The sequence below is a fragment of the Pantherophis guttatus genome, chromosome 1 (assembly GCF_059756535.1).
Source record: "Pantherophis guttatus breed Tessera chromosome 1, ASM5975653v1, whole genome shotgun sequence".
Classification (NCBI taxonomy): Eukaryota; Metazoa; Chordata; class Lepidosauria; order Squamata; family Colubridae; genus Pantherophis; species Pantherophis guttatus.
Genome location: NC_142063.1, coordinates 152972406 through 153116584, shown reverse-complemented (window position 1 = coordinate 153116584; position 144179 = coordinate 152972406). Strand labels below are relative to the sequence as shown.

General features: G+C 38.3%; 1 protein-coding gene across 3 annotated transcripts; it reads left to right on the top strand.

Annotated features, from left to right (window-relative positions):
* Positions 1-57849: 57849 nt before the first annotated feature.
* Positions 57850-140294, top strand: TLK1 (tousled like kinase 1). Of its 3 annotated transcripts, XM_034427262.3 has the most exons (22): positions 70883-71016; positions 72824-72907; positions 89072-89190; positions 94338-94409; positions 101735-101810; positions 102650-102696; positions 106856-106942; positions 108609-108698; positions 115569-115661; positions 116031-116141; positions 116835-116971; positions 117438-117626; positions 119038-119104; positions 122990-123087; positions 124818-124899; positions 125667-125758; positions 125847-125936; positions 126085-126254; positions 127692-127827; positions 130877-130988; positions 131452-131559; positions 138468-140294. In XM_034427262.3, exons 3-22 carry the CDS (start codon positions 89077-89079, stop codon positions 138642-138644), a joined length of 2148 nt encoding a protein of 715 aa, XP_034283153.1. In that variant the 5' UTR covers positions 70883-71016; positions 72824-72907; positions 89072-89076; the 3' UTR covers positions 138645-140294. The 3 variants fall into 3 exon arrangements, with proteins under 3 accessions (XP_034283147.1, XP_087740854.1, XP_034283153.1); XM_034427256.3 differs by lacking the exons at positions 70883-71016; positions 72824-72907 and adding an exon at positions 57850-58913; XM_087884728.1 differs by lacking the exons at positions 70883-71016; positions 72824-72907 and adding an exon at positions 58175-58977.
* Positions 140295-144179: the final 3885 nt, after the last annotated feature.

Sequence of the window (144179 nt, the reverse complement as noted above, 5' to 3'; positions counted from 1 at the left end):
GCAGTGAGGACTTGGAGACATTTTTTTTCCTTCAAAATACAATAAGTTTTTTTAAAAAATAATCATCATGGCATATCCTCCTCCTCCTATCCCCAGAGGTGAAGTTGGCACTCACTACACTCTTGCTCATAAAAGCTGTCAAAGTTCTTATGTTGGAAAAAAACTGAAGAACAATCATGGTTCAAGATATTTACAAAGTCATGACTGACTACTTAGAAACCCTTTCATGTACCTGGAAATTCTGTGTAGGAATTTATACAGATATTTATTGAGTCAATAAATGTCTTTGTGTCTTTAGTGGAAAAAACAGTCATACTATCACAGGATTACTTTCTGAGTCATGAAATATTCATAGCAATTGGCTATAAATAGCAAATTCCACAAGACAAATTTGTGAAAATGTTGGACTATGTTCAATCTATGTCAATTAAGCCCCATTTATTTACCCAACCTAATTTATTTTATTTAGCGTATGACAAATACATGGACTTATAGTAGTCCAAATGTTAATGTCCAGTCCACCCAGCCATTCAAGGACAGGGTGGTCTATGTTAAAAAAAATCAGACATTGGGCTGATGTAATCTCTTGATGGACATTGGGACACAATGTGATGGATATTTTGTCGAGGAGCACCAAAGTCACACTGAGGGGTAGAGACAAGATGCCACTTAAACAATGAGTCCTGGCAGACACCATGTTGGGTACGGATCCTGTTCAGAGTTGATCAATGCTGGTGAGGAAGGTCAAAACCTGGCACCTTTTGTGAAGGGTCATCTATGTAACTGCCTGTACCTGGGCGTTCAGCAGCCCATTTGGCTTTCCACTGTGTTTTGATGTCAAAGTTGTTAGACAGCTGTTGAGCGAGTGCCAGAGAGGACTTCCTGGATTTAAGCCTGCCAATTGATAGATGAGGAAGATCAGCATGCACAAGAAGAAGTGGGTTTCTCATAATTTTGTTGTACTCCTTCACTAAGGCTTCCTGCCTTCGTAGAGCTGGTGGTGCAATGTGGCTCAAGATGGGGAGCCAGCGAGTAGGAGCAGATTTTATGCAACCGCTTATGATCCTTATTGTATCATTTAGTCTAGTATCGATCTTGCTAGTGTGGCAGCTATTAAGCCAAACAGAGGTGCAGTATTCAGCTGTGGAGTAGACCAACCCTAGTGCTGATATTCTGAGAGTAGAGGCTGAGGCTCCCCATCTTGATCCTCTTAGTTTCTGGAGTAAGTTGTTCTTGATATTGATTTTAGTGGACATGTTCTCAAGGTGTTTCTTATAGGAGAGAGTCCGATCCAAAGTTGTTCTGAGGTATTTGGGGTGAGGATCATAAGGAAGTAGGTTGTTATTCAAGTAGGCCTTTGGGAGTGGCATTGGCGAGTTTGTTGTTGAGATGGAAACAGGTAGTCACTGTTTTGCTGATACTGGGTATGAGTCTCCAGTCAGCAAAGAATTTTCCCAGGGACGTCAGAAAGGAGGCAGTCCAATACTTCCAAGTTTTTATCTTGAGCTGCTAGGGCTGTGTCATCTGCATATCCAAATTTACATCCCCTTGTAGCTGGAATATCTGAGATATAAAGATTGAACAGTGCAGGTGCCAGTATAGAACAGGGGTGAAATCTAAAATTTTTCTCTACCGGTTCTGTGGGCATGGCTGGGTGGAGGGGTAACACCCGAAAGTTATCAGAGTCGCTCACTCTCCTTCTTGAATGAGCCGCTCTGGTCCACGCGCCGGCTGCACAAGCGCACACCCAACTTGCCGCTGATGAGTGAATTAAATAAACGGTGTGCGCTTGCGCAGCCAGCACATGGACCAGAGTGGCGGTGGTGGCGGCTCATTCAAGAAGGAGAGTGAGTGACTCCAGTAACTTTCGGGCACTTGCCTTCCCTGACAGCCAGCCGCAGGAGAAAGGTGAGCAGTAGGATACACTGCGTGGTGAAGGGCGAGCAGGCAGCAGCTCCATGGCAAGGCCGGAGTTGGGGAATGGTGTATTCCCCGACTCCGGGGAATGGGGCGGGTGGGCGGATGGGCGGAGCCTCCAGCTGCCGTTGCTACAGGTTCTCTGAACTACCAGCCGTCATCACTACCAGATCGGCTGATCGGGTCCGATCCGGTAGCATTTCACCCCTGGTATAGAACCTTGTGGAAGGCGGTTGTTGAGTCTTCTTAACTTGCTAACATTGTTCCCCATAATGATCTGAAGGGATCTATAGCTGAGCATGTTGTTTATTAGATGATAGAGGATTTTACAGGGGATGATGTGACTCAGTTTGTAAAGCAGACCCTTTATGCTGCAGTAAGGTTGATGAACACAGCTGTGGTTTTTAAGCCTCGCTGAAAACCAGCTTCGATATGTCCAGTTAGGCTCAGCACCTGATCAACACAACTGCGATTATGACAAAAGCCGGCTTGTTCCACGGGCAGAAATGTATCTATTGTGGGTCCAATTCTGTTTATGATAAGTTTCTCCAGAAATTTGTAACAAGAATTCAGAAGGGCAATGGGGCAGTAGCTTTCTACTCTGTTTTGTGGTTCTAATGAATTAGGTTCCAAACTAACGAAGAAATTGGAACAAATCCACCAAACCTCCTTTTCCAAACAGAGGCCAAAGGGCTTTTGAGAAGAAAAATGTTGTCACATGTCTATGAACTGAAAAAATGCTGATTTTTTTTTAAACTTTTGAGCAAAAAGAAGAATTTTAAGGTGCATGGCAAACGATACTTGGTCCACAAAGTTATCTTACTTTAGAGCGGGTATCAGCAACTTGCGGCTCCGGAACCGCATGTGGCTCTTTCGTCCCCCTGCTGTGGCTCCCTGACGGCTGGCTGGCCCTGCCCCTCGCTTTCCCCTCCCAGTCATTCCTCACGTGGCCTGAGAAGGTAAGGGCGAGGTCGGGGATGGAGACTCACTCCATATTCCAGAGCGGGAAGGGAAGAGCCCTTGTATTTGCCTCTCATCTCGCGGGACCTTCTTTTGGCTCTTATTGGTGCTGCGTGCACCTCGGTCACTCGGGGAGACGCACAACTAGATCTCTGCCCCGAGACACTGGCCTGGCCCGGCTGCGGCCAATGCTCCACGTCATAATGGGCTCCAGGAGGAGGAGGGGATGCCATCTCCCCCATTGTGAAGCGCACTAAATTTAAGTGTGCTGCGCAAGGTGTTGCAAAAGCAGCGAGCAGGCCACGGAGGCAACGAGAGCATGAGAGAGGCAAAAGAGGGAAACAAATGAGAGAGAGAAGGGGAGAGAAAGAAAAAAAGAAAGGCAGGAAGGAAGGAAGGAAGGAGGGAGAGGGAGAGGAAAAAGAGAAAAACAAGAGAGAAAGAGAGAGAGGGAGGGAGAGAGGGAGAGAGAGACCCATTTCCCACAGAAAACACAGGGAGCCACAAAACCCATGTAACTGGGTGGGAATGACATTGAATTGGCCACGCCCACCCAGGTTTTGTGGCTCCCAGTGTTTTCTGTGGGAAATGAGTCCAAATGGCTCTTTGAGTGTTTAAGGTTGCAGACCCCTGCTTTAGAGGATGATTGTGACAATTTAAAAAGGGTAAACTCTGGCATGTAACGCAAAGCTCAAAATGTCTTTGTCTTCTTCAGCCAAAATTAATGCTGTGAGAGAAAAGTTAAGATTTCGACTGGAAAATGACAGAGGACAATATGGACATGTTCCCAAATATTGTTGCAATAAACAACAGTGAGGTCATGCCACAAACTGCTGAGCATCTTGAAGAATTGGAAAAGAAAATTCAACTCTGTTTTCTAAATATATCTGCTGAAAAGTGGTTGAAAAATCCCTTTATGAAGCAAAATCAAACCAATTCCATCTTAGTCTCACACAATTGAAGGAATGAGTGGATATACCCTTACCCAACAACCTCAGCTTGAAATTTAATTGGAATTTATGGGAAAAGTTCTTGATAATTTTTGGATAAAGGTGAAGATTGAATACTCTCAAATATCAAAAAAGGCACCAGTAATTCTCATGCAATTTTCAACAGATTATCTGTGCAATTTACGCAGATAATATGTTATGACACATATGCATAAAAACTGAGAAAAGCGATAGATTGCAGATGGTTGAGGAACAAAATGCCAGTGTGTATCTACAATATTCCTCCTAATATCAAAAGGCCTTATAAATCAAATTAAGCCCTAGTATCCCTCAATCTAATTTTTAAAAAAAAACAACAATCATGATAAATGTCTCTGTGTTTAGTTGTTTCACATTATTTAAAATTAGAAGTACACTGGTAATGTGGTAAATATAGTAATTAAAACAATTTGAAAGCTGCCAATTTTTCCTCTCATTTTTTTTACTGAAGTTATACTGCCACAAAGATTTTCCAAAAATAAATATTTTCTGTACTCTTAAGAGTGTCATGGATTTCATTTCATCCAGCAATTCAATTTATAGCTCCAGTATGCATTCTTGCTGCAACCATATTTGTAAAAAATGGGAAAGAGTATTATAGGGAATCGTCAGAAAAGGTGGAGGACTACTGGCCTAGAATTTCACTCACGATGAAGGCAAATATACCTGTGCCAGGATAATGTTGCAGAATTCAATCTGGGTCAGTCACCAGGAACAAAGGTTTAGTCTTCCGAGCTTTTGGACTCATGCTGGAGCCCATCCTGGAAAACTCAGATGACTAAACCTCTGGTGACTAACCCAGATTGGATGGCAGACTTCCACTATTTTTGGAAGGTCTCTGGATTTTGTCTCAGTTTTGGGAGAGATAAGGATTGCTTAATATCCCAGTTGATTAGGTGGAGTTAGTTAAACTGTGCAAGATTTGGTCTATTGAGAGATAAATTTAAACCTCTGGAGTTAATTGATTAGGTTAGTTGATTTACTTTTTTTTTTTTTTTGTCCCATGAGAAATAAACTCTTCATTGTTATGGAAACAGAGCCATACTGTGAAGCAATCTTGGGTTATTACAGAACTGAAAAATTGGTAAAATTTACATTTCTATCAAATTAAACCTAAACTGGCATACTGTTTCAATTAATTTTGATTAAAGGTAAAAGGCAACAGAACGGACGGAAGAGAATAACATTTAGCGAACAAGAAGAAGGTGGTGTTTTTGAAATGACAAGTTTTGATTGTTACATAGAACAAAAAGACTTGAGGATGCATCTGAAATGATGAACTCAAGGTGAGAAAGATAGAGAGGGGAAAAAACAAACAAACTGAAAGCAGACAGAAAGTTGTTATAGTTACCTGGCAATCATGAAGGCTTAAAGAGACACAGTGAAAAATTATCCAAAGTTTCGGTTTTTAGATCTACACTGAAAATAAGAAACAAACCTTTACGCCTGTATTGGGCACAATTTAGAACACTTCTCCAGACAGTCAGTTCTGGCAAGAAAAATAAAAGTACAAAACTGAGGCTGTTATTTGTGGCATTTGAGCACCAAGAATCTAGTCTTAGAAGTAAAAAAAGTAAATGGCATAATGGTTACAATTGCTCAAGCTTTAAAATAACAATTTTTCATGCACTCATGACCATGACCATTGTTCTCAAGGCTAGTAATTCGCAAAATGAGCTTTTAGTCATGCCATCTAGGGAATTAGGCTTAGGCCTTGGTGTTTTATCAGGGGATAAAATGTTCCTTTAGGGAAGTGAAGGCAAACTAATCCACCCAGATGTGAGAAAACAAGGTCGGTCAACGAAAGAAGCACAAGATACTGGTCTAGATAACAGTAGCTGGATCAAGCCCAGCAACAGCAAATGGTAAGGTTCCTATGAAATAATCTCAGGAGATAAATGAATCAATTCTTGTTCCAAATCAAGTAAAGAAGACTTTCGTTGTTTGGCTTTGCTACCCAAAGTCTGCAGTGTATAAAGGTATGTATCTTAGGTAAAAATGGATTATAATTAAATATTTCTGATAATAGGGTTAAAACATTGTCTATTTATCTGATAAAATTGCTTGTCAAATCACATAACAGTTATATGAATAACTGTTTACAAAAATATGGACGCATTTTTATGTAGGTCAAAATGCATATGCATCTATTTGTAGAGCAGAAACCTGCACTTTTCAGAGGGAAAGATCAACAACCCAGGTCCATTGGATTTAATTTAGTGTCCATCTCAGTTTAGCAAATTAGATATAATTTCCCCTTTATTTCATATATTGAAATGCATTTATTTATTTTCTTGTTCTGCCACTAGAAACTGGTGACAACTTTTAGAGAATCTTAAAAGTTTTCAAGGCTGTGAATGTGGCTGTACTACAGAAAAAGAAGAGTTCAAATTATTGTGCCTATCATGGAAAGTAAAATCCAGATGGATTCTTTGGTCCTTAGATCAATGTTTCTCATCAACTTCAGCATGTGTGAATTCCAATTCCCCATGCTGGCGGGGTAAATTCTGGGAGTTGAAGTCCCTCATCTTAAAATTGCTGTCAGGGTTCCAAGTAACACCCCCAACGTAAGAAAACTCCGAGGCTTGGATTTCCTCAAAGTTCCATTTTATTAGAGATGTCATATTGGCACATCTGGGAAAACCTGAGTCTGAAAGTTTCCAGGTTTTCCCCACCCAAGTGAAAGTTCAAATACCTACCCAGCACCCTCATGTCCATCTCATGGTCCAATCATCCACCATCCAAACTGGAGACACCTCCCAGTCATCCGACTCCAGGTGCCAGGGCAAGGCGTCCTTGACTCTGAGAAAGGAATGTTATTTTGACTACATATCATCCATACTCTATGCAATTCCCTCCTCCCATTTTCCCACAGAAAAATATATGGCAGGCCTGAAGGCCCAAAGGTAAAAGATGGCTTCCAGGTCTGACAATTGCTGAGGTTGAGAAACACTGCTCTAGACAGAGCATTTCCTCTGCAAGTAAAAGAATCTAAGTTCAGTTCTGATCAACTCCAGATCAACTGAATGGAAAGATTCTGCCTATTAGTAAAATCTGTGAGTTAGATGGTCAACATCACATTGTAAGCAAAAGTTATCTTTGTAGATATAACGTTCACATAACCTTTCTTTACCCTATAATTGTCCACTCTGCCTTGTATTGTAATGTATAATGTGAAATGGCAATTCAAAAGAATCTTGGACACCACATGCTATTTATTACTGTAAGATTACAGAGTAATAATGACACTTAAACCATCTCAGAAACCAAAAAGGATCCATCAATCTATCTGCCATAGTAAAAAAAGAAGACAGTTTCTTATATTCATTCAGAAGACATTCATCATGGGTACCTGCAATATGTTGATCAAGGCCTAAGGAACTATCCAAGGATACTTCCAATTGAACTCTCTTCCATGGGGAACTGGGCAGGGGTGAAATGCTCCCGGTTTGGACCGGATCGCCCGATCCAGTAGCGATGGAGGCGGGTGGTTTTGAGAATCGGTAGCAAAAATCTCTGAGCGCCCCCCCATTGCCCAGCTGAGCCGCGCAATCATCAGAGGCTTTTTAAAAAAAAATTAAAAGCATTTTCTACAACCTCTTTGGCTGAAAAAATGCTTTTAAAAGTAAAAAAAAAGCGTCTGATAATTGTGCGGCTCAGCTGGGATCATCAGAGGCTTTTAAAAGTATTTTTTCTACAACCTCTTCAGTTGAAGAGGTTATAGAAAAAATGTTTTTAAAAGGAAAAAAAGCCTCTGCCGATCAGGCAACTCAGCTGGGATCGTCAGAGGCTTTTAAAAGCATTTTTTTTACAACTTCTTCAGCTGAAGAGGTTGTAGAAAAAATGGTTTTAAAAGTAAAAAAAAAAAGTTGGCAACCCCCACTCAGTCATATTACCCCACCACCACCAAGCCACGCCCACAGAACTGGTAGTAACAAATTTTACATTTCACCACTGGAACTGGGGTTGTTAATATGTTAATACTGTAGAGCATGGGTATCAAACTTGTGGCGTCACGTTGCCATCATGTGACATTTCACAATGTTTTTTCCCTTTGCGAAGCTGGGGTAGGCATGGCCTGGGCATGACGCATCCGGCCCATGGGCTGCCAGTTTGACACCTCTGCCATAGACCCTTTCATTTTAAAAAGTTTACAAGGTAATGCAAAACAAATCTAAAAATAGAATAAGGAAGAGGCAAACATCATCAGTAAAGTGAGTATAACAAACACAAATCTTTCCGTACAAATATGAAAACAATGTTCAAGCTTAAGTTAGAGATATAAGACAACACTTCATGATGCCAATATACCTGCAAATATCTCACTTGCTCACCAGACCTTTAGTGCCATCAGACTTTATCTCTGTCTCCAGATATAAAGTTAGTTAGTTGGCTGTTTGCTTGTTTGAACTTGAGTGTGTAGTAGAGTTACAGTTATGTGTCTAACCTTTTTATGAGCAGAATTATTACTCGAGATCAAAAAGCTAGCAAATTTACTCAAATACAGACTCATTCCATAACTCAATTGTTCTCTAAAAACAAGTTTGAATAATTGATGTATCCTAAACCAACCAGAACAACTTGGTTGATAGTGTATTTATTTCCAATAGAAGGGGTGTGGTTTTTTTTTTTCTGGGGGTACCCTTGAGGGACTTTTGATTTTTGGTGAGTGCCTGGACAAATCTCTACAGTTTTCTTGGCAAGATTTCAGAAGCTGCTTGTCATTACCTTCTTCTCTAGACTGACAGAGAGAGTGATTAGTCCAAGATCCCTTGGCTGGCTTCATGTCTAAGGTGGAACTAGAACTCATGGTCTCCTCCTGGTATGTAGCCAGATACCTTAACCACTACACAAGTTGACTCTCAATAAGAGATTAGTATTCAGAAAATAACAACAGTTTAATAATAAAATAAAGATATATTTTTCTTTTAAATCTAGTAGTTGGTTATATTGTGTGTGTAAAAAGACATATAGTTTTTTTACTAAAATTTACATCTTTTACGAAAACAGAGAAAACCGGTTCAGCGGCTCAGCTGGATCGTCAAAGGCATTTAAAGGAAAAAAAGCCTCTGACGATCCCAGCTGAGTTGCCTGATCGGCAGAAGCTTTTTTAAAAACTCAGCTGGGATTGTCAGAGCCTTTTGAGAGCATTTTTTTACAACCTCTTCACCGAAGAGGTTGTAGAAAAAATGGTTTTAAAAGTAAAAAAAAAAAAATTGGCCATGCCCACCCAGTCACATTACCACCACCCCCACCAAGCCACGCCCACAGAACCGGTAGTAACAAATTTTAGATTTCACCACTGGTCTAGTGGTTAAGGTATCAGGCTAGAAACCAAGAGACCAGGAGTTCGAATCCCACCTTAGCCATGAAAGCCAGTTGGGTGAGGTTGAGCTGGTCACTCTTTCTCAGCCCAACTCATCTTGCAGGGTTATTATTGTGGGGAAAATAGAAGGAAAGAGTATTAGATATATTCACCACTTTGAGTTTATAATAAATAATAAAGGCAGTATATAAATGAATAATAAAACTACTCCGTGTTGTGTGCTTAAAAAACATCACTCCAGATATATCAGTGCCAAAACATCTTCTGACCTTAGTAATACATATTCATCGTGTTATGACTCTTCATTTGCTAACATTTGAATATGTGGAGCAATCCCATTAAAAGTAATATATTTTTAATGATGAGTTAATATGAAAAACTTAGATCATTTGAGTAAATATAGAAAACAGAGTATGGTGTTTGATATGTAATGTATGGATAATCGAAATAATCACTTCATGTTTCAGTCCCCAAGTAATAAATATGCCACTGTCAATTTTCTGACAGAATAAAAATAGTGAGTACTTGTCATTTGTGACTTGTCTTTCAAATCAGACCTTCTCACATCCTGGGCTAAGCACATTGGGCTACAAGCATACTCCACAGTTCTCGATCCGTAGCTACAGTCTCCGCATCCTTCCGTTTAAGATTGATGTTTTTCAGGTCTTCCTGAAATGTTTGGTGCCAGGTTTTCTTGGGCCTTCTTCTTTTTCTCTGACCATCTGGTGATATCCAATTGATTGCGGTCTTTGCTGGGCGTTGCTCACTCATGTGGAGCACAGGTCTAGCAAAGCGCATTCTTCATTCTGTCACTATCTCAGGGAGTCTTCGGGAATTGCTCCTCGGTAGAATTTCCTCATTTGTGACATGGTTCCAATATGAGATACAAAGAATCCTTCTGAGCAGTGGTGGGTTGCTCCCGGTTCACACCGGTTCACAAGAACTGGTAGTAAAAATTAGTAGTAGTTCGGAGAACCGGTAATAACATTGGCTGGCCACGCCCCGAACCAGTCCCTGATCTGGTCGCCGCTCGCTTACCCTGCCCACCTCATCGGAGGCTTTTTAAAAAACTTTTAAAAGCATTTTTTTCTGCAATCTCTTAAGGTTGTAGAAAAAATGCTTTTAAAAGTTAAAAAAAAAAGTTGGCCACGCCCACCCAGTCACATTATTCCCCACCAAGCCACACCCACAAAATAAGCCATGCCCAGAGAACCAGTAGTAAAAAATTTTAGAACCCACCCCTGCTTCTGAGGCAATGTTGTTGGAAGACATTGATCTTAGAATAATTCTTGTAGATTTCCAGGTCTCACTGGCAGAGATGGCAGTCGGTATAACAATGGCATTAAGTAATCTGATCTTGATTGCTGTGTTTATGGAAGATTGGGCATTGGAAGACAACAGTTCTTTGCCTATTCAGCATTTCACATCTGCTTCCCTTCCCCATCTGTAATCATGATGCTACCAAGATAGTTGAATTGTACCAAAATTTTTAACTATCCTCCTAATCTTATCAAGGGGGGTTGCCTTGAATATTACTGACTTGAATCAGATCTTAGTCCTTGAGAAAAACTGTCAGAGCTTTGAATAAATTCAGAAAAATCAAAATGTGTATTCTTTGAATGGTCTTGTCTGCCTTTCCAGTTTAAGATATCTGACTTTTAATGCAAATGTGTGTGTATGTGTTTGTGTGCGTGTATGCACATTATTGTGTGTATGTTTAGAGAAAGAAAATTTGATACCTAGTGACTGTTTGGACCAGTGGTGAAATGTAAAATTTGTTACTACCGGTTCTGTGGGCGTGGCTTGGTGGTGGTGGTGTTAATATGACTGAGTGGGCGTGGCCAACTTTTTTTTTTTAAACTTTTAAAACCATTTTTCTACAACCTCTTCAGCTGAAGAGGTTGTTAAAAAAATGCTTTTAAAGCCTCTGACGATCGCAGCTGACTTGCCTGATCGGCAGAGCTTTTTCTTTTTTTTTAAGCCTCTGACAATCGCAGCTGACTTGCCTGATCGGCAGAGGCTTTTTTTTAATTTTTAAAAGCATTTTTTCTATAACCTCTTCGAGAGGTTGTAGAAAAAATGCTTTTAAAAATAATAAAAAAAAGCCTCTGATGATTGTGCAGCTCAGCTGGGCAATGTGGGGGGGGGGCAGGGATTTTTGCTACCGGTTCTCCGAACCACCCGCCTCCATTGCTACCAGATCGGGCAATCCGGTCCAAACCAGGAGCATTTCACCCCTGGTTTGGACTAATCCTTATGTTTTTCTTGGCAAGGTTTTTCAGAAGTGGTTTCCCATTACTTTCTTTCCTAGGGCTGAGACAGAGTGATTGGCTCAAGGTCACCCAACTATTTTTTGTTTTTTGTTTGCCTAAGACAGGATTAGAACTCAAGGTCTTCTGGTTTCTAGCCTGGTGCCTTAACCACTACATCACATTATCTTTTGTACATTCTACAGTCCAATGTCATACAGTGTGCTGACAAATGACACACATACATGTAGTTTTCCCGCTCTTATATGTTCCCAGTTATTCAAATGAATATGACAGCTGATAACAAATGTTGATCCTTATTTGAAAGTGGTATGTAGGGGAGTTTGTGTGCATGTTGCAAGCTTCCATACCTCTTGAGAAATTGGGAGCCAGAAACAAATTTAAATTGAACTCTTGAGGTAAAACTATTGAAATATTTCCTTTATTTTTGCATAATTTAACTCATAGCCTCCCCTGGTTTATTTGCTTTTCATCTGCTAAGCCACATGGTGATTTAGAGCTCTTGTCCTCCAATTACTAAGATCCACTTCCATGCAGATGCTTAGCACTTATGGAGCATTACTTCCTGGCTTCTGATTGCAGGTTCCGTCTGAAGAGCTTTGACTTGCCGATCAAAGCTACATTGGCACCAGTGGTGTGGTTCATACAACCACTTCATATGTTCAAAGAAGAAACTTGCTTTCTTTCACTTTTAGACACATTGTTTCTCTCTGGAGTTCTTCCCAATATTAGCAACACACAATCAAGCAGTGAGGAAAGAAACACTTGGATGCCTTTATGACTCAGCTCATTGTAGTTACATTTATTTCCAAATATAATCACTCTTTGGGTCAAAAGTTGACATTGATATCACTAATAATTCTTAGGAATGGCAAACTAGGTCAAGCTATCTTTATTTCTATGTTGCTAAATAGGACTGCTTATTCTGGAATTATTCCCCTCCTCACACACAGAGTAGTGTTAATTGTAAGAGGTTCTTGGAGCCGAGAGCCCTGCCTTGTTTCCTCATATTGATGATTAATGTTGAGGCAGAATGTGGAACTGCTTCAGTATCAGATGTGGGATGATAAAGAAGAGAAAGTTACCACCATGGCCAAGGCAGGCTGGACACACCCAGGATAGCCTCAAAGCTCTCTCTTACACTAGTTTCTATTCTCCATGCTGCTTTTTTCACTTTTAGTTTGCCTCTTTTCCACTTGTCCCAAGAACTGATCTACATAATGCCCTTTAAGCAATGGTGGGTTGTCCCCAGTTCAGACCAATTCTATAGAACCAGTAGTAAAACCGACGGGAGGCTCCGCCCACTGACCCCGACGTCATCAGGAAGCTTCTGCGCATGCACAGAAGCGCGCACGGCCCTGTTGTGAACCGGTAGTAAAGGTAAGTAGAAGCCACCCCTGCCTTTAAGTACGCATTTATCGTCCCTGAGAATTTGCTTCCCGAGACTACTTTATGCGCAAAAATGAGACACTTCAATTCCCACAGTGGACGAATGGCTGCAGAAGTTGATGGAGTTAGCAGAGATGGCTAAATCAATTGCTTTGATTAAAGGGGAAAAAAACCCAGAATTACTTTTGTTTCTACTTGGAAACCACTTCTGGACTTTGTGCTTGAGGTGGAAAAACAATGAAACTTTGATTTTGGGTTGTACTGATTAGATTAGTTGTTACAGAAATGGCTAGTTTATACTGCCATATAAAAGTAAAAAGTTGATGTTTGATGTTTCTGTCTTATTCTACTGTACCAAAGGGAGTCGAAAGTCAATGCCTTCTCTTTCTTTTCTCTTTCTTTTCTACACTTTTTCCTTCCCTTTTCTTCCTATTATTTGCTTTTGTACGTTTGTATTTTATATTATAAACTAATAAAAAGGATAATATATTAAAAAAGAGAATTGGCTTTCCAAAAGCAATTAGGGAACTGCTGTTATTTGGGGAATTTTCTTGCCCTATCCAGCTACAATCCTAAACACCTCATTGGATTTTAATATTGTTTTTAAATTTTGTATTTCTTGTGTTTTATCTGTTGGCTGTTCACCGCCCCGAGTCCTTCGGGAGAAGGGCGGTATATAAATATAAACAATAAATAAATAAATAAATAAATAAATAATTGCTGTGATTTTGCTTCAGGAGCAGTGGGGCTGATATGTATAGTATTTTATGAACAGAAGTTCCTGAGAGAAAATATGGCATTTCCTCACTTGGGTAAGTGGGTACATTCCAAAGACAATGTCTTCATGGAATGGGTTTCTTGATCTTGAAATATAATTGCTTTCAAAAAAATAAGGAAAGGGTTATAGAGTTATGTCATTGAGACTGGTGCATACAACCTCTCTGAGATTATAATGGCTTTCGATATGTAGTACTAACCTATGAAGCTCAGTTGGCCTCATTGTGGCACATCTTCTGAGGTATGAGCAAAAGTTTACCCTCATCTTGTCTTTAAAAACATAAAACCAGAGGTCGGAAAAGGAGCTAGTATCGCTATTGCTATGTCCTTTAGCTGGTGATGATGGTCCTCAGCAAAAAAGATGCAACATGAACTTCCTTTGATGTATGGTGAAATATTATTAGCAATACGGGGAGTTCCTGAAGGCTAGTTGGAAAAAATAGCTGTTATTGTCGTAATTCTTTGTTTTTGAAGAAAAATAATAATAACCTGGTCCACAGAAATATAATATTTATTTAATTTTTTAAATCTTCTACCTCAGATATGTCTATATCTCAAAAGACATTCTCAAGCTAAGCCACTGGAGGGAGGCAGCTTAATCATTTCTGTCTGATTGAAACCTTCCAATCAGTTCAGATCTCTGTCTTTTTTTTCCTTGTTTTTTTAATGGGTGGTTCTGTAATAGACGTGCTCATTCTTCAATTCTGCATGGTGCTTTGTTTTTACACATGATGACGTGTTGCTTTATCCTTTCTAAAATGGGAGCCTGGAAATTCTCCTGGCCTTTGTTTTCTTTGTTCTATACATTTTAGGAGATAAAGGATGACTGAAATGTTGGGAGATTGAGTAGATGAGTAGATGCACTCATGGATATCTATGGTGTTCCAAGTTTTTCTAAAGAGAGAGATTGTACTGTTAAACAAACGTTAAGCTCTCTTGTATTACCATTCATATCTCCTTCTCCTAATGTGAACTGATCAAAATAGTGCTTTGTTAGTCACTTTGTGGTAAGATGAGTTTATTAAAAGTGGTTGGTCTTTTTCAAACCAGCAACAGCCAGAATTTGCAATCAGAAGCCCAGTTGTTTTTACCATCATGCTCTGAGGAAATTGCCTACTTTGTTTTCCAAACAGCTGGGGTAAATTCTGATTTTCTTGTCCAAAAAGAATGCATTCTCCATTTAGGTTACATCTCCTTCCTGTTTGCATAGGGCCAAGCTTGTGAGTCATGTGCAAAAGAATTCTGTGCCAAACCCGAATTTTGCAGGTGGGCAAAATAAATACCTAAATCATCTGGCACACAATGACTATTCAAAGTTTTCATCATTATAATTTCAGAAAAGAATGAGAGCCTGATGCCTTTGTGTTATTGCTGACTCTCTGTTCCCTTCAGCCTCAATTCAGACCACTGGAACAAATAATTTGAGGCTAATGGGAGTTGGGAGTAATGGCAATTTGAAGACCAAAGAATAACAACTTTCTCCTTTTTGAGTTTGTCCCTTTTCTTCATCCTACTACCTATGAGCTAATTAAACCATGGGTGGCCATTAGGCTTAGCACATCTTACCTCCATCCCCTTTTAACAGCTTCTTGGCCACTCTTAGGTCATGTTCTGAAACTGATTGCAAAACACCAAAGTTCAGTAGCAGTGCATGTAATGTCAGGATTATTTAACAAAGCAATATGCAATATGTATACTGGGCCCTTCCCCACAAATGAAAAATCAGGCTTACTTTCTACTGTTGTAGCACAGTATAATTTCCATACCCCCTCCTCCTCTGGAAGCCAATTAAAATATATAATTATCATTATTATTACAATTAAAATTATTATAAACTTGCAATTATTAGCTGTGATAATTGGAACAGAGTCTGAGAACTCCTAGAGAATTATAGTTCTCCTACTTTAGGTGTACATTATTTTTGTACTTTGTTCCTCTGCATTCTACAGACTACAGTAATTAATTTTTAAAAAATCTATTTAGCCATAATGATTTTGGGGAAATTGTATGTCTAAAATAAAACTTCCTGAATCAGCCTTGTTTATTGCTAAACTGTGTTTTCAGTTTTGAAAATATTTATTTTTCTATACAAGCCAGTAATTGATGGCTACCAAAATATCGAGTTATTTATGTGTTAGATCTATATTCTGCCTCTCCTCCCACAAGCTCCAGGCAAGATATATTTTTGCCCACAACAATAACCCCATGAATAGGTTAAGCTGAGAGAAAAGACTGGGCCAAAATTTCCTAGTAAACTTGAATTCCTTTGGGCAAACCTGAACCGTAATAACTATATCAAACAACTGTATATATTTAGAGGCAATATTTTTGCAAGTTGTACACTATGATTGATCTTATAGATTTGTGACTTTATTCTACCGTATCTAATAATTGGCATTTCTATAATTAAAGAATATATTCTGTGGTGGAAAATAAATAACCTTCCCATCTGGATGAATCATTTATGTGGATTTGAGGGCTGTCCAGTAATGCAACACTTTTAGATAATGATTTGAAATCTAATTAATAAGTGAGTACTGTATTTAGCACAGCAAGACATTAAAAGTGGATTGTTATACTATTTCAGAATCAATAATGCTGCCATTAAAATCACTACACATATACTGGTGGTTTCTAAAATGTGTATTGCAGCTAATTAGTAGACATCTGCTCAAGTTTTTGTTTCAGAATGACTTGCTATCATCTGGAACATTAAAACGGAGAGAAAACCACTGGCAGGTTTGTTAATTTTATTTGCAGTCTTTGGAATAATAATTTTGGGATGATATTAAAAATACATTATGGATCTGTTGGAAAGTTATTGCTTTGCTCCGTGCATCTGTATACAAACATGAATTTCAAGTATATGTAGAGTAGACTCGATTTGATGCCCTCTCGCCTCCCCTGCCCGCATTTATTTTTCGATAGTTTTATTTTTAAGTCACAGTGTACTAATAGCCCAGCTATTACAGACACAGCAATTCTACCAAGAAAGCTTGTGAGTGGAAAGCATTTTCCTTACCAGGAGGGTTAATAAACAGAAATCCATCTTTTTTTAAAAAAACAACCACTATGAATTGCTAATATGTTCTTTCCTATAAATTTCGGATGAGTAGAAATATTTGTTTACACAAGTAATGAATAGAAAAATAAATATAATTAATTTTACAGTTCGATATTACTCTCTGCTTTTTTCTTGTGGTTTTTCCTGTAGCATATAGTGGTTTGGGCACTCGGTTCATATGGACTAATTGTACATTTTTAAAGAAATGTCCTTTTACCTCAAAATAGCCAAACACAATTTGATGAAACATTGCAGCTGGATTGACCAGTTTGGGGACAAATATCAAGGTTGGATTGGAATGTACCCAGTCTCTCTCATTCATTCATTCATTCATTCATTCACTCATTCATTCAATTTTTATAGCTGCCTAACTCAAATCAAGTGTCTCTGGGTAGTTTACAATTCTAAAATTAGAAAACAATTAAAGAACATTAAAAGAAAGATCAAATAAATAAATAAATAAATAAATAAATAAATGCAGCCATGATGATTAATCATTCACATTTTCTTCTAAAGATGGTTAAGACTTTCACATTAGCAACTTATAACATCTTTCGGCTGCTGTAATGATATAAAGCTTATCTGCATTAGTGCAATGTATCATCACAGTGATAGGTTGGTAGTGTTATAAATTGCCAAGAGTAATATTCTCCAAGAGTTGTTTTCCATGTTTCTTTAGGATATACTGAATGTTCTTGCTTTTTTCAGGCTGCCGTGGCTCTCAGTTCTTGAGGGTGATGCATTAGCATCAACTTTACCATGAGAGGCTGCCGACTTGCATGAGACTCCTGTTTTTAAGCAGACTTGTTATAAATCCTTCTTCTCATGCTATAGTTTGTTGGGGATTCTGAATTAGCAAGGGTTTTCTTTTATTATTTTATTATCTATAAAGAACTATTCTTTGAGATTTTGAAGTGGCACCAAATTCATATGTGCTTCCATAATATCTAATGTTATTGGTAATATGTGTTATAACCTGTACATTGATATGGCCTATAGGCTAATCAATCAATCAATATATATATACATAATATGTAATGTTAGCTATAAAACCTTGTGAGAAAAGGGAGAAAGAAAAGTATCTGCAATCAAGGTTTTTGACTCCAATATGACTTGAGTTTTGAATTTTATGCATTCGTTGACATGGGTTTCTAAAAAGAAATTCAGATAGTGCATAAAGAACCTTTTCTAGGAATTATTTCCTCAGTTGTAGGGTCAGTGAGTGAAAGAATTGTGACATTCTAGAGAAGATGCATGACTCTTACATAAATGATTATTAAACAGTTACTATATGAGTTAAAGGGTAGCAATGGCTACTTAAAGCCAGACCTTTTGAATGCTGAATTTCTAAAACCCTAAACAGCCTTGGGCATTAATGCTTCATTTGCTGCATTGTGGGTAAAAGACTAATACTAGTTAAAGCCTGTTCCTGCCTTCTGGGCTGCAGATAAGGATGAGAACACTATAGCTTTGATCTGATTGTCACATGGATTCCTGGAAAAGTATGTTTTATTGAGACATTTTACTAGCTCCTTTTTGCACTCAAGTCAGGGCAATAGACAGTCCAGAAGGGGACGTAAGACTTGCTCCTACTCTCCATGTCAAAGAGGAAAAAGAACTTACATTGAGTTGAGGTTCATTTTCTGGAATGGCTACAGCAGCATTAGTAGCTGTTACTCTCCTGCTGTAGATACCACAACACCTTTGAAATAGCACATGAGAATAACTTTAGGATATGTTAGTAACCCCAGTCCAAAGATCAGCAACTTTTTGTGATCATCATGTGAATTCTTCTATGGTCCCAAGTACCGACTTCAACCCCAACTCTGAAATTCTATGAACTTTTCAAAGGTTGCAAGTTTTCCAACATTAACAAATATTTACTGGGTGCTAGGAGTCCTGCTTGTGGAACTGTTTGACATTTTGCTGTCTCATGTCTGCTGAGTATTATAGAGTGCATCATTTTGGAATATGTTAATATGCTCCTTGTGGCCAAAGTAGCTCCATCATCATCTTCTTATATTATACTTATATTATTACATTTCTAGTGACTGAGGTGGCAAAGAAGTTTCTGCTACAGAACTTGATGGCATAGCCTCTTCTGTTCTGATCTGATCCTTTGGTTTCAGGTCACAGGTATTTCAGAAGAACAGTGAATTGGAGGACTGTGAATCACACTTTTCAAATGTCAGAAGGTTTCTGGTAGCACCTTCTTGGACTAACACATTTTATTAAAAGACACAAACTTTCATGAGAAAGTGTATGCCTTTTAATAAAAGGTGTGAGTTTGGAAAAAAAAAAGGGGGGCCGTGTACTACTTTTGATTTTTGACTAAGAGAGCTCTCCTACAATATTTTTAAGTGTGTTAATTATAATGAAGACTCCAGAAAAAAACCCTAAAGTTTGAGAGAGTGAAAATATGGCAGGATCTCTCATTTGGGGAAGACGGGATTAATTCATCTTTAAATGCTACAATCTGAAACTTAGAGGTGTGAATGGACTTTGTGGGAGAGAGACTGCCCTTGTCACTGTTTTTGTTGAAGGAGAATGTCATTTCAGTTGCTTCATTACACTGACTTCTTTAGTGAAGGGACCTAGTAAGAGGGGGAGGAAAAGTGAAATGTGTATGCAGAGCCGCGTGTTTTTTATAGGGGCATTTCAAGATTCCTTGTTTAGTTAAAATAGTGGGGTAGTGGAGCTGGGAGGGCTACCATATACAGTAGAGGCCCAGAGCTGCTGCCAGGTGAAACAGACATTAATGAATCATAAAAGATTTAATATGAGTACAGATTTACAATCCCATAAACTGGCATTTTACAATAATTTGGACCACTTCTCATTTATGTGATTTAAATCCTGTGTTCTGGTGACCTTGATGAAGCTCTACACATTTCCATCTATTCCCAGGACGACAGAAAGAGTCAATCTCTTTTCAACTCATTGGTGTGGCATTTTGCTTTTGTTGTTTTTTGAGGAAGAAGATTGGGAAAAGGGAACATGCCGGGACCCAAACTCCATTAAAAGGGTGAAATTCTGCACAGAAATTCAGTACTGATCTCTTATGATTTTCACCCATCCATATAGCAGCATCCACAAGTAGCTTCCAAAGTAGATTTGTATTTTTATATTAACTCATATGTGTAATTTTGGGTTTGTTTTTTTAAAAAAAATCTTATGTACAGGTAAAATACACAGTGTATTCTTTTTGGCTGGCTTAACTGAACTGCCAGACTTGCTTGCTTGATGTCTGCAAGTAAACAGGAAGAAAAAAATTGATGATAAATCAGATTTGGATATAAAGGAAGTTTGAAAGATGTATCAGCTGACAACTGGGAGCACATAGATACTCCTTGTAAACACCATGTTTAGCGTTTTCCTCTTCAGATGCCCTGTGTCAATGACTAAAAAGCCTGAAAGACTTTTCAATAAAAATCTTTTTTTTATATAATTTTATCAGATAAAATTATAAAAATTTGGTAAAATCTGGTAAAATCTGACCACAATCTTATCATCTGCATCATCATCAGTGCCTGCCAATTTAAACCCCTCAATAGCTTTAGTTCCTTTATAAATACCTAATAAAAACAGTTCTAATGTCACGCATGACATTCTGGGCAACAGTACTTTCAAAATAAATCTGATGTAGCTAATAAGGAGGCCCCAGTCTTTTGTCAGAAGTTCTTGGCAATACGTGGGAGGACATTCAAAGCACTGCTGTTCTGATCAGTAAATTAACCCTCTCCTTTTCCCAGGCTCACATGACTTCTTTGGAAGCTCTGTCATCTATTTCCCCTGTACATCTTCACGAATGTATTTAGTTTTGCTGGGAAAAATACAAAGTGAACTGGAATTTGTGTATACACTTAAGAAATACCAGGGCTGACTATTAATGTTATTGTGAGGCTGTCCCTGTCCTACAAATCACACAGCCCTATCAATACCCAAGCATTTTAATTTGTTGTAAATCAATTTTTAATTAGTTTTATTTATTTAGGGTATTGGTTTCTGCTTTGCCCTGAAACCTAAAAAAAAAAAAAGACGAAGGGCAAAATAAATTGAAACAAATAAAACTCGAAGTGGGCACACTGGGTAAAATATCCTGAAAGTAATGTTTAGTTTTTTGCCTTTGCAAATATATTTTAAACCAAAAATTTGGACTTCTGATATTTCTAGATTATAAAACATATGGACATCTACTGTATTGATAGATATTGTACATTAATAAGGAATAATATATTAAGTAATAACATTGTCTTCATTTTCCTGTAGACTGGATAGCAATAAAAATAATTTTCCATCCTAAAAAATGTATTAATTTAATTTCAGTGGAGAATAGTATAAGCTTTTAAGCATACTTTAAGTATAAATATAATTGTTCATCTGAGTAGCTGCAGTAGTATGTGGTACTGCAATCTTATAACAATCACGCAAACTCACATGCTAAAAGTTAACCTGAGGATAGCAAGTCGGATTTCCTCAGGTATATAGGATTAATCTTCAATCATTTCAGAGGGTGGGGGGTAGGAGACCACAAAAATCGTAATATAAAACTTGCTTCTGAATCAACCAGTGAGTTTTGAATTTTAATTAAATTCCCCTGGCCTATTGATTGTTGTCCTTTAATTATGTGACTCAGTGGTGGGTTTCAAATTTTTTTACTACCGGTTCTGTGGGTGTGGCTTGGTGGGTGTGGCATGGCTGGGTGGGTGTGGCTTGATGGGCATGGGAGGGGAAGGATACTGTAAAATCTCCATTCCCTCCCCAATCCAGGGGAAAGTTATTGCAAAATCCCCATTTCCTCCCGATCAGCTGGGACTTGGGAGGCAGAGAATAGATTTGGGCGGGACCAGTTAGAATTTTTACTACCAGTTCTCTAAACTACTCAAAATTTCCACTACTTGTTCTCTAGAACTGGTCAGAACCTGCTGAAACCCACCTCTGATGTGACTGATGTATACTTAAGAGGAACGACATACTAGTCATAGCCATCCTTTTGCACTTGGTGTGTCAGAAATTTTAAAAAATGACTAACTTGACTTTGCTGGTGTGTCACCCACCTCCATCCCTTCCCCAGGACAAAAGGGAAACAAATCATAACAAAGAGTCACTTTGGATAGTGAAATGGATGGCATGTAAATGTAAGAAATAACGAAATTATAAATTGTAAGTATTTTTCAATTTTTTTTTCTCTCTCAGAAAAAAAATGTGCTCTAGGTCGCATGAGGCCTGGAATCTTCAGAGAATGCTCTTGTTTGGCCTTGGAGCCTCCAAAAAGAGCGGGAAAGTATGTCCCCTTCTGACAGACTCCAGAGGCTGTGCTTGCAGTCTCTAAGCGTGTCATCAAAATGACACGTTGTGCCCTGACTCCAATGGAGGGAACAAATACCATGCAGCAGGCATGCAAGATTCAAGCAACTGCAGGCAAGGCTAACAAAGGTGCTAGAGATGAAGCACCCCCTGGGGGAGGGCTTGGAAAGATGCAGCAGCAGGGAAACCTGGGAGAGTTGCAAGGAGAGTGTTGGTGCCAGTGGTGTACACAGCTGGTTGTTGTGTACCTAACTCCTGCCAGGTTTACAGATGTGGCAGGAGCTGGGTTAATAGTGGGAGAATTCTTGGCTGGAGCAGGAGGTGAGGGAGAGAAAGCAGAAAAATAGGATGTAGATAGGCAGGAGCAGACAAAAACAGGAGCAGAGTCAGGAAAGGAGGAGGACCATGTCCATGCATCACAGATTATTGGTGGCTGAAGAGGAGAAGTAAAGCCACGCCGGATATTCCATCATCCCAAATCCCCCAAAACCTTGAAAGTGCTGAAGGAAGAGCCAGAGACTTGATCAATAACATGCTGAGGTCAAGTAAGTAGCAGAAGTCAGGATCCTGGATCCTGGTTGCTTTCAGCAATGGAAGGCAGTCCCTGAATGATTTAAATCCTCAGCCGCTGAGTGAGCACAGCTGAAGCTTTCCTTGATCAATGGTGATCAATGATGAGGTTTGCTTGAAACATCAGTGGTTTGCCACATTCAAGGTGCTAACTCTGATGAGGCACAGGAGACCCCAGTTCCTGCCGGTCTTTTCCTGGCACCCATATGTGCCAAAAGTGCATTGGTTCTGGCCCAAAAAGGACCTGTCAGGCATCAGTGGTGGCAAAGAAAGGGCTGCAATTGCTGAATCTGTGGACACAACACCTGATCCACCCATGACTTGGAGCTTTGCCCTGGGGCTGTGACAGAAACACTGAACATTATTAAATCAATCTCATTCAAGTTTGCTATCATTTAACTTGGAAGATATACAGTACTAGTTGTGAATTATAAATATTCCCGGTATGAGTTCTTGTTGGCATCTGGGAAAATGAAAAGGAAGGTTGCTGGGTTAGGAATGATGTTGTTTATGCAGCAACAAATGTTTTCCTTGAGGGTAAATTTATACCCTGCATTTTTAGTGTGCACTTCCTAAAAATGTAAAGCCTTATGGCTGGCAGTGATATAATAAATCCCAACCAGCAGCTGTCAATAACCTTTATATTAATAAAAAGTGATTAAAGCATACAAAAAAAAATCCTTTTTTTAAAAAAAAAATAACATTAACACTTAAACTACCAGATAGAAATAGCACTTGGCAAACCTTGCAGTCAAACGGGAGAAATGATTTTGACTTCTGGTAACAAACATTGTCCTGTCTTAGCAGCTGCATTGGCTGGACCTGAACACTAACTAGATCAGCGCTTGTGGGGCCAATAACAGCAGCCCTTCTCAGCCTAGTCCCTGTAACATGTTTCAATAATTTTTAAAATTATTCAGCCAGGATAGTTGGCGTAAGTGAAGTTGCTGTTTCAACATATCTCAAGGATCAAAGATTGGGAAAACGCTCAGTAAAAATTATGTCTTGTTTAGTAATTTAAAGAATGATGAATGTCTTCATCAGATGTGAGTCAATATGATCTACTTAATCTGCAAAACATAAGCAGCCACTAGCCAGCTAGAAAGTGTTCTGGATCTCATCACTGTAATGATGTAATGGTTGCTCAGATTTTTGTAGTCCAGGTTTGGTAGCTCCCACTAAGTCTGATCTTGCACTCTTTCAACTCTCTGAAATGGGATGCTGTGTTTCTTTTGAGATGGCTCCTGATGTACACATTTTTCTGATCAGTTCTCACTGTTGGCAGGAATGATATCATCATAGGGTTGGCTGGCCAGAATATCACTGCTGTTCCTTAGGCTGACAAGGATGTCATGGTCCTGTTCCATTATGTCCTTTACAGTACAAATTACACTACATTGAGGCCAATGTAGAAGGACTTCCAAAATTTTGGCTTTGTGTTCTCAGAAACAAAACAATGATTTACAATAGGTTGGAACCAGAGTGGCATTTAGAGGAATTCTTCTCATATTGAAAGAACAGGATGGGAAACAATCTTTAAGCTCTTCAACCTCTGATAAAGCTGAGAAAACTTACCACTGTAATGGAGCCTTCCCAGCCTGGTTGTAAGTCATGATGTCTGTAAAGCAAGTCACCCACGTGATGGACACAATTTTACGAGCTTTTTTGCAGCAGTTGTTAAGTGAATGCCGTGTTTAAGTGAGCCAATGGTTTGCTATGGGCCAGTCTTGACAAAAAATGAAGTAAATGCAGGTTTTTGACAAAACCATTGTGAAATGCAGTCATGTGACTATGGGTTCCTGCAGATGGTAATAAATTTGGGCTGGTTGCCAAGTACCCAACATTTCAGATGGTTGCTAAGCAACCAGTTGTAAATTGAGGACTACCTGTATGTAATAAGCATTTAATCATGTCAGAAAACAAAATACCTTTATCTGATGCTGGATTAGGATTATGATGTGTCTTCACAGACAAAGGTGCATTGGGAGGAATAATTCGAAGGAGATCAGGAATAGTATTAAATTATAAACATGCATTTATCCCATATATATAATCTCTATAGAATCCAATGGGAATCCAATGGGATTCCAGTAAGCCCATCTCTCCACTCTTGTTAAGAATAGTAAAATCAAGATTCTATACAATGCATCTGACATTCTTAAACATTAATGCAGTTTCAGAAAAATCAATCTGAATTTAAGGGCTTGTAATGTTATAACAAGATATCCATGCAACTATGCCTGAGTCATATCTTTTGTAGTTGTCTACATACTGCAGCCTTGTAAATCTTGCCTTCAGTTTGCCAAGATCTTGAAGAAATGACAGTTGATATATTAATAGAAAATCTTAGTTGGATAACCCCAATTACATAATGGTTTTTAAAGTTTTAAAAGTTTCCCTGTCCAATCTTGGCCAATTGAAGCTCATCTCTAATTCTTAGCCGAGGGAGCCTGCGTTGTCTGAGAGATGTTTCTGTCATCATGTGGCCAGCAGGAAAATATGGAATTTAGTAACCTTCCCATCGAAGTGGTACCTATTTAACTACTTGCATTTGCATCCTTTCGAACTGCTAGGTTGGCAGGAGCTGGGGTAGGTAATGGGAGCTCACTCCGTTGCTTGGCACTCGGCTCTCGAACCCAGGCGGTCAACTTTCTAGATAATGGGTTAGTGTTCTAAAATTTAGATCACTAAATAAACTGTACATACTACTACATGATAGAAAACAAGATGATCATATGTTTACTTGCCTTTGATATTTTTGGTATTAGAAAGTTCACAATCTATGCATTTACAATTGATTGATTGATACAATTAAAAGCCTCTCTTCCTTCCCGCTTCACAAGGGCAGAAGCCTAGTCTTCTGGATTTATAAAATGCTATGCTCACCAAGGATGGAACTAAATATATACTTTCTTCTCTACAGTGAAATTAAAAATGAGTGCATGCCACTAAAATGGAACATTATATTACATAACTGTACTTGTCATCCGACAGATCAATAATGACAGTTCATGATGAGTCGTAGGCTAAACCTTCAAAACCCAAACAACAAATTCTGACAGCATTGTATATATAAGTGTAGAAAGCAGCTATAAGAGGGAAGAGTTTACCCCACCAATCAGTGAATTAGCCCAGCTTAATGGAATGTAACTAGCGTAACAAGCGTACTGTATGCCAGGGTTTAAATAAATAAAAGACTCTTAAAAGAACCGACTCATTATTACATGATCACCATTCATGATTGCACCAATGAAGAAGAATCATCTGTCCTTATGGTTTCATTAAAGGCTCAGAATAAGAAGAAAGCCATTTCTAATCATCCTTTGCCAAAATCCTTAAGGAATTTCACTGGATTTACATATACTTCATAATGTATACAGGATCTCAAGGACAGACATTGTAAGTATGGAAGAAGTCTTTTTGCAGACTGCCTTGAGCTGAAATGTGAGCCAATTTCTCCATGCTGAATTCCAATCTCTTTACTGCTGAACTATGCAACTTAGTGGAGATATTAATGCCTTGGTTAATGAAGTTCTGTATATGGCATATTTTACCCAGTGAGCTGTCTTGAAATATCTCTGTGCCAAAAGAGTATGAAGCAATGCCATTGAACAAAGAAAAGCAAAAACCAACGTGGCTGTTGCTTTCTACTTCTAGAAACAGAGTGCCTTCTGTTGCCTGCGTGGGATGACTGGTATTGCTAAATCTGAGATGTACAAGCACAGAAAAGAAAGAATGGAGAAATCCTGGCAAATGGAAAGCCCTTCTAGCTAAGCCATCAACGATATTGATTTTCAACCTTTCTATCCTGTTTTTTTTAAACCACAAGACTTTCCAAGTTTACAAAATTAAAAGCCAAATCAGAAACTTCAGTTAAACCGGAACAGCATAAGCATCAGAGAAAAGCCACAATATGGAATGAAAACTGTTATTATTGAAGTTCCACTTCCAGGAAGTGGGATATAGAAGCTTGTGCAATCTATCTGCAAGCAATTTTTTTTTTTTTGGCCAGCCTAGGGTGCTATGAATTTTGATGGGCAATTTTGATGAATTTTGATGAGAAGGAGGATCTTCTGATAGTCCCTCTGTAGCAGCAAGCTTCTTAAGGATTCCTTCCCAGCATTTCATTCTATTCATTTCATCAATTGATATGCTGCTTGCTTTATCAAAAACTTCTGACAAAGTGTGGTTTGACAACTATAGGGCTTAATGAAAAGGAACCACTGGGTTGATCAAGCTACCTTTCCAACCATTAAAAATACAAAGCATCGGTACAGGATCCGACCTGGAAGAAAGAGTGAGGTGGGTCATCCTAGCTGATTCTTCACTGTAGACTTCAGGAGTGCCTCTCCTATAGCTCCAGAGCAGTTTTTCCTAAACTGCCACCTTCCATATGCTTTAGATCAGGGCTGTCAAACTCCCAGCCCACGGGCTAGATGCGTACGCCCACGCCCGGTTTAGCGAAGGGGGAAAAAGTCCTGATACGTCACGTGACACCATGAGTTTGACAGTCCTGCTTTAGATGATAACTCTGGGGTTCCTTGGCTATGACAACTATAATTAATTTTAACATCAGATAACATATTTTTCAAAGCATCCAATTCATTAATTATCGTCATCTAGACTTCAGTAATAAAATAACGAAAGAGAATGATCTCATCCTGATATATTCCAATTATGAGGATTATCAGACAGGTCCAGATCCTAACGGATTGAGAGATTGAAGCCTTCTAACTGTAAAGTCATAAGATGGCTTGTTTGACTTGTCTTAGTATGTTGTGTTGTCCCAGTCATTACAGTTTATAATTAATGCTCTATATCTTCCACATGTATCAGATTATTATTATGCTTTAGACAGCGAAATATGGTATAATTTCAACATGTGGTTTAGGATGATGTACAAATCCAACTACTGTATACAAGGTAAAATTACTGTTGGATTCATATATCACAATAATCAGTGGTTAAATCCAATTTTTTTTACTACTAGTTTTGTGGGTGTGGCTTGGTGGGCATGGTGTGGCTTGGTGGGCGTGGCAGGAGAAGGATACTGCAAAATCTCCATTCCCACCCCACTCCAGGGGAAGGATACTGCAAAATCCCCATTCCCTCTCCACTCCTGGGGGAAGGATATTGCAAAATCTCAATTCCCACCCCACTCTGGGGCCAGCCAGAGATGGTATTTGCCAGTTCTCCGAACTACTCAAAATTTCTGCTACCGGTTCTCCGAACTGCTCAAAATTTCCACTACCGGTTCTCCAGAAGCTGCTGGATTTCACCCCTGATACTAATCTATAGTTTGGGTAATCAATTTGCTTAACACACAGCTGGCTGGAATATTACACTGTGGTAAGCCTTAAACCAAAAGTTATAAGCCACAAAAAGGCTGGGACAATACAATATGCTAATCTAAAACCAAAGAAAACTTATTACGGTTTAATGTGATGTGTGAAAGAGATCCCTGTGGGCATGAGCATCCACTGAAAAGCCAGTTTGGGCTAGTGGTTAAGACACCAGGCTAGAAACCAGGCGATGTGAATTCTAGTCCTACTTTAGGCTGAGTTACTTTGGGCTAGTCCGCCTCTCTCAACCCAACCTACTTCACAGATTGCTGTTGTTGGGAAAAGAAGAAATACTAGATATGTTTGCAGCCTTGAGTTATTTATAAAAAATAATGAAGGCAGGATATATAAATAAATAAACAAACATAATCTGGTAATGCAGTAGTATTTTAAGATGTCCTTCCTTTCCTTTCCTTTCTCTTGCTTTGCTGAGGAATGATCTTGCAAAAAAGGCCCATCACAGCTTATTAAACTGCAGCTGATAAAAGTCTGGTATAATGTAGCAACAGCAGGATGATCTAACACCCTCCTCCCCCTCCCATCCCTAGAAACACAAATTCTGCACTTTTTCTTATATTCCCATTAATCAGTGAGAAAAGGGATTCTAGAACTAATTTTAAAAGAGCTCAAATAAAGCCTGAATAATTTGCATTTAGAGAGAGTGGTCCTTTTGGTTTAATTGGGTTTACTGAATCCATTTTAGATGTTGGCGATTGCTGTACGGATTGAACCTCTGCAGTCCTTTCCCCAAATGAAAGAGTAACCCTTGGAAACTAGTTGGCATGTAATACATTTCAATGCAGCATAATAGGGCAGTCGTGCAGGACTCTGAACTGAATGCGACACATTTCCTTAGTCATTCGCTTGTAGCTGTAATGACCATCTTACCTTAGCTGGGATTCCAGGCAGATTCAACATTTGATACAACATGTATTAATAGATTTCTTCTCTACCTAAGAAGTGGTCTGGATATGGTGCTTAAGAATATAGTTAACCTTTACATTCTGCAGCTAAAGGAAATTGAATATGTAGAGAGATCTTGTTTAATTAGGACCTCTGACAGCAACTGTCACAAAAGACTTGAAGGACAAATCAGCCAGGAGCTTTATTCTTCTTCAACGACAACAAAGCAGACACAGAGAATATTTGACACTAGATTCTCCTGCAATTCTGCAACAGCCGAGTTCAATGCCACCTAGTAGTGACTAAACTATGCGATGCTGGGTGCTTTCAAGGGGGCAACTCCTCATATTGTGCAGTTGTTCTTTCAGACTTTCCAGGGATTCTTTGACAAAGGTTGAGCCGGTGCCCTGCTCCCTTCCACTTCTAGAAGCAGACTGGAGTCAGATCTTGTTCTAACTCTGGCATAAATTAGGACATCCCATCCCAACTTTTAGGGCACCTTAAGAAAAGCAAGACAGGATAGCTGTTCAGTCATGTGAGGCTGCACCTTCTGTGTTTTCCCGCCAAATGGATTTCTTAGGGATAAGAAAAGAAAAAGAGAAAAGAGGGAAGATCTAGGAAAATATCAGAGGTTAGAAACCTATTATCCCACCTCTTTAAATTAGTGTCTGAGGCAATATTCGTGAAACAGTTTTACTTTTACAGTGTTTCTAAAATCTGTTATTTTGATTTTACATTCTATTGAAAACCTTTGAGAGACCTCATTAATTGGCGATGTAATAAATTAGATTTAATGAGAAAGGAAGGAATTATTGGTTATATAATAAGTCAACTCTCAATGACTCCGAATGTTTACATCACAAAAGTAGGGAGCAAAAGAATGAGAGGAAAAAGATAAATATGTCTGGAACAGGCAATCTAACACATCAAAAGAAAACTAACGGAGGCTCAACAATCATTCCTGGGACCAAAACCAGGTTTTCAAAGATTTGTAAAACAGCTGCAGGGTGAAAATTGCATGGCTCTCTGGGGAATGATGTTCCACAAGGCAGGCACAGTAACAGAGAAGATGTACTTCTTAGGTCGCTACAGATTATACAGTTTAATTGAAGGGTCCTACAGCACAATTTGTGGAGGGAGGGCAGAGAAAAATGGTCTTTCGTACCTAACCCCTATGCCATGAAGGATTTATAGGTGATAAACAACTCCTTAAATTGCATCTAAAACAGTGGAGGGTTTCAAAATGTTTTTACTACCAGTTCTGTGGGTGTGGCTTGGTGGGATGGCATGGCTTAGTGGGCGTGGCAGGGGAAGGATACTGTAAAATGTCCATTCCCACCCCAATCCAGGGGAAGGTAACAAATCCTTTTAAATGATTTTAAATGATTTTAAATTCGTTTGTCTTTTTAAATTTTGGGCCAAATTGAGATATTTCCTTTCAATCTGTTCTTAATCTATGTATTATGTATTATGTATTTATGTGTTTTTACTTGGCTGTACACCGCCCTGAGTCCCTAGGGAGAAGAGCGGTATATAAATCTAAAGTAAAATAAAATAAAAATTAAAAAAAGGTTACTGCAAAATCCCCATTTCCTCCCGATCAGCTGGGACTTGGGAGGCAGAGAACAGATGGGGGCAGGGCCAGTCAAAATTTTTACTATCGGTTCTCTGAATTACTCAAAATTTCCGCTACTGGTTCTCCAGAACTGGTCAGAACCTGCTGAAATCCCACCTCTGATCTAGAAGCTTAGAAAGGAATAATGCCAGACAGTATGTCTATCACTGCTTGCTGTAGTTTCTGAGTGGTATCCAAGGTAGCCCCCATGTAGAGTGCAATGTAGCAATCCATCCGTGAGATCCATTTGTGAGGTCACTAAAACATGAATGACTGCCTGAAGGACCTCTTATTCTAGGAATAGTACACCAGATGGACCTGAGCAAAGACCCTCCTGGTTACAAGTGTTATCTGCTCACTAAAAAGATCTAGGTCCATTACTTTCTTTCCTTCTGTGAATACAGAACTGTATACAATCACTTTCTACCCCGTCCACCCTACAATTAACAAGGATCAAAGGCCAGGATTTTTCAAGACCTCTGATTTATTTTATGTAACAAAAGCTGCATACAAGTCCACAATAACTTAATCACCTTCAACTACAGATGGGGAACGACTGCCCCACAGGACATCAAGTGAGGCCTTGAAAGCCTCAAATGGACCTACATTTGGCTTTTTTCTCTTCTGGCGGGAGAAAGCGGGGGCTTATTTTTCTACATGCAAAGGAGCAATAGATCATTGTTTTCTCCAGCAAGATAATAGGAGGAGTAGTAGAGTTGGGGTTTAATAAATATCACATGACACTGTCCAATTTACTGGAGTTGCATTTATATCCTTAAGCCATTTAAAATCACCTTTCCAGGTATATAAATACTTCACATTACAAGTCAAAGATAATTTCCTTTAATCCAGTTTCTTCTTGTTGCTTCTCTATTCCTCCACAGGAATAGAATCTGCATGTTATTTTAAGGGATTCAGAAAATCTCAAATTCAAATAAATTATCCATCAATGAGATAATCAGAATGAATTCATCCAAATTTATAAAATACAGTGTTGCATTTACCACTCATTCAGAAAGGAAATCATGCATGTACTTGTATTACAGAGACAGCGAACAGATTTTGCTCTTTTACTGATCAGTATGTCCCAGCTTATGCTCTCATGACAGCTACTGCAAGTAATTGTTGGTACAAGTGAGAATTTGAAAAAAAAAAAAAAAGAACTAGCTTTTGATGAGCACTGATGATATTACCTAGTTTGGGAAATGAAAGGTCTGCAAGAAAACAACCAAGCTGAAAGAGAACCAAGGACCCCTCATTTCAACCCTGAGCTATAAATATTATTTTTTAAATTGCAACTAGCTAGTGTCTGAAGTAGCAAAATCTCATGATATTGTCAAATCTTGAGAAATATTTTTGGTGGTGTGGCTCAAGATCCTGCAAGGTTTTATAAAGGAATTCCAACTGTTGGTGAGTTACTAGTGCCATGGTTCCCACAAGAACTACTATACTACCAACTCCTACTTATTCACTTGTTCTCAGATGTTTTTGATGACTATGTACTGGTCAGTGGTGGGTTCCTCCCAGTTCCGCCGAGCCGGTAGCGGTGACAATATGAAGTCACCAAACCGGTTCTGCCCCCCCACTCCCCCCGCATTATTCTTACCTTTTATTTGGCCCCACCCCCAATCTATTGCTGCCTCCTGAGTCACAGCTAATCGGCTAGAAGGAAAAAAACTGTTTAAACTCTTACCACAGGGCTTCAAAGGGCTGCCCTACAGCTGATCAGTGGTAAAAGGCAGTTTGGTGGTAGAAGGATGCCTCCAAAAACAAATGAGTAGACTAGTGCCTGCAAAAATAAATGGGTAGACCAGTGCCTCCAAAAACAAATGAGTAGACCGGTGCCTGCAAAAATAAATGAGAAGACCGGTACAGTTCTGCAAGCAGTTAAAAGCCTGGTAGACCAGTACCTCTACTAAATCCTAAAGAATTGTCACATGACCATCAAGCCACGCCCACAAAATAAGCCACTCCCACAGAACCGGTAGTAAAAAAATTTAGAACCCACCCCTGGTACTGGTCCACACAGAAAAATAAACGCTAAAAGTGTTTTTATAAATACGTCTCAAATTACAGGTTGTTCTTTTAGCTTTTAAAATGGAAACCTAGAATTGTGATAAATGTGCAGGTCTCTTTATTTTTTTATTTGCTTCATCCTTATTTCTATTACTATTTCCTTTCCTTCCAGCAGTTTCCTTCACAGCAAAAAGAGGAAAATAATATCTATATCATGTGACTGGTATAATACACGCTAAGGATAAATTTTCCAAGGAGCTTTTTGACACAATGCACACACACAGAGAAAGAGAGACAGGGAGGCAGTGAGAAAGAAACAGAGAGACCAAGAAACAGAAACAGAAACAAGAAACACACACACACACACACAGAGAGAGAGAGAGAGAGAGAGAGAGAGAGAGACTTTTAACTATACTGAGATTGTGTAAATGATTTAAGTAGGTAACTTTGGCAAGTAGATAACATTCAGGTATAAGGCTAAGAAATCAAGTTATGGTTGACTGATCTTTCATTAAGTTTAGTGTTTTATGCAAGAATATGTAATTTGATTATTTAACTTGTCACTGGTATGATTTGTGAAAACAGCCAGAATGATTCTCAATTTTTACTTTATTTCTGAATTTTTTTACAACCTTTTATATACAAGTTTTCTCTTTCTTGGGCTTTTTTTTTATATTATAAAACTGTTATTATATGTCGGGTGTTATTAACTCCTGACAAGGGTGTTTATGCGAACAAGGAGTGCTTATTATCAATCCTCTTATTATTATTCCCTTAAGACAGCATATTTGCTTCCTCATGTACACAACAATAACTGGAGATTTAATTGCCACTCTGGGATGCAAAAAATAACTGGAAGCACCTACACCATCAACAAGAAATAACAGCAAATGCCATCGATATTTCTTTATCTACAGATTTTTGCACTCAGTCGAGGGCAGGCATCGTATGGAATATCTATGTTTTAACAGAGCCTCGATTCTGTAAATGCTAATAGAAATCCTCCCTTTAAATTATGCTGCTCAACCTGACAATGATAAAGGCTGGTGCTTACATACTGTCTTTGGAGTTAACAACCAAAGTTCAATATATCACTAAAGAATTCTAGATAGGAAGGTGATTAATAGCACCCATCTGGAAAAAAGTCTGGAGGAAAAGTTTTTAATTCAAAATAGGAGTAAAGAAGCTGGAATGAGTAGCAATATTAGATTTTGAAGATGCAAAATAACCCCGCTTTTCTTGCTGGCAGTATTGGTGGTAAATACTGGATCCAGGTTTTACACAAGAAAAATGGCTTGGTAGGAGAAACAGGCTGAGAGCCAACAGATCTCAGGTTAGAATTAGCAGTTATGTAAACACAGGACAACTGCTCAGCTTCAAAGCCAGTAAGCACCATGCAATGCATAAGTCCATTAATTCAGGGGGAGCACAGGAATAAAAAAAAGGCAGAGTGGTGATGGCAGCATTGTGATAGAAGCCCCGCCCCTTTTTTTACAAGCATGCAGTGCCATATACAGAAAGGGCAGGTCTTCCATCACAATGCCACAAATGCCAACTTTTTTTTTTATACACACCCCTGCAGACACAACCAGTGTATGTGTAGAAGAGGTAAGAATCAGTTTACATAGGCTGTGGTCAATTAACTGTTTTGTTTGCTTCATTTTTATTGCCTTTGGCTCCTATCTAGAATCTTATTACAGGTAGTCCTTGACTTACGACTACAATTGAGTTCAAAATTTGCTAAGCAAGACAGTTGCTGAGTTGTGCCCCATTTTACTACCACTTTTTGCAAGGGTGGGTTCTACTTACCTTTACTACTGGTTCACAACGGGGCCGTGCGCGTGAGCCAAGCGAGTGCACATGCACTCTTCTGTGCATGTGCAGAAGCATTCTGATGACGTTGGGGTCGGTGGGCGGAGCCTTCCGCTGGTTTTACTACCAGTTCTATAGAACCAGTGCGAACCGGGGGCAACCCACCACTGACTTTTTGCCACAGTTGTTAAGTAACCCCCGTCAGTTATTAGGTGAATCATGCGGTTCTTAAAACAAATCTGACTTCCCCTAATGACTTTGCTTGTCAGAAGGTTACAAATGGTAATCACATGACCCTAGGACACTGCAACTGTCATAAATACATGCCAGTTGCCAAGCGCCCCAATTTTGATCACATGACCATGGGGAAGCTGCAATGGTCCTGTAGAAAGTTAGCACCCACCCCTCTCCTTGAAGAATGAAATAATTTAAGAAATATTAAAAAGGCAGAATATTATATTTCTCTGAATGAGAAATGGAGAAACATGTTTTTTTTAGAGGCAGGAAGCAGACTCTCTCTTAATAGCTCCCATCTTTCTTAATAGCCCACATCAGATGTCAGCACTTAAGAGATAAAGAGCTTATTGAGATCTAGGTAGCTCTATTCATAGGCAAAATACTGCAGGCAAATCCATTCAAGGCAGGATATTTTGAAATTCCCTGCAGCAAGGTCTGAACAAAGGTAGGATTAGCCCTCAGCCACAATAGGAATTGCCCAACAAGCTTCTTCATTGCATCAGCCCAAACTTCAACCAAACTTAGTTCAGACAAACTCCTAGGATTTGTACATGGCCACATGGGAGTCTGACAACAGTCAATAGAATACATGTTCTTGCACAGGAACAGGAAGTTCAAATGCCAAGCCCAGAGAAGGTATAAATACCCCCCCACTCTCAACTCCATGTGGTCAGCTGCCCAGGACCATCCATGTGGTTCTGCTTCATCATTAGACCATCTTTCCAATCAGCCTCCAGCCTCCATTTTGTCTCCAGTGCCTATCTCCCAGCTTTGAACTGGACCTGGATATTTCTTCCAACAGTCCTAAGTGTAAAAATCGATCATAAGTCATTTTTTTCACTGCCATTGTAACTTGGAATGATCACTAAACAAAAGATTTTAAGTCAAGGACTACCAATATAGAAGTATGTCTTTGGTATTTCTTCTGAATCCTAATCAAGTGCGGTCAAGTCAGAGCCATCAATTGTTTCTATTTCCTTTTTTTTCAGTCTCCCCAGAATGTCTAACCACATGACTGTATAACACCTTAACAGGCCAAAACCTAGTATGAATGTTATACAATACTAGGAACACCGCATAGAATTGTGGAAGGCTATTCAAATCTCTAACTAAGTTTTCAAACCATAATTAAACCGACAATCCCATTATACACTATCAATTGTTAACAATCGTTTACATGTTGGCAGTCCAGTATCTTACTAAATAAGTAATAATTAACATCAAAGTCAAATCTTTCAAACAAGCTCGACTCTTGGTGACTGAATGGGCACATCATTGTTAGATGTTTTGGCATCAATACGAAAATCTCCAGCTTTGGGCTACAAACATTTGAAGACCCAATCAATAGTAGTAAAGAGAGTTTTATACCTCTTTGCTTCAGTCTAATGTTTTTTTCTGGTTTTGGGAGCCTTGTTTTGGTAGCTTAACTACCTATGGAAATGGATTGCCATTGCTTTTTTTGCAGGATATTTTTTGGAGAGAGAGACAGAGAGAGAGAGAGAGAGAGAGAGAGAGAGAGAGAGAGAGAGAGAGAGAGAGATTTTATTTTATAAGTCTCTTGTTTTTAGAAATGACTTCTCTAAGTAAATTTGAATATGAGTTTTTCACAGTGCAATTCTTTATATGCTTGCTAAGAGAAAGCTATCCAAATGACTCTAATTAAGCTTTTTCCTAGGTAAACAGAATCTCAGCGACATTTTTTTTTCCTTCCAACACTGAAACATTATCTCAGGATCCAAATTTTAAATCTATTCATCTTAAAATTAAAGGGGAAAAAGAATTCTCCCAATGTATTTCTTTTTTTCTAAGTCAAAGAATTATAGAAAATGAAAGCCAGCCTATTTTTCTCCAAAGATGTTGAAAAAAAACAAAACAATGGTCACAGCTTACTATATTTCAAATATTCTCTTACCTGGATCTAATTATGATCCCATTTAATATTTTGCATTGTCTGCCTATAATTCTAAAATAATTTGGTTATGAAGATTCTTTTAATGTATTATTCTACCTTTTAAATATGATTTTAATTTTTGTTTTCCTACAGAACAATTTTAAAAAGGAAAAAAGGTCACAAAGGGGAAAAAAAGAAAACAAATGCGCATTGTAACAGATATCGAAAACTGTTCAGTTATGAAATATATATCCTTGCCTACTGTGCACTGCTCTGACTGTGATGGCAATATGTCCCATTGTACTGGAAATGGTCTTTTATTTGAATGTCTATCAGAAAATAGTCTTGTACTTATATTGGAAGAACTATCTGGGATAAATGGGATTTTACAATAATGTATTATTAGGAAGGAAATCTACCTTCTTGAAATTTCTATCAAACAATATAACCTAAGTAGCCAATTAACCAAGCATACAGGTCATCCTCTTACCCAACTTAGATGATTATTTTATATTTGTTTTTTTAACTCTGCTAATTATTGTTATATGTTTTATCTAGATGTGTCCATATAAATGAATATACACAAACACATCTAAGCAAGTCTACTCCCCATTCTTTTTTTTTTATCAATGCATTTCCTTTTTTTGGCAATGTATAAGTTGTTGTGGGAGGAATCCTGTGTTAGTCTATGATGGCAAGACATCAGGAGTGTGGTAGCCCTTTTTTTTGGATTATCAAATTGTATTAAAAGACATTGATAAAGCACATGTAATCTGTCTCGCACGTCCCTTGCATCTGTAATAAAGAACCAAGCTGCAACTCCCAAAAGCTTATGCCTTTTAATCAAATTAGACAACTTATGACCTGTTCAGTAATTCTTTCAGAGATATTTCTTTACCAGGTTCCTCAATGTTCCTGTCCAGTGACAGGACTTCTGATGTGCTGCCTTCCCTGGAAAAGTTGGGATACATTCAGAAATGCATCTACCTTGAAAATAGTCCGTGTTGAACTGTATATAGATCATACACAGTGTAGGAAATTATGACATTTTGTATTAGGTCATAATCTGTCTAATAATAATTGTAGGTCATAAAGTGTTTGCCAATTTTCAATTCCACAGGCATCATGGATCCCGGATTTTGGACACATTCTGTAAGCTAGCTTATTTGAGGTACTTTGGTTCAAAAATTGTTGCCCTATGATATCAGATATATATTGATGATCGTGCTCATTCGGTTCTATGAGGAAGTTATTTGGTCAATACAGCTTCAGGTTCAAAAGGTTGTTTTTATTATTTACAAATATATATATGCATACAATAATGAACAGGGTATCCTGTTGTATTTTTACCCTAACTGTATGACTCAGATGTTGAGAGGAGAGAGAAGTTCACGTGTTGTCTCGCTGAGAGATAAATGAGAGAGAGGGAAAAAGGGGAAGATATCCAAGTGGTTTCTAGGTAAGAGTCCAATAAGAGAGTTCATTGGCTGATATAGTCACATGTGATGTCTGTAAAGACTTAACCCCTTCTAGTCTCTGGTGCATCATATGCAGGCAATATCTGACAGACCCCTTCTATTGCCAAGTGTGATGGAACAGTGTTCAAAAATAATAATAAACACAAGTATAAGAAAAAATAAATTATAAGTACAGTCCAACTGATTTGCAGTGGTTCCAATGTATTTCACAAGGTACAGGTTTAGTTAAGAAATCGGCAATTTGATCCTTGGTATTGCAATGAACAAATTCAACAAAATCCTTTTTAACTAGGTCTCTCACATTTTTATAACGTATATCAATATGGCGAGATCTGAAGCTGACATCATCCCTGACCGAAGAGGCTATGACGGACTCATTGTCCTCGTGGAGAGTGATAGGTAGTGAAGGTTGTATCCAAATATCTGAAACTAATTCGTATATCCATGTGATAAGTGTGCAAGCGTCAGAAGCACTGGCATATTCAGCTTCGGCCGTGGAATTAGCAATGAAGTTTTGGTGACAAACGCACCAGTCTATGGGACAACCATTTAGGAAGTATATAAAGCCTGATGTGCTTTTTCTTGATTTTTCATCCCCTGCCCAATAGGCATTGAATAACAGATAAGTTCTGGGGTGACCCCTTCATCAGGTTCTAATAATAAGATCATATCTTTTGTATTATGCAAATATCTGAGTAACCTTTTCATAGCAACCCAATGTTGTTCTTTAGGCTCATCTACTTGTCTAGATAAGAGATTTGTACTTAATGATATATCGGGTCTACTCCATCTGCTGATATAAAGGAGTGATCCTATGATGGATTGATATTGAGTTTTATTGTGATGCTTGTTACTGTCTAGATAAGCAATTTTATTATAGTCAGTATGCATGGGTGTATCTGTGGGGTTGCAGTCTTCCATGCCACATCTTTGTAACAGGTCTTCAATCTTATCCTTTTGTGAGAAGCAAAAACCTCTATCAGTTTGTATGCCCAGATATTGGTCTATATGACCTAAGGTCTTTAAATTAACATGTTTTCTTAATTTGTTTGCAAATTGTTCGCTGGATTGTATGTTGGGCCCGATATAAATCAAATCATCAACATAGATTAAAATAATTTCTTTTCCCCCTTCTTAAGGTTTTGTCATTATGCACTGGTCAGATCGAATTTGAGTATACCCCATTGATTTTAAAGTTTCGGTAAGACAGTCAAACCAGAGTTTGCCTGATTGTTTTAAGCTGTATAACCCTTTGTGTAACCTCCATGTTCTGCTGAATTCAACTTGGAATCCTGGTGCCCCATTGACATAAATTTCCTCCTCTAATGGTGCATGGAGGTATGCGGTTTGGACATCAAATTGGTAGACTTCTTGATTTGAAACAATGGCTGAAGTCTGTGCCGTTTTTACGCTTTCTGGTTTTACTGTGGGGGAGTAAGTTTCATTGTAATCTTCGGGAAAGCGTTGGGCAAAACCTTGGGCTACGAGGTATGCTTTGTATAGATATGTGTTGTCAGGGAGTGTTTTAATTTTGTAAACCCATCGAGTGCCAATCGGATGTTTGTGTTGTGGAGGTGTTGTTTTTGTGAATACTTTTAAATTTATTAAACAGTCAATTTCTTTGGACATAGCATCCCACCATTTTAATTGTTCTGATTCCGGTAATTGGAGCATGTGTTTAAAATTTTTTGGAGTGATGGGTATTTGGTTTGTCTGTGTCACATTGTTCATGTCAAACCTTTTAGGTGGGATGCCTTCTGTAATTTGTTTGGATTTTCTGATTGGTAGTTGTGTATCTGTGTTGTTTGTTCGTGGTGTAACTTTTGGTGTTGTTGTTTGTACATGTTGAAATCTCTGTGGTGTATCTGATGTATTTGTTTCTTGGGTTAATACGTATGAGTCATTTGAGTGTATTTTGGTCCAGTTGTGGTTTTCTATGAATGTGGCTGAACGGGAAATAATTACTGTGTTGTTGTTTTTTATGAATTGATATGCTTTCGAACCTGGTGCATATCCTACGAAACGTAATTTTTTGGACACTTCATTCCCCTTCCGTCTGAGTGGTTTGGGGATATTGACGTATGCATAGCAATCAAAAATGCGAAGATGTGTGAGGTGTGGTTGAGTGCCATATACAAGAAAATAGGGCGTTTGGTTAATAACCTTATTCCATGTGCGGTTAAAAGTATAGTTGACATATGCAAGGGCTTCTGCCCAATAGCTAGGGGGTACATCAGCATCTAACATGATCTGTAATATTCCATTTTTTCTTTCACAAAACCCATTCTGCTGGGGGGTAAAAGGAGATGTTTTGTAGTGTATAATGCCTTTGGAGTCAATCCAGTTTTGAAATTGTACAGATGTGAATTCGGCTCCATAATCTGTTTGAATTTTCTTTAATTTGATGTTGTGTTGGTTTTGTATGAGAGTGTAAATTTTTTTTATTTTTTGAAAGGCTTGAGATTTTTCAGTAAGGGTATAGATATGTCCGAAACGACTGAAGTCATCGACTAAGTTCAAAAACTATTTGCGTTTGCCCAAAGAAAGTGGAAAAGGGCCTACAATGTCAACATGTACCAATTCGTATATGTGTTTTGATCGTCTGGTGCTGGTGTGGGGAATTGGGGCTGCCTTTGATTTTGCAGCTTTACAAATCTCACAGTCAAGTTGGATAGGGCAATCCTTAGTGCATATGCCTTGGGAGAAATTTTGAATATTGTTTACAACAACAGTATTGGCATGTGCTAAACGTCTGTGTAATAAATGGGCACAATTATCATGTAAAGGTTCACCTATATGAGTTTGAATTTTTGTTTTGTGATGTGGGTGAAGTTGGAGAGAGGTGTGGTGTGGTGTGTTGGTCGTTATGTGAGTGTGAAGTGTCATGTGTATTGGTATGGTGAGGTGTGTTACCTTCATGGTGGGTGTCGGGTACGGTAGGGATGATTGTCAGGGTCAGGTCTCGATGAGGATTGAGGTAGTTGAGTCATGGATGAGGATGATGTAAAGGAATCTGGAATAAGAAAAGGTAAATCATTAATGACAGAAATATTAGCAACAATAGTGTTATCATGTTTGGATTTTATAAAACCGTGTTGATCATCAAGAGATACTTTAAAACCGATTTTACCTAATTTTGAAATACTCAAAATATTGTAGCCAAAGGTAGGTGTATAGAGTATTTGATTAATGTCCCCTATACCGGGTATAAAGATAGATCCTTCATATTCAACTGTATTGGAAGTACCATTTGCTGCTGTAATAGAAATATTGGTTGGGTGAATATCATATAATATGGATTTGTTATTGGTGGTATGGTGTATGCTTCCAGAATCGATGACCCATAGGTGCGTGGTGTCAGGCAGGTATTGTTGGGTGTTGGGAAAGATGCCAAAAGTTTGGGATTCGGAGTTAGAATATATAGATTGTTCAGTATGTTGTCCCCTTCTGTCTTTATGATCTTTGTGTGTGGGACCCTTTCTAATGTAAAATTCAGTGGGCATGGATCTTTTAGGTTCAGTATGTTCTTTGATAGTGTGATTTCTTTTGTTAGTCTTGTCTGTAGGGGTGTATCCCCTTGTATCATGAGTGTGGGTGGTATTGTCACCGTGTGGAGGATGGGAGTTGTAGGTATGATAATGTTCTCTATAGTTACAATAATTAAAATTATTTTGATATTGAGAGGGGTGTTTCTGCCAGTTTTGATAGAAGGGTTTGTGTGAAGAATGTGAAGAATGGGAATCATGTTTAGGGTAAAAAGGTGGTCAAAAGAAGTAGGGTATCTATCAGTATGATAGAGTCTTCTTTCTTCATCTATTCATCTAAGACTGCCTGCTGCTACCGACGACCTCCCATCGACCCGTGCGCTCCCACAGAGAGGGCCTCCTCAGGGTGCCATCAGCCAAACAATGTAGGCTGGTGACCCCCAGGGGGAGGGCCTTCTCTGTGGGGGCACCTACCCTCTGGAATCAGTTGCCCCCAGAGATAAGGAGAATCCAAGACCTCAGTGCCTTCCGCCGTGACCTTAAAACCCACTTTTTCCAGCAAGCCGGGCTGGCTTAAGAAGAAATTTTTAAATGTTTTAATTGGTTTGTGATTTTTAATTTTTGGGCCAAATTTATATATATTTTAACTGTTTTTTATTATTTGTATTTCATGTTCTTAATTCTGGCTGTACACCGCCCTGAATCCTCAGGGAGAAGGGTGGTATATAAATTGGAAATAAAATAAAATAAAAAAATAAATTTGGATTTGATTTCAGCGACGGTGTACATGTGGGGGGGGGGGGTAAGGAGTGGAGACTATTAATGAATCCTGACCAACCAGGGATGTGTTTAATAGAATTGAAAATATACCAATCATGGCAATTTCAGGTACAGGATGATTACGTTGAATCAGTTGTTTTCGCATGGATTCGAGGTGGAAAAGATGTTTGGCCATAGATGTGCCAGGTTTATATATGGTGCTATAAAAGTTACCGGCAAGTGTAGCAATAGTTGCAGGCGAGGGTTTGTTGTAATGTTTTTGTAAGTATTGCCATACTTCTTGTGCAGTAAAACCTGTAGGTATAGAATGGACAATATCACTTTCTAAAGTTGACATAAGAGTGGCATAAACACTATTGTGAAGAAAAGTTAAGTCAGATGACCAAGGTTTATTAGGGGGACATTCAATTATAAGAAATGTGCCTTCTCTTAAAAGATGTAAATGAGTTTCTTGTTCCCAAGTAGGGAAATTATTACCTGAGGTTTGTAATTTTTTGAAGTTTGGTGATAAAGGTAATGGGCCATGTTGTTTAAAATGTTGCAAAACAGTTTCAATTTCTAAAGATAAATTTACATTAGTAGATAAAGACAAAGAATTATTAGTTTCAATATTTAAATCATTACATTTTACAGTAATAGAAGGCTGAAATGAATTACTGTCAGCAGAGATAGGTAATTGAACGTCGGATTGTTGATTGGAGTTGTTTGGTGTGAGAGAAAATGTTGTAGGTGATTCAATGATAGGAGGAATAATGGAGGTGGTGGTTGTAGTTTGATTCGGAAGAGCTGCTGTGACGGCGTCGGCTGCTGTAGAAGATAGGTTGGCTTTTGATGCAAAGGCTGCAAAAATTGTGTGAATTTGTTGTTTGGACAGGGCATCTGTAGTGTTGGAGGCGGCAGCGGCAGTGGCGATAATGGGGGGAGCAAGGCGGCGGCTGCAAAGACTGAAAAGGATCTTTTTACATTGGAGACAATATTGGTATCAGTAGAAATATTTGCAGCTGCTGCAGCTGCAGCGGTATAGATGGGGAGGTCTGCAGCGGTGGCAAAAATAGAAAAATTCTGAAAATTGAAAAAAAAATTGGGAGGATTTGAACTCGGTGCTCTGGATGAAGAAGGTGGGGAATTAGTCTGAATATCTCCAGTTGTGGGGTGGGTAGTAGGATGTATGGGGGTAAGGGGGTTGGTTGAGACCTTGTGGTCTGAAGTGGTAGATGTCATTTTGTTTAAAGTGTGGTCATATAAATTGTCGGCCATTTTGTGGACCGCATGGTGGAGTGTGGGGGTGGTCATTTTGTCAGCCATTTTTGAAGCCATGCTTTCGGGGAAGGTGGAAGCCATATTGGAAGCAATAAAGTCAATAGGTGGGGAGGGAGGATTTTTAATATAATGGGTGTTTAAAAAGTCAGTCTGGGAATCTATGGGTTGAAGCAAAAAATTGTCGCTTACCAGGTCTGGTGAGGTTGAAAGGGTGTTTAACAGTTCAAGAGTCCTTTGAGGAGTCCAGCCTGCATTTAGTAGGCCTGTTGCATATAAAGCTTGATATAAATGCTGTTTTGGAGAAGCTTGAGAAAATAAAAGTTGGTCTGAAGTTATAGGGTTGGAACATACAAGGGATTCAGAAGGCTGAAGTCCTTCATGACAGTCATGAGGTGGAGTAGAATTGAGATCGAAGCAAGGTTGTTGTAAGCGTGGGTCTGTTCTTTTGGTGTTTGGGTGAAGAGGAGAAAAAAAAATTGGGTCCTTTCGTGAAGAGGTTTGTACTTGCTGCGTAGCTTCAATAGAAAGTTTTTTTAGTCTTTTGGATAATGATTGGTGCTGTTTTGTTAAGGATACAGTTAATGCATCAATCTCTTGTAAAGATAATTCGTTCAGGTTCAAGGATTCCATGTTAGGAAAAATCGTTCTATGATTTTAAAATTTACAAAAAAAAAATTCATAGACCTGAGCAATAATTTTTCATCGTCTGCTACCATTTATCAGATATATATTGATGGTCGTGCTCATTCGGTTCTATGAGGAAGTTATTTGGTCAATACAGCTTCAGGTTCAAAAGGTTGTTTTTATTATTTACAAATATATATATGCATACAATAATGAACAGGGTGTCCTGTTGTATTTTTACCCTAACTGTATGACTCAGATGCTGAGAGGAGAGAGAAGTTCACGTGTTGTCTCGCTGAGAGATAAATGAGAGAGAGGGAAAAAGGGGAAGATATCCAAGTGGTTTCTAGGTAAGAGTCCAATAAGAGAGTTCATTGGCTGATATAGTCATATGTGATGTCTGTAAAGACTTAACCCCTTCTAGTCTCTGGTGCATCATATGCAGGCAATATCTGATATATGATGTACTTCTATACCCAATTAAATGTTATGGGAATGAGACTTCCAGTAGAATATGAATATTAGTTGAAAAAGCTGCTACCAGATGTCTTCTGAAGTCTTGGAATGCTCAGTGGCTCACCCTGTACATTTCCTTGTTTTTTTTTCAAATATATCTTTCAATTTATATAATATGTGGTAATATATTTTCCCCTTTAGATATAATTTTTTTCCTTCTATCATATTTTGGCACTTCAGGAAGGTTTTGCTATTTATCACACAAGCTTCCCTGAATCTACTATAAGATGATTCTAACAGGTATTTACTGACAGACTATCTTCTTGCCCGTCCATAATGCATTCACAAAATTGATACTGGGGCAGTCTCCAGGGTCTGGTTGACCCTTTTAAAAAATTTTTGTATATTATTCCAGGAAAGTACCTCAAATAATATATTGAATCAGGTGATTTCCAGTCTCTACATAAACAATTCCTCAATTTAATTATAATGAAAAGAACCCTAGAACTGATTTCTGGAAGGGAAATAAGAGTGAAATCACAAAATGAACCAAATTTAGTTCAAAGCTAGCATGAAGAAGCAAGAGGCAAATCAATCCAAAAATAGATACTTCTTGCTTGAATTTGAGGATGTTTTTAGATTATTCCTGCTGGCAGAGAGAAATCAGGTTGGGCTGAAGCCATTTGTAGAATTTCAGTGTGTCAATTTCCCAAGCTAACCAGAATTCTTATTCATATAAAGTTTCTATTACACAAATAATTAAAAGCAGATATTTATTGTCCCTCTGGAAAAACCTAGTTTTATGGACACAGATCTTTTCTTTTGAGTTAGGTATCTCTCTTTTACTATCATTTGGACTATGAATTCAGTTAAGTAGAAAAACATGACAAATGCCTATTTTGCATATACATACATGTATATAAAATATATATGTATGTCCTTCTAAGCATGCATGCAAAATTGCTCCCTTTTGTAGGCTTCCCAATTTCAGCAGGAAGCTGAATTAGAATTTAATTGTTAGTTGGAATACTTGGAAAGCATTTAGCAATATTTTACAGACAATAAAACACTCGACATTCCAAAGCACAGCTATTTGGGAGTTATAAGAACAAATGTTATGAAATATTCATGGAATGGATTGCCTAGACAAAAAAAAATGGTGCCAAATTAAGTTGATGAATTCATTCAACATTTGATATCTGGGGAAAAAGGAACATGATTGGGACCTAGACTGAACATTAAACCATCTCTCTGTTGTTTTTTATATAGAAGAGTGAACTTCAGACCACATTCTAAATCAAGAGAACACAACACTTAAAGAAGGTGTGTTTAGGAATCAAATTATCCTAATTCACCTTGAACAAATCTCTCCTGGTTCCCTTTCTGCGGATTCATTTCTAAACTTAGATAAGGCCTAGCTCCATCTGTTTTATTTTATAGAATTCTATTATCCATCTTTTTATAATTGTTATATATTATCCTCCAGCTAGAATTATTCTCCCAAAATAAAAGGTCTTGAAATTTAGATGGGAGAAGGGGCTAAAACACATACACACATACAAATATGTTTTTGATTCTAGGTTAAAAGGTCTTCAGGTAAGAACATAAACTCACAATTTCTGTGTACAACAAAACAATTTATGTGTGCCAGAGCAGCAAAAAGCTTTTCTTTTTAGCAATTAACTTGTGTTTAAAGTCTATTTAGGAATTAGATTAAAGAGTTTTTATAACATCAATTGTGAAGGTTTTTATTTCCTGGAAGGGAGGGAAGGTAAGTGAATGTATCCTTTAAAAAAAAATTCACCTTGTTCACTCACAAATTGGCCTAAAAGTGGCTTTGCATATATTATGAAATATGCCCCACAGCCCAGTTAACAAACACATGCACACCACCATTTTAACTATTTGTAATTCAGAGTTTTAGGGCTATTACTTCAGTAAAATGAAAAGCAACCATTCTGGTTTTTCAGAATTTAAATGTTCCATAAATTTTGATTCCAAATTCTAGTTCCCATAAAGCAAAAACTGTATTTTTTTGCTCCATATTTAGATAATATGGTAAGTTTAGCTTTACTACTTTATCAAATCTGAACCAATGGCCATTTATGATGAGATGGTAGTAAAATAACAGTATACATACTTTAACTGAGCTTTTTGGCTTAGTGTGTGATGAAAACACAGCTAGTGTGAATCTATTAGATCTAATTCCAACTCAGATTACAAACTCTGGAGAATTCAAGACATTATCTACCTTTAAGGCTTGCAATTTAGGACTAATGGCTGCAGCAGTTAAAATGCAACCAGTATCTCTAAAGTAACTGTTTCTCCTTTCATATTAAGAATAATCTGTTGTTTTACCATAAGTTTACTAATGATGTAAGATATAATTTTGCAGATATGTTATTTCATAAAGCTTTCCATACATCTTGGTAACAATGCTTATGATGATAAGCTTTTGTTTGTTCCTGAAAACCTTTTCACTTGTAACAATTTTGAACAATTTTGGAAGACAGTGATTAATCTGGTATGAGGAAATTGCTCAACATTAGAATGACAAATAACAGCAACAACTCAATATTCAAATAAGGCATGAATGCCTACAGAAGATCCATTAATAGGATTTGGATTTACAAATAAATCATAACGCCACCAAAGAGCATAAAAGATGGAGCGATGGTGGGTTTTTGGATGCCTTCAAGTCAGCCTTGACTCCTCTGGCAATTGTTTGGACAAGTCCCTGCAGTATTTTTGGGAAGATTTTTGGAAGTGGTTTGCTACTCCTTAGGGCTGAGAGAGAGGAACTGACTCAGAGTCACCCAACTGGCTTCGTGCCTAAAATGGGAGTAGAACTCATCTCCTAAATTGTAATCTGATGTTTTAACCACTACACCAAACTGGATCTCATAATGGTAGTTACCTATACCAAGATGGAGGTTTTTTTAAATTACCCATGAATTGGGGAAGGCCCTCTTATACTTTTTTGATAATACAATCATTGATTGAAACAAAAAATGGGAAGATATAATTGCTGAAAAACTTGGATGCCTTTGAAAAAATCCTAATTTGTTTTTTTTGTGTCTATGTTTTTGTTTGTAAAATTAGTTTGTGTAGAAAATATAGTGGTCCAAAACTGCATTATTAACAATTCAAATAGATCCTCAGCATGTTAAATGGTTGGTACGCTATGATAACATAGTATATATGGTACCTACATTAAGGCGCATGACAAGATACTTCCAAGATAAGCTAAAAATCTATCTTACAGGCTTGAGGAGGTAACTAATTGCTTAAGACTGATATCAGTTTATTAACACATGCTGAAGAAAATCAAATGCTGAAAAATACATCTTGCTTGCTTCCAATTTGCTATAACATGTATCTCAATCTTCTTGGGCATCCATACAAATTAAACACCAGATCAATAATCTATAAGGGCTGAATGAAAAGCAATTCCTTTGATGTTATACATTGCCAACTGATGCACTAGATGGAACCTTTCATGAGTCTTTTACATCTGTTTTTATTTCAGTTGGCAAAAAACCGCTATGAGAAAATATTGTGTTGCTATTGTTTGTGACATGGAAACTTGCAGTGAGTGCTTGTCAGTGTACCTTAAGCGACACACTGCAATTGAATTGATAACCAAAGCGGTTCCTTGAATTGAAATTCACCCATGAATGCAAATTGTTTATGGGGATGAGTATGATGACATGAATACTATGTTTTCCTGAGCCCAAAAATATAAAGATGGTGAACCAGGAAGACCTGATTACACGATCAAGAATGAAGTAAATAATTAGTGACAAGCCAATGAGTTTGACATGAAAAAGTTGGTAAACTGATTAAGAATTGGTGGCTCACTCAAAAGGAAAGTGTTATGAAGCTTGGTTTTTCACAGAAAAGTGTGGCTTACAGATAGTCCTCAATTTAGGACGATAATAAACCCTGCCATTATGATCATTAAGTCATGATGATTGCAAAGTCATCATGCAACCAATCTGTCTTTACAACCATTTTTTGTGGCAGTCATTAAGCAAACCCATTGTTTGTTGGGGCATTTTTGCTGAAAATTGGAAGTATACTCGTTTGTGCAAAAATGTTGTAAATTGCAGTCATGGGGCCATAGGATACTGCAAACAGCTATAAATGCAGATTGCCATATGTCCAAAATGTGGTCATGTGATTGCATGGAGTGGCAACGGCCATTGGAACCAGGTCATAAGTAGCTTTTGGAGGTCTGTTGTAACTTCAGTTGCTAAGTGACTGGTCGTAAGTCAAGAACTGCCTATACATCATTGATGTTGTTCAATATTGGAAGAGTTTGATAAGATATGTTCCTTGAATGCTGATAGCAGAAGTGAAACCTTCAAGATCTGAAATTTGTCAGTAATTGTTATGCTATAAAGTTGAGGAATTTCTTTACTGCATTTTGACAGCTCACAAAACAGCCTTCAATATTCTTTTATTATAGCTTGTATCATTAAAGTAGAGTTCTCGTATTTGTTATGATATCAGTTTCCTGGCCAAGTTTATCCTGAAAGGTTGACATATGATGGAGTAGATACAAGTAACAAAAATTTCATTTCAAGGACAGTCTTCTGGCTTCATTTATTACAATCTCTATATTTAAACAAATTATGAATGTGGAGGCATTACTTTCCATTCAACCCACATATAAAATAGCACTTCCTACCAAGTTTTAGGTTTTGTGTGGCAAAGTGGGGCATCTTTTGATTCAGTTATAGGTGGGGCTACATTTCCGGGTGGGTTTCCTATTTATTCCAATAGTAGGGAGGTTTCTATAACTTCTGTTGAACAATTACATAAAAATTTTGGAGGTTTTTTTTTTTAAATCACCTCAAGTGAAGAAAGATATAAACACAAACAAAATGCTCAGTTTCTCCACCTTGTCAACCTAAAATTGCCAAATCCAGCCAACCCAAATAATCCTAGGGTATGTTTCCCTCTCCCCATAACCCTATGGTTGAATAAGTGTGTGTAAATAGTGACTACAAACTGGTTTTAAAAGGGGGAGAATCAGAAAAAGAAACTATTTATTAAAATGGCCTGCCTATAAAATATCTACATATATGAAATTGATCTCCCCTCTGAATATACCAGTCACACAAACTATTATCCCACACATAATCACACAAATGTATATGTACATTTTCCTTTCCCTTCTATCAATCTATTAATTTATAATATATCTTATATAGGTAAACAAGAGCTCTTTCCAGCTCTTGATGATAGCAGTCCAGAACCAATCTTGTATCCCAACATCTTACCATGTCTGGAGTCAGAAGCCAAATAAGTTCATGTTTGGTTAAACACTTGAAAGGGACACTGTCAGGAAATGCCACACCCTGAACAAGAACAGAAACTTAGATATCCTGGATGAAGGCAATGGCCAATTACTTCTCTACTGTTTTCAAGGAAACTGGCTAGATAAGCCTATGAAGTCATCAGGAGTTGAGTCCAACAATTAGGAGACTTCTACTTTTGCATTTTTCTACTATCCAGGCCAGGGGTGGGTTCTACTTACCTTTACCACTGGTTCGCAACGGGATCACTCGTGGGCGCGTGCTTCGCTTGCGCACACGCCTTGCTTCAGCGCGTGCGCAGATCACTGATGATGACATCCAGGGTGGTGGGCGGGGCCTCCCACCGGTTTTACTGCTGGTTTTACTACCGGTTCTTGCGAACCGGTCCGAACCAGGGGCAACCCACCACTGATCCAGGCTCTCCTCCATGCAAGCTGGGATGGGTTTCCTCTGCTCTCAGCTAGCCAAGTTGCAGCCCTTCTAGTTTACTCCCTTCACTTCCTTTCTTTCTGCATTTAAACCCTGAACGTGCATCTTTAGCAGATGAAACAACATTGTGAAGGCTTAAGTTGACAAGGCTGGAATGAAGAGCCTAAGACCAGATAGGTTCATTTCAAAACACAATACAGGTGCCTTCCATGTCAAGAAAGAAGGAAATGCATTACCACACAAGAGCAGGAAAAAAAGTCTGAGATTTAAACCCTGAGCTGGATTTGGCAGTAGCTGAATTGCTTTATTATTGGGACTTCTTGTTACTGCAATAAAAACAGTTAAGCCATTTGAGGCTTGTCCTTGATGTTCCTGCCGCAAGCTCAGGAAAAGCTCTTTGTTGTAAAAGACCTTAATTTCTGAGAATAAGTGCAAAATGTTATAGTTGTTTGGAAGACTGATTGTTAATAGCTAGTTGATATTTTCTCACAAGGAGTTAATCATTGGCAGATATTAGCAGATTCTCTTGAGGGTTAATCATCAGAAATATATAGAGGTAATTCCCCTGCTAAGGGGGTGTCTTAATGTGAAGGCTTTTGTAAAATTAAAAAAAAAACACGATAGGGAAAAAGAGAAAGAAACCGAATTCATGTGAAAGCCATAATGTGGTTTATGTGGTATAAGCTTAGCAAAATGTATGAACCCAGTCGGAGAAAGTGATCCCTGGCAGCTGGGTAATTAATACTTTTAGATACTGCTTAAGTATCTAAAAAGTAAAAGAAAATTTTTCCCTTTCTAGACTGTCAAACACTGCTCAATATTAATACATTTTCCCTAATGCTTAGTTAAAATGTGCTTCCTTTCCATCTTTAATTTGTTTTTTGTATGATGTACTGTTTTCCTAAGAAGCAACAGCACTATGAGTTCTGAAAAGAAATGACTTTATTTATTATTTTACATGTAAGTTTACATTGCATATAGTATATATGTTGATTTCGCTCTCCAACAGTCTCTCAAGAATCAGCTAGATTCTGATTCCCATTAATACATATATTAACGTATATTAAGTTTAAAAGGGATAGGTAACGGTACTATTTTTATATCTTTTCTAAAAAAAAAAAAGTAAACCTGACATTAGTAGTACTCAGTAATTAGTATTCTACTCTACATATTGAGCTTGATCTCTGTGGAACCAATCAAGACTGGTTTCTAACAATAGTTTCACCCTTTTTTAGGCCTCTCATCCAGTTTGTTGTTGCTTCTTCAGGTCTCACATTCCTCAGGAATAAGTTACAAATACCTTTGTTATATCAACAGAAGCGCCATTCTGAATTAGTACTTCATAGAATAGAATTCTTTATTGGCCAAGAGTGATTGGACATACAAGGAATTTGTCTTGGTGCATACACTCTCAGTGTACATAAAAGAAAAGATACATTCATAAGTTTAAGGAATGATCTTAACAAAACACACCTGCTTTTTGAATCCAGGAATTGCCTCTGAAAATACAAATGTAGTAGATGAGTTTTTAATGCATGAAAATACTTCAGAACAATTATCAAAGGATTATTTTTGTTTCACCTGATTTATTATCCTATATCCATAAATCATTTTATCTGTCTCTGCCTGATTTTTTGTTCAACATTTCAAAAAGGTTTTGAGCTATATATCATGGCAACTGAGCTCTCTCCCTCCCCCGCCCTCTTTATATGAATATATATTAAAGCTAATGTTATTCCTTCAAAGCAGTAACTTTTTGCAATATTATTAAAAAGATTTTTGACTCTGTTTTCGATAAGCATATTAGGCTAGATATCTTGCACTCAGTGGTTTTTCCCCCATGGCACAATGATCCAGCTACTCCTCACCCAATTAACTCACTCATCTTTGTAAACAGGCTGAGTGCAAGATATCATAAGTCCATATACCTGCATTCTGAATGCTGGCCAGTTTTATAGTGCTCCTAGCTATCCTAAGGAATCCTAGGAAACCACTGCTTTCTGGTTCATTTGCCTTTGATCTGATCTGACCTGACCTGACCTGATTGTATTTTCTTTTTCTGGAATATAAAAACACTGTCACAATTGTGGATCCTTTCTATTTCCATCCATTGCTGTCCATTTTCCACCCTCCCCACTAGGGAGGTTACAGGGAGGCAAAAATCACAATGGCAGTAGAGATTATGCTCTTATTGCCCATTGTTATGGGGCCTCTCTAGGACACTGTCTTGATTTCCGAAGCAGGAAGAACTAGTTAATTCCTTAAACACATGTCTGTATGATAGATATTCAGTGGGGTGGGGAACTACTTTAACCTCTAAGAAACTGTGTCTATTTGAAGGAAAATCTAACTTCTGTGGGGATAGTGGATACATCAATCAACCCTTTCTTTTTTGTACAACATGTTAACCTCCCAATCAAATGGGTCAGGTGAAGAGGAACACTTAATTTATAGTTTCTCTAAAGCAATTTTGTAAGGTATCCCAGGTTTAAGGAAAAATATGCCTGAATGTCTTATTCTAACCTGTAATTAGAATCTCACTGTCCTATCTTAATATAGTAAGAAAAATAAACTAGAACACTGTTTTCTGCTAGAGTAAATATAATCAATCATTTTATATAATGGTTATTATATTGCATCACCTACTAACAGTTCTTTTTTTTTTTTGTTCTAGGGTTGATTTATTCAGTATATTTTACATTAATGAACATGTTCAAATTCATGTTTGGCCAGTATTAGACTTTCCGAGTCTCCCTTTTGTATTTTTTTAAGTCCTGATGACCCTCCTGAATCTCATAATCCAGTTTCTATTAGCAATTTGGGATGTAACGTATTGAAACTTAAGTCACCCTTCCTACCGTCTGTTAACTAAAAATTTTACCAATCTTTATAATGCATAATAAAACAGAACATAGAGACAATACACTGGCTAGCCATAGTGGTGACTCTAAACAAATTTAAACCTACTTCAAATATGACTGAGTAGTTTAGTCATGGATATTATATGTAAGAATCAATTAATTTGATCAACTGCACTGGGCAAAGTTCCACATTCATCAAACTTTACCAGGATTAAAACTGAGCAACTGCAACTGAAAAGAACATTATGTGAAATCTGAGACATATGCTAGCTAGGCATTTTCTAACCATAGTTACCAAAGGTTTGCTGTGGCCATTTTCAAACTTTGAATATATAAAAACTTGACTACACAAACATAATACTTTTCCCATCCATAAGCTGAGCGTGAACTCAGTTGTCCATGTTTCCATCTTTGTGACACTTCTATGCATGTTACAAACTTCCAATAATCATTTATACATGAATATATTATTCAAAAACTATTTTTTAAAGGACAAAGGACAATTTGATCTATCTGCTATTGCTATCAAAATGCCTAAGAGTGGCAGTTGTTTCGAACAACTTTTTTAGCTTTGCAAAAGCCTTACATCCATCCCCTTATTATTATTTTTTTTGTTCCTTTCTTTCTTTAAATGAGAATTCTAAGGTTATTATGTGCTTTGGCAGGATTTCAATATATCCACTTGCTGGGGGTGATGTGTTCCAGATTACTCTTATTCTCACTAGATCAATTTGCATCCCATTTTCCAGGTATTATTTCCCCCAAGTAGGTGAGTCTTTTTCATTCTGAATGTACATTACTGCTTTTTAAATTTCAGTGTCTGCTCAGGCCCTCTCTAGAGTTTGTCATAACATTTGATCATATTCTTCTTTACTTTAGCTTCTACCAGAATATATTTATTCTCACAGCTGGAACCTCATCCTATATTGTACTTTTGTATAAAATACTTCTGGAGCAAATTTTAAAGCAAACAACATCACGAGAAAATAGTGTCCTACAAATGATGTATTAAAGATCATGGCTTTGTCCCATTTTAATATTCAGGAATATATCCAAATCCTATAGTTGCATCCAGAACTAAATAAAATATTTCCATGAATATTTCCATGAAAATATCTTGTGGGCAGTGAGAAATGCTAGTTTTCTGCATATTTAATTTATTTATTCCTAGACATAGCATAGCAGGGTTTTTTAACCTGTTATGACAAATGAATGTATTCTATTAGTGAATTCTTCACCTTGTCAATTGTTTTCCAAGTAACTATTTCCTTCCAGCTTTGCTTAATCTGCACATTTAATAAACATCACCTCTATACCCACACCTGTCATTTATGAAAAGGACAGAATCTATTTGAACTGAGAACTTTTGGCAGGTTGATCCAAAGCCACCTAAAACTAATTTTGTTTTGCCCACATTTTACCATGTTGTCAATAAGGATTTAATGGAAGACCTTGTTATAGGCCTTATAGAAGGCTCTGAATGTAGCAGACAGGATGGTATTGGAAATCAATAGGAGTTAGCAGTTTAGCAAGATGTGGAAGTCCTTAGAATGGATTCATTTAGTAGGTCATCCAAATATCTGGAAAAGTGTTATTTCTACCCCAACATGGGAGACTGGGCTACTTGTATGGGAGCATGGGCTGGTTCATGCTGGTTGTACAAAAAGAAGGCAAATCTAACTGAAAATGAATATATGCAACAGGATCAAAAAGCAAATTGTGGACAACAAATCACAAACATGTTGTAGAATCTACAGGTTTACAATCAAGATAATTTTACAGACTGTGTGCCCTATAATTTGTTTTAACAGCTGTTATTATCAAGGTGATAAGTGGCAAAGCTTTGCTTTGGATATTCAAAAAACATCAGTAGCCTATAAAGTTTGTTTCCTGAGCTTGTACATCAGTTGAGACTTCTCTTACTTTACTCATCTCTACACTAGTAGTATCTAGACTAGATTATAGAATAGAATAGAATAGAATAGAATAGAATAGAATTCTTTATTGTGTGAATTCTCCAAGTGTGATTGGACACCCAATCACATATGCATATACTCTCAGTGTACATAAAAGGAAAAAAAAACACATTCATCGAGAATCATAAGATACAACACTTAGTGATAGTCATAGGTTACTAATAAGCTATCAAATCATACCAGGAAACAAACAGAACAAGATAAATTGTAAAAATACAAGCATCATGGTTATAGTCATAAGTGGGAGGAGATAGGTAATAGGAAGGATGAGAAGAATAATAGTAATAGTCTTAGTAAATAGTTTGACAGTGTTGTGGGAATTAGTTGTTTAGCAGAGTGATGGCATTCGGGAAAAAACTGTCCTTGTGTCTTGTCGTTTCTGGTGTGCAGTGCCCTATAGCGTCATTTTTGAGGGTAGAAGCTGAAACAATATATGTCCAGGATGTGAGGGGTCTGTAGATATTTTCTCAGCTCTCTTTTTGACTTGTGCAGTATACAGGTCCTCAATGGAAGGCAGAGTGGTAGCAATTGTTTTTTCTGCAGTTCTAATTATCCGTTGAAGTCTGTGTCTGTCTTGTTTGGTTGCAGAGCCAAACCAGACAGTTATAGAGGTGCAGATGACAGACTAAATAATTCCTCTGTAGAACTGAATCAGCAGCTCTTTTATTGCTATATATTATCATATTAAGATTGTCCAAAAACTGCAGTTGATCTAAAATGTGTCAGCAATATTAATGTGATTGGTTTGCTACTAATCCGGGCTACAAAAACCCGGATTATGGTTAGATCGTAGCAAAGAAAATAGCCATCCAGATTTTTGTATCCCAAATCAGGTAGCCCTAGTTTCATGGCTCATAAATAAACCAACTATCTTTGTGACCTAGTGGTCTGGTTTTAAATCCAATTTAACTCTCTTTCTAACAGTATAATGGATTTCATTGGTAGAGCAATTATTTTTTCTTCTTCTCTTCCCTGAAGACACACATATCGTTCAGGGGACTCTCGGGAGCTTATTTGGAGTGCACATCGAGATTGCACAGGGAATGAGAGGAACTATATTTCGAAGATTTGTGAACATAAGTCCACCATGTAACATTGGATGGAATCTAATCTCATATTTAAACATCCAAATGAGGTATGATAATTGAACTTGCCCTAGCCAGCAGACCCTGTGAAAAATATGTTGGGGAATACAGTTCAAACATCTTTGCACTAAGGGTAGTCCTCGACTTAAAACAGTTCATTTAGTGACTGTTCAAAGTTACAATGGCACTGAAAAAAGTGACTTATGACCATTTTTTACACTCATGACCTTTGCAGTATTCCCATGGTCATGCGATTTACATTCAGATGCTTGACAACTGCTTCACATTTATGACCATTGCTGTATCCCAAGGTCATTTGATCACTTTTTGTGACCTTCTAACAAGCAAAAACAATGGGAAACCCCTGGTTCAATTAACAAAAGTGTTATAATTTAACAACTGCAGTGATTCACTTAACAAAATGTGGCAAGAAGAGTCATAAAATGGTGCAAAACTCATTTAACAAATTTCTCAGCAACATCAATTTTGGACTCAAATGTGGTTGTAAGTCAAGGACTACCTGTATATGGTTTGTGCAGGGGCAGATTTCAAAACCCATTGCTACTGGTTCACTTGTGGGCATGTGCGCGCCGCTTCTGTCCGGGTGGGTGGGCGGAGCCTCCCACCGCCACCGGTTTGCCGGATACGGGGCGAACCGGTAGCAACCCACCACTGGGTTTGGGACCCGAAGGCACCCATGTTACATTACTTATCCTTCTTTGGATAGATCTGTCATTTGAGGCTTGGCAGAGCAAGAGAGCTTTAGAGAAAGAATATTTTGCATAGTGGTCCCTAATATTTCCTACATATGTAATGCAATGCAATGTTTACCAGGGATATTAATTACTATTTTTAAGTCACTCAGCAAAATCTTTCCTGTTATTATGAGCATTTAATGATTTTTTATGATTCTATCAAAATAATCCCCCTGAAATATTCAGCTCCTTTTGTTCCATTTTCTATTGTATTCAGTGATTTTAATAGGTACAGGAAAAATGTCATCAGTTTTTGCACATAAATAAATCTTCCCATTTCAACATAGGCACAGAAATAAGTAAAAATCTGAATCATGAAAATGCAAAAGTGGCTGTTATTCCAAGTTAATTATTGCAGAACAATGTGATTGAGAATCATATCTTCCCTATCAAAATCAGCCAGATTATTCAGTCATCCGGCAGTGATTTCTAAATTATCAGGCGAAAGTTTGGCTGAGTAATATCCATACTTCTAAATAACTATTGAGATCAATAGTTGGTGGTGGTGGTGATTTTTTAAAAAAAGTGTGCCATCAAGTTGATTCTAATTGTCGTCCTACATACTAGGCAAGACCCAAAGTCTAATTTAGCATGCTGTTCCTAGCAGTTGTCACAGATTTTTACAGGTCGTCAGAAAGCAGAGAAAATGGCAACCTGCTTTTATTGATCACAGCATTTGGCATTCAAAGGTATATTGCTCCTGACCCATTCATGGGTCGATCTTGTATTAATTCGTACTACAATCCCATTTTTTAATCTGGGTCCTCCAGAAATTGCTGGACATCAAGTCCCATCCAACAGCCAGGCAATTCAATCTTTGGAAAAGCAAGATTCCCCATCGCTGCTTTTTGTGTTTATTTTTTAAAAAAAATTAAAAAAAATGATTTGTTTTTTCCTCCCCTTGGAACGTACTTTCTCCTCCATGCGGACAGCAACTTTGAACACCCTGGTGGGGGTGAGGGTGGGGCGGCCACATTTTATGGAAAACGAGTTGCCAAAGTTGCCCGCAGGGAGAGCCGCGCGGGCAACCCGGCGGCCGACTGATTCCCCCGGTGGGTCCAAAGCAAGCAAGGAGGCGGCTTCGGCTGCGGCCGCTGAACGGAGGGCGTGCGAGGCGCGCCGGGTGGGAGGCAAGCCAGGCCAGGCACTGCGGGACCGTCTCAGCCGCCGAGCCGCTCTCCACCAGGCCAAAGAGGGCGCGTCGCAGGGCGGCGCGACGGCCTGCTGTATGGAGGAGCAGGGGGAGGAGCAGGTGCCCCAGCCGACTGCGTGCGCCGTCCTTCTCCCAGGCGAGCTGGAGGGGCCGCCAGCGCTACCGCCGAGATGCACAGCAGCAGCAGCAGCAGCAGCATCGAGAGCGGCACGCCGGCGTCGCCGTTCCCTCACCATTTGCCAGCCCGCGATCGTCTCTGCGCATGACCCCTCCCTGCCGCCCGCACCCTAGCAGGGGAGAAGGTTAGGCGGAGAGAGGATTTCCTCCGTCTTCCACATTGGAGGCTGCTCCGAGGCGACGCAGTGCAGAGGTGTGGGCAGGTTGCTCCGGCCTGAGACGCCGACGCCGCGTTTGCTCGGCCGCCTGTCGGACGACACGGGAGCTCCTGCCCGGACGCGCGGCGGCCTCCCCCGCAGCCCCGCCGCCGTGTTCCCGCGTCCGGGGATCCCCGCTCCCCGCTTCCTCCGTCCCACTCCCGGCCATGACCGCGGCGGCGGCGGTGGCAGTGGCGGCCGGGTTGCTGGTCGCGTCTCCGCCGCCGCGCCGCCTCTTCCCCAAGTGCTGCTGCCCCCGGCGGCTGCCGCCGGGCTCCAAGAAAGTAGCTTGATGAGTGTCCAAAGTAGCAGTGGAAGTTTGGAGGGGCCGCCATCTTGGTCCCGGCTCTCCACGTCCCCACCGAGCCTGCAGGGCTGCTCCGCGGCGGCGGCGGCGGCAGCGGCGACAGCAGCAGCGGCGGCGGCGGCGGCCGTGGCGGCCTCAGCGGCGGCCTCCCTGCTCCATAACAACACGCCGCTCAAGGAAGGTAAATAGGCGAAGAAGGGAAAGCGCTCAAAAAGGCTCAGCTTTTCCGCGGCGGGGAAGGGGAGGTGAGGAGGAGGAAGATGACTGGCTGGCTGGCTGGCTGATGTGGGGAATGGGCCCTTAGGGAGGGAGGGGCACGGCGGTGTCAATAGCATCAGCAACCTCGGCAGGCTCCGCCGCCGCCTGAGGCCAGTGCCTGGCTTGCCGGGGCCGAGTGCGCGACGAGGGCAGCGAGAAGAGGCGAGAAATGTCTTCCTTCTGCATCCGAGGGTGGAAGGTCTAGACTCTGCCCCCCCCCTTCCTTCCTCCCTCCAAGGCAGGAAAACTCCAGCCCTAATGTAGCCATTTATTCCAGACTCCCCCCCCCACCCCACCCCTCGGGGTCGACTTAATTCCTTCCACCCGCTCACTTTTCGGTGCTTGTTAGGAAGAGGGTAGATTTTAATGCCTCCAACAGTTCCTTGACAAATAAGGGGTCTTCCGTGGATAACCTTCCTCCTCTTTGTTTTTAAACTGATTTTTTTTTCTGGGTTTTTTTTTTTTAACAAAAGGGAAATAATTTTGCAAATTTCTCTCCCCCCCTCCCCCGTAGTTGATTATTTCTTGTTGCAAATTAAAAAAAAAAAAGGCGGCTCTTCCCCCCCCCCTCCTCCTCTGATGGTGATAATGGTGATGAACGTGGCTGTTGCTTAAATGAAAAAAAAGGGTCGAATCGTTCTGGCATCATGGAGGTGCAGGATGGTGGAAAAGAGACAAAGATCGACGCACTTATTGATACAGGGAAGAGACTTTCTTCAGCCGTAGGTTTCTCGCAGAAGTGAAGGGAGATGTGTTAAAATCCGGGGCGCAGAATAACTGCAACTTTCCCCCTTTTCTCCATTGCATCTTAGACGATTTTTCCCCTTTTCTTCCCTCCCTCTTTTCCTTCCCCCACCCTCTCCTAGCAGAACGACAGTGAGAGAGCAGGGTGTTGTGGGTGTTTGCAGGGAATATCTGTATGAAGGTTATGTGCAAACAAGTCTTTTTTATTGTTTGTCCATTCCCCCCCTTCTTTCTTGCATTAAACTGTGTTGCCACAAGATGTAGCAATTATACTGCTTTATGAAATGATTAATTTTACTTAAAATGTTGGTGAGCAGGGGATATAAAGGAACTTTGATTCAACAACATATGGTATATTGGAAGAATGAATATTGCATATTCATGATTTTTGGGTTTTGATAGCTCTCTGACCACAGTGCTTACTCCAGTGAATTCAGTGCCTTTTGCCTTTTGTTTGTGTGTTGTATAAGTGTGTTTCTAAAATAAGCAGTTCCTGAGAAGTACATAAACTTTAAATATGAGAAATATTACATTGTTTTTGAGGAACTAGATATTTCCAGTTCAAAATACATTTACATGATAAAGAAAATTGTTGGTATTTTTGTCAGTAGCATCTTAAAAGGTCTGATCTGAAAATAATTCGAATCTGGCCATACATGGTGGAAGTATCTATCTTGTTTCCCCCATTTGGACGTGTATGAATTATGTCATTTTTGCACACGTTCCTAGATAGGAAGCTGAAAATGCTAAGCTCTGTTTGAAATGAAGGTAGTATAGAAAATACCTGAAATTGTTTGATTTATATCATGTATTAATACATTGAATGATATGACATTTGGTTCTTTCTGGTTTCTTTAGGGAAATTAAACTTTGAAAAGCTAAAGTTGTATATATTAGTTTGAACCAGGTTTATTAAGCTGCTGCAAACGCACAGTTGGCTAACTGGTTAACTCCATTAATATGTATAGTAATCTTTAATATTGGGTCAGTCTTTATTTTTAGATCAATAAACCTGTCTAACTACTTATTTATATTGTTTGAAATACATAAATAGACCTTAGCCATTTTCTGGCTGCATTTCCTATTTGCAGTACTTGCTGTACCTAATATTTATCTACTGTGCTGAGATGTTGGTTTTCTCATTTTGTTAATTCAACTTGCAAGGCCATCATGGATAGTAATTGCTTCAGTAACTCTTTCAAAAGACAATTTACTGGCATTAAAGTTTATCTCTGGCATTGGGAGCTAGAAATATTACTTCAGAGATACAAAGATAATTTCCATGTCACATGAGAACTTTAATCCACCCTCATCTGACCTTTAGTACTTGTTATAAACCTATGAGTTCCCCTTGCATCTTTCATTATAATAATAAAGCTTATGAAAAAAATGTGACACTGCAGAACAGGGTGAACAATCAACAGAACTAAAACCATATGGAGGTCTCAGATTAATTTAACAAAGGCCTTGTCCTAGAAGAAGAAATATTTTTTTTTCCTGTGGTCAATAACCAATGTATAATGAAACTCATTAACATAAAACAGGCAGCATGGATAGGTGTAAGTATATGGTAATAATGTTGGCCTAAATTCAAAAGTTCTCTAAAATTCAAAAGTTCTCTACAAACAGCCATTTCATGATGTGGCAATAAAAAGAGCATCTTGTCCTAACTTGCAGATTGGTGGGGTGGGGGATACAGAGAAAATCAGAATAAAATATTAAAAAGAAACAAATGGACATGAGAAACAGAAAGGAGGTTTAGAAATAGATAACCCCAACTTTTATCTTAGGCCCTGCCCACTGCTTGCTTAGGCCTCACCCACTGTTGACATGCTGTCCTCAATAGATCACTTCCAGAGGAAGTGGCCATTGAACAAAAATAATTGCCTGCCTTTACTGTGTCATTTTTAAAATTGGGCAGCATACTTGTAATTCTTTCTAGTTGCTCGCTGATCACAGACAATAACCCTCTAAACTCTCTACATTCACTTTTCAAGTTGTATAAAACAAACATACAGATAGTCCTAAATTTACAACCATTCATTTAGTGACCATTTGAGATTACAACAGCACTGAAAACTGACATGACCATTTTTCACACAACCATTGCAGCATCCCCATGGTTGTGTGATCAAAATTCAGATGCTTGGCAACTGACTCATACTTATGATGGTTGGAGTGTCACGGATCATGTGGTCACCTTTTGCAACATTTTGACAAGCAAAGTCAATGGGGAAGCCAGATTCACGTAACAACTTTGTTACTAATTTAATTGCAGTGATTCACTTAACAACTGTGGCAAGAAATGTCGCAAAATGGGGCAAAACTCACTTAACTGTCTTGCTCAGCAACAGAAATTTTTATTGTCATAATTCAAGTATTATATGCAACAAAAATGAACATACATATAAAGCATAGCTTTCATTTAAGGATTTCTAAAAATCATTAAGTATTTGTAATTTTTGAAGAGCAGATGAGGTGGCTAGATTGGAAGATGCCATTCCCTAAAATCACTGGGATACTTAACAAATATGAAATATTTCACTAATTGCAGAAGTAAAGATTTAGAGTATCATAAAATGTCAGACTTTGACAAAGAGGTAATATTTTAAACATTTTTTGAAAATATCAAGCATACAATTTTATGAATGCAGTACATTTTTAACTAGGGCCTGCAACTCTATTTGTTGGCATGTCACGGGATGTCTTCCAGTGATAATGTTTTTTAATCCTGGTATTTTTTATCTGATTTTTGAAGGAAGGTTTCTTGTGGGTAGCATTTAGAGGTATAAAGGGAAGTGAGTGGTAAACTGCTTCTTGTTCCTCACCTTTAAAGTACCTCAGAATGATGCCTTTTTGTATGATTTAGATATGCTTTGTGAGGGCAAGTTAGTGGAAGGTATGAGTGGTTTGCCTTTCAGAGAGCTTTATTTCCACATTAATTTCTTGATTTGTGAAGAAAATGAAATCATGCTGTCCAAAATGGGCCACTTTCTCACTGAATGTCAGAATTGGGATTCTGAGGGGTGATCCCTTAATATATATTAATCCCATGCATGATTACTCAAAAAGTTAGTGCCACTGTTTTTAAAGGAATGTGGTCTCCATCAATTAAGGCTATGTACTATGCATGGCCAACAGTATCAGCAGGTATTTATAACCTGTAAGTTGTAGTAAGAACTGCTGCATCTTATATTACAAAATTATAGAACGCATCCATTTAAATTGTCTTTTTGGCTCACCTAGTCCAGGGCAGGAATCAATTGAACCCTCTCTATTGGTTTGTCCATCCCCTTTTTGAAAGTCTTATACAGGGTGGAATTATTTCCTATGGGCATTTGTATGGAGGTGGACAAATGGCAAAAATGTAAGTGACAATTCAGACATCAGGATATAAATACATGGGTTGCTTTTACATGATGACATCCTCACATGTATGTCATTTTGGCATAATTGCTGTGTACATGCTATTGTTCATTGTTTTAGGTAGAGTGTACCAGTATTTATTATCTCTTACCACTAGAACATTTCTCTTAATGCTCATTAGTAAGGGACAGTATTTCTTTTATCATATATCTGTATTTATCTAAGATTAGACAGCCATATTGTTTCTATTGTTGTGAATCTTCTGGTTCAGTGATACCCATAGTACCATGGAAGGCTATCAATGAATGTTATTTATTGATTTTTGGTGAAAACGGGTTGCAATTTTATTTGGTATTATTTTATGTTATGGATTGTGATTTTAAATTTTATTTATTAAAATTTATATAACCCTGCTGTTATGCAGCATAATCTTGGGCAATTTACAAACAATAATAAAAGCATAGAACTAGCCTAAAACTCCTAATGCCCTCAGAACAACACAACCTTCATATCTATAAATGATTTTTCTGGACTTCAGCCATATAGTACCCTACTATATGGCTGAATATACCTGTATACCTTTACTTGTAAGAAAAAATAGGACTTGAGAGTTTATCAGAAGCCCAGATCTCAAGGGAAATGATGTTCCAAAGCGCAGGGAAGATTACCAAGCAGGCACATTGTCTAGTTGGTAATATTTATTATTATTTATTAAATTTATATGCTGTCCATTTCACTGTCAAGAGACTCTGAATGGCTTACAATGTTATAAAACAACAATATAAGAGAAAGGACCAGGGATGGGACCATATTACCTGATCTGGTAGAATGGCAGGTAACCTCAGGGAAGAGATGATCCCACAAATTTTAAAAGTGATAATTTGTACCGTACCTTGAATTGCACCCAGAAAGAAATTGAAAACCAGTGCAGCTTGCACAGCAACAGTGTAACATGGGCAGACTTGGGGTACCCAAAATTATTTGCACTGCTTTATACTGGACCAGTTGTTATTATTTTCAAGGACATTCCCGTATAGAGCATGTTGCACTTGTTCTGTTTGTACCTGCCACTCAAGAGTACTCATTTCTATAACTAATACAATTCAAAATTATTGTGATAGCTTATAGAAAAAGCTGAAAGTAACATAATGAAATTAAAAAGAGACACATGCATAATTCTTCACTTAAGAAACAAAGCAAATGTGCAAGTACAAAAGAGAAAGTAACCTGTTTTAGTAATGATATGAGAGAATATGAGAGAAACTACTATTGAAATAATAATTGATTGCAAAGTAAATATAAGCCAGCAGTGTGAGGTGACTGCAAAAATGATCAAAACAATTTCACTTTGCATCAAAAAAGAACTTCTAAATTAGAAGAAGTAATTGTTCCTCTGTATTGTATTACAGTTAGATTTGCATGTTACATATTAAATCATTTCTGTTTTGGTCATATTTTAATGACTCAGGCTGGAATAGATGCAGAAGAAGGGCAGCAAGGATAATTACAAGGCTACATGATAAGTCTTATGAAGAGAGATTGGAGCTGAGCATGTTTAAATTTGAGAAATAATGACCGAGCAGAATGTGATAGCGCTCCTAAATTTTTGAAAGAATGTTATATAAAAGAAAGGCAAGACTGGGTTTCTCTTGTCCCGGAGTCCAGAATATGAAATAATTGATTTAAGTTGCAGGAAGACAGATAATTTCTTAACAGGAAGACCAGTTCAGTAGCAGGACCAGTTATCCAAAAGGTTAGTAGATACATCTTCATTGGATGCATTCAGGTTGATACTAGACAGCATCTGTCTGGGATGCTTTATTTGAGGCCCAGCACTGAGCAGGAGTTAGGGTTAGATGTCCTAGTGGTCTGTCTCAACATTTCAAAATGTTAATATTTTCAGGATATTTTTATAAAATGAAAATTGAAACTAGTTATGATTGGGATTAAGAACTAGTGTCTGTTTTTAAATGTCTGCAAACAAAATGTTGGATTTGCATAAGATTAGTTATGATGCTAAGAGGGATGCTATTACCTGAAAGTGATTACAGGTAGTTCTGATTTATGAACTCAGTTGAGCCCAAAATTTCTGTTGCTAAGCGAGATATTTTTTCAGTGAATTTTGCTCCATTTTACGATCTTTCTTGCCATGGCTGGTAAGTGAATCACTGCAGTTGTTAAATTAGTAAGAGGGTTGTTAAGTGAATCTGGCTTCCCCATTGTCTTTGCTTGTCAGAAGTTCACAAAAGTTGATCACATGACCCTGGAATACTGCAACTGTCATAAATATGAGTCAGTTACCAAGTATCTGAATTTTGATCATATGACCTTGGGGATGCTGCAGTGGTCGTAAGTGTGAAAAACAGTCATGTCACTTTTTTCAGTGCTGTTGTAATTTCAGATGGTCACTAAATGAACTATTGTAAGTCAAGGACTACCTGTATTTCTGTATGTATATTTATTGTCTTTGATCTGCCAATCACAAGTTGCTGAGAGAGCTGAGAGATAAAAACATGCCCCCTCTTCAGTTATTGGCATTTTGAGATGATGATAATAGTAAAGGTTTTTACAATTAGATACTGCCTAGCAAAGAGAATCAACTTTTTATTATTAAGTTGATTTTCATTGCTAGGCAGTATCTAATTGTAAAAACTTTAAAAAATATTGTTTGGCAGCTTGTGATAATGAATATTTCTTTAAATAAAAGAGTAAACTTACAAAATTTACAAAATAAAATTTCAGAAAGAATGAAATTTAAATATGTGAAGGAACTTTCACTATTTCAAAATTAGTAAATTTGTAATTAATAATTAAAAAGTTTCCTGAATTTGGGCATCTTTGAATGGATAAACGTGCTGCTCTAAACCTATATGAATCAAATTTCATGACTTACACATATTTTAACACATCAAATTATTGAAAATAATTTATATGACTAATTCATGATGTGACTTATTTTTTACTTAGTAGGCTGTACGTACCCAGTCATTAGGTAGTTCTCTAGATCGAAAATGTAACCATATTAATGCTTTGAGAAAATACAAAATATGTATTTAATACAAATTTACATACATAATACATATAATACAAAATATGTATGCAAGCAAAAAGCCAAGTTAATAATTATGCACCATCATCTTATATACTCCATTGTATCCACAACACCATTTTAAGTTTACTTTAATGAGAATCTGAAAACAAGATTATTAATGGTAACAAATTTTGTTGTTTTTGTTAACTATTAATAGCAGGTTAAAAGCTGGAATTTTTGACTTTACATTTCTCAAAGGCTACTACTTGCCCTGTATTTCCAGTCTGGTTTGGAGGTTAGAAGCTGGCCACATGTTGTAATACTAGAACCACAGATTGTGTTCACAGATACATGGCAAAATGGTATAACTGCAGGGTCCTTTTGAATGACTAGGATGTGTATCCGGTAAGCAAAGGTCACACGATAACCTTTAGTAGGCTATGCTTTAGTTAGCCTTAACATGGTATATGAACCTCAAGCACAGATTAGATTGTGATTTACTTACTTTTTCTTAACTATAACGCAGGGTTGGTGAACCTTTTTGGCATTGAGTGCCATCTCACAGAGCCATTTCTCCAGGCACGCAGCCATTACCCGTTGCTCTTCCAGCTGGTGTTTGCACATGTGGGAGCACCGGAAACCTGAAAAGCAGTTCCCCGGCACGCATGTGTGCGCTGTGAAACTGAGCTTCCAGTTTCTGACATGCGCATATGCACTGGCCACCTGGTCTTGCAGTTTCTGGCAGGCATGTGCGCGTGAAGACCAGCTGGTTGGCGCACACCGGAAACCGGAAGCTCAACTTACCAGTGCATGCATGCGTGCCAGGAAGCTGCTCTTCCAGTTTCTGGTGCTCCCACGCACGCAAAGACCAGCTGGCTAGCGCGCATATGTGTGCCGGAACTTGAAAGAACAATGGGCTATGGCTGGCGTGCCCAGAGAGATGGCTCTGTGTGCCATCACGGCCATAGTGTATAACATTATATGTTATTTTGGTGTGTCAACTAAATCAGGAGTAATAGTAATTTGTGGTTAAGCAATCACTAGTCCACTGGGAAATCCACATAAATTGCATGAGTATCTGAAGACTTTGCTGCTCCCACTTTATTTTCATTCCCCATGGACTTGCAATGGTTTTGTTTTGCAAACATAGGGGATGGAGGGAAGAACAAGTCTGTCCTTATCCAAATTGTCATGGAGGTGGCTTCAGCCAACCAGGCCATCACAGGCTACATTAGTTGATGCTGGCAAAAGAAAGACATTTTCAAAAAAAGAGTGCAGGCAAAGTAAAGTTTTTTAGAGTACTGATCAGAAAAAAGGGGGGATTAATGAACCATGGTAAGCTGTGGTTTGCTTTGGGATCTGATATATATTTATTGGTTGAAAGGTTTAACTACTGTTAAACTTTATTTATTTATTTATTTATTTATTTATTTATTTATTTATTTATTTATTTATTTATTTATTTATTTAACTATTGTTATAACTGACATTCAAAAATATGTAACACTAAAATGATCAGTGCATCTTAGAATGTTTTAAAAATCTTTTTATCTTGAATTTAAACTTTGACATTTTTATTGTGTTGTGATTACTAGATAAATTTCTTTATTAAACTTTATATTGCAGTAGTCACCTCATAATCCATGTATGGAGTCACAGGAATCCCTTTAATTTGTTTTCAGGAATTGGCAAAATCTATTTAAGCAAGAAGTTGGTTGAATCATACAGTGCACTAAGCTGATATATAACTTGGTTAGTTTTGACTTAGAGTCTTGTGAACCCAACCATTGTGATTTGTAAATGATACTTAATGGTTTAGTATATTGTGTGTTGTGTGTTAGTCTATTGTTATTTAGCTTGAAAACAGGGTGGATAAAAATCAATGATTTTTTTAAAAAAATCAAAAAAATCAGATTTTTTTTGATTTAAATCGGATTTTTTTGATTTAAATCGGATTTTTTTTTATTTTTATCAAATTTATTTTAATAAAATGCTTTGGGAGTAAAAATCTATCTAAAGATAGTTTTCTATTTAAGATACATTAATAATTTAGTTTAATCAGCATGAAATGGACCTTAGTTATGTAGCATGAGGCTGTATATTCTGCAATATTGGGACTGTTGGTGAATCAACAGCGGGTCAGAGGAGGAGCTGCTGCCAGAAAAGAGATGTCAGCTGCTCTTTAAAAATTATGACTTAAATCGAGTTGATTTAAATCAAGCCTTTTTACTAGTGATTTAAATCATGATTTAAATTGTGATTTAAATCAACTTGATTTAAATCAAATCCACCCTGCTTGAAAACCCAAGTTATACAGCACATGAATCTACTTGCATGATCCCTTTTATGGAAAAATCTTTCTATATCTTGGGCATATGGTTTTCTCTTTAAAATATTAAAACCTATCTCACTAAATTTTATAAATTGTTTTTCAGGTTGCTTTTTTGTAAACAAGCACCTAATTGCCTGTCAAATAAAGGTTATAGAATATAGAATGGTTAGTGTCTTCGCTTATACTTAAATCTGAATCAAATTCACTGATGTGATGCTGCATAATTTGAATTATGAACAATTATAATGACATTGGAACTCAGAATGGGCTCTCAAAACAATTTTGGCTAATTGTGGTATACAGAGTTTGAATCTACAGAATAGCATATTTTCATATATTTTTCTTAATGAAAAACAAGGGTATAGTCATTTACATTTAAAATATATCCTGTGATTATTTCTTTTCACAGAAATATGCATTTTATTTTACTCAATGTACTTTCCATTGCTACAATTCTTACACTTGATAGATGCAGCTTCTAGTACTATGGCAGCCTCCCCAGACAAGGGAGTTGGCAATAATTTATAGACCTCCTGATTTTACTTGCCTGAATTAGGCTCCTGTTTGGGACTCATTTGAAGTCTTTCAGACATAGCTTGGTTTGATAATTAGCTTTGTTGCAAACAAGCATAAAGCCAAACTAAACAATTGATTGCCCATTTCCTGTATGGATGATAAGTGTCTTATGCTTCCATATTCTTATACACAAAGAAGGTCAAACTGTAGCTTTTTCTTCCCATTCTTATTATAATTTAATAGATTTTTATTATGTGCTTGAAGCTCATGAAGCTGAGCAGCTGGTGTTAGAATGATGCCAGTCTTGACCTGAGGACCACTAACTCTCTGCTTATTTCTCACAACATTGGTAGATATGAAGAAATCATAGGTTATTTAAATTCTTGATTATCACCCTCTTAAACTTTGTTCCAAGTGAAGAAAGCTTGCTAGGTTGGTTGATGATCTTTGCTTAGTTAAAAGAACACAAATTGGGACTATTATATTTTTAGTTTCAGTGGTTGCCATGCATGGAGGGAAAGTATGCAGATATTTTCATTCTTGTTCATTTTTAACAATGGAAAGACCATTGCTGCTGCTGCTTATAATAGACTTATCAAAGCTTCATGACAGATATGAACTTGTAAGTATGTTTCTGTTAGATTATAACTTTCAGCATCATTTGGGGAGCTGTGACCAGGGTTGAAATGCTCCAAGTTCAGTCCGGATTGGCCGATCCGGTAGCGATGGAGGCGGGTGGTTCGGAGAGCCAGTAGCAAAAATCCCTGCCCCCCCCAGCTGAGCCACGCAATCATCGGAGGCTCTTTTTTAAAAAAAAAATTTAAAAAATTTTCTACAACCTCTTCGGCTGAAAAAATGCTTTTAAAAGTAAAAAAAAAAAAAAGCCTCTGATGATCCCAGCTGAGTTGCCTGATCGGCAGAGGCTTTTAAAAGAAAAAAAGCTTCTGCTGATCAGGCAACTCAGCTGGGATCATCAGAGCCTTTTGAAAGCATTTTTTAACAACCTCTTCGCTGAAGAGGTTGTAGAAAAAATGGTTTTAAAAGTTAAAAAAAAAAAGGCCACGCCCAACGTCACATCCCCCCCCCCCCCCAGCCATGCCCACAGAACTGGTAGTAACAAGTTTTAGATTTCACCACTGGCTGTGACCCAAAACTTTTATAAGGTCCCAGATACTCATGTAGAATAAAAGAGAACTCATGGACAGGAAAAGAAAGAAAAAAAGAAAAAGTATGTCAGATAAAGGGAACAATTGAGGACAAATAGTTAGAATGATTAGGAAAAATTATAATCTGAAATATTTAATCTTGATTCATATAATACTGTAAGCCAAACAAGGTATAATATGTAATAAACTCAACTAATTATGGATTATACAGTTAATCAGGATTAAATATCTAATGATTTAATATACCTAGGTCTATGACTTATGTAGATTTGATAATAATGTCTTCTATTTTAACATATATATGTGAAAAGTATTGAATTGGAATTAATCCTTATGTCTGATTTTGTGGAGTTTAGTCTTAAATTCTGAGTAAGACCAGCAACCTGACCCAACAGAAAGTTACTATCCTCCTCTAAAGTTGCAGTTATATTGCTGATCCTGCTCTGCCTGTCGCCCTGTGGCTCCTAATCAAAGAAAAATTATACTCTAAGATAGACAATTCACTCATCTAATGCAACTGTGCTATAGTCTGAAAATGTATGCCATAATAAGAATTTTATGACAATTAACTTTTTAGTTAGTGGTACGGTTTGTATTACCGTATCTTGAATTGTTTAATAGACCTAGTTCTGACTACTGAATATTTGGTGAATCCTGAAAGAGCAAAAAGGTATGAATGTCATAAAAGAACATTGTGATGTCAGCACATTAAACTCTTATTACCCAATGCAAATTTCAGTGAAGGGAATTTATCTTTGTGATAGTTGACTATATGTGTGCTATTTTAATACACAATGTTAAATTTATCCTGGTTTGCATGATTTTCAGAATAATAGAGCAAGGTGCATGGTGAATGCCATCAGACACTGAGGTTAGTGTACAGCATTTTTGAAGTTTTTCATGTTGCTTACTTAAATTCTTAAAGTCAACATTTTATTGTGTACCCTTAGATCTTTTGAAGTTATATTTAACAATCTGATGGCTTTAAATGCTGCTGTACTATAGAATATGTTTACAGAATCAGTAAAAATACAGGCTTGATTGAGGAACTTATAATTTAAAATTCAACATTAGAAAGCAACAGCAAGAAATAAAGAACGTGGGAATCAATGTAGTAAGATAAAGCTATACATCAGAATTGTGTATATGCAAAATGTTTAAGTTGAATTCTGCCTATAGGAATAGAAATGTTTTGATATCAGATTATAGTTTCTTCAGGAAGCTTCCCTTTCTTCTTTTTTTAGATGAAGGTTAAGTGTAGCTTTTGCTATCCATATTTAAAATGGCTCTATGAAGTGTCATTTGAAAACATGAGAAGTTGTAGCTAGTGCTAAACTTAATATTTCAGTAAATCATGATTGAGTGAAAAGCAAAAGTTAAGGAAGGATTGAATAAATCCACTAGGACATTTTAGAGCACCATATCATGGATCAAAGTTAGGTCTCAGTTGAATCATATTAAGGTGCCAGAATTTGCTTTTTCTTGATGGTTTGCATAAATTTTATAATGCTGTTCTAGAGATTTGAAATCCTAGTGCTCTTTTTTATTCTATACATTATGTTAGAAACTTTACTTCTTGATAAGCAGTTGAAACATTCAAAAAGAATACTATTAGTGTAATTTTCACTTTTGTTTATTTAACAATAAATTAAATTGTTATTGTAGGGGTGGGGGTGATTTTATGTATTATATTAATTTATTTGATTCTTTTTTTTAGTTTTATTGTTTTAAATGAGGTTTTATATTCTGTAAGCCTCCTTGAGTCGCCATGGGTGAATAGGCGGCAATATAAATTAAACAAATAAACAAACAAACAAAGAGACAAATAAATTTTGGAAATGGATGAGGAAGTCACTAGAGCAAGAAGAAAATTGTAGTTGGGCATCCAAAATGTATGTAACACACACGATTTATCTTCTAAAAACAACACTGGGTGTTGTGCCTTGTGATTCTTGACAAATGAGTCTTGTCTTTTTATGTACACTGAGAGCATATGCACCAAAGACAAATTCCTTGAGTGTCCAATCACACTTGTCCAATAAAGAATTCTATTCTATTTTGTTTCTTTTCATTTGATCCTACTCAGAATGATAATTGTGTTTCATCTTTGTATAAAATATGGTCAAATTTTATATACATATACATATGAACATATTATACATACATTATACATGTACATATATACACATATAGTATACATATATATCCTGATTTTATTATTTTTACATTATTTTGCTTTCTAGCATGGTACCTTAACCACTAGACTAAACTGGCTCTCCAAATAATAACCAAAATAATAAAATTCCTGCTTAAAAAAAACAAAAATGCCCCAGCCTCTAAGGAAACTAATTGCTGAGTCTTTTGCATCAGTTATTGCCATGGATTGCTTTGCCTAACAAGAACGTAAAAATAATTTTCTTAAATGTTAAATATGCTTCCAATTTTAGTTTAAAGCCCTATCCATTAAGAAAACATTGGGAAACTGGGTAGTATGACTTTGAAGGAGTCATAGTATCTACTTTGAAGTGAACAAAATAATTCACTATATAGCAGTTACGGTAACTTGGATCTAATTATCATGAATTGACCACTACTTAAATATAATTGGCTCTTAAAATTGTTTTTACATTCAATAGGTTTTGATCTCTAAATCTATATTTTACAAATTTGCCCAACAGCTGAAATGGCCATTGGATGATTTTCTTAGGATACTCGAATTCTTGGAATAAGTACATTTTTCATTGGATAATAGGACCTTTTCAGTGAGTATGCCCACATACATAATTTTATGTTCATTAATGCAATTCAACTATATAGTTACGCAATTTTGTTCTGTTACAATCAGTAAATAAAATTTACCTGTAATCATGAGCCCAGATGAAAATTAGATGTTTGATATTAGCTGCATTAAGAAATTAAAAGCATTTATCAATTACTTACTGATCATAATAGAATTATTAACCCTAATTATTACAATTCATTTAAAATTTGGTTTAATACATAAACGGATAATTCTCAAAAATTGTCATATTTTATGAATTAAAATTTAGGAGTGAAATTTACAAATCTTTATTTTATACTTTATACTTTGAATACTTTAATATACTTTAATATTTAATATACACCTTCATTTGCAAGTTCTCACAATAGTCATTATGAACATTTTCTGACAATTTTTAAAATTAAAACAGTCTTCCGCTTCAAGGACAAAATCATTTTTGTCTTTATCAGTATGAAATATTTGATATATTTTATGCACGTTAAACAGAAAAAAGTAAAACTCATTCAATGTCAAGTAAAAAATGAAGTATTTTTTTTCCTACTGATCAATTTGGCTTATTCGATAGTAGTCATGTTTAAAATGCAAAGAAATCGGGAATAAAAGTTCATTGTAACTTTCAGATTGAAAGATTGTCAAGGAAACACAAACATAAATGGAAGGACAGAATTCTTCGCCAAAATCACGGTCAGCTCTCAACACTAGGAATTCTAATTGAGAGAAAGGAAATTACATTAATAGGCAGTAGATCTGTATTTGAACAGGTCTTTTATTTGAGGTGTCATCACCATATCAAAACTTACCGTCATATTTTGTGATAGACCAGAAGTGTTTGGTAGTCTTTGGTTATAAAATAGCCAAAGCAAGATAATTGCTTTTCAGTATAGAATTTAGAACATACAGGTAGTATGTAATGACCGCAATTGAGCCCAAAATTTCTGTTGCCAAGTGAGACAGTTATTAAGTGAATCTGGCTAGCCCATTGGTTTTACTTGTCGGAAGGTTGCAAAAGGTCATGTGACCCTGAGACACTGCAACTGTCACAGATATTAGTCAGTTGCCAGGTGTTTGATCACCTGACCATGGGGATGTTGCAACAGTTTAAGTGTGAAAAACGGTCGCAAGTCCCTTTTTTCAGTGTCATAGTAACTTCGAACGGTAACTAAATGAACTGCTGTAAGTCGAGGAATACCTGTATAGTAGCTGCATTGATGTTCTACAATACAAGAATATGTAAGAGCTCATAAGGTATTCGCTGATAATTTTTTAAAATGTGGGATATGCTAATCAAATTGTTTGGAAAAGAAAAAAAAATACAGAGAAACTGTAGAGAGAAATCTCATTAGTTATCTATGATAATTACTGCAGTATCGAAGGGTTAAATCGGGAAGAAGCCAATAGTAGATTGCTGCTCTTTGCCTGACACACAGCCAAGAAAAGTTATAACACAATTAGCCGTTATCTTTGAGATACGTAACATTCCTAACCATTGCTACCCTGTTTTACAATTATTTCCAAAGATCAAAGAACATAAATATTAATCAGCGGCTTCTCCTATGAGACATAGTATGTGAAATATATCACTCCAGCTCCATGCTTTCCAAAGCTGGGAAGTAATAAGTGTTTTTGCAGGTTAGTGTAAACCTACAGTCAAGCTTGTACTGGCTTGCCCAGAATTCCAGATAAAATTTTTACAACTTGGGAGAAACATGTAGTGATTTGGTTTCACCAAGTTATCTGTGTAGCTCTAAGAAAACAGCAAATCCAAATTAGTTATTTTCTTTGTCACAAAAGATGTAATAGAATCACAGGCCTCTTGTTATGGTTATAGACAACAGTATATTCATCATGCAAATGTTTGCTTGGTAAAATTATCTGTCCCAGTAGAGATGTCTGTGGGTGAAAGAGGTACTTATCATAGAATGGATAACTGGAAGCAACAGCATCTCAGTGCCTTCTGGAATTGTTGTCCAGTCAGTGTAAACAGTCTTTGGCATACTAAAGAAATTGCAATTACTCCATAATTAATCTGTTGTGTGTTCTATCTAGGATACCTTTCCATTGTAGAATAAATTTGGGAGTTAAGTGAAGAGAACCTGGAGTCAGAACTAAATAAATTTTTAACCTTGAATACTTCTTGTATATGAGAGAATGTGTTCTATTTTGGGGACAATTGGTCTTATGATCTGGTATTTGGTATTTGATCTGAATGGCATGCAATTACATTGCTATCGAAGTATTTAAATCATTTTTTTGTTTTGTTTTAGAAACTAGATAATAAAACACAGGCCAAGATTTTGAAGAATCAATTTTTGCTTGATTTTTAGGAAGAACAGTGTTTATAGTTAATGTTCCATTGAAGTAATTAAACTTGGTAGATAATTTTCTGATTTAGATAATATTTATTAAAACTAAATTACACTATAATTAAGTTTTCATATGATGAATACTTTGAAGCTTGCTTTGACCTGAATCTTTGAAAAACATTTTTGAGATTTGGGTAGATGAACAATAATAACAATACATGGACATTACTGTATGTAGTACTACCTAAAACTATCAGGTCCATAATCTTAAACTGGGAGAAGCAGTGCATCATAAGGCAAAACTTTGTCAGCAAACATACCTCAAATAGGCTGACTTATAGAATGTTGGGATTCAGGAAATTAAATTTGGGAAAGTTGTTGGCTTCAATGCTCTTTGCCTGCTGCAATACATGGTCAATTTTAATTTTCTGTGATGTTTCCCAACAACTCACAAAATTCCTTTTTTCCTCCCCTGCTCAACTCCAGTTGCTTACCTATCTTCTGGGAAGGGAAAGAGGAAGAGGGAGGGAGGTAACATTGTTTATCTTCCTAGCCCATGCTACCTCTCAATCCCTTCCTTGATTGTATGATACCTCTTGAACACTCACATGCACCTTTCCTGACCTGCATTACCCCTGTGTATTCTCCCTGACCTGCATGGCATCTCTAGTGCACCCCTGCACACATACCCTTTCTGATCTGCATGTCACCTCTCACACACCCTTGTATGCTCTTTCTGATCCATGCTGCCTGCCCCGCTGTGTCTCCTCTCTGATGCAAATTGCTCTCCTGTGCACTATCCTTGACTCTTACAAAACCTCTTACACACTCTCAGGTATCCCTAGGCAACCTTCCTGACATTTGTGGCCCATCTGTCCCCAACCTGCAAGGCACCTTTCATGAACCCCCATACATCCTACCTGACCTGTGTGACATCTCTCACAGAGCCATATGTATCCTTCCTTATGTATACCATCTCGCTGCTCCCCCACTCAGTAGTAGTCATTTACCTGCCTGCTAGCTTTGAACTTGCTCTTCCTGCTGGCTTCCCCACTGATTTTTTTTCCTTGCAAGCTTTTCACGAGGGAGGGAAGGAAGGAAGGAAGAATGAAGGAAGGAAGGAAGATTTCTGATGCTCCATGCAAATGAAATTCAATGGGGAAGCTGGCAGGAAGTTGGAAGTTACTCCCACTGCTTTTTTTGCCTTTCTTTGGTCATTTAGGTAAGGAAATATCTCTGAAATGATTCAGTGGGGCATGGGTTGTCTAGTATGTTTTAATGTAAATTTTACATTACTGGTCATGCAATATTGAGAGGAATATTGAATTAGAATTACACATGAATATAAATAAAATAATATGAAAACATTAAAAAGCAGACACAACAATAGTGATAATTAGTTCAATTGCATCATGCAAGGATTTCAGGTAGATGCCAAGGTAAATAAAATTATTTTGGCATATTTTTAGATTGTAGAACAGTCAACGTATAGTTTATTTTTAAGGAGGTGGTATTCCAGATTTATATGGGGAAAGGTTTTTTTCAGGTATCCTGACCTCAAGCTGTTTAGGACTTTTTATAACTATTTTGGTTTCTAAGGTTTGTACCAGTTTCTTCACGTGCAGTAAACTACAACCCTGTCCAGGAAAGCTATTTATTTAGCCATTTTTCCCTTTAACTATCAGCTGATTCCCTTTGATTTCCTTCACAGCTGTTCATGAATATTAATAATCCCGTAACAAACTAAAATATAGTAGTTTGTACAAAGTGAGAAAACATTGTTCAAGAAAAAAAAAACACCCAGTAATAATATGAACGAAAATCTACATGTGAGAACTTCTGGATCTTCATCTAAATCAAGGGTAATTCTTACTGCAAGCTAATTGAACAAAGACCAATTTTCAATAAGGAAAATATTTGTAATTTTCAGAAAGAGATGCATTCTATGCTCTGGATGGAATCCTAGTTGGATATCAGTAAATTGTTTAGTCTGTGCCCTGGTACTGATTTAGATTTCAAAGGCTCCCTGCCCCCATTTAGGAGAGCTTAGTTTTAAAGATGTACATCAGAGATAAACTTTTTTGAATGGAATACCTGTAGAGATGATGGTACAATTTCAAAGTTTTCATCTTGATACCATTATAAGAAAAATAGAAGCCCCTCCTAGTATTGGGTCACCATATCCAGCATTTCTTTGAAGGAGGATTTTACCTTTGTTTACTGTCCGACCATCTGCCACCACATACTTTGAAGGGAGATTTTGTAAACATTCACTGGAATTGCCTCTGCCTGGTGGTATCTCTATGTGGAAGACATTATCCTATTGCCCTATCTATGATGAAAAGGGATATATTAATGATAAACAAGGCTCAATGTTAGATGACTGACTATCTCTTACAAATGCTACTCTAGCTGTTAGGAGTCAGGATGTAACCTTTGCCATGCTTTCTTTTATACTTGGAAAGAAATTGAAAAGCTCACAATGTTACTATTTATTCTATCTTAATTTTCTTACATGCTTTTTTCTTGGTTTCCTCCTTATCTTTTATTACTACTAATTTCTTTACGAATATGGTTTTTATCATGGTTAAAATACTATAACTCAGTCTGTAAAAGAGTCTCCTTAAAACATTATCTAGAAGCTTTTCTTGGTTCAGAATATGAGGTAAGTTGTTAATTGTGCCTAGTAATGTGACTATACATGTCATCATGAAATACTGATATTGGTTACTATTTGTGGTTTGCTCAGGCTCCAAAAAACAAGAAAGACATGCAGAGTTATTTCTAAGGAGCTTCCTTTATTATTCCTCACCTATAGACAGAAACTTTGTGAAATAAACGCAACTACTACATCATTAAAGATACACTCTGAGATTTCTAGAGAAGAACTATCTTAACTCTCTTTCTCCCAACCAGACTATCTAAGATTTGCTCTCCCTTGGCCCTCTGGAATGCAGCCCCTCCCTCCTGGGAATCCAGACTACATTCCACCGCAGTTTCTATTTTTTTATTTTTGCTTGTCCCAAGGGAAAGGGATATAAACAATAAATTTCTACTCAAAATCATGAAAACAATAGGAAGGCTGTTAAAACACGGTATTATATATAAAAATAGGAAAAATGGATATTTGAAAACTGGATGCCAGTATAGTACATAACATTTTAAATATGTATCATGTTTGGAGGGAGGACAAATATAAATTTGCTTCTACAACTCAAAATTTAAAATGTCTACACTGATTCTTTTTAATATTCAATCCTTCCTTAACTTGGAATACCCTGTTGAGCACAAGAGAACTCACTTTTAAATAGTGTTTGGCATTTGAAGCACTAAACTTTGTTTCAGCAAAGAATACAATATACTGTTTGGTATTCCAAGAATGGAATTACATTTCTTTTCTTGTAAATTAATGTAGCAGTAATTATTTACAGTCTGTACGATAATTGTTTCACTTCTCTCATTCCTGACATAACCAGCTGTGAAGAGAGTGCAAGGAACCAAATCTTACATACAAAAATAATGGCAAAGGTCATGGATTGAACCTAGGTCAATGTTTAGCTTTGTGGGACATGGAAAATATGTTCTTCCTTAGTGAAAATAGTAGCTTTCTTTTCTTCAGTCCCAGCAGCAATAGCTTTACGACATTATCTTCTCAGCTGTACTTTGAGATGGAGCACCTTAGGGCTTATTTAGCTGTTCTTATGAAAAAAATATTTTTCTGAATAATGAACATTGGAATATTTCATATTGCAAATGATATGAAAGCAGAAACCAAGGATTTATGCTCAAGCTGTTCTGGGACAATATTCTACAACTGCACAAACATATGATTCAGTCTCTATGGCTAGGAAATGTTCCAAAATAATACAGTAAGCTTTCAAATTCCATTTCTATCTACATTATCTGGTTATGAATCAGATTTTAGAAAATGTTAATATGTATATATCAATAACATGCATTTAGAATATGTTACAATGAAAATAGGCTGAAGCTTGGACATACGTAATTTAATATAATTCTTGTTTTGAATCAGCTAGTTGCAAAGAAACTTTCTAAGATTTTCTGAGTTCTTAGAATGTAAGAGCAGAAATTGTCACAGCTTTGAAAAAGTTGCAGTGATAATCCTTGGTGAATGAGAACACAATTTTTTTCAGAACAGTTGCTACTAAGAAAACTATACCAATTATTTGTATAGTTAAAACAAAAATTACTGCCATCTTTAAATCTTGTTCTCTTATGTGAGATTAAATGCTCACTATACTTGAAAATCATGTATGAAAGCTGGCAAAAGCTTTAGGCATCATTTTATTCATGTCTAGAAAATATACATGTTCTATTGTTTTCTTTGTATCTAGTTGTGTTTTTGTATCAGTTTTGAATCAGTTTTATATATTTGATATGGTCAAAAATTTAAAATCTAGAAAATATAGTGACATCAGAATTCGATAATCTTTAGCTCAGAATAGGAATAAACCTGTGAATGAATTATTTATTAAATTTGTATGCTGTCCAGCAACTCTTAAGGCCCCAAGTAAAATTAAATCAGATTACAACATGAAGTTTGTTATCTGTATAAAAAATAAATAGGTTTATATGTGTACATTGCCATTGAGAATGTTAGAAATCTTCATATCTCTTCATTTTTGTGGAGAAAGCATCTGTGGAATTTCTCATGTAAACAATGATAATTTCAACAAATCTACATGCTGATAAACCTATCTCAAGATCACACTATTGAAGAGAAGGGACCTGGTGGGTATCTTCTCTGTTAGATTTGAAGGAATGTGCAGACACATCCAGAGAAACAGACTTGAAAATAGCCAGGTTCATACCATGTAGGCCTTTCAGAATAATAACCAGAATCTGGAACTCTACCGAGAAGCATGCTCTGAGCTACTGTATCTCACACAGCGTTAGTGTTATATGGGGAAACGTCAGAGCCTCCAAGGTTGTGCAAGACCACCTTCTACACCAGTTGAAGCTTCTGAGTATTCTTCAAAAGCAGCTCCCAGGGTTAAATACCAGGTCATCAAATAGGTATCCGAGAGATTTAGAAGGGCAAGGATGGATGCACCATATCTATCTAGAGGTCATCCATAAACATAACCAATGTTGGGTATTATAAACCTGTCTGAATCTTGACTGGAAAAGCTCCAGATCTGTTTCCTCCATACATTTTTATATACATTTAAAAGTTTTAATACTCTTTCTATCCTGCTACATCAGGGTCCATCTTTTGCTTTCATAGAATGTCATAGGGAAAACCATTCCCTGCATGATTCTGGTTTTTGTAGGTATGGTATCTGAATATATTATTTGTGGTATCTGAATATATTTTTCAAGACCAACTTTGCTGCTCTACCAAGTGCTAATTTGTGGCTTGTTTCTTGACTGCTGATTCTTTTATTGTTGATAGTTTATTGTAAAAGGCAGAAACTATCTCCCACTTCAGTATCTTCCTTCTCAATTCTAAAGCTAATTGGCGTATTTGTTGTCATGAGTTCCATCTTTTTAAATATTTAATCTTAGTCCCATTTCGCTGTACTCCTTCACTTTTGTTCCTAGAGTTTACAGATTTGTATTTTCAGCTAAGTAAAACAAACTATCAGGAGGATTAATCCAAGGAAGAGTGTTGTACTCGTAAGCTACATTACGAGTAATGTTAAACTGTTAATGTTGCAAATCCTGACAGGAAAGCCACCATGCGTTGTGAATATTAGTGGTTTATTGTCAAAATCGAAGCAACATCCACTTGCTACAGTACATAGCAGCTGTAACAGCTTTAGTTTCAGAGGGAGAGAAATCACTTGGGAAGGGAAAGATTTCTTCAGTCTTGCAGATATAGCACCTCCCTCAGGCTTGGCCTCTCCCTGAACTATAAGCAGCTGGTATTATTTAAGAACTAACATTTCCCTTTGTAACCTGGATTTGTTATTTTTCTCCTTCTCCCTCATCTCTCTTCTTTTTTGTGTCATGTTTCTTAAAATAATATCCCCGTTGGTAGGAATTAGTTTTTTTCATTGATTTTTATATAAGCTTCTCTGAGAGTACTTCTGCCTGAAGAACAGGATAAAAAAATATGCTATAAATAAGTTGCTTTTTCAGAGAGACAGTTTCCTCTTTAAGGTCCTGTGGATATAAAGCATAATGATAAAATACCTTGTCACCTTTTGATTTGGATATAGCTGATCTGGCAGGCAGTTCTGATGGATCATTACACTACTCCATAGGTTTTGGAGACCGTTTATCCATAAGGATGAGAGATTGTTGCGGATATAGGTAAGCAGTAACTACTAGAACGTTTTTTTGTAATTGCACAAAAGTGCTGCAGAATGAACTTTTGCTAAATAAAGAATTATTGTATTGAAGTTCAGTAAAATAATTTTGTCCATGAAAAATATGTGTATTTGTGTACAGAACAAACACTGTGAAGGCAGCTATTCCAACTGGGTCACAATTCAGGAAACTGAAAACCAAGGCATTTGGTGGTTCCAGATTTCAGCTGAGTCAAAATTCAGAGGAGTCTTAACAGGGCATTTAGCACAAGACTGATGCACATCACCCCTTTCTCCTTGCTGTGTTTATATGGCCTTTGTATCTTTTGCATGACCTTTGCTTAGGGTCCATGTTTGAATTCCACTACAGCATAATTGATTGTCCCACCTGTTCTTCAACCCAGCCTTGACAATATCTTCTACTGGGATGGCACACCTTATGGTATAAGACGACTAAAATTCACAGATACTTTCAAAATCACTACATAAGAAACTCACTATTCTCCTGATTGGAGGGAAACGGCAGTCAGGCTGGGGAGACGCTCCGTCTATGCGTATGACCGAGTCTGTCCATCAAATAAGCTCCGCCCTCCTGGGCCTCTCTAGTTATTCGACTCAGTCTACACTGACAAGACGTGTCTTCCAGCCTCCGAGTTTCCCTCTGTGACTACACTGTTCTCCTTCATCAAAACCAGCCAGGATCGGCTCGTATCTACCGGCTGGTAGTTAATTATCCCAGGCTCGTCATTGCCTGTTGGTTTGGAGCTCCCTGAACGTTTGGGTGAGCCTCGGCTGCGTTTCTAAGGCCTTTGCTCAGCAGCCTGCCTCGGCTTGAGCGGCCGCTCGCCGAGAGCCATCTGTCGCGCTAATAGCTGGAAGGCTAGCGACTTCCTGTATCCACGCCTTTCTCCATCGGCGATTTCAACTTTGGCGCGGCTTCGGGAGGCTCCTGTGAGTTAAATTCTCCATTTTTCTCTGCCGCGATCGACTGTCGGAACTGTTCCAAAATGGTGACCGCCATGCGGTCAGATGCGGGGGCGCACAATGGCTCCTCAGGGAGATGCCGGCACCATAGCGACCCCTTAGAGGGATCCTCTACCTTACTGCCTCCTCCCAAGAGAACCAGGGGCAAGAAGACCATCGCTCCTTCCTCCATCTCCGTTTCAGAGGAGGCATAAGGCCATTGAAAAGGCCTCCCTCAGGGTGCATGCCCAAGCGGCTCCGCAGGATATCGACTGGCCTGCTACTTCCTCTTTCACGGCTGCTAGGTCTCCTAGGTCGGTGAAGGAACTGTCTCCTGACATTCCCACTGTTTCTCCTGGCACTCCAGCCTCGGACAGCCAGCTGCTGTTCTAAACGCTTCCGGACCCTGCCTTATCATTGCAGGGCCACGATACGGCGCCACATCAAGCTAACCCACCACCGGCTCAGGCCCCAACTCTGGCCGCCATGGCTGATTCTTTAGAGGCCATTATGTCCAGGGCAATAAGACAAAGCCTGGCTAAGTGCCTTCATCAGAGCCCAGTATCGGCAGCCCCATGTGCCCTTCAACAGACCCAGTCCCGGGATCTGGAGGACTCTCTTTCCGAACATGACCGCATCGAATCTCAGTCCTCAGCGGACCAGGCTTCAGTCTCTGAGGCGGATGACTTCCAGGAGCAGGCCTGGTCGGATGATGAGGGATTAAGTTCAGATCAACCCTCGTTCATTGGCCTGTTAAGACCTCAGGTCTTCCGTTCCCTCCTGTTTAAAGTGATTGCCACTACTCGCTTGGGAGACCCACCTTCTGCAGCTGGGACTTCCTCTCTTAGCGACCCTGCAACGGCCATGTTTGTGGAACCCATCATTGATCCAGAGACCATCCCGGCTCCGAAGCTGTTTACAGATGTTCTCCAATGACAATGGGCTCTTCCTGGAGCTGCTCCTAGTCCCAACGGATTAGACAAGCGGCTCTACAACTTGGCGGCTCCTCTAGCGGACCTTCTCCAACCGCCCGCAGTGGATCCTCCCATTGTAGCCCTCACCAATACTTCACATCCCACCGGTCCAGCCGAAGACTCTCTCCGGCCAGAAGACAAGCGAGCTGAGAAGACACTTCTCAAGGGTCACCTTGCTACCCCCTGGTCCATACGGGTGTCGACTTCGGCTTCCTTTTTCAACAGGGCGGCCTTGCTCTGGCTTAAACAGCTCCAGGCCTGTCTTCCTCTCTCTGATTCCAGGTCTCATCAAGACATGAATAAGATTTCGACGGCTCTCGAATACTCAGCCGATGCAACACTCAACGCCACCAGATTTTCTGCTAGAGCTCTACGTTCTACCGTGACCTCTCGCCGCCTCTTGTGGCTCCGCAATTGGCAGGCGGACATGCCCAGTAAATGGCAACTTGCTTCTGCTCCTTACTTAGCCGGCAATCTTTTCGGTTCCTCTTTGGATCCACTCCTCATTGAAACAAGGGACAGATGTAAGATCCTTCCTGCTTCCTGACGAGGGGAATCTCATTATTCTACTCCCTCTAGGTACCAGTCCTTTCGGGCCCCCGAGTCTTCATCATTCCAACCTCGATTTCAACGGTCCTTTGCTTCCAGATCTCAGCAGGACTTTCAGGTCAGACAGGGGTCTAAGCTCCCACCTCGACGTTCATCTCGCGGGGGGGTGGGGGCACTTCTCTAGGAGATCCAGATAATCACTCCTCCTCCCCTCCCATTGGTGGACGTCTGTCTCTTTTTTCTACTCAATGGGAAACTTCCACTAATGACTCCTGGGTGCTTAGCACCATTTCCTCTGGGCTATCCTTAGAGTTTCATTCCCTACCTCCTTCACGGTTTCTTGCCTGTCCTGTTTCCCAGGACAGATCCAAACATGACCTCGTTTCAGCCGCCATAGACCACCTACTCCAAATTGAAGCTATTCAGCAGATCCCCCTTCACCAGCAGGGTCAGGGGTTTTACTCCCGTCTATTCATTGTCAAGAAGTCTTCAGGCGGTTGGAGGGCCATTTTAGATCTTAAATCATTGAATCAGCACATAATATATCGCCAGTTCAAGATGCAATCCCTTTCCTCTATTCTTGAATCCGTACAACCTGGGGATTTTCTTTCATCTGTTGATTTAATGGAGGCTTACCTCCATGTGCCCATATTACCCGCCCACCGCCAATTCCTGCATTTTTGTTTTATGGGTAAACACTACCAATATAAGGCCCTTCCCTTTGGGCTTTCCTCGGCACCTAGGGTATTTACGAAAATTATGGCCGTCCTTATTGGCCACATTTGTTCTCAACCCGTGTGACTCCAGTTTTATTTAGATTACATTTTAGTTCTTTCTTCCTCCCTCCTAGAGGCCCATAGGGACCTCTCTACTGTCCTGGCCTCTCTGCAGGCCCACGGCTTTTCTATTAATTGGCCTAAGAGTCACCTCTCACCATCCACCCGCATTCTTCACTTGGGGGCTCTCATTGACACTGAATTGTCCATGGTTTTCCTGTGTCCCGACCGTCAAGACAGCCTTCGTTCCTTAGTTCTCAAGTGCCTTACCACTGGTTCAGCTACTGTTTTAATTCTTTCCCGTCTCTTAGGCAAAATGGTGTCTACTTTTGGCATCACACCGTGGTCTCGCTTACATAGCAGGAAACTTCAGTGGCTCCTACTGCCATTCCAAAAGGCCCAACGGGACACTTCTCTCATCCATCTGCAACTCCCAGACCCAGTTCTGAGTTCATTACACTGCTGGATTTTGAGCGCCATTTCTTGAAGCACCTGTTACAGGGAACCTGTGCGGATCCAGCTCACCACAGATGCCAGTTGTACGGGGTGGGGCGCCCATCTCCTCCATCACATGGCCCAAGATCAGTGGTCAGCCCAGGAGTCTCTCCTCAACATCAACTTGTTGGAATTGTGGGCATTCAACTTGCACTCATTCACTTCCAGGACCTAGTGGAGGGGAAGGACGTCCTGGTCCTCACGGACAACACCACCACCAAGGCCCACATCAACAAGTTGGGGGGCACCCGCTCTAGGTCCCTGATAGACAAGGCCCGCCTACTGGGTCTCTGGGCCGAAATACACCTAACCTCCATCAAGGCGGACTACATTTCAGGTTCTGTGAATGTCCAGGCGGATGCCCTCAGCCGGAACCTTGTGGACCAAGGGGAGTGGAGCATCCCCCCATCCCTTTTTCGGGACATAGTGGCCAGATTTGGGACTCCCTTACTGGACCTTTTCGCGTCCCGGACAAACCATCAGGTTCCATGTTATTTCACCAGGTACCCGGAACCCGGGGCTGAGGCTACGAACACCTTCCGCAGCTGGTGGCCGCCCGGTCTTCTGTACGCATTCCTTCCCATTAGGTTTAGTCATATTATCTCTTGAAAAAAGCCATACTGTTTGGAAAATACTGAGAGATAGAATAATTTTTGTACATGGAACGCTGAAATTTAGCTGAAAATTAACACAAAAACAGTCATTAAAAATAGGATTCTGGAATATGTAGGATGCATTCTGCACAATATTACTTCTTTTTGACATTCAAAGGTTAGAGGGCTTCAGAAGAGGAAATGATACATATGAAGTTTTATGAAGATACATAAAAATAAAGCAGTATTGATTCATTTATTAGAGCCTTGCATTTCAGTGATCGTGGGTGTTTGAAATGAGAAGAAATCATGATTGGAAGAAAATTTATTGAGGGAAGATACTTCTCATTTGAACCATAGCATTCAAGAATTTTCTTCTAGGCCTGTAAAAATGATATAGAATGTAGTGCTGTCTTTCAGATAGATCTTGGTAACATTTAAACATTATTTAAATAACATTTAAATATGTTTAACCACTGGTAGCATAGTACCATATTTTTCAGAGTATAAGATGCACCCTTTTCCCCCAAAAAAGAGGGTGAAAATCTGGGTGTGTTTTATACTCCGAATGTAGCCCCACCCAGCCTCAAACGGAGGTTTCAGAGGTTGAAAAAAGCCTCTGAAAGAAGCTTCAGAAAAAAAAGCCTCCAAACAGAGCTTCAGAAAAAAAGCCTCTGAAAGAAGCTTCAAAAAAACCTCTGTTTTGGAGGCTTTCAGAGGCAGAAAAAAAGCAAGGCACAGAGGTCACAACAAACGAACCTGTTGCTAAAAGTCACCTCTGGGAACAGTTGATTGGGGGTATTCCAGGAGGCTGATCCACCCGCCAATCAGCTTTTTTCTTATTTTCCTCCCCAAAAACTAAGGTGCATCTTATACTCCAGTGTGTCTTATACTCTGAAAAAATACGGTAGTTAAAGTGCAGTATTTCAGGCAAACACTGCTCACAGTCTGGAATTTGATCCTGATGGGGCTCAAGGTTGACTTAGCTCCTAAGGTAGGTAAAATTAGGACCCAGATTTTTGGAGGCAGTATACAAATAATGCTTACATAGTAAACCACCCAGAGAGTGTTATAAAGTGCTATGTGGCAGTATATAAATCTAAATGCTATTGCTATTGGTAAATAAAGCTAATGTAATATAATTGTGGAGTCCTTGATGCTCTTGATGCTCTCTGAATGTGGTTGTTTTCTTGTAGATATTTCATTACCACCAGTAACATCAATGCTAGAAGGGAGTGGGTTTTGCTTTCATTTTATATACTAGTAACTTGCTCTTTCAGCATTGGTGGGAGTGGTTTCAGTGGTTCTTTGATTAGGCTGTTGTTTACTGTTAGCTTGTTTGTCTGAGTTGGTAGTTCCTTGATGGGGGTATTGTTTAGGTCTTGATTGTTGGTCTAGTGTTACTTTTATTGTCAATCTCTGCTCATCTGGGTGTTGATTGCTGTTGAGGGGATGTTTAGGTCTTTTTGTTTCCTTTTTGGCTTTGATTGCTTCTTTTGAATGATATGTAGATTTCTTTATCTCTCTATGCCTGTTGATGACTGATTTGTCTGAATGCCAGGCTTCTAGGAATTTTCTAATGTTTTTGCACTTGACTTGGTCTAGAGCAGGGATGGGCAATTGTGGCTCTTTTACAACCTGTGGACTTCAACTCCCAGAATTCCTGAGACAGCTTGGCTGTCTCAGGAATTCTGGAAGTTGAAGTCCACAGGTTGTAAAAGAGCCACAATTGCTCACCCCTGGTCTAGGGCAATAATGGTGAACCTTTTAGAGATAATTGCCCAAACTGCAAGCCAAAACCCACTTATTTATCGCAAAGTGCCAACATGGCAATTTAACCCGAATACTGAGGTTTTACTACCTAAAATAATGATAAACAAGGCAGCGTTCAGCTAATTGTTCTAAGAAAAATATGATAAATGCATTTTTATGCCCTTTCATTTTTTCTGCTTTTGAAATATTACACTTAGCAACAGTAAAAAAGAAAAACTTTTGTAATATAATTTCTCTTTCCCACTCTCTCTCTCCTCTCTCTTTCCTTCTCTCTCTTCCCCCTCTCTCTTTCTCTCCCTCCTTCTCCCTCCCTCTCTTTCTCTTTCTCTTTCTCTCTCTCTTTCCCTCCCTCCCTCCCTCCCTCTCCCTCCTGCCCTCTCTCTCTCTCTCTCTCTCTCTCTCTCTCTCTCTGCCTCTCTTTTTCCCTCCCTCCCTCTTTCTCTCTCTATTCCTCCCTCTCTATCTTTCTCTCTGCCTCCCTTTCCCCTGGGGGGGGGAGGAACCCCTGAACTGGTGCTGGGTGGTGGTAATCTATTATTGAAGTTGTAAGTTTTTGAAACTAGAGGTAAGACTGCTGTATTGAGTTATAGATCTAAGTTGGAAGTACGGGAGATATATGACATTGCATTATTTAAATTTAGCTAATGTTGAATTGTTTCTTGTGCTTTATTAATTTTTCTTTTTCTTAACATTAAAAATTACACTTGGAATTTAGGGATGTGTTCCACAATTTTTGGGAGGGTCATTAATTTGTGGTGCCTCAAATTGTAGACTTGTGCATAGTGCACAGTGCATAGTGGGCCACTAAGTGAATCACAATGAAAAAGCTATTTTTAAGCTAAACAGCCTGTAATTTCTTGGATTCTTTTTTAAAATTTGACATATTAATCACTTTCTAGTTCTCAAAAACATATTTTGAACAAATTGTTAGATCAGCAATTTTGTGTTTGAATGCTTTTAGAACTATGAATAGATTCCATCTGGACCCACTTTGTTTTCAATTTGTCAGTAAATTCTAGAATTTATAAACATTATTTATCTCAAGCCCTTGAGTTCTTTGATGAAAAAAACTATTATTTGTGTGACTAGAGATCTCTACTACATCTTCTACAAATGGAGGAAAATGCAGATAATGTACTTAATATTTCTATAGTCTTGCTTTTTTTTTGGTTCAATTGCCTATTTCCCACTGTTGATATATTTGAAGATTTATAAATTACTGAATTTCATATTATGAATTTCATATGAATTTCTTTCTTTCTAATTTGCATCTTTTTTTTTCTTTTCTGAAACTTTGTGTTCTGCATTTAACACATGCATTTCTCCTGGAAAAAGATATTCCATAATGCAAAATTTCATTTAAATTTGGGGGGAAATAGTAGGATTGTTCATGGTTACATAAAATCATTTGCAGTTGTGTAATGAAGTAAACATGTTTTATAGGTGCAATGGATGAGCTTCATAGCCTGGATCCAAGAAGGCAAGAACTGTTAGAGGCTAGATTTACTGGAGTTGTGAGTGGCAGTACTGGAAGTACGGGAAGCTGTAGCGTTGGAGCAAAGGTAAAAAGGAATGTGGACTACTGTATTCAAAATAAATTCAGAGGGTTGATACTTCGTTATACAATTAATATGGATTGTGTGCAGTTGTGCGTGTGATTGCAACGAACCCTGAACCATGGTGGCACAGTGGTTAGAATGCAGTATTGTAAACTAATTCTGCCCACAGCCAGGAGTTCGATCCTGATGGGGCTCAAGGTTGACTCAGCCTTCCATCCTTCCAAAGTCGGTAAAATGAGGACTCAGATTGTTGGGGGCAATATGCTGACACTTTAAATCACTTAGAGAATCTGTAAAGCACTATGTAGCGGTATATAAATCTAAGTACTATTGCTATTTTCAGGTCTTATCATATAGGTGGACTTAGAAGTACTTTTGGTATGTATCAATCAAAAAGTTGCAATGAACAAGAACCCCTCACTTTAGTGGAGGAGGGTAAGAAGATTGTGATCTTAGTATTTCTTTTAATTTTTCAGCAGCTTTTAATACTGCATTTCCCTTATAATTGGTTAGATGTTGCAACCCCTACCACACCTGTCTTGGGGTGATAATAACCCAAGACAAGTGTGGTAGGGGTTGTAACATCTAACCAATTATAAGGGAAATACGATGAAAACAGCCAACACTGATACCCTGCTGGTGGAGGAGCTGAATAGCTTCTTCACCCGCTTTGAGGTTAAAAGACCTGTCTCTGTGGCTCCAGCTCGAAGGCCCTCTAATCTCCAGCCACTCAACCTGCATGAACATCAAGTGAGAGCTGTGCTGAAGGTCGTAAATCCCAACAAAGATGCAGGTCCAGACAGAGTGCTGGAGAAAGTGGTAAAAATCTGCGCTGACCAGTTAACAGGGGTCCTGACAAGGATTTTTAACATCTCCCTGCAATTGGCTAGAGTTCCATTTTGCTTGAAAGCAGCCACAATCATTCCAGTTCCGAAGAAAGCAGCCAAAAATAGCCTGAATGACTATAAACCCAATCCACTGATGTCTATAGTGATGAAGTGCTTTGAGAGATTGGTTCTACAACACCTCAGGTCCTGTCTTCCACTAAATTTTGATCAACACCAGTTTGCTTATAGAAGCAACAGGTCTACAGAAGATACCATCGCCACTGCTCTAGATACTGCATTGAGGCACCTCGAGAAATCTGGGAACTATATGAGAATGCTTTTTATAGACTATAGCTCGGCCTTTAATACCATCTTACCAGGCATTCTCATTGAAAAGCTGACTGACCTGAATTTCCCTCCCTTCATTTGTGACTGGGCAGAGACTTCCTGACGGACCGTCGACAAACAGTAAGGGTTGGGTCTCTGACATCTTCCACCCTGAAACTCAGCACAGGCTCCCCTCAGGGCTGCGTGCTCAGCCCCTTCCTGTACTCGCTGTATACATATGACTGCATATCCTCGAATCCATCTAACACTATACTAAAGTTTTCAGACAACACAACAGTGTTGAAGCTTATAACTGGAGGGGACAAATCAGCATACAGGGAAGAAGTCCAGAAGATATCCACATCAAAAAACAACTTACATCTAAATACTAGCAAGACAAAGGAGATGGTGCTAGAAGCACAGAGAAGAATCTGCCCCACTGTACATCGAGGGGGGCTGTATGGAGGGGGTTTCCTCTTTTAAATTCTTGGGAGTGCTCATTAGTCAAGATCTCACCTGGAAAAGCAACACGTCCCTGGTGTTTAGTAAGGCTCAACAGAGACTTCATTTCCTTAGAGTCCTGTGGAAAAATCAGGTGGAACAATGGCTGATGACTTCTTTCTATCGGTCTACAATGGTATGGTATGCTGGTCTAACAGCTGCGGACAGGAAAGCACTATAGAGAGTGATCAATTCAGCACAAGAAACCATTGGTTGCCCTCTAACACCACTAGATGACATCGCCAGGTCTCACTGTTTCAGCAGAGTAAGGAAGATATTTAGGGATGATTCACGTCCTGGCCAGTGTCTCTTTTCGCTTCTACCATCGAGCAGAAGACATCGAAGCGTAGCCAGCCGGACAAACAGGTTTAAAAGTAGCTTCTATCCATGGGCTGTCAGACTCTTAAACACAATCACAATCACTCCACGCACATATGGAAACGTATGACTAGTCTTTTTTTCCCAATTACTTGTATAGGGATTATTCTCTATACTATTTATGTTGTTTTGTATTTTCTGTTATGGATTGCACCAGAGAGACTAAACCAATTTCATTGTATATATGATGTACTATGACAAAAAAAGGCTATACTATACTATACTATACTATGATGTTGATACAGGAAGCACATTCAGACATTCATTTTCTCTACAGGAGCAAGTGTGTTATCCGATGATCTCCATTGGTTTCTGTAGGACAGTAGTAAAGTGAGCAGATAATGAAATAATTTGATCATCATAATACAAATACCACACTTTCATACTTGTGTCAGATAATGGGATATTGTACAAATATGTAAGAGTGGGATTTTCTATCAAGACATTATTGGGTGTGTCCTCATTTTTGCACTATTTTGGTATGTTGCAGACCAGTGGTGAAATCTAAAATTTGTTACTTCCGGTTCTGTGGGCGTGGGTTGATGGGGGGGGGGGTAATGTGTGCGACCACTTGCATACTGGACCCGTGTCCCTCCTGGCTGGTTTATGCAGCTGGGGAGGTGACACACAGTTGGATCCAGGCAGTGATAACGGCATCCTTGGATGGAGGGAGTTTTCCCGCCGCCTTGAAGGAGGCAGTGGTTAGGCCCTTCCTTAAGAAACCTGCCTTGGATCCAACCATTTTGGGCAACTTTAGTCTGGTCTCCAACCTTCGCTTTTTGGCGAAGGTTGTTGAGAGCGTGGTGGCACGTCAGTTTCCGGTGGCCCTGGATGAAGCAGATTACCTCGATCTGTGCCAATCGGGTTACAGGCCCGGTTACAGCACAGAGACGGCATTGGTCGCACTGGTAGATGCTCTCTGGAGGGCTCGGGACAGAGGTCATTCCTTGATCCTGGTCCTATTAGATCTTTCAGCGGCTTTTGATACCATCGACCATGGTATCATGCTGCGACGCCTCGAGGGGTTGGGAGTGGGCGGCACCGTTTTACGGTGGTTCGCTTCCTACTTCTCGGGTCGTACGCAAGTGATATTGGCAGGGGGGCAGAGGTCGGCCATGAGGCCCCTCACTTGTGGGGTGCCCCAGGGGTCGGTCCTCTCGCCCCTTCTGTTCAACATTTACATGAAGCCGCTGGGAGAGATCATCCGTGGTTTTGGGGTGGGGTATCATCAGTATGCTGATGATACACAGCTTTTTATATCCACCTCGAACCAGCCCAGTGATGCCCTCGACGTGATGTCCCGGTGCCTGAAAGCGGTATGGATCTGGATGGGGAGTAACAGGATTCGACTTAACTTGGCCAAGACCGAGTGGCTGTGGATACCGGCATCTCGGGCCGAGCAAGAGGTTCCAACGCTGTCTTTTGGGGGTGAGGTGTTGCCCCCCCCCGTAGACAAGGCGCACAACTTGGGCGTCCTCTTGGACTCATGGCTGAGTCTGGAGGATCATATCACAGCCATGACCATGGGGGCGTTTGCCTGGTGCGCCAGTTGCGCCCATACTTGGACCGAGATGCCCTACACACAGTCACTCATGCGCTAGTCACCTCCTGGATCGACTACTGCAATGCTCTCTACCTGGGGCTGCCCATGAAGACCACCCGGAGGCTTCAGCTGGTGCAGAATGCGGCTGCGCGGGTTGTTGCGGGAGGGACCCGATACTCCCATATTACACCACTCCTGCACGGCTTGCATTGGTTGCCGGTTGCCCTCCGGGTGAGATTCAAGGTACTGGTGTTAACCTGTAAAGCCCTTCATGGCTTAGGTCCAGGCTATTTGTTGGACCACCTGCAACCAGCGTCAACTTCCCATCGCCCGGTATGCTCTCACAGAGAAGGCCTACTCTGTGCCGTCAGCTAGACAATGTTGGCTGGCGACATCCAGGGGCAGAGCCTTCTCTGTGAGTGCCCCCACCCTTTGGAATCAACTTCCCTTGGAACTCCGGTTGGCCCCTGACCTTCGTACCTTCTGCCGTGAATTAAAAACCTGGCTATTTATATCCCCCGGCTTGGACTGATGGGGTAGTATTTTTTAATTTTTAAAATACTTTTTTGATTTTTTTATGTATATTTGTTGGTTTTAACAGTCTCTTGGTCGATTGTCGTTGTGAGCTGCCTTGAGTGCTCGGATATAGGGCGTCATACAAATTTTATAAAATAAAAAAAATAAATAAATGTGACTGGGTTGGCGTGGCCAAATTTTTTTTACTTTTAAAACCATTTTTTTACATGTAAAACCATGTAAAAAAATGCTTTCAAAAAGCTCCGACGATCCCAGCTGAGTTGCTTGATCATCAGAGGGTTTTTAAAAAACCCGTTGCCAATCAGGCAACTCAGCTGGGATCGTCAGAGCTTGGATCGTCAGAGCCATTTAAAAGAAAAAAAGCCTCTGATGATCTCGTGGCTCAGATGGGCATGGGGGGCGGGGGCAGGGATTTTTGCTACCGGTTCTCTGAACTACCCGCCGCCATCACTACCTACTCGCCCGAGCCGGTCCGAACCGGGAGCATTTCACCCCTGTTGCAGACTTCACTGCTGACCAAACCATGGGTAGTGGTTGAGAGGGCATTCTCTTTCCTGTTGCCCAATTTATTGGATAAAATTCCAGTGAGACTAAGCTTGCTTTTATTATGGAGTGTTTTTCACAAGAAACTTAAAATGTTTTTATTTACTTAGCTCTTAAATGATTGTATTCATTGACATAATTGTTTGCTTATTTTTAATTGTTGGTTTTAAACTCTTTAGTTTTTTATTGTTAGTAAATGATATTTCATTAGACCTATTATCATTATTGTACACAATTTTCCTTCTATAATGAAAAATAGTGTAAAATATAATTGTAACTACATTTGACATATAGAATCTTATTTCTCACATAGACCTCTGTAAACAGTTGCAGTTGTTACTGCTTGTTCCACAGCTCTACACATGTGATAACCAGAGTATGTGTGTATAATCATTCATTTTTCAAACCATGAAATCTATTAGTGATGCATTATTTGATTTACAATTAGCAATTTTACACATTTGATGCTTTTCTTTCTTTTATTTATTCTTTAGGCTTCAACTAATAATGAGAGTTCCAACCACAGTTTTGGCAGCTTGGGATCTCTAAGTGACAAAGAATCTGAGGTATGAAGTAGTTAAAAATATTTAAGTGAGAATTTCTAACCTGTCATTTATATTACCAAGTTCAGTAAAAGATAGACACATTTAAGAGGGTTTCCTAGCTAATTATAATTAGAATATTTGCATTAAAGATACGGAAAAAACTGATGCACATCCTGTCAGAATTGATGCACAGGAAGATTATTTCAAAATGATGTATTGTTTAATTGTGAATTAACTGATTTTTTTTAAAGCAAATGAAGTTTTTGGATAAAATTATGAGCCATTCAAATTTTCTTAATAGTTATGTAAAAAAAGAATATACACACACAGCATGTGGGAGAGAATAAGGTGAATAAGCCATGTATTTTAAACTTGTTTTAACAAGCTTATTTATTTATTAGGTGAATAAAAGGATATGTTGCTTACAAGATTGTTGATTTATTCAGGGTACTATTATGAATACAATCCAATCTGATCAAATATCTGAAAATTTTATTTTAAATTGATAACATTTTTAACCTTAAGAATTGTAAATAAGAGAGGTCTGTCTTTTTGTATATCTGCATTTCTGTTGTTGTGATAATTTGACATTTTTTTTCAACCTAATAACTATAGGGAACTTTATTTTCACATTTCTAAAACTGAAAACAAGATATTCAATCCTGTATCTTCATGATTTAGAAATTACTGAAAATGCTCTAATTAAGCAGTCCATTTAATAAATGGTTTCAACTTATTTAGGTATTGACCATGTAGGTTAAGGTTGTATGTTAAAATCAGGCTGATTTCTTCCTTTTTCTTTACTCCAGATTTGTTCTGAAAGATTCCCAAATTCTGTAGGAATAGATGTTGATGATGTTTGTGAGGTTGTAGGAAAAAGAGACAACCACCCTCTCTCCTCTATCCCAGTTCAGCTGATAGAAAATGTCCTATAAGTTGAAGCATTGAGATTCAAACCATAGTAATAATTTGAAAATGCAAGAATATTAATTTTCTGATGACTTATGATTATGCTCAAACTGTCTGAAAATTAAATGTAGATAAGGACTGCATTTGAAGAATGAAACCAGTTCTATTTGCCTTGGGAGGGCTTTGATTTATTTTAAACAACTCCTATGTTCCAGTCAGCGCTTGGGGATTTTTTAAAGATTATTTTTATCCTGCCTTTTAGACCTGTCCCAGCTTGGGGATTTAGGAAAGAAAGTCCCTCGACACTATTCGTAGCAAACTCTATACTTTTACTAAAACCAAGTGGTTACAGTGTATGTAAAGCCAGATCTGAGAATTCCTTCATAAAGCTGATAGTTTTCCCCTTCTCTCAGCCCCCCAATGTCCAATGATGTTCAAACTGGTGGTTTTGGATAGCGGTTTAAAAGTTTGGTGCCTCTTTGGTTCGCATTCCGATCACATTCCGTTCCCATGCCTATGTCTTTGGATCGTTCAACCGTTGTCTTTGGTTGGCACTTCTGGTTCCTATCATTCCCCTTCCCTATTTCCCCCCTCCCATACTTTATGGCAGGCTGCCATCAAAGTGAAGCTGGCTGAAGTGGTGTGATAATAGATCTAACACTGCCTTTAATACTTTTATAAGTAATTCAAGGAGGCAAACATACCTACAAAACGTTCTTCTATTTTCACCCTGTAAGATGAGTTGGGCTGAGAGAGAGTGACTCAACGAAAGTCTCCCAGCAGGCTTTCATGCCTAAAGTGGGACTATAACTCAGTGTTTTCTGGCAGTTCTGTCATGAATAATGGTTGACCTCTGAAATGTGGAGGCAATCCCACCCCCCACCTGTCCAGGATAGGAGTTGAGCCCAGGTCAGATAAACCAGACCAGGAAAACTGTACTAGAAGACCAGAACTACTTCTATTGTATTTGGCTGTTATAATAGAATCGTGCAAGTCTGATTATGGTATACATATCACCTTTCTTCTACTCCGGTGAATTATGGAGGTGCCTGCCTTAATTGCTTCTGAATGTTATTTCTTTACTCTGGACTTAAAAAACAGTTTAATCATTTTGCCTCTGTAATTGTTTTTGTTTAGGGTTCTTGTTCTTGTTTAGCCAAGATGATATGTCAAGATCATCTTACTTCATTCTCTACAATTGTCTACCAGCATGAGAGTGCTGTGTTGCCTTGATGGTCTTAATTGTGTGGGATTCTTGCCTTATAATTTCTGTGTTGCTGTTAGCCACTATATTGAATAAAATGGGCAGCCATATAAACCTTTTAAATAAATAAAATCTGACACAGCTTCACATACCACCTCCAGTTGTGCCCTCTCCTTGACTGCCGATCCGGGTGATTCCATGATGAACTATGAATTTAGTGAACGGTGGGCTGGAAACCTGCCACCTGGTTTTGTCAAGCAATGAAAGTTGAGGGAATGATTGGATTTGGGACATGATTAATGACTCCTTAAGAGAGGAATATTATAGCCTTGAAAAATGCGGTGGTGTATTCCTTCAGGAAGAGACCATCTAAATATCTGACTGGTCTGGACAATATATGCAATATTTTGAATGCCTTTTTAGGGAAGATTTTGCAAAAGGTGGTTGGAACGCAGATACAGGAATGCTAGATGAGAAGGATTACCCTGATCTGCTGCTTTCGGGTATCAGACCTGAATGTGGGATGGAAGGCACATTGCTCCCTTTTGTTGATGTTCTCTGTCAAGATCTAAATAAAGGAAGTACAGCTTTTTTGGTATTAGATTTCTCATTGGCATTCAGTACCATCAATCATAGTATTCTTCTGGATCAGCTGCAAGGGCTGAGATTGGCATAATTTTATAGTGATTACACTCTTACCTGAGTGGACAGTTCAGACCATGGTAATGATGGATGAATGAATAAGACCTTGGCTGCTCCTATATGAGCTGCTATAGTTTCATTTTTTTGTTCTCTGTGTTTTTTAAAAGCTATGTTGAAATGCTGAGATAGCTCGTCCATCTGTTTAGGGTGAGATATTATTAGTTTGCTGATGGTACCCTGTATTATATATCTATCTTAGGCCAAGCAGAAGATACAGTAGATCTCTTGATTTATTATCTAGAACAGGGGTGTCAAACACAAGGCCTGCGAGTTGGATCAGATCCGGCCCATAGGGCTACCCTGGAAAATATAAGGGGCCAGCCCATGTCGCTTTGGCCAGGTCTACCCAATGCAAAGAGGAAATATTGGGCCAGCATGGCTTTGGCCTGGTCTACTCAATGGGAAGAAGAAATATCAGGCCAGCGTGGCTTTGGCCCAGTCTACCCAATGCGAAGAGGAAACATTGAGCCAGTGTGGCTTCGGCCTGGTCTACCCAATGCGAAGAGGAAACATGCCAGCAGTTTGGAGAGTGGCATCAAGCTGGCCACACCCACCCAGTCGGTCATGCCCACCCAATCGGCCATGCTCCGTGAGTGGTGTCAAGCTGGCCATGCCCATCCAGTTGGCCCCACCCACCAGTCAGCCATGCCCACCCAGCCCCCCAAGGTCACCCACACCCCTAATGTGGCCCTCAATGAAATTGAGTGTCAAGGTTCCAAGTAATAACTCCTATTCAATAAGAACTCCAAGGCAGGCAAATTCCTCAAAGGACATTTTATTGGGACATATCAAATTGGCACATTCCTGATGGAAAACCGGCTCTAAGTTCCCGCCAGTTTTACACCTAATTAAAACTTTGTCACTTCCCCCCAGAGTATCCAGTCACATGGTCCAATCAGCATACAATCCAGTTGCTAGGTGACCTCAGTCTCCACCTTTCAAACACCTGCACCAACGTCCTTGATTCCCAGGGGAAATAATTTTATTTAGGCTACCATACCCCATCTATCTCTATACCCCCCTCCCTGGCCTCTTTGCTCCAGGCTGTGTCAACCCTGAAGTAGTGAGAAGAGAAACCTCCCTAGAAAAAAAACTACCAAAAAGAAAATGGCTACAGTTTGGCCAACTTCAGGGTCGACATTGAGTTTATTTATTTATTTATTTATTTATTTATTTATTTTTGAATTTGTATACCGCCCTTCTCCCTGAGGACTCAGCCAGATAAAAACACCAGATACAAATATTAAAACACATTTAAAAATATATATAGATTTGGCCCCATTAATTAAAAACGATAAGCAAAACAGAACAATTAATAAAACCCTTAAAAAGAAATTAAGCCAGCCCGGCTTGTTGAAAAAAGAAAGTTTTAAGGGCACGGCGGAAGGCACTGAGGTCATGGATTCTCCTTATCTCAGGGGGCAACTGATTCCAGAGGGTAGGTGCCCCCACAGAGAAGGCCCTCCCCCTGGGGGTCACCAGCCTGCATTGTTTGGCTGATGGCACCCCGAGGAGGCCCTCTCTGTGGGAGCGCACGGGTCGGTGGGAGGTCGTCGGTGGCAGTAGGCGGTCTCGAAGATAGCTAGGCCCTATGCCATGGAGCGCTTTAAAGGTGATAACCAACACCTTGAAGCGCACCCGGAAGACCACCGGGAGCCAGTGCAGTTCACGCAGGAGCGGTGTTACATGGGAGCGCCACGCTGCTCCCGTCACTACCCGCGCTGCTGCGTTCTGGACCAGTTGGAGCCTCCGGGTGCTCCTCAAAGGGAGCCCCATGTAGAGAGCATTGCAGTAATCAAGGCGAGAGGTCACGAGGGCATGAGTGACTGTGCACAAGGAATCCCGATCAAGAAAGGGCCGCAACTGGCGGATCAGGCGAACCTGATAAAAGGTCCCCCTGGTTACAGCCGTCAGATGTTCCTCCAAGGACAGCTGTGTATCCAGGAGGACTCCCAGATTGCGAGCCCTCTCTGTGGGGGCCAAAGACTCGCCCCCAATAGTCAGTGATGGAGTCAACTGACTATATCGGGATGCCGGGAACCACAGCCACTCAGTCTTGGAAGGGTTGAGCCTGAGCCTGTTCCTCCCCATCCAGATCCGTACAGCCTCCAGGCACTGGGACATCACTTCAAGGGCATCGTTGGGGTGGCCTGGGGTGGAGATGTACAGCTGGGTGTCATCAGCGTACTGGTGGTATCTCACCCCAAAGCCACGGATGATCTCGCCCAGCGGCTTCACATAAATGTTGAACAGAAGGGGCGAGAGGACCGATCCCTGCGGCACTCCACAAATGAGAGGCCTCGAGGTCGACCTCTGCCCCCCTGCCAACACGAACTGCGACCGGTCGGAGAGAAAGGAGGAGAACCACCGTAACACGGTGCCCCCCATCCCCAACTCTTCCAACCGGTGCAGCATGATACCATGGTCGATGGTATCAAAAGCCGCTGAGAGGTCTAACAGGACCAGAACAGAGGAGCAACCCCTGTCCCGAGCCCTCCAGAGATCATCAACCAACGCGACCAATGCCGTTTCCGTGCTGTGCCCAGGCCTGAAACCAGACTGGAACGGATCCAGATAGGATGTTTCCTCCAGGAATTGCGGGAACTGTCGCGCGACCACACTCTCAACAACCTTCGCCAGGAAGCGAAGGTTGGAGACAGGACGGTAGTTGGCCAATATTGCTGGATCCAGGGACGGCTTCTTGAGGAGAGGCCTCACCACCGCCTCCTTCAAGGCCGCGGGGAAGTAACCCTCACTCAACGAAGCGTTGATAATACCCTGGAGCCAGCCTCGTGTAACCTCCCGGGAGGCCAGTACCAACCAGGAGGGACACGGGTCCAGTAAACATGTGGCCGCACTAAGTCTCCCCAAGATCCTGTCCACATCATCGGGAGTCACAGCATCAAACTCCTCCCAGATAACATTCTCAAGACTATTCCTCGTCACCCTGCCCTGATCTACCCAGTCAGAGTCCAAGTCCCCCCGGATCTGAGCGATTTTGTCATGCAGGTATTGTCCGAAATCCTCCGCCCTGCCTTCCAAGGGATCCTCCCGCGCTCCCAGATGGAGCAGGGAGCGGGTTACCCTGAACAGGGCGGCCGGACGATTCCCTGATGATGCAATAGAGGCGGAAAAGTAATTAAACTTTGCCGTCTTTATCGCCACTAGGTAGGTCTTAATATGCGACCTTACCAGTGTTCGGTCAGATTCAGCGCGACTGGCCCTCCAACCGCTCTCTAGGCGTCTTTTCCGGCGTTTCATCTCCCTCAGTTCCTCGGTGAACCAAGGAGCCGCAAGGGATCGACACCGGGTCAGAGGCCGCAAAGGCACGACTCGATCCAAGGCCCCACCAGCCGCCCGGTCCCAGGCAGCTACTAGGTCCTCGGCCGAGTCGTGTGCCACATCATCAGGAATTGGCCCAAGCTCCGTCTGGAACCTATCAGGATCCATCAGGCGCCTGGGGCGGACCCATCTAATTGGGTCCGCCTCCCTGCGGCGGGGTGTAGCGGTACGAAGGTCCAGACGAAGGAGTGAGTGATCTGACCATGACAAGGGTTCCATATCTATATCCCCTATAACAAGATCACTCAACCACTGGCCAGAGACAAAAATCAAGTCTAGAGTGTGTCCCCCCCCGTGAGTGGGGCCATGAACTAACTGGGTCAGGTCCATGGCCGTCATGGAAGCCATGAACTCCCGAGCCATCCCAGACGTTTCACCAACGTGAAACGTTGACACCCCTGATCTAGAAACTGTAAAATATGAAGCTGTAACTAACTTCCAAAAAGTTGAAGTTGCTGTTCATCTAGTAAGTTTGCTTGTAACTGACTCTAAAATAGTTGTATCTATCTTCTCAAAGGGACAGGTGCATAACTTGAGAGTTCTCATAGATTCATGGCTCCTATTGGAGCACCAGGTAGAGGCTGTGGCTATGGAACACTTTGCTTATTTCCAAGCTGGTCGGCCTATTATGTCCACTTTTAGAGCTGGGGTTCTCGGGGATAGTTATTCATGCCTTCATTACCTTGTGTTTGATATCTGTGGTGCAGTCTGTATGCTGGTAATACCTCTATCCTGATGCTGCATACTTTGCTGTATGGAATGTTTCCACTTTTTCTTTCCTTGGTTAAAGTTAATGTATAATTTCATTAACAAACAGAAAGGACTTTAAATGAACCCTGTGGAAAGGCCCTTAATGGGTTTTTTTTGTTTATAACAGAGTACTTGTATTTGTTCAGAGGCCAATATTTAAGGATATTTTTGGTATTTCCATACAAGCATTTTATTTTATTTTTTTAAATTATCTGAGATAAATTCTGTGTTCTAATACAATGATGTAATCTTGGTAATTATGTAATTACTCACATATGGTAAATAGGTAATTACAGAGTTTGTATTACAAAAGTAATACATGAGTTATAGAAATACATTATGCTTTTTTGCTTCTTTTTGGTACAGATATACAGCATGTAGATTAATTTGTTAACTCTTCTTATTTGTTGAAAAAACATGTTTTAAATTTTTTTGTCAGACTCCTGAGAAAAAACAATTGGAGTCTTCGAGGGGTAGAAAAAGGAAAGCAGAAAACCAGAGTGAAAGCAGTCAAGGTAAAATATATTACTATAGAATCAATTTGATAGTATGAATGAAAGTTGTCAGCTGATCAAAATGCCACATTCAGTAAAGGTTCAGCTTTTTGAAGTATAAAAGATTGTGGTGAGTCTCTTTCTGTTTCATGGTTCCTTTAATAATTATCCACATTTCATAGCTGGACTGCCAAAAACAAACAAACAACCCCCCCTCCGTAATTAATATTATAACAAAAATGATATCTATCAGAGTTGTTAGTAAGTTATTGATCCTAACGGTATTTTGAACAAGATAGTGGTTTGAATGACTCTTTACTTTTATGGTTACCAGGTAAATTATTAACATTGTGTTCATATTTTTCCTTCAAATATTTTAAATATTTTGTGAGACAAAATAAAATGTTAACTTAACAAAAAAGCTTATCATGATGGCATTTAGTAAAGATTGTTCTTACTTTATAGACTTTCAGGCCTTTTAAGTGAACTCCTTTGGAATTATCAGACGAAAATATTTTCAAATTAAGGAGTTTGATTAGACGTTTTTAATTTTATAAATTTAATTTTATAATTGGTAAATAATATTTTAAAACTATAATGCTTTATTGGTCTTGTAAGACACATAACAATAAATAACTAATCTATTTTTCTTCATACTGTTCATTTCTTCAGATAGTGAAATATTGATAAAAGACATTTCTCATACTTTCCTTTCTCAGATATGTTTAGCAAATTTTATTTAAATACTTGCCAAATTAAAACAATACACTATAAGGAACCTTTTAGGAAATATAAGTGACTTTGTTTATAGTTTTTAAAATTTATCCCACTATTTTTTCTTAACCTTGACTTTGTTGCAGGGAAAAACATTGGGGGACGTGGGCACAAAATTAGTGACTATTTTGAGGTAAGTTCAATTTTAATACAAATTATTTTGTTGATATGATCTTTTATTTTGATTCTGATTAAAAAGTATTCATACATTAAAGTATACTTCATTTGATAGGAAATTGCCTGTTATCTATTTTTAAAAAGTAGTTTTAAAATGGAGCTCATAATATGGTTTCATAGCATACATAAATATTCATGTGCAGTAAGTGCCTAGAATACAAAATTATACTTATTATTTTAAGTACTATCAATCCAAACCATTGCCTGCTGGCTTCAAACTATTGCCTACTGACTCTAAATTCTTGTATTACTTATATTGTGCCATATCAGAGAATAGTAAGCTCAGTAGATAGTCCTCAACTTACAATCACAATTGAGACCAACATTTCCATTGCTAAGGAATACAATTGTTGTTTTGCCGCACTTTACTACATTTCTTGCCACAGTTGTTAAGTGAATCGCTACAGTGGACCGGGGGGGAGGGGTGGGAGAGGGGTTGCACACCGTTTTCATAAATGCCGCTTTGCGCGCACTTGCCCACCACTTCCATGGCCTAGTTCCAAATGGGCTACAGTCCAACACCAGGCTACGGACTGGGGGTTGGGACCCCTGCTCTAGAACAGTCTCCTCCACCAACATACAATTGATCCCAACTCTTTTGGCCATTAGAATACCTTTTAAGCCCAGCCTTGTATATTGGAGTCAAAATGGTTGGATTTCCCATCATGAGAATAATTTTAAATTGCTGATTGCCAATTAAGGGCTATTTATTGTTTTATGTTTATCTCTTTTTTTGTTTGTTTATGAAGCTACCTAGAGTCAGTTTTTGAATTTAAATAACAATGTATATATCCTCCACCTCCATTCTTTTCCAGGTTATCTGCTTGATACATTTTAATGACTTTTCCATAATTAAGTATATAATTGATTGCACTCCATTATTGTTTATAATAGCAGTGGAGCCCTTAGTGCAAATAATTGTTTTGGATTCTTTCAATTAGCTTGTCTTCATTCACAATCCAAAATTGTGAAATTATTTTTTGGCTTTCAAACAGGCAAGCTAAAAACCGAGGCTTTCTTACAACATAATGCTAAAACAGATGAGAATGGATTGGGTATTCTGAACCACAAATTGTATTATTAAGCTGCATAGTTGAGAGGTATTTTAGGAATTGTAGCCAATTTTGAACCTGCCTTGTAGTTTGTTTTGGTCTGAATAGCAAATATCAAAAGGAGGATTATAAGTTTGGTGTTTTATGCTGATTGTATTAAAAAGACTTCCACTCTATTTTTAAGTCAACTATGGAAGCTTGAAAAAGATAACAAACTCGTTTATCTGTCTTCTTTTCATGTATATTAATTATAGACAATCTTTTCTGCACAAAAATATTTGGAAAATGGGATAGTACAAAAGATGATAGGATTGGAATAATATGTATTTCAAGGCTCCCCTTGTCCCTTGGAACAGATAAAACATTTCAGATTTCATATCATTACTGTTGCTACAGTAGTAATCTACTTTTAAATCAGTATAATAATAAGCCAGTAGTAGAATTTTCTGGCAAAAATATGGTATATCAGATCATTTTGTTTGCTGATACATGTCTTGGGTCCTGAAGAGATCAAGAAACATAAGAAAGGCAAACTGTAGAGACTCTTGTAGTTTTAGTTTTGCTTTTCTTGTTCAGTAATCCCAGCGTGCAAACATTAATCAAGGATCCTATCAATCTTAATGACCCTACATAATGAGAGGTTTTTTTTTTACTTGGATGTTATTCTAGATGTTATGCTAGAATAACAGTTTAAGAGCTTGTGTATTGTTCCTGGGGATTGTTGATGCCTTCCCTTTCACTAGATGTTTTCAGTTTTCTCTCCCAAAAGTTGGCATTTTCTTATATTTCTTTATCCTGTTTAAAACTAGTTCCCCATATATTTGGGCATCAAGTTGTATTATTATTTTTTTCTCACCTGAAAAGTTATGGCTCCTGGTGATAAAAATACAGCTTCTCTTTGATTTAATTATGGCATATCATTTTCCATACAGATAGAACTCACCCTAACCCTAACCCTAACCATCTCTCTTACCCAAGCTGAGAAAAAAAATCTGAAGTTGTATTAGGCATCCAATTATGGATGTTTGGTGGAGAAGCTGGCTAAATTAACACAACTGTCTGCATGAAATTAAGTAGAAATCCCCAGCTTTACAAAGACTAATATACAAATGGTTTGACAGAAAGTACTAGCATAGCTAAATGTTTCTGTTAACTTCCTGTGCCCACATTAAGAGAGGAGTGTGTATTAAAAATGTATAGATTCCTTTTCCATTTAGTCATTGATAGCCTATAGTGTTGGGCTGAATCCAGTAGTATATAACCAGACTTCCCTTTGCACGATGTGGTTTTCCTTTAATATTTCTCTCCCTTCCCTCTGTATGTGCCTTGAAATAGCTGTGTAAGGTTTTCTAACATTTTACTAGAGATTGGGGGATGCACAAGAAATATATTCCCACTGATATTATTCCTATAGAATAATTGATATAGTCAATTATTGATATGATAGTCTTCCTATAGATATTATTAGTAATTAAAGTTCAGCTTTGTTTTAATTGTGCTTATTTCATATCCAGATGGTACTTGATATCAAAAATTATAGATCTTGATTTACCCACTAGTGCTAAAGAAAATTTAAATGGGACATCTATATTAATTTTAAGAAGGCTTTCTTGAGCTATAGCAAGCTTCAGAAAGGCAAATTTGTCTTCAGTTTTTTAACCATACAGTTTTGATTTTGTGCTATTGATGCCCTTTCAACATACATGAATTGAAGACATAGAACTAAAAGGGTGTTCATTTGATGGTTCACATATGCTAGCAGTGATCAAGTTGAGCCCGTGGAAAGTTTGATAAGCCACCCTGAGTTTTAAACTATACATGTGATCTAAAGTACAATTTTCTAATGGGAGTATTTACGAAAAACCTACCAGTATGGGATTGCAGAGAATGTGGATAAAACTGTTCTACTTCAACCTTATGCATTACGAAGCCATTGACCTATGGCAATTTCTTCAATTTTAGTTCTATGTTTATAAACTTGAGGCAATTGTTTCAGTTTATTTATGGAGTTTCTCCTTTGTACTATTTAATAATAGTACCTAACTCACCGGACCAGTGAGGCAAAGAATGTTGCAGGTCCTCTCTCCTAAGGAGGTACTTATGGTAGGATCTAATACATCTGGTAGGACCTAGAAGAAGGGCCTTCTCTGTGGTGGCTCCCTCCCTTTGGAACATTCCTGCAGAGATTAAATTGACCTCCATTTTGACACTCTTTTCCAAGTTCCCAAAGACCTGGTTTTGTCAATGGGCCTGGGGGTGGAGTGAGATGGAGCCCATCAAGTGGCTTGTCTGATTTTGTCATGGGGGGGGGGGAGGTTATTATTTTTTTTATTGTTTGTAGATTGGGTTTTTATTTTTGTAAGTCACACAGTCACTGAGAGCGAGTGGGCGGCCATACAGATTTAAACAAATAAACAAACAAACACAAATAAATAAATAAATAAATAAATGTTACATAATGCAAGAACTGGAACTGATGGCATTCCAGAGGACCTTTGACCCCCCCAGCCCTGAACTAGGATCTCTAGGATCCCTTGTGAGAAGTGTTTGGATATATATTTATATGTCAATATATATAATTATTTCTTTGTTTATCTTGCTTTTGGCTGTCTATATTGTACTATATAATGTCTGTTATATAGTGAAATGCCCAGTGTCACTCTAGAGTCAGACATAAATCAAAGAAACAAAAATCTTACAAGGCAGGTTATTTACATCTCTTGAGAAGATACTTGTTTCTTCAAAACTATTTCTTTTAATACTTTCATTATGCATAGTTTAGGCATGTCTAGAATTTAGTACCACTCAGAATTTAGCAAAAGTGAAGTTAAAAAAATAAATAAAACTGTTGTACAAAGCTGTCAGATCATGTTATTGTTGTTAGTGTTACTTTTTGCTGAAATTAACATCAATAATAATCTAATAATCATATTAAGAATAAAGCTAACAATAGATGGAAAGCAACAATTTTGCTTTAAATAGTGAATTATAATGGAGAGATAAGAGTTGATTGTTTGCCATTAACTGACGCTTAAGTAAGTATGCATCTTTTTCCTCCCTTAGTATCAAGGTGGAAATGGGTCTAGTCCAGTAAGAGGAATGCCTCCTGCAATTCGTTCTCCTCAAAATTCACATTCCGCCCCTTCTTCTGTAAGTGTAATCTATAGGCATCATTGATCAGCATGCAATACAGAATGTCTCATGCATCTTTGAAACTAGTATTACTGAGGCTGTTTTTATATTATGTTGTTTGAGCAAAATTGTTTATCCTATTGTTTTATGTCTTTAGTGACCAATTACTTGGCAATAAACCTGTAGAATTAATAGTATTAATTTCCTTTGTTTATGATGTCTGGTCTGTAGCAGGAGATACTTGTAAGTCGATACTTATAAGAAATGCCAAAAATCATATTATGAAGGGCCATTGCAAGGAAATATAAAGAAAGAAGTCTAAAAATAAACTAATATGCTAGATGTTGTTCCATAGCCTAAATAAATTTAAAGTCCTGAACGTTCAAATGTGGTCCATTGAGTCCTACTGCTACTTCACAGTGGCATAATCTTGGAAGATGAAAGCATTTTTTTTATTGAGGAGTTTTGTGGTTGCTTTTGCTTCATCAACTGGGGGAAAACATTGATAAACTATTAAAAAATAAAAAAAAACTGAAAATTCAGGGAGAAAAGTTGCAATATCCAAGGGAGGTAAACAGTCTTTGCAATTATATGACTTATATATAAGGGAAAGTATTCATTTTTTTTGAAAAATAATAATAATTGTGGTTTCCAGTTTTACTTGGGGAAAAAAAATTCACTGAAAGAATCCCCATCCCATTTTTTTTCTTGTCCTGGTTATTTTATTCGGCACTGATAAAATATTTCCTCTTTCATTATTATCATAAAAGAAAACTATATTTCGCTATATATTTTACCAATTCCTTAGAGCACCATTAGCTTTCTTTCAGATTCATCCAGAAGCCTGAAATCAGATAAGCTACTTTAATGAACAGCAGAGATTTTAAAACCATACAAATTGTTACCATCTATATCTGTATCCATGGATAGTGCATCCTTCCTAGCCAACAATCTAGCAAAGTGACAAGCACTTGTTCTTGGGTGAATTCTCTGGATGTCCTTATCTGTCCCTTTGGTTGTGGTTACATAAAGCTTCAGACAGCTAAAAATAGACAAATCAACTTAGTTCATCAATAGCAATAATAATGTTTCCTGATTATTATGTGGTAAATGCCTTTCATCCCACATCCGTTTTAGTTTCTTGAAGTTGCTGCATTGCTTACTGAAACTTAACACAATTTCTTCTTGTTGTAATGGACAATAGTTGCTACTGGAAGAATTTGAAACGAGCAAATGCTCTCAGTGTTTTTTTCCATTGTGTTCCTTTATAGCAGGGGAAATGTAAGTCAACCAGCTATTGTACAAAGAACATAGTACCATGGGAATTTCCATTGTCCAACAGTGTTTGGAACTTTCATGGCATGGTTATTGCATTTATATAGCGATCTGTAAAGTGTTTCTTTCTTCAGGAGTGATTATATTCAAGAAAAATCAAGTAAATTTCTTGATCCTCTGTGGTGTTTCTAAGATGCTTTATTTTTATTGATTTAAAAAAACCCACTTTGCAATAATATCTCATGGTTCTTGTGCATCATAGATACCTTTAGATTTAGAGAATGAAAAATAAAATTCTTGCCTGTTGTATGATTGTCACCCATTGACCCATAGAAAACCCTAATGCAGATATTTATAAAGATTTCTTCCAGTGTTCTGATAATATGATAAATACTGTTTGTATATCTAGGTTCGGCAAAACAGCCCTTCTCCTACAGCATTGTCTTTTGGGGACCACCCTGTTACGCAACCCAAACAGTTATCGTTTAAAATCACTCAGGTGTGTATCTTGAATTCTCAGTATCTATTTAGTGCTAAGTAAATGAATGAATGAAGGCATTAATTAGTTTCATTAATCTTTTTCTCGCCATTTCTATCTCCATATTTCTGAAAGTGCCTTTGCAATGAATCTGTAGGTCTCCATAACAAAAGTGAACCACGTGGTGCAGTGAAATGCTGGTGATATCTAGAAACAAAGCATTCTTAATGTCTGTGTGTTTTCAACCCTCTCCACTGTAATATCAAGTGTTCTGCTAGGAGATATTTATTTTAAAAATATTGAAAATATTTCAAAACATTTGCTTTGGGATTTAAGTTTCCACGACTCATAGTTAAATTGGAAACATCAGGTGATGAATGAAACGGAAGAAAGGGAGGAAAAAAATGCTGGTCATTACTATTAGGATTATCTATTCACAATAACAAAAACAAGGAACAATCTAATCAAAGATGAGTTAGAGCCACTGTTAAGGCTTACCTGGTGGTAAAGGTGGTGCAGTGTCAGAATTTCTCTGCTCTTATAGCGTCCACAGATTGCTGCTCTGCAACCCTGTTTCAAGTGACACAAATGTTCTTGGGTAAAAAGGAGGACCTCTTACAAGGGATATCCCCAACATTTAACTGCGTGGAGGAACTTCCACAGTGTCTGTCAGATAAAGACACCTGGATTTGTTCCCAGTTGGATGCTGGCCTTATTACAGGTTCAAAGGAGGTTCTTAGGGTGGAATCTTGTCCAGTTATCTGGGAATGGTTTGAACCTGTTGGACTTGAGGAAGTGGATAGGGTCCTCAGGACTGTGAGCTCAGCCACCTGCTCTTTAGATCTATATCCCTCCTGGCCAGTGGTGGGTTGCTACTGGTTCGGCCCAGTTCTACCAAATAGGTAGTAACTTTAGGAACTAGTTCTCTGAACCGGTAGTAATGGCAGCCAGGCCACACCCCTGAACCAGTCCCCCGGTCGCTGCTCGCTCGCCCACCTGACACATCCGTTGGACAGTAAGCTGACCGGAGCAAAGAATCCTTTCAGCCGCCTTTCAGCTACAGGGCACCGAAAAGTCCTTCAGCTGGTGAGAAGAAAGCTGCGCGTATGCAAAGATGGCGGCAGCGACTGGAGGTCTTTCCGGCACTGTGCGCCAGTGGCTGGCTGGAAAAGGAGCCTCTCGGCTTCCAGCAGGTTCAGTCCCTTCACAGAATCGCTTTTCTCTATGCCCGAGAAAGATCAAAAGGCAAGGAGGAGCCTTGAATGACAAAGTCGTCAAGACGAGGTAAAAGAAAACGAACCACTGAGGGAAGGAGCCCCCAAAGCTGCTGCCATTGCAGCCCCCCCCAGCTTGGAACTCCAAGCGGAAGAAGTCCTCGGCTGTTGTGAAGAAGAAGCAGCTCTGGGTGCACCACGCCCGCTTCTTTCTCTTTGAGAGCTGCTTTGCAAAGCCAAGGGCAGAAGAGTTGGCTCAGGAGCGAAGCCGGCGAGGCAGGTGGCCAGGTCAGAGGGAAGCGCAGCCCGAGCTCTCTGGGACGGGTAAACAAGTGTGGGGAGGCGAAGGGGAGCAGACTCAGCCCCCTGTGTGTTGCACCCTCTCCCAGTCTTCGCCCATGCCTCCGTGCCGCCAGCATCTCCCAAAGCCGCTGCTGTTGGAGCCGTGACAGGGATTGGAGCAGCCCGGTAGCAGCCATGAGCCGTGCTTTCCTCTGAGCGCTGTGGGCGGCAGAGGGAAACAGGTGCTTCTCTCTGCACAGAGCTTTCCAAATGAGACTTGGAGGAAAGCGCAGCTCATGGCTGCTAAATTTTACTGTGCTGCGCCAAACGCTTTCCCATAAAGAGCAACGAAGGAGAGAAACAGCCGCTGACCTGAAGAACACGTGGACTGGAGCAGCTCTGTGTGCTCTCCAGTGGCTGTTTCTTCCCCTTCATTAGCGCAGCACAGCGAAATATAGCAGCCATGAGCTGCGCCTCAAAGTTAAATCCAGAAAGATCTGGCTCGGGAGGAGAGCCTCCATCTACTGGCTCAGGGCAGCGGGCTCAGGTGCAGCCCAGACAAGCTGAGGAACTGCGGGGAGCCTCTCGTGTGTTACACCCCTCCCAGCCTTTGCCAGCGCCTCCGGGCCGCCAGCGCCTCCTGAAGCCGCTGCCATTAGATCCGCGACAGGGACAGGGGCAGCCCGGTAAGCTGGGCGCCCAAAAACGGTGCAGCGGTGCGGGGCAAAGGCTGGGAGGGGGATGCAACATATGGGAAGCTCCCCGCAGTTCCTCGGCTCGTCTGGGCTGCACCTGAGTTTGCTGCTCTGAGCCGGCGGAGTGGGTTGCTCCGGCTGCAACCATGGGGAAGGCCCATCAGAGGTGAGAAGGGGCGCTTTTCAGCCTGGAAGGGCAATGGAGGGAAAACCGAGACGACCACCGCCACCCCACCGCATCCTGACCTAGATATGGGGCCAGAGTGTCCAAAAAAAAAGTGTAAAAAAGTCCCAAAAATTTTAGCCATCTTTTCTGTGGGTGTGGCTTGGGGAGGGTCATGTGACTGAGTGCGTGAGTGATGTCATGTTGGCCATGCCCAATCAGTCACATCCCCCACCTAGCCATACCCACAGAACCAGTAGTAAAAATTTTTAGAACCCATCACTGCTCCTGGCTTGTTAAAACAGGCTGGGGGATGTTGTGTGAGTGGATTCTGGGAGTGATTATTTTTTCTGTAAAGAAGGGGATTGTTACTTTACCTCTTCAAGAGTCCTTGGTTCACCCCCTCCTCTAGAGGCCATAGCTAGATCCCACTAGACGGTTTTGTCCAGTATCTCATCTCCCTTTTGAGGGGAAGTTGGTAGAGAAGATGGACCTTGGAGGAAACAGAGTATCTGAATCATATCAGTCAGGATTCAGACCTGGGTATAGGATGAAAATGGCATTGGCCATGCTTTTGGATAACCTCTAGTATGGGCAGGATGTGGATAGTGTGTCCATCCTTACTCTACTTGACCTCTTGGCAGCTTTTGATGCCATCAATCATGATAATCCTGGGTCAGCTAATTGGGATTGAGCGGCATGGTGTCATGTTGACTCGTCTCCTTCCTTCAGAGTCTGCACAGCATATACAGCTCTGATTATAAGGTGTTTCGTTTTTGATAAAGATTAGACGTAAAACTATTATGTCAATGGACATTTTATCTTGGGTCCTCTTCATTAGTACATCTGAATTTTTTTATCTCTGAAATTTTTGTTAAAGTTAAATTTTTGACTGGACCTTGAACTGACTTTTTTGTTGACACAAATAATTTATGGCACATTAACTTGCTTCTTGGTTGTTCGAATAACAAAAGCCATTAAGATACATTTTGTTAAGGTAATGATGATTTAATAGCTGACCAGCTGCTGTAAGGCTGTAAACCAAGATGATGCAATGAGAATGAGTCAGCAAGGTTATCATTTTAAGAGGCTGTCCATAGAAGGGTGGCCATTAGAGGGAGTCTCTCTCTCCTCATGTTCTATCTCCATTGTAGTTCTCCGTGGTGCTTCCTGTTACAGTTGAAGATTGAGTGCCTGCCTTTGCTTAGCATGTTTATATATACTGTATATAACTTGTAGATAAACCACTGTTTGAAAAAACTCTGTGTACTGTATTTTGCTCCTGGGTTGTCTCAAAATATCAGTCACACTGTGCACATTCTGACAGGTTATGGGCCCATTTCAGAGAGAAGGCCAGAGCAACTAGAGAGACCAGAGATAAGAGAAACCCAGTGTGCACCAGAGCCAGAGGGATTGTGCAACATGGTTTGATAGTGGTTAGTGGCTAGTGAAAGAGAGCAGGCACATGGCCTCCCTTGGAGTAATGGGAGAAAGTTTCTTGGTGTCTCAGCTGAATGAGACAAACTACCTCTCCTGGAATGTGAAGATGGAGATGTACCTGTGGAGGGAGGAGTTGTGGACGATTGTTTCTAATCCACCAGCAGTCCTGGACGATAGGGACCAGAGAAGAAATAAAAAGGCACTAGCCAGCATACTTCTGGCTTTAAAGGACAATCAGCTGATACATTTAAGGGGTCTCCAGTCTGCGAAAGAGTGTTTGGAGGCTTTGCGCACTGTGTATGTTAGAGAAACTGCGTGCAGTAAAGTGTGGCTGACAAGGAGATTGTATAAAGCAGCTGTCACCAACCGGTGGTCCGTGGACTACTGGTGGTCCGCAAGAACATTTTGGTGGTCTGCAGAAAAATTATTTGCATTTTTTATATTGCACTAAATCAGGGCCCCTCAAATGACAGCCCCTGGGCCGGATATGTGCAATGAATGTTTGTGTTGCTACACAGAGTCTCCCCCTTCAGGGTCTTTTTGTGTGGGTCAAAGGGGGGCAGAAATTCCCACTTGGGGTCTGCTTCAGCCTCCTGGTGTGGGGCTTTGGGCGAAGACTGGAGGGAAGTGCCGCTGATGGCGAAGAGCCCGAGGACCTCGTTCTAGTGGGACTGCATCATGGCCTGGAACTGAGCCTCCAGGCGCCTGTTCCTGGCCTTGCACTCCTGCAGGTCTTCCCTCTGCTTGGAAAGCCTATGCTCATTGTCCTCAGTGAGGTGCTTCTGCTGAACCTCCTCCTCGGTCAGATCCAGTTTGAGCTGAGCAGCTGTTTTGCCAACTCTTTCTCATGGTGGCTGCTTAGCTCCAACAAAAGCTTCCTGTTGGGGCCCTAAGGAGCCCAGGCAGGGAGGCGAGGAGTGGCTGGGAGGGTAGGGGCGAGTAGAGTCTGGCAAGGTGCCCCTTGACATGAGTGACATCGAGTTGGCCACGCCCACCCAGTCATATGACCACCTAGCCACACCCACCCAGCCAGTCATTAGGCAGATCATATTAGTGGTCCGTGGGATTTAAAATTACGAATTTAGTGGTCCCTGAGGTCCGAAAGGTTGGTGGCCCCTGGTATAAAGCACAGTTGATGCTGGGGGAGAGCATGTCCACACATCTGCAGGATATGAGAAGGACATTCCTTGAGTTAGAGGACAGAGAGGAGAAACAGAGGAGCAGCAAGACAAGGGTGCAGGACTACTCAACAAATGAGGAGAGGTTCTCCAGCATCATTTTCCCCGGCAGCAACAGTGTCTGAACACACTAGGAACACTTGGGTGTTGGACAGTGGGGCAAGTCAGCATATTGCTAATAATTCACAAAAGTTTTCTGTTTTGAAACCAGATATATGTTAGTCTGGCTAATGGTCAAAGAGCTGCTGTAAAAGGGGAAGGTAACGTGTATGTACCTGCATTAGATCATAATCTGTCAAGTGTATCTAGGTTAGGCAGGGTTATGAAATACTGTTTGCAGAAGGGCAGTACTCCATCAGGAAAGGTGGAAGGATATGTGCATGAGAGTTTAAGAAGGATGACTGTACCTTCTGGGAAGGCAAGAAAATAATTGTGCATGTGTACTTACGAAAGCTCCCACACATGACAGTTGCATACATCTGTTACATAGGAGATTGGGGCATGCAAGTTTTAATGTATTGAAAAGGATGCCAGACCAAGCTGAGGGGCTGAAGTTAAAGAAATGTAATGTATATTTGGATTGTACTATTTGTAAGGAGTCAAAGTTCAGGGTGTATCCTGTGAGTTAGAAAAACCCAAGACAAACAAACAGAGGTATACCTAGGAGACCTGAAGGGTATAATAAAGGTTTACTTCAGTGGTGGGTTGTCCCCGGTTCGCACCGGTTCTATAGAACGGGTAGTAAAACTGGCGGGAGGCTCCGCCCACTGACCCCAACGTCATCAAAACACTTCTGCACATGCGCAGAAGAGCATGTGCTGTGAACCGGTAGTAAAAGTAAGTAGAACCCACCCCTAGTTTACTTCCTGGGAGATTCAAAGCTGGTGGGGTTAGAGTAGGTGGTATTCATAATGAACCCCGTAAATACCAAGAGATAGGATCTTGGCTAGTACCTAAGGAACAATGAGATAAATGGAGGAAGCCAAAGTTAAAGAGAATGACAGGCAGGCAGATAAACCAAAGTGAGGAAACTGAGCTAGTGAAAAAAGAAAGTAACGGTATCCAGCCAAGGGATGGTAAACAGGATGTAATGGAGATCAATGAGACAAAGTGTACAGAGTCAGTAGATAATGGAATTAAAAGTAGTTCCAGCAGCAGTAGTAGTAATGGTACTAGTAGCGTTTGTAGCAATAAGAGTAGGAACCAAAGCTGGAGGCAAGGACATAATCCTGAATATGTTAAAGCACTCAGCTGTTCAACTTTAAATGGGTGGAGTGTTAAGGTAATGATGATTTAATAGCTGACCAGCTGCTGTAAGGCTGTAAACCAAGATGATGCAATGAGATGAGTCAGCAAGGTTATCCCTTTAAGAGGCTGTCTATATAGGGGTGGCTATTAGAGGGCGTCTCTCTCTCCTCATGTTCTATCTCCATTGTTCTCCGTGTGTGCTTCCTTTTATAGTTGAAGATTGATTGCCTGCCTTTGCTTAGCACGTGTATGTATACTGTATATAACTTGTAGATAAACCACTGTTTGAAAAAACTCTGCACTGTATTTTGTTCCTGGGTTGTCTCAAAATAGCAGTCACACTGTGAACACTCTGACACATTTGCACTAATAGGGTGTGGGGAGGCAGATTGCCCTTTCTTTTCCTTGTGTTTGGAAGGTTTTTGGCTTTTTGTTGTAAATTTTAGAGGCTTGAGTTTTTAATACATAGGGATAACCTAAGCATCAGTCAGTGCTCTCTGAATAAAACCACAGAAATTTATACAGTGCTAATTTTTTCTCGGGCTTCCTAAGGTAAATTGTTGTTTTGTTTGGGTGAAAGATATCAATAATTACTTAGAAAAGTCTGTTGTGATATGCATTTGCTCTGTTTTTACATTCTCTCTTCTCCCCCCCCATTTTTTTTTATACAGACTGATCTCACAATGTTGAAATTAACTGCACTTGAAAGTAATAAAAATCAAGACTTGGAAAAAAAAGAAGGTCGTATAGATGATTTGCTCAGGGTAAATTTATTTATTTTATTAAATTTATTTTATTAAATGTGATAATAAGTTTAATAGAAATATTGGATTACCTGTGCTAAAGTAATGGAGTAGGAGAAACTATATGCTGTTTTAAAATGGTAACTTATATAGTTGTATTTGACTCAAAATACAAAAACAAAATGGCATAAAATTTGCTTATCGTGTTCTAAATATAATGTCCTCCCACATTTCCATATGCTTAAAATGAATTCTTTAGCCTCACTTCTGCTGCAAATTATTTTGCAAATAAATGCCAAGGTTTTCAAGAGAAGATACAACTGTACTTTTATTTATATGTAATTTATAATCAGTATTCATAATATGTATATACTTTCATTTAATTCTTAGGCTAATTGTGATCTACGACGGCAAATAGATGAACAACAAAAGTTACTTGAAAAATATAAAGAAAGATTAAATAAATGTATTTCAATGAGCAAGAAACTTTTAATTGAAAAAGTAAGTTGGATTGTATTTTATCTGTGTTTAGAATGTTATGGAAAGGAAACATTGCTTTGACCTTGTAAATAGAGGATGGGACCAGAAGTAGTTCAACCAAAACTGAGTTAGTAAGAAAATCCTTAGATCAAAATACTGACAGAATTGTTGTTATTGACACCTTATGAGAGCTCTCCACTTTCCTGTTATAGTCAGTCAGATGCTCTAATATTAGGGCAGCTGATAGGTGGAATAGTTTCCAATCATTGAATAAAATAGTTTGTGGCTACCTTGACTGAATAAACGGGTATCCTGTGACAGCCATATTGTGGTGAAATCCATAATTATTTTTTAACAATTCAGATTTTGAAGTTTTTCAGTCTTAAAAACATTTGTGACTCTGTAGTATGGCACTTGTGATACTAAAACAGGATATTCTGTTTAGCTTTGATGATTTCAGCTAATATACTAAGTGATAGAAGCGAACTGTTGTTTCTAATCTAAGAAAATCTTAAATAATGCTTGACTAAAGATTACTGAGTCCTATACAGTAAATAAAAACATTAACATTAATATTTTAGAAAAAAATAATAATTGTATAAGATTACAAAATACTTTAAAAATGCCACAGATCTAGATCATTTTTTATTAGTAGATGAAATTGCCTTTTCAGAAACAGTTAAGTCACACCTCTTGAATTTTTTGGTTTTTTAGAGCACGCAAGAAAAGCTGGCAAGCAGAGAAAAAAGTATGCAAGATAGATTACGCCTTGGGCATTTTACAACTGTTCGACATGGTGCTTCGTTTACTGAACAGTGGACAGATGGTTTTGCATTTCAGAATCTTGTAAAGTTAGTCAATGTTTTGTTTTTAAATTGCTAGTAATCATCAGTTCCCCGGAGTGGTTGATTTATATTAGTTCAAACAGCTAGTGCTGTGACTGGTTTTGTACACAGTGTTATTATTCTGTTTTGAAAATCAAAGAAACAGAGCACTTAATCAACTGCCCCTCCTTCCTTCCTTCTCTCCTTCTCTCACCTACCTACCTTCCTACCATTAATTGAGTCAAAATCAAAAGGAGAGTATTGACCACTTTCCATAAAGATTATTATAAGCATAGATCACAGATTTCAGATTGGCCATCGTCTATAAACACTTGCTGGTCTTTTGTTAAAGATCTCAAATCCACAATATAGCAGATCTATTAGTCTGCCTGGTCACAATAAACCAAAAGCAACAAGTAAGCCAGAAATTAATAAAACATGTAACTTGTTCTTAAGAAGTTCTGCAGTTTAAAGGCAATATTTTGATTTGCAGGCAACAGGAGTGGGTAAACCAACAAAGAGAAGATATTGAAAGACAAAGAAAACTTCTGGCAAAACGGAAACCTCCAGCTACAAATAATTCTCAAGCACCTTCTGCCAATTCAGAGCCTAAACAGAGGAAAAACAAAGCCGTCAATGGAGCAGAAAATGATCCATTTGTTAGGCCCAATTTGCCACAACTGTAAGCTCAGAACATTTACTTAAAGACAAATGGATGTATACAGGGTCATCTGTGACAGGGTCAGCAATGCCAAATGGCAGGCATGAGCAAGAGATCAAAGTGACCCCTCCCTCCTTTAACAAGCTCTGGAAAAGGAAAGGTGTTTTTCATCACCTGGACATGCCCAGAGTTTTGATACTGTTGACACACATAACAACCCACATGTGCATGTGTTAATACATACAGTATAACTAGATAAAGCAGGAGTCAGTCTTCTCTGTGGGAATTCATTATTATTAATGTGAATGGGGCCATGTATACGGATACTAGAGAGTGGAATTATATTTTCTCCCAATTTTCAGTGTGTAGTGAGCAGTTAGGTTATTTTTAATGTTATTTTTGTGTGCGAACAGCATTTTTGTTCCTTGCTTGCTCTCCCCCATAAAATTCAAAAGAGACAAGGAACTAATTCTTTTGATCATGCTAATTATAGCTTCTCCCACCCCTCTGAAAAAGAACTTGTTTCTTATATAATCATTTTGGTGGCAGACTTGTAATAAAATTGGTTTTCTATAAATACCCATATTTATGGAAATGTATAACTTAGACTAGATTTTAATTAAATACAATGTCTGAATATACTCTTTAAAACAAATTCATAGAAGGATTTTATTCTGGACGAGTCTTAAAATCTTGTTCCTGATCTGTAAAATTTAATCTCTTTGAAACTACTATTTTTAGGGTAATCAGTGGTTTAGCGTTCAAACAAAGCATAGTTCTTAATGGGTAATCCCACATTATTAGATCTTCAGTATTATTGGATTTCCAGGATCACTTCTAGATTAGATTAAAATTCTAGTGTCACCATTATTAGAACTCCAGTACCACTTCTCTTTTTTCTAATATATGAAGCTCTTTAGACCAGAAATACTAAAGATACTCAGTATTTGGTTCTCCTGGAGACAGACAGAGAGAGAGAGAGAGAGAGAGAAGGGAATTAATTTGGATTCTGAAATACTTGAATTCTGCATTCAACTCTTGCTTATTCAGGACACAGTTGTTTCTGCAAAGTCTGCAAAATAGGGCTGGGTACACTTCAATATTGATTGAGGTGGGGAAGCATAGCTGTCTCAGGTTTGTTAAAAGAGACTGGTTTTTTCAGTGTTCCAGGTGAACCTAAAAAAAGTTACGGCTGCTTTATAAATTGCCTGAACTCCAGTAAGTAGATTTCCTAAAACAATTGCAGGACCAAATGTCAAACTATTTTAGTGAATAGCATGGAGGTGCTTCATTTGTGTCACATCAAAGCACAAGCTTTTATCATTTTCAAGTCATGTACAGGTTTCTTCGTATTTAGAATAGCAATTGTTTTTATATGCAATTATCTTCCATTTGATTTTTAAAATGTTATTACTTGTATTTACCCTTGTAGGCTAACCCTAGCAGAATATCATGAACAAGAAGAAATTTTCAAGCTTAGATTAGGACATCTCAAAAAGGTATGTAATGTAATCAATTTTTCCTAATCCACTTTTAGTTTTGATTAGTTTGAAGTGCTATAATCACACAAGAAACAACCCTATTAAACTTCATCTCCTGTATCTTTGTTCCTTTCTAGAAAAACAGTTGTTCCCTTAATTCCATATTGTGCATGTAATAGTTATTTAATTTTAAATGCTTGTAAAAATGCCATTATTATGTATCAACAAAACACAATTATCATAGGGCTGTGTACAGTGAACATACACAAATAAAAATAAATGTCATCAAACCAACCTGCAGTGTTTGATAGATACTTGATTTCAACAAATAATTAAAAAAGCTACGTTTTCCTGAAAATATGTGTTCCACAATTCAAAGAAAAGATTTGGTTTTGAAATCCATGTTAGATTACACTTCCCTTTTTTTGAATTTATACTAATTCACATTTTTTCCAAAATTCATTTAATAAGTCTTTTATTAGTCATAATCTGTCTGAATTAACAAACAAACAAACAAAAACTAGGAATATGCACAAATCAAACCAAAATGAACATGGCCTAATTTTGGATTCGTGTTCATTTTCTGCTCTCTCTCTGCTGTTTTATATCACTACGCACAGATAAGTATGGTTAAAGTACCTTCAATATTAAAATAAATTATGTACAATTTTGCAGAATTTAATCCAATCATGCTGGGTTCCTTTGATATTTTTTGTACCATTTATATGATGATGATTGTACACCTGTGTCCATAATCCCTGATATACAACTATAATAGTGGCCAAAATTGTGAAACCTTTTGGGAAAAGTGTATTTTTGAGGTTTGATGGCTAATAATCACTTTTTTTTTGTAGTAGTACCATAAAATTCTGCGCAGACTGCAGGAATTTGGCCTAAAATCTAGAATTCCACAAAAAAAGCTATTTTTATCTCTCAAAGATTGAAACGCATTACATTCTTGATTAAATTATCTTTCCATTGATATATAATTTTATGGTACTACTCAAAAAGTGGTGTTATTAGTCATCGAACCTCAAAAATACACTTTTCTCAAAAGGTTTCCACAATTTTGGCCACTACTGTATATACATGTTTGAATGTGCTTCAGTTTGCATTTTTCTTTTGATTTCCTGTCCTCCAACTTGAATGTATATCCCAATTGTGCTATAGATGATATTCTAGGTCTTCAAAGCATATTTGAAATTTTGGATACACTGAATCTTCAACTCTCAAACAAGCAATTACCAATTACTCCATTATTCCTAGGATATGCCAAAATTACCCTTGGAGATAATTTTCCCCCTAACCCACTGATCTTTAATGTTAGAATAACTTTTTTGGAATATTCAGAACTAAGAATGTTAAATAACATAAATCATCCTTAATATGAATATTTTCAAATAGAAGACTTGGTACCCGAATACATGAAATTAGATAAATAAAGGATGGATATGAACATAGTACATCAACAGTTTGTCATAGGGGTTTACTGTAGTTTCTCAAGACTTTATACAAAGACTCAGAAAAGCAAGGATTTCTTTAGCATTCATTTGTATTTTCTTTTCAATTCCCAGTCACATTTCTTAGCAGAACTGGCATGATTATTTACAGTTGGAGATAGCAGGCTTGGGTTCATCCCTCTTCTTCTTCCCATTCCTAGATAAGGCACAGCTGCTTAAGATTCTAAATTGCAGAGTAACTGAAACTCTTTTCTCTCTACTTAATATAATGGAGCATAAATGTTTTCTGTCTAGATAGGAATGTAGTCTATATTGTTGACATTAGATATGTGCATTGCTCTACCGATAGTCAGTTAGCAACCACTTGTTCAGCAACTGTTCAAAGTTACAATGGTGCTGAATGAGTGGTACTTATAACCTGTCCTCAAAGTTGTGGCCATCACAGTACCTTGCTTGTGGAAAGAATAAAAGGTTGCCCACTAATATTATATTTTTATATCATCTGAGCTTTTTAAGATCAGCAACATCCAAAGAAAATGTAGAACAAAATAGTTAAAAGAGATCTATTACTTTTTTCATTGTTTAAAAGTGGTTAATTTTTAGTTTCTCGAAAAAATCTTGATTGATTTTAAGCAATGAGTGGCACTGTATATCTCCAGTATTATCTGGATTGATGTCCAAAGTAGATATTGATTATCTATTGTGTCATACCAAGATTGTAAATGAGAAACATGCTGGGGAAATTGACACCTATAGCAATGTATATATTTCCTTGTCATGCCCAATGAGTAGGAGTAATTTTGATTGGTCAGTCAAGGAAACTTTTCACTTTACTTAGGTTTGAAACTAGCTGAAATTCAGTTTAATTTATATTCTTGTACTATGAAAAAAGCCACAAAGAATAATTTAAGCTTTCAGTACAACTTCTTGTTCAATGCAGCTATCTAAATTAAAATATTCCTGACAGATGCTGTCTGACATCTGCTTGAACACACCCAGTGAACAAGAGCCTGCTCTTTCTCTGTAATTTGTTCAAAAGTAAAACTGTTTTTATTATTAGAAAATGTTTTCTAACAATCTGTTGCAATTTAGCTTTCTCTAGATAAATCCATTACTCCATGTACTCCAAAAATCTTTGGCTTCTTTTATGCAATATCCTATCAGTTATTTTAAAAGTGCTATCATATTCCCTCTCATTCTTTCCTTATCAACATTCTCAGTTTCTTCACTTTATTATCAAGTAGTTTAGCTTCTAGATCTGTTTGTCTGAATCCTTTTGCAAGTTTCATCCTGAGAACTGAATAGAATATTCAAAGCTCATAGGCAGGGAAGGAGTGATCAAGACAGAATAAAGTAGAACAGGGGTCCCCAACTACCGGACCGTGGCCTATTTGGAATTGGGCCATGCAAGCACAAGGGCTGCATGCGCACCAGCCTGCCACTCACGCGACCCAGTACCCGTCTCCCTCCCCACACAGCCGAGCCAGCAAACCGCAAAGATTGGGGACCACTGAAGTAGAATGCTTATTTCACTTCCCAGAAATCAGAAACTACAGTTTGCTTCTCTTGATACAACTAAAACTGGTTTTGCCTTTTTTTATAGTCATATTTTTCATTATTCATATTCTTTGTAATTTACTATTAGGCATCCCCTATTCTGTGCCCATGCATTTGATTTTTGTTTCCTAAATGAATTTTGCATTAGTTGCCATTTACATTTATTTTATTTATAACTCTTCTCTTTAATCTATTTTTTTTACTGATACTACAATTTTGAATTTTATTTCTGTCTTTTAATAAATTAGCTATTCCACAAAAAATTATGCCATCTGTAAATCAGACTGGAAGTGTTTCAACCACCTCCTCCAAGTAATTAATAAAAATATTAAAGGGTGATGGACCTAGGATAGAAACTAGTGACACTTCCTTCCATTTTTGTTCCAGTTTAATATAAATATATGACGCATGATTATATGTGTGTGTGTTTATGTCAAATATAAATATATTTTTCTAAAACGTCTATATCCATTTTATGTCAACCAGCTTCATTAGTTTGCTAATATGTTATATGCATTTGGCAGATGTTTAGCAATCAGTGAAGGAATTTACTTGATCAAAAACAAGACAAAACAAGGTTTTGTTTGATAGAACCATTTTAGTATTATCTGCTTTAGAATCTTCCTGAATCTCAATGCAGATGTGTCTATTGTTCCTTAGTCCTACTTTCTCTCACCTTTTTTTTTGAAGAACAACAACATCTCTCCTCTAGTCCATATTGTTTGTCCTCAAAATTGGTTGAAAGTTGTTAATTGGGATGTATAAAAAAATGGGTCCAACAAATGAAAGTAGTAGTTTGTTGCTTTATTTTATCACCACTGCAGTTGAGATGTGGGTAAAATATTGTTGTTTTTTTCCTTGTTCATTTTTGTAACATATTTTGCAGGAAGAAGCTGAAATACAAGCAGAACTTGAACGTTTGGAAAGAGTTAGAAATCTTCATATACGAGAACTCAAAAGAATAAACAATGAAGATAATTCTCAGTAAGGTTCTAGATTTTAATGTTCCATATTCATTTTCTCAATGTTTACTGGCTCTGGAAAAATGTGACAGAAAAATAAGCAAAAGATACTGTTACCCTACTTAGCCAGTTTTGGCTTCCTTTTTCATTCTTGTTTTTCTTGAAATAAACATAAAATAACACTATATATATATATTAACTTCCTTAGGTAATTCTGATAATTTTTTTCTTAAAAAGGCAGAATACACTTATTAATAATGATTTTAAAAAGTGGAAAATGTGCTCTTGTTCATTTGCATTCTTACCATCTTAAAATATCTCTAAATAATGCAGGGAGCAGACTTTTCTTACCTCGCAATCCTCCCTCCTTCAAGATACTTGAAAATTCGCTATTAGGAGATTTAACAAGCCACTTCATTCCTTTTCCCTTTCTAATATCCCTACCCCATTAAATTCTTTATATCCTGAAAGTTTGTGTGGTAGTTCATAGCAATTAAAAAAAAGCTCCGAATTTCTTTTTATGCATCTCAAGAGTCCTCTGAAGTAGTAGAAAATAGTATCTTATTTTCAGATAGTCCTCCTTTGCTGCCAAACTGATTTGGCATTTGACCATCTGTGTTTGATTTTGGTGGGAATGGCTCCTCCTTTCATATAAGGACTGGATTAAGTTCCTTCAATTTCATGTAGAGCACTCCCAAATGTCATCAGGTATTAGAGGTTGCAAAGGAGACTGTGGAGAAACTATATTCCACAGATACGCATCCTGTTCTTTTTGTAGAAAGGATGACCCATAGCAATGATTATCTGAGGTTTTTTTTTTTTTAAGAATAAAGAGTCAAACCTACAAGTATTGTATATCTTGATAAACCTTGTATTATTCTATAATGTGAACATTGTCATTCATGGATCTCTGAATAAAATTAGAAGCAATTCATGAAGCAGTTATTTGGGGTCCCTTCCATAGTGTCTTAAACGTTTCCATTAAAGTCCAGTTAGAAATCTTACTGGCTTGGAAACAAGTCTGAAGTGACTGACTTCTCATTTTAACAAATCTGTTTTTAAAAATACCAAGTACATAGTTAATGACATAATACAGTCTTGGTGGCGTTAGTGAACTCTTCTTCAGTCAAAGTGTTCAAACAGAAGCTGGATGGTTATTTGTCAAGATCCTTCTTAGCTGAAGATAGTACTCTTTCGTCCCACTGCATTTGCTGGGTGGGAGGAGGGGGGTGCCTTTTATTGTCTCCTCAATTCCCATTGATTCCCACAATAGTAGTAATATAAGTGCAGGAGCAGATTAACTCTCTCCCATGAAAATTGTGTGTGCTTGAGGGAACGGGCACAATGTGGACATGCATCTTACCCATGGTCCTTTACTAGCAGGAATTGAAATAGTTCAAGGAAAAGAGGAATTTAGAGATGCCAGTCTTCTGGTTGAGCTCACAGCATAATGGCTCTGATCCCCATCTGCCTCTGTAGTAGCCAAATGCAGTGACTCCTGCCAGATGCCATTTTTGATTAACTTATGATTCCTTCTTATTTTTAAACAGAGGGGCACAGGCAGGTGCATATTAATGTGATCCATCTTAGACTCCCTGCATTATACAGAGATGAAAATAAGTGCTTACATCTGCAAGTAGCTTTCTTCAACTTTTTCTTTCTTTCCCCCTTGCTTGTTTAAACACTGTAGATAGCGCTAACTTTAAAGCCCTGTCTTGTTTATAAACCACTTTTGTGCTTAATTTTTTTAAGGTTCAAAGACCATCCAACATTAAATGAGAGATATTTGTTACTTCATTTACTTGGTCGAGGTGGATTTAGTGAAGTATATAAGGTAATATCTTCCTTTTTGTGTTATAAGTATACATTGATTGCCAACACACTTCTAAAGAAATCTCCTAAGGCATTGTTAATATGTTTAAAGCAATATATTTCTTCTAGCACTATTGTGAGAAGCTTAGAAACTTTTTACTTTTATTTGTATTAACAACAGCATGATGTTTCGGCTACTCTTATCAATGGTATAGAGCTGTGGTTTCTTAAGTTTTGGACCATAGGTTATGAAATTACCTTGTCTCAGTAAATTATAGTTAAGATTGTGTATGATCTTGGATGAAACATTCAATTGATGGTAATTAAAACTTATTTTTAATCATATAGTTGTAAAGTCGCCTCTACTCCACCCTGATGCAAGGTATTACAGGGTTATTAAAAGGGGAAAAAAACCATAGTTGCAAAGCAGTTTACAAAACCGGGCCTATAATTTTAAAAAATCAGATTGTAAACATGATCAAATTTTCCTTTAGAAAAATAGGTGTTTTATGATTAATCATCATAGCACACACAAAAAAAGGGCAAATTGTCAACCTCTTCCCCATTGGAATTACCGAAAGAAAATTATCTCCAGAACTCTTTCAACATTCCAAATGCAACTTTTTATCACATAATTCCTGACTTTTCAAGTTTTACTTATCTCCATTTTAGATGTTTCACTTAATAAAATCTAGAGACTCACATGGGAAAGGGAAGTGTTAGGAGTTGTTTACTTGAAACTTTAACAGTATTTTTTTGTTTACTAATGTCATCTAATGGGTCTTGCAGGCATTTGATCTTTATGAGCAAAGATATGCTGCTGTGAAGATACATCAACTTAACAAAAGCTGGAGAGATGAGAAAAAGGAAAACTACCACAAGTAAGCATTTTTAAAAACCTTTCTTCTGGTGGCAAGTTAAAATGACACTCTAGTATCCATGATTAATGATTCCCTTTTTTTTCGAAAGGCATGCCTGCAGAGAGTACAGAATACACAAAGAGTTGGATCATCCACGGATAGTAAAACTTTATGATTACTTCTCCTTGGATACAGATACGTAAGTATATAAAATAATACCTTTTTGTTTAAGAGCAATTTGAATTATATTAATATTTTTAATATCCAGTTAATTTCATATTTTTATTTTATGCTTAAATCAATAGGTTTTTTTTTATTATCTGGACTATCTTTGTTTACTCTTGTAGGTTTTGTACAGTGTTAGAATATTGTGAAGGCAATGATTTGGATTTCTATCTCAAACAACATAAACTAATGACAGAGAAGGAAGCTAGGTCCATTGTAATGCAGATTGTAAATGCACTGCGATATCTCAATGAAATTAAACCACCCATTATACATTATGATCTTAAACCAGGTAAGTCAGAAACATTAATACAACTTCCTTTTTATATAGCATTTTTATAAAATATATCATTCACTTCATGCTTATTAACAAGGGAGTTTTCTATTTTTGTCCTTAAAATGAGATAGCATAGGGTGTTAGACTAGGACAAGAAGAGGCAGATTGAGTCTCACTTGGTCCTCTCATTCTCTCAACCCAATTTACCATGCAGAAAAATTGGAAAAGGCTGCTAAGTATAACATATTGCTGAAATTATGACCTAATTTGAATTACTTAATATATATAGAGAGTTAATATATTTCTTATTTTATTGTGTAATACACTCAACATTAGAGTTTTTATTCTGGAATATAAAATAACAATAGCCTAATTTGCTTCCACTGCGTAGAAACATTATTTTCTGTCTGTTTTTGAATAGGCAGGAAATAATTTTATTTTGTTGCTTTCTTTTTGGATTGCTTCTCAGTGGATACTCAATATAATGTACAAATAGAAATAACAAAATACAGTAGCTACAGAGTTTAGTCAATCAAGAAAAACTGAAATACAACAAAATTATAATGCAAATATAATTGCAAGCATTGTTTTCCAGTTTTTGAAGCTTTTGTTTTTCTATGAAATGCTTAATACACGAAAACTATAAAATTTAGTACAAATAGCATGACATTGTTACAATACCCAAAAGTGCATTATCTATTTAAAAATCCATAATTTGGATTTGAATTTATGAAATGTATACCAATCCTTATATAAAGTTTTTGTAGGCTTAATTGTAAACAACAAAGTTTGCATGCATTCTGTGACTTGAAATATAGGAACTTAAGATGTTTGAGATATGGGAACTTTAACTTTTTCCCAACTGCCAGCCATCCAGCGGTTGTCTGACTGGTGAGATGGGCAGCACATAAATTTAATAAATAAATAAAGTAAATAAATTGCCTTTCAAAGGTTTTAAGTGCTACATGGGATAGTTCTATGAATAGTTTATTTGTGATTTATAACATGCCTGTTAGATATTTCAGTTCTGTAAAATTTTTAGGGCTGTGCAATGCAATTGAAAGTGGAGTATCTCAGAATAAGAGATTCACTGAAGCTGTAAAGCTCGTTGGTTGCTTTGAAAGCTGTGTTCTGTTAACGCTGTGTGTCTGTGTAAGCATAGACAATACTTTTCCAGGGTCCACCAATGAAGCAAAGTAGCTAAGCAAATGTGGATATGCATTGAGAATTGGAACAACTTTTGAAGCAGCCACATGAACTCTAAAAGATGTGGGTATTTGAATGATTCAAAGAGAGGTGCTTTGTTCATACTTCTGCAAATCATGAAACACATCTTTAGTCCTTTGTTCAACCCTAAAAACGATTACATTCTCATCATTTGAATGAAATGTTGTTAAGCCATTATAATGGGCTAGACTTGCTTTTTATAATGAGATTTTTTTCTTTTGATAGGAAACATCCTTTTGGTTGATGGAACAGCATGTGGAGAAATAAAAATCACAGATTTTGGCCTGTCTAAAATAATGGATGATGATAGCTATGGTGTTGATGGAATGGACCTGACTTCACAAGGAGCTGGGACTTACTGGTATATTATTTTCTATTTCACAAACTTTTTTTCTTTTATTAAACCAAAAAAAAATGAAATAAATTTTTTAAAATGACATTTTAGTTATTCTCATGAATAACAAAGTTTATGTACATCTGCCCTACAAATATAGTAAAAAGACTGGTATCGTGCCTAATTCAGTTCATACCTTAATGGAACAGAATTTATATTTTATCATGCTGAGCTTAATAAAAACCTGATATGCAAATATAAACTGGAAATATTCACTGAAGACATTCTAATATTGAACATATACATTCAGGCTAAGAAACAGCCACCTTCTTTTTATATAGAGCCGTAGTAGTGCAGTGATTAGAATGCAGTATTGCAGGCTAATTCTGCTGACTGTCAGTAGTTCAATCTTGACTGGATCAAGGTTGACTCAGCCTTCCATCCTTCCGAGGTGGTAAAATGAGGACCCAGATTGTTGGGGGCAATATGCTGACTGTGTAAACTGCTTAGAGAGGACTGTAAAAGCACTATGAAGCGGTATATAAGTCTAAGTGCTATTGCTGTATATTTCTTAACCGTAAAACATTGGTTCTATTGAAAAAGGGAGGTAAACAGATACATTTGATTTCTGAATTGTGATGTTGAAATTATCAAAGTTTCACCAGTATTAGTACTCTGCAGATACTTTGAGAAAAAGGCTTTGCAACAAACGAGAGCATATGAAGGACAGGTTCCCTCTCCCCCCCCCCCCGAACCTTAAAGCAGCATTGTATTGTGGCTATAGAACTTTGTAAGCTGTACATAAATTTATTTATTTATTTATTTAATTTGATTTATATGCCGCCCTTCTCCGAAGACTCAGGGCGGCTTACAATGTGCTCAGCAATAAATGACATAAATGACATGTGCAGGCAAAGCCATTTTCCATCATAGGGGAAAAAAAGCGTCGTGATTGCAAATGCATGAAGATGTGGCCGTGTGTTGAATGTACTTGATCTATAAAGTTGTACTGTACTTTTCGGACTATAAAACACACTTTTTCCCCCCTCTAAAAGAGGGTGGAAATGTTGGTGCACCTTGTACACCGAATACAGCCATTTTTGCCCTCCCGAAACCCTGCCCTGCACGTCCCATTTTTGCCAAAAATGGGCCTGTTTTTCGCAAAAATAACGTTTTTGCCCTCCCCAGCCCCCAGGACCACTCTGCAGGCCTCCCAAACCCTTTGCACATCCTGTTTGCGCAGAGGGTTTGGGGGGCCTGCAGAGTGCTCCTGGGGGCCAGGGAGGGCAAAAACTTCTTTTTTCTTGTTTACCTCTTTGAAATCTTGGTGCATCTTATACTCCGGTGCATCTTATAGTTCGAAAAGTACAGTAATTTGTGAGCATTCAGAATGGCTTATATTCATCTCAGTTGCGTATCTTACCAACTTCCAACCTGGGTTTTGAATTTATCAATTCAATTTCTAGTTTGATCTACCATGATTTGTTACAATTCAGTAAATTTACTCTCTGAGTAAATTGAGCTTACGTGCTAGAACTAGAAACCAATGCTTGTAATAAGATATTATGATATATCCTTACTTGTTCTCCCTACACTGAGAAAGTAAAACATGCGTTTTGGAACTCTAGAAAGATTAAAAGGACGGGATTTTCGTTCTGCTAAAATAGCTATTGCTGTAATCATATTTCTTATTGATGATATTATTTGTTATCGAGCAGAAATTACTTTGAGGAGAGAGTTAAATGGTTTTACACAATATACAAATATTGAGATGAAGATTAATAATTCAAGATCAGTAGCACTCCTTTTTGTAGAGACCTAAATGTCATCAGCATCACTGGTCTGTAAATGAGCTAGATATTGTACAGGTCCAAAACTTCAAACATCTGGGGAATGTTTTTCTTCATTCTAGAAACTGAAATAAACATACCAAATATGTGCCTCAAAATGTACAGTACATCAGTGCCCTAGTACTTAATTTCTTTTCACCTAGAGGTGCTCATACAGTACATTCCTGCAATCTTGCTTAGTTCTCTATGGAGCCCAGTGTGATTTATATTCTAACCTCCCTGTTACAATCTAAATTGTAAGAACTATTTTTAAGACCCCAGATGCTGTCTTAAGTCCAGACTATTGAAAATAGAGCTAAGGATTTGGACTGTTTGCTTATGTTTGTTAAAGTAAAGTCTAGCCATATGAATTTGATTCCTTAATACTGGCTTTCCTTCATTAAGCTCATTCATACTGCTTTTAAACGGGATTACTCTTGTCTTGAGTCAGTGATTCAAAGCACCAAATAGGCCTCTTTGCTTCGGAGTTGCTTTCGAAGAAATAAATTGCTGACATAAACCAACTTAGTATGTTTATCTCTTAACAACTCCTACACATAGAAGAGCACACTCATTAGTAAAATGAAATGCCTGACTCTCTGCAATGCTGCATAGAAAACAGGAAATTTCCATTTAATTAAGAGAGTCTACCTTGTGGATCTGGAGCAGCAGAGTTAGTAAAATAGTATAGTATTAGTTCCACATTCTAATTGCCACATTTCATAACTTCTTTGGGTGACTTGCTTCATTTTACTTGCTTGGATATTGAGATATGTATAAACGTAGCACAATTTTATGTAATAGTGTCATTCACAAGTCAGAGAAGAAAGATATAACAGATCCTAAAATGCAGATTTTGAATGTTTTAATTTTAAGACAGTTTGTTTCTTACTAGTATGACAAGCTTATGAGTCAATGATTAGCATTTTTATATACTAATGACTATGTTTTTGTTTGTTTTTCTATATTCTGATTGAAATAATATTATTTCTACTCCTAATAATAATTGAAATAAAAGCTTAGGTGAACAATATCAGGTCTTGAAAGCTTTTAATAAACTTCTAATATAAACATAATAAATAAATAACTTGGTGTTATTATGAATTGCATTAACAACATTACATACTAGTTTTATGTTTGTGCTTAACCATTTTGACTAGGTTTTTTAAATAAAAAATCAGTGTTCTGGTGGACGGCATATGCCTGTTTACCCTGAATGGTTTTTTTCCTTTCTTGTTTTCATTCAGGTATTTGCCTCCAGAGTGCTTTGTTGTAGGAAAAGAACCACCAAAAATTTCTAACAAGGTGGATGTGTGGTCAGTTGGAGTAATCTTTTTCCAGTGTCTATATGGCCGAAAGGTAAGCATGCACAGTAACTGCAATTTTCCATACATAAAAGTTTGACTAGCATTGTTCAATTAATCAAATATGTACAGGCAAGTACACTTATTTTTTTTTCTTCTGTTCAATTGTGTTCAACTCTCAGAGACTGCCTGGTCAAATCCCTGGCAAGATTTTTTGAAGTAATTTCTTATTGCCTCCTTCCTAGAGCTGAGAGAGGTGGCTGGCCTAAGGCCAGCCAGCTGGCTTTGTGCCCAAGGTGGAACTAGAACTCAAAATATCCCAGTTTCTAGCCTAATGCTTGAACCATTACACCAATTAGGCTCTCTTTTCAACCTGTTTTCATTTCTCGTGGTTCTAAAATACTTTAAAATATTTTAAAATGGCATAATTTTTAAAAAATAAGGTTTCTTTTTAAAAACAAATATATGCATGTGGATATTTGGTATAATGAACTGAAATTTTTTTTACCTCTTTCCAGCCATTTGGCCATAACCAATCACAACAAGATATACTTCAAGAAAACACAATATTAAAAGCCACTGAAGTTCAATTCCCAGTAAAGCCTGTTGTGAGCAATGAAGCCAAGGTAAAAAGTTCAACCATCAATTCTGGTAGAGTGATATATTCTGACACAAGAGGTTCAGTCAGACAAAACATTTAAAGCTAACTACAAACAAAATGCATTTAAATTTTTATAACAATTGTTTTTTAATTTCACATGGGAATTCATGCATTTAAAAGCAAATTCATAGTTTTCAAACAGTTTCTGTGTTTCCCCAATTTATGTTCCAAAATTGCTTTTTCAAGAAGCAACTGGACTTTCTGTTTTTCTTTGAAGACATTTCACTTCTCATACAAGAAGCTTCTTCAGACTGGATGGTGGGGAATGGAAGGATTTATACTCCTTGCAGACAGCCAGTCATTTACATTCTTTTAAAGCATGGGTATCAAACTTGACACATCACGTTCCCATCATGTGACATACTGTAACTTTTTTCCCCTTCACGGAGCTGGGGTGGATGTGGCCTATGTGTGATGCATCCGGTCCATGGGCCGCCAGTTTGACACCCCTGTTTTATAGAATTGTTGAGGCCACGTGGAGGTTTTTCTGTTTCATTAAGGTCACTTGAGTAGTGCAAAATTCGACACCCTTTTGCACTATTCAGGTGATCCTGATGACACAGATAAACCTCCAGATGGCCTTAACCACTCTCTAAAAGAATGCAAATGGGCAGCTGTCTGCAAGGAGTATAAATCCTTCCATTCCCTACCTGAAGGTCAGAGCTGAAGAAGCTTCTTGGATGAGAAGTGAAATGTCTTCAAATAAAAAACAGAAAGTCGACTTGGCTCTTGAAAAAGCACCTTTAGGACAACCATGACCTGGATGACTGAGAATCTCCATAGACATTCCCCAATTTATGTAAATCTATTATCAGATGCTGGAGAAAATTATCAGATACTGAAAATGATTCTCTAGAATTCTGAAACATTGATCTTGTTGAATAGAAAATAAGTGTAACTAAAGATGAGTGACATTAAATATACTTTGAACATCAATAATTGCAGAAGTCTTAACTAGATAAGCCAATTTATTTTGTTCTGTAATTTTCAATTCTAGAAGAAAATCCTAAAGTACAGTTACATTGTCCTAAATCCTAAAGTACAGTATCACTGTCATCTGTTTTAAAATTATATTTGCTATTGTTAACTATGCATCATGTAATGCTAAATCAAACATGGTTTAAAATGATCACTACTCCTTTCCCGACAAGCCAGCTTCAAGCAGTGCATTATAAACTTTAATTTAATTTAAAATTTAAATTTAAAATTTAATCATAGATTATTTCAAACATCTCTGATTTAAAAGAAATTACAAATCTCCTGAAACATAAAGAAGGGATTATCCAACCTAAATCTTTGTTTTACCTGATTGGGGTGTTTATGTAAATAGTTCTGGGCAAGTTTTATCTACCTATTTTTCAGAGTATAAGACACACTTTTTTTTCTCCTAAAAGAGGCTGAAAATTTGGATGCGTCTTATACTCCGAATGTAGCTTTTTTGGAGCTTTTTTCAGCCCTAGCGAGGCGCTAGCGAGTGAAGCAATCTCAATGCTAAACTTTTTTTCAGTGAAGCTTTGCCTGCTCCCTCAGACTCTCAGCTGTGAAGCTTTTTTTCAGCCCGACTCTCAGCTGTGAAGCTTTTTTTCAGTCCTAACGAGGCACTAGCGAGTGAAGCGATCTCCGTGGTTTGCTGCTTTTCTCATTGCTTCTCTCTCCAAAGATCACTTGTGCTGAATAAAAAACAGCAAACTAATGTGCTGAAGCTGACCAGACTAAGGACCCTAGCCAGATGAATACCTGGTAGGCAGATTCCCCCCACCCCCTATTTACCTCCCCAAAAACTAAGCTGCGTTTTATACTCCGAAAAATATGTTATTTCTTCCAAATTAACTAATGAAATGGCATGTTTTAATGGTGTTTGTTGGGGAAAAAAATCAGCCATGGCATTCTGGTTGGTTTAGCCATAATTTCTGACTAAATAGCAATAGTTTGTTTTGGCTTGTTTAACTGTTAGTCCTTGTGTGGAGGCAAGTGAAAACTTATTCATAGAATTCCTCCATACTTAGCTTAATTTTCCATGTTAATGGCCTCTTTATCTTCTTCACATGAAGGGAGAATATTGCATTTTCTCTCTACTTTTCACAGAAGAATGTCTTCAGGTACACTATTTTTGTTTGTAGTCCCATCCAAGTTAAACAAGTTCTGTGAGTTTAGCAAGACTGGGCTTGCCTGGTGCTTCTAGGCTTGGATTAAATATTTGTATATTGTATAGTGCTGCTTCTTTCCAACTATGTCATCTTTTTCACTGTAGCTTATTATCTACCCTAATCCATACTTCCATTCTTTCCTTCTATAGTTTCTTTGCTCCTGACAAAATTGGTAATACTCTGTTACCAACAACCTTCCACATCTAAGAACACATAAAGTATTGTGAATGCTAAATTTGGAAATTTAATAGTCCAGAATGATCATAATCTAAAGTAAAGACAGGCTGATATCTGGAGTTGTGTTTACCACACACTTACATTATCACATCTCAACAAGCAAAGTGTTATATGTATATTACAGGTGTGCAAATCGCTGAATAGTTGTACTTATTGGATAGATTTTGGGAGCTGAGGAATTCTGAAGATAGTATTAGTACATATAAAAGGCAGCATGATACAGAACCTCTTAATGAATCAAACCTTTCAGTTTTAGAAGAAATAAAGTAGTGGCCAAAATTGTGGAAACTTTTTGGGGAAAGTGTATTTTTGAGGTTTGATGGCTAATAACACCGCTTTTTTTTGGAGTAGTACCATAAAATTATATATCAATGGAAAGATAATTTAATCAAGAATGTAATGCTTTTCAACCTTTGTTTGAGAGATAAAAGTGGTTTTTTTCGTGGAATTCTAGATGTTAGGCCAAATTCCTGCAGCTGCGCCGAACAGTCCTTGCACCCAACTTCACATTGCATTGCACCATTTCATCTTGTATACACCCAGATGATTTTCTTCTGTCACATAGGCACAGTCTCTTAATTCTTCTATCATCACTTGCTGTTGTGCACTTTTTCCTGCCTTTACTAAAGTGGTTTTGTAGTGACTGAGTCTCCTTATACCTCTTCAAAAACTTAGAAATGCCACCTTTGGTTAAGTTTCCACCAATTTTTCTTCTAATTTCTTTATAACTGTAGTCTTGTTCACTTAATAATACTATTTTACATTGTTTTCTGGACAACCAGTCAACTGTTTGCACCATTACTGTATTTTTCGGAGTATAAGACATACCTACCTTCCCCCCCCCCCCCAAAAAAGCGACTGAAAATTTGAGTGTGTCATATACTCTGAATGTAGCTTTTTTGAAGCTTTTTTTTTTCAGCCCTAATGAGGCGCTAGTGAGTGAAGCGACTCCCTCTGACTTTCAGTTGTGTTTTAGAAGCTTTTTTTCAGCCCTAACGAGGGGCTGGCGAGTGAAGCGATCTCTGTACTTTGCCTGCTTTTCTCATTGCTGCTCCCTCTCAGCTGTGCTTTAGGAGCTGTTTTTTATCCCCAAGCAGGGGATAAAAAGCGCATGCGCATGCTCAAAACCAGCAAACTAATGTGCTGAAGCTGACCAGGCTACCTGATTGGCTCTCTAAACACTTATGCTCATTGGCTACAATCAGATGAAGGAAAGCTACCCGATATCAACCTAAGCAAGTTGTGCTTCCTTTTTCTGATCATTTGGCTATAATTTTTCATAGATCACAGATAATTGAACAAACTTAGTTGCATTACAATTCTTGATTAAATTATCTTTCCATTGATACATAATTTTATGGGTACTACTCCCAAAAAAGGGGGTGTTATTAGCCATCAAACCTCAAAGTACACTTTTCCCAAAAGGTTTCCACAATTTTGGACACTACTGTAGGGTTTTTGATCCAAGAAAATGAGTTCTTAATCACTTCCGCAGATTTGCATGTAATAAAACGGTCTGCTGATGGAATACAGGGACTTTTTGAAAAACAAAAACTTGAAAGATTTTACATTGGTAATAAATGCATTCAAAGAAAGCAAAATATAGTAAAGTATAGTAAATGTGAAGACGGAAAAATGAACTATGAAAAAAGGAGATAGAAACAGAAAACATGAGAAGAAAATATAGATAAATGGCTTCCAATCTTCCTCTTGGCAGCTGTACTGCAATTCTAATCAAACCTATCTAAGATTACATCATGATTCTCTTTTTTTCTATAACTTGTATCTCTTGCCTCCCAGCTGCTCAGCTAGCAAGCAAAATGCAAAAATTGTTCCTCCCACTGTTTACCTATGAGGAGCAGCTGTGAGATAACAAGTGGGTTATCTCACAATCTCTCCTTTATTCAGAGATATTTCATTGATCAGTGTTGGCCTTCTGGGTGTCGATTTCTGCCACAATGCCATATCTACTTCTTTGAAGATTGGGTCACTATAAATCACACCAGAAACACACACACACCCCACAAATTCTTTTTTTTACATAGTAATCTAATTGGAATTTCCTTAAATACATCTGTGTTCTCATTCTCAATCTTCAATCGAGTATTATAATATTACTGCAAAACATGATCACTAGTCATCTTCATGACAACATACACATTCCTTGGAACATTACTTAATTTTGCAAATCATATATTGATCCTGTAAACCTTATCAATCTCTGTTTCTGTGTCATCTCCATCCCAATCTAAAAAGTCAGAAATGTAAAAATTTTCCCTCTGATATCTTCCCCATGATCATCTTGAATTACCGCGGGTCTCATAGAAACAACCAAAAGACCATGGTCTGTGGGCCATAGAATGGCCAGATCTGCTCTAAAGCTTAAACAAAAATAGTTTTTTCTCAGTTCCAGTTGTGCCAAGTTGTCTAAATCTTTGTCCACCTCTCTAGTTATAACTTCTGTCTTACTTTCCAGAACTTCTACTTTGTCATTAATTTTTTTACATTTTCAGCCAGTTGTCCTACAGAATTTTCATTCTTCTTAGTTTCTTCTTTCATATCCTTTTTTAATCATTGTAAATCCTTCTTCCACTACTATTTCAAAAGCATCCAAACTATTGACAGTTTTGCTAAGCTTTTTGCTTTTAAGTCAAAATACTTTAAGGTGTTTTTAAATTACAAAAAGGTGACTTATTGTTCTTTCCTGCCATTCCCAAGAGCCCACTTAAGTTTGCTTATTATTGCTTTATATTCCCCCTTTATTATTTTTACAAGTAACTCAGGGTGGTGAACATATCCAACACACCTTCCTCCCATTTTCCCCACAACAACAACCCTGTGAGGTGAATTGGGCTGAGAGAGAATGACTTGTCCTAGGTCAAATGAATTGTACCCAGAGGGTTTAAGAAAGTGAGACTTTTGCTGGTTAAAGGTAAAGGTTCCCCTTGCACATATGTGCTAGTTGTTCCTGACTCTAGGGGGGGCGGTGCTCATCTCCGTTTCAAAGTTGAAGAGCCAGTGCTGTCCAAAAATGTCTCTGTGGTCATGTGACCGGCATGACTAAACACCAAAGGCGCATAGAACGCTGTTTGTTACCTTCCCACCAAAGGTGGCCCCTATTTTTCTACTTGCATTTTTTACGTGCTTTCAAACTGCTAGGTTGGCAGAAGCTGGGACAAGTAACGGGAGCTCACCCCGCTACGTGGTGCTAGGGATTCGAACTGCCGACCTTTCAATCAACAAGCTCATCTTAGCCACTGAGCCACCGCATCCCTGTTTTACTGGTTATATGTCCATAAAGAGTACACAGTAGTTTTGAACACAGTGTTGATTTCTCAGCTCCTAAGCCACTAAACTCATGAGCGACTACAGCTGGGGTATCAAATTCAAGGCCCAGGGGCCAGATCTGGCCTGCAGGGTGCTTAGATCTGGCCCGTGGGGCCACCCTGGAAATAGCGAAGGACTGGCACGCAGTACCTCTGCCAGTGAAAACAGAGCTCACGTGGCCCTTGCGAGCTCTGTTTTCACTGGCAGAGGGTTGCAGAATGCCATCCTGCCAAAAATGGAGCTTGCGAGGGCCGCGAGCTCCATTTTTGCTGGTAGAGGGTTTCAGGAGGCCATCACAGCTGAAAACAGAGCTCAGGAGCCCGTTTTGGTTAAATTTCCAACTTACATGCACACTAATATACACATAATATACACATTTTTCTTACAGTCTTTATTGCTATTCTGAATTTGCTTTCTATATTTTTATTGAAGATTATTATGTAAATGATGATTGGGAGAAGTAAATAATTTCTGCCTTGTTGAGCATTATCTACATATTTCCAATAACAAGATTAAAACATTTAAAAGGAAAAAACGGGGAGAAATGGCACAGAATTAAAAGTTTTTAAAAATTAATTGGCAATGTAATATTATGTACATCAGTAACTGATTTTGATTTCCCATCCCTTTACAATGATTTATAATTAGAACTCAGTAGATTTTAGAACAATGTTACTCCCACTATTATAATGTTGCTATTAAAAATACCTAATACAACATTGTTGAGCAATTCATTTATGGCCGGCTTGTATTTTCATAATAATACTTTAGTGGGAAAATGTTATTTATAATTAGCATCTCTGATTACTTAACATATTATAGTTGACTATAAATGAAACACAAGTCTTGAATTTGTTAGGAGGTGCTGAACAAATCTAGTCAAGCATGGCTTGTTGAAAACATCTGCTAAATTCAATGTAAACTGAAATTTGAATCGGAGATTTCAAATTTGATATTATGCTACTTCAACATTTACATGAATGGGTTTCCATTAGAATAGTGGGATTTTCACCTACATATTCTTCAACTTGAGGTCTCTAAGCCTCTAGGACACATTTGGGAGACAGAAGAAAAAGGAGGAATACATTCTGTTGGTTGACATTCCATCAGCAAACCGCATTTAATTCCACACCATGCTGTCTGTTTCCCCCCCCCTTTCTAGGCCTTCATCAGGCGTTGCTTGGCATACCGTAAGGAGGATCGGTTTGATGTCCATCAGCTGGCTAATGATGCTTACCTACTTCCACACATGAGAAGATCAAACTCTTCAGGAAACTTGCATATGACTGGACTGGCAGCCTCTCCCACACCACCTATATCAAGCATTATTCCTTACTGAAGCTTCTTCACCAAGATGGTTCGCTTGACACCTTCATGATATTTAGCTGCAGTGGACTTTCATTTGAAAGCATCCTGTTAGCGTTGTTTACACAGCAGGACAAATTTAACGATGGTGTCTTTATACTGTGGCCCTTCAAAGAAAAGTCGTTTCTCTGAGGAGACTGGATCATGACCTGAGAAGGGTACCTTTACTTTAGATGTTCACTTTGAAAACTTGGAAGGACAGCATTGCCCGCTGCCTCCCAACCAGATGTACTGTGTTATTAAGACTGAAGAAAATGTGTGTTTGGACTTCTAGGGAGGGAATACTGTAAATATTCTTTTTACTTTAAAAAAAAACCTTTTGGTTGATACTGGAGAGTTCTTATAAAGAGGGGTAGTTTTCATTATTTCAATAAAGAAGAAAATGGAGCACAGAACAACAACTCAGTGCCTGGACAAGATAAAGAAAAAAGCTAAATAAAAGAATCTTTCTTCCCAAGAAGTCAACATTTCAAAAACCAAAGTCAAGTTGAGTGACACAGCTTTGTTTCTTAATTTCAGTGGATAGAAGGGATTTAATATCGGGGTTGGGTGGGGGTAGGGCTGGTGCGAAGTTTTTAAAAATGTGTTTGTTGATTGAATGACTGTATTTTCAAAGGGATAAAAATAACAGTTCCAGTGAGGGAGCAAAATCTAGTTTGAAACTAGCTCAACTATTTAAGTGGCATTTTGATACTTAGCAGAATTGTCAACTGATTATCTGCTATCCAGGCTTTTTGTGGAGGATTTACAAGGCCGTGTATGTAACCAAAAGCAAATTGGTCATGTTTAATGTTTCTATGCAGGATAATGACAAATTCCCTTCTAATTTTATTGTAAATGTATTGTACAGATGTCATATTTTCAGTTTAAAAAAAAAAATTCAGCAACTTATTTCTGTACAAATGTTTAAAAGTATGGCTTTTTCTAATTGGATATTGTATTTTTTTTAAGTCTCATTGAAGGCGCTTTTAATTGCTGCTAAATGATGTTGCTTTTGCTTTTGCAAAAAACAAAAACAAAACAAAAAAATCAAAACAACCTCCTTAAGGTGCAAGTCAGCTGAAAGTCCTAGAGAGACTGAAAGTAGATAATTCATTAACAATCAAGGCATGTCAAACCGATCTGTGTTGGAACTATACAGTACAGTTCAAGTCAGTTTCCTGAACTGAAGCACGTGGATACTAGATGTAGAAGTTGTTTATGGTTATTCTCGGTTTCTGGAAGTACTGTCTACAAGGTGGGAAGATGTTCCTCTAAAGAGATGTCTCTTGTGGCTTGTACAGATATTTTAAAATGTGAAACATTTTCTAACTGCCTTGTATGGTAAGGTTTTTTTTTCCTTTTTCCAAATGCAGTATCTCTCTTCCATACAAGATTCCTCTTGTCATATTCATAATGCTGAATACTTGTATGTAACTTTGTCCATGTCGCAGAAAGGGAGGCTGTATTACCACAGGTTTTTCATTTAATATTGTACAGTTAAAATGTGGCTCTTGTTTCTGATGTTGCAAGCCATTTTGTTTTTGTTGTACATAAGGATACATTAACTGTCTCTTCAAAATGCTGCTGAAATTGTAGAGAATGTAGCCAAAACAGTAATAAAATAATGAGAGTTGAAATTTAAGCTGGTTTTCAAGGTCTTATTTTGGAATATAAAAGACAGTTTACAATGTCTTTTATTCTTAATACAAGGAGTAGTTTCTCTAAGTCCCTCAGTATAAAACCAATTGTTTTCTGTCCAATTGCATTTGATCAGACTACTACATTCTGTCTTGGAGCTGGTCCATCTATTATGTAGGATAATGCACCAAATTTAGAATTGCTTAATTACAAATCGAAGGATTCTTTCTGTTGATGGAGAAAAAAATAAATAAATTAGTAAAAACATCCCATTGGATGAGAAAGCAGTCTGGTATGTTTTGTGTATTTATTTCCTTATCTCTGCAGCTCCGCACCCTATTTTAGCGGGCCTGCAGTCCTCCCAGCGCAGTTCTGTGAGGATTGGGGGATTTAAGAAAAAGCATCTGCTTTTGTCTTCCAGGATCATATGAAGATTTTTCTTTACTGTGACACTATCTATAGGAGATGATCAGGCTGAGCCCAAGGGAGAGATTAAATGCATCATAAGTCATGAGTCCCTGTGCACCTGCAAGAGATCGAAGTCCAGCCCACCTTGAATGCCTTATTTCCCGCTCATTTCCCTTGACCGACAGTTGGTCAGATTCTTGTAGAGAACTTAAGTTTGCAATAAATCTTCATACTCATTTGAACTGCCTGAATCTCCTGATTGCCCCAGTACTTGACATTATCCAACCCAATCAGAGCAACAGTCCAGGTGACTATTAACTTTTGCAATGGCACATGATTTTATCATTTTTGCCACAGGTTCTAACTGCTTCAGCATACTATAGGTGAAATGAATATGCACTTTATCATACAAAGTCATACATGGTTACATCTCTTGTAAGTCTCTTGTGAAATGATTCCTGTTATTCAAGAACTTTGAAAACTGTCTGGTTTGTGACTGGAGTTCTGTTTTTCAGCGTTTGTATTATTCTTAACCTTTCTTGCTTTTCACAACTTGCTCCACATTTCCTCATTTTAATTTTTCTGTGGAAATTAAAATGAACATCAGCACAAAAGAGCACACAGCGCCTATGCTGAGGTGTGGGGGAAGTATTAAGAAACAATAGTTAGGCTATTTGGCCAGCGTAATAAACTGTAAATAGTATGTACCTAGCCATCATGTCTTATAAAGCATGTTTTTCCAGATTTTTAGTTTTAGTGTGAACCAGGCTAAATTCAATTTCTTCAACAGCTCACAGTTAAAACATACCATAGTTTACTTTTTCAAGTTTTGCATACAAGCCTCATTTGTAACTGTATGGGTATCTTCATTATTTTAGCAAATCCTTGAGAGAGAAAGCAACCTAGAGATAATATTTGCTCATCTCGAGTCATCTGGCACTTCATCTGTTCTCAAAGACTTATCAAAAATAACATGTAAAAGTTCAGCTATACATTACTACCTTCTAATTCCTTCAGCCCCTTAGGATGCAATTAATCTGCGCCTGGAGACATAAATTCCTTCTACTGTAAGTAAATACCGTAGTCCCTGATTGCATTTCTATAAATCTCCAGGTTCAATCAGTCATCCTATTCTTCTCTAGTTCCTTAAGTAAAATGCCTGGTTTTTTTTTCCTATACATTATGCAATTTTGTTTACTGTAATATGTGTGAGTGTCTTTGTTGTGAATGTGTGTTTTTGAACATTGCATACCCCAGACAATATTTGGAAGTTGTAACTTTGATGACAGAAACTTCTCACTCGTTCGACTCTAATTACTGCACCAATGAGAAACCATGAAAAAAAAATCTCTAAACAGAGTGGTTTTGATTGCTTTTCTGCTCGCCTATGCAACTTTTCTGTCTATAATTGTCACTTCTTTTGTTCCATAATTTCTGGTGGATCCACCCTGTCCAATGCCTAAATCAGCAAGATCTCATGAGACTTGACTCTTCTGCAAGATTTTGGTTATTCAATTTTGGTTATTTGGCTGACATTGATGCCCAGTGTATATGAAGTTGCCAGTTTTTGCCTTAAGTGTTGCGGTCCTATGCACCACAATTTATAGGTGTCCCCACTGTTGACCTTGCAGGATACTTTGCTATTATTTCCATGCACAGTCATCGCTTTATGAAAGTAAGCAAAGCATTTTTTGCACTGAGAACAGGTTCCTAGCCAATATTGCAGCCAAAAAAAAAACCTTTCCAAAGGGGTAAACATGCAAGTCCAAGACTCCTGATGTCCTTTAATTGGTCCAGACACTCCATGCAAGCAACTATGTCAGCCATACTCTTCCAATGTTTTCTCACCTTTAATATGATCACCAACTGGATACTATCAGTGTGGCATTTATGCTGTCATAATACATTGTCACCCTTGAGTGTCTTTAGCTTGGGATCTAGTGAGGGCATACGAGAGTTGCAATATATCTTCAGCCTCCACATTTTACAAAATAGTATGTTTTGTTGGGAAGACACAAGATGGCAAAGATATAGTTCCAAGGAATCTCCAGGACGAGCATAGAGATCTATTATGATGGATAGGAATACATACCTATCTTACTAACTAGAACATCATTTGAAGAACACCCTTCCCATTGATGAAACTGACATTTAGGACCAAGGGCAATTACAGAATTTAAAATATTTTATGCTTAGAGCCTAATAGTTGAGAGTAGGTATCCAATAACACACACACTTTTTCTCTTAATTTGGATTACAATCCAGAGATTATCCCAGCATTCAGTTTCATAGCTGAATATCCTTTTTAGAAGGATCTAAGTGCTCATTTCCCTAACCAAAGTTTGGCTTATCTGTTGCCATAAGATTGACAAAGTCAGACATACAAAATGTAATTGACAACATGCATTTTGTTTTTACTGATTCTTTACCTTTATTTTTTTTTTTTACTTTGATCAGCACAGGATGAGGGAATCCTATCCACTAAATGGCACTTTAGGCCTATAGTTTCAAGTAGCCTCCTTGATGCCTAGTGTTCTGATGACCTTATTCCTACCTGTAACAGGTGAGAAAAATTAGGACACAAAACAGTTTGGAAGAGAAACTAATTTTCATTTTTGGTTGGCCTGATTTAACAGCATGTAGGCAAGCTTAATCTTATTGCATTCCTTGTATGATAGAAGAATCTAGCAGACAAACTTAGCTTAACTGTGTCAACCATGGAATAATTTATATTTCACCATGTTTTGATTCATCACTTCTTTTGCAAGTGACAGGAACTAAGGACAGATTATGCTGAAGGAGAAAGAAATGCTATCCACTTAGATCTTCTTCGTATGAGCTATAGAATGAGACCAAACCAAATGCAAGCATAAGAAAGTTGGATCCAAGGCAAATGCTTGTATACTAAAAGGGCATAAAAGGAGGACAGTAGAATGAATTGCAGAAGAAGAGAAAGCATTTTTATATGATATGAAATTAGGATGCAAATTATTGAGAAGGAGAATATTGGACTTCCTTTTTGCATGCCCTGACTTTGTGTACCTCTAAAAATATTGATAACTAAGGGAAATAGATGTGCAGTTAGTTAGCAGAAGAATTTTGCATTTTTCATTTAAAAGACTTACTTTGTAATTCTTCACATTGCATACTCCTTACTGGTTATTTAATATTTTCTGTGCTTCCATTGTTTCTTTCTTTCTTCTCACTTATCTTTTTCTTCTGACTCTGATCTCAAATATTTACCTTACTTCTCTTTTTCCACACAGGAAGGGATCACAAAACAGGCTTTTAAATAATTTATCTTAAATTACTTGGATTAACTAAATTAGGCTTTTCTATCATCAGGACATGTCCTAAATTAAACCTTATTTTCTTTCACACCTTCATCATTCTCCAATAAATTTTCATACAAAAATTACATTCCTAACTTGAATGTTTTTCTCTAAAAACCTATTTTATGCTGTACATAGCTACTGGCTGT

Coding starts and splice junctions, on each gene's coding strand:
- TLK1 (XM_034427256.3), top strand. CDS start 58,718: ATGAGTGTCCAAAGTAGCAGTGGAAGTTTGGAGGGGCCGCCATCTTGG. Junction 106,943..108,608: donor CACATTCCGCCCCTTCTTCT/GTAAGTGTAATC, acceptor TTGTATATCTAG/GTTCGGCAAAACAGCCCTTC. Junction 119,105..122,989: donor GATTAGGACATCTCAAAAAG/GTATGTAATGTA, acceptor CATATTTTGCAG/GAAGAAGCTGAAATACAAGC.